Raw genomic sequence first — 143,074 nt, forward strand, 5'->3', positions numbered from 1 at the left:
CAGCTCTTGTGTAATTCCTGGGGGAAACTTTTCCATTAGTTCTGATTGTTCACTAATTGGTCTGTTGCTTTTGAAGGGTGCTGATTACTGTGACTATTAGTCTTCCATTTAAAAGCAAGAGACCAGCTGGAGGAGTCTGCTGGAATTTCCTCTGGAAAGCTGGAAGCTCAGTCACTCCTTCATCCCCTCATAGGCAAAGCACTGCAGGAGCTTCCCTTCTTCATACTAAGCACTTCTGTGGTACCTTCTAGGTCAGGATCCCATCCTCCTGTACCTTGTCTGACTAATCCTTCTGACACCCTGGGAGGCAGGGAGTGGTATTACTCCCAGGATAGTGGCAACCTGAAAATCCTGCCTTATTTTCATTTTTTTTAAACGAAAGCTGAGCTTCTCATGTAAACACCTGACTCCAGGATTGGGGTTTTAAGAAAAACTCCAACTATTGTGAGATGATAAAATGGCAAGGATTGGCAGTGCAGACAGGGAAAGGGAGTTTCCCAGGATCATGGTCTCCTTGCACCAGCATTGTCACTTACACCTGCGTGAAGCATGGTCCTTCCAGTTTGGCTTACTCCCATTTGAAAGAAAGAGAAGAGATGTGCATGTTCCACCTTGATGGTTACAAAAGCTGAGCAGGGCTGAGTGTGCAGACTGTCCTCCCACCACTCCTTGATGGTCTGGCTCGCCCACCCTCTACTTATCTCTGAAATCAGTTGTGGCTTTAAAAGGGTATCAGGTCAAATTGGGCTCATAATCTAGGTTTGGCAAAAAAAGGGGCCTAAAAGCGCAAGTGTTTCAGGGATCTTTTAAAAGTCAAATTGAAACTAAAAAAATGGGGGGGGGGGCGCTCTCCAAAACACCCAAACCTTATCTAGCTCTGCTGGCAGCTAAGTTGTGCTAGTGCTGGAAGCTGACTGCAGTGGGAAATGGATTAGTTTATTTTCGCTTCCTTCCACGGAATGAAATGCACCAAAAGGCAGGAAGAAAAACTTTCCAACTTAGGAGCCCAAAGTTAGGCACCTAAATAAGTGGCTTGATTTTGTTTATTTTTCCCTTCCAGAAGAGCTTGAGCACCTGCAGTTCCCATTAAGTTCAGTGGAAGTTGTGAATGCCCATCACTTTGGAAAGTGCCTTTTATATTTGGATTTGGCCACCTACCAGTGAGCACCCACGTTTGAATAGTTGGTGCACAGTGAAAAAGATTTTAACATTTTACTAAATGAGTGATGGCAGCAAAGGTAGGAAAATTAAATCATTGTTAATATAGTTACTAAGCTCCCCAGTCCTAGACCAGGACCCATCGTGCTAGGTGCTGTACAAACAGAACAAAGACAGCTTCTGCCCCAAAGAGCTTAGAGTCGAGGTATAAAACCATGAATGGACACAAACGCACAGGCGAGTCCACGGAAACAATGAGAACACGGGTCAGAAATATTGGCAAGGATGACAACTCACCAGCTGAAATATCTCCTATGTATAAAAATATAGTTTGTTTAGTAAAGGCTGTTTACTGTTAATTGTTTATAAATATGATTTAGCCATTCAAAACTTCCCTGCCAGAAACTCCTTTGTTGCATTTTCAGAGAGGGCAGCCTGCTGAGGGGTTGGGGAAAGCGTGCAATTATTGGACCCAAGTGTGTTGCAGATAGGAGTTCACTAAATAGTGGGGGGGGAGGTTCTAAGGGGTGTAAACTCCTTAACATTTTGATTTATTTATTGTGTGGTATCATCATGCGCTTGCTGTCTCTAGGATAGGGCCACGGTCCCGGGGCCTGTGCTTCACCCCAGCACGGGGCAGGAGGCGGGCAGCTGCAGCTCGCCTCCCACATGCACCCTGAGACCCAGGGCAAGGCTGCCCCCAGCGTCCCAGTGCCAGGACTGGCAGGGACCAGGCAGAAGGGGGGTGGCTGCCGCTAGGGTCCCACCTTCACCCCAGGCCCTGGCTCTGAATGTCTATTTTACCCTATAGACCCGTAGGGGTCACATTGATCAGAAGTGACGCCGGGGCCGTTTTCCAACAGGAAATCGGTTTGGTTCTTTCCAAAATCCCCTCTGCTGCTGAAGTACCCCTCAAAAATCTGGCCCCAACTCCTGCTGTCGGAAGTGGTTTTGGGCCCTGAGCAGCCTCCACCTCCTGCAGCCTTGCATTCCCACACGTGTGTGTGTGTGTGTGTGTGTGTGTAGGCCTGCTGCTAACCTGACCTCGAGTGCATCGGTCTGTGCGCGGGGTACAAGGGCAGGGCAGGGCTGGCTCCCCTCCCCGTGCCTGCAGCGGGCTGGGCGTGCGCGTGCTGGGAAGGTCTGGGGGGGCAGGCTCGGGTCCCCTCCCGCTGGAAGGAAGCCGGGGGGGGTTCCACTCACCTCCCCCCCCCCCCCCAGGGCCGGGTCTGGCTTTTATTTATTTATTTATTTTTTAACAGGGCCCCGCCCCCCTGCTGCTGCTGCTGCTGCGTTTGCAAACCGGGAAGCGGGGCTGGGGTAGCCGCTGCTGCTGCTGCGTCCCCCCCGCCCCGGTGCCCGTGCGCAGCCGGGCTGGGCGGCCGGTCCCTCTGCATAGCGCCTGCGCTCGCTGCCGGGCGCCCGGCCCCCCTCCGGCTGCTGGCCGCTGCGGCTCGGCTGGGCTTGGGCCATGGCGTCGCCGGCCGTCGGGCACTGCCCCTGCCCCTGCCCCTGCCCCTGCCCGCCGCCGCTGCTGGACCCGGAGCAGCAGCTTTTCCTGCAGAGCCTCAGCGCCCACGAGCGGAGGAAGATGCTCAAGCAGCGCCGGCGGCAGGCGCCGGCCGCGGTGCCCTGGCCGGGGGGCGCCGCTGGGGGCGGCCGGAGCCCCCCGGGCCCCGAGGAGGAGCCGCTCCCCTCCGTCGCCTCCACCCGGCAGGAGGCGGCGTCCTCGGCCGAGCCGGAGCCGGCCGGCGGCAGCCCCCCGGAGCCGCCCGGGGGCAGCCCGCCGGCCAAGCCGGCCCGCTCCGGGCTGCTGCACCTGCGGCTGCGGCTGCGAGCCGGGGCGCCGCGCCTGCTGCCCGACGTGCGGACCATCTTCCAGCAGCCCCGCGACCCGCGCCTGCCGCCCGAGCGCGGCGCCGGGCACCGCTTCCGAGCCTTCGCCCTCTGCCGCGGCTGGTGCGACCTGTGCGGGCAGGCGGTGCAGCGGCGGGCCCTGCGCTGCGCCAGTGAGTCTCGCTCTGCTCCCTCCCCTCTCCGTGCAGGGGGCAGGTCCCCCCCTACTCCGCCCCCCACCTTCCCTTTGCAGATGGCTGCAGCCCCCCCCCCTTCCCGGTGCAGGGGGGCCCGACCTGCCATCCCCTCCCTGCAGGACAGACAGACACACACACACACAGCCCCCCTCCACCCCCGGGGTACTCCCACCCCACTGCCGCGGACCGGCCATGGCAGGGGACCTCCGCATCCCGACCCCACACCCTGCTTGTTGGAGCCGGGGGGAAGCTGTGTGTTTTGGAACCCCACTGCATGGTCTCAGAGAACTAGTCCAGGGGGTCACCTGCTTGCATCTAATTTGCGGTCTTTTTAGGTAGCTCTGGGAGAGCGGCTCTGCTGTATGGGGAAGGCTAATTCAGCAGCGCCTGCAGTGATTTATTTATTAGAGGGGAGCTATTTCTTTCGCTGCTTCTAGCCCTTCGGTAACCTCCCTGGGGGGAAATATATTTTCCCCTCTTTCTCCGGGATGTTTTCCCTATCATTTATTAAATGATTTATGAAATCTATTACATCCATACATATTGACCTTAATCTGCAGCTTTGACCCTATTGTATGCTTTCCTCTTGGCCCCAGTGGTAAATCACCTGGTACTGGGACAAGGTGTTTGCAGATTTGTTCTTGATTGGTCACTCTTGCTTTACCTTCTTCAGTAGCTGGGCAGGCTTGCGAAGTACATAGCTGTCTTGTGTGGGGCTGTGTGGAGGGCATTGGTTTATTGGGATCCAATGTCATGTCTATACAGCACTGTGGACTTGATTGATGCTACAGTGCACAGACTAGACAGAGATCAGGTTTTGAGTCTCAGTCACAGCAAAGGGGTGTGTGTGTGTGTGTGTGTGTGTGTGTGTGTGTGTGTGTGTGTGAGAGAGAGAGAACATGCTGTGGTCAAGAGTTCATTTTGGTCACCAGCACATAAAGCCTGCCGTTTTGGCTTTAAGATTTAGCAAAGCTGTCCAATGAGGGCTGATGACGTTTAATAGTCTTTTCCCATCCCTTTCACAGACTTTCTAGAAAGTCGCAAATTCATAGAATAATTGGAAGATTGGTATTGAAAGATGCTCCTATCGTCGTCATAGCATTTTCATAGTTTAATGATCTATGATTGTCAAATTTGTCCCTGGTGGTAAAGATATCTGTTTCCTCTGCTGTCAATGGGAGTTGCACCTGCTTATGGGATTTAGCCCCTAGGATTCAGGCTGCTCTTGATTATATGATGTATATTTTTCTGCCAAGATGCTGCTGTGGCAATGTAAGGGCTTTTCTCAGTAAGCTGAATGACAGACTGGAAAAATAATGCATTGGGGAGAGGGGGTTGATTGAACTTAATGATCAGTGTGGAACTTCTGATGCTGTCAAGAGAACTTGGGTTATTGCGTTTTTTTTAATTGGCTCTCTCTTGTATAGTAATCAAAGCTTAGTATTTGATGGGGTGATTGGGTAGATAGATGTACATTTTCCTGGGCCCAGCACTGCCACTGAAAGGCTTATTCTCTCTCCTATTCTGTATCATCTGATAAATATGCTTTCATTTTCAGTGTTGAATGGACATTCACCCTATGTCTGGGCAATAACATCTACTTGTTTAAAGTAGCTGAAAATTACATTTTCTTATTACCAACTCCTTATAACGGCTAATATAGTTACAGAGGGAGAGAGGACAGTAATTAAATTCCTCTTTCCAAAAGATGGCACTGATAACCTGAGAAGTAGAGAGAGAATCTTGTAAAATGTATCTAATCCTGATGTGCTTTGATGTATTTAACTGCTTTTCAAAATAAAATGTGTGTCTGGGAGGGGATGCATGTTTTAGAGGTTACACTCTCACTGCAGTACAATATATGCTATTGAACCACATTCAAATCTAAAATACCTGTATGCTAGATACTGATGTGGTATAGAGTTCTCTTCTTTAAATTCATTCTGCATAGTGTTTTGTTTTATGAATAGCTTATGGAGGAATATCTAGTTACTAACTAAAGAAACGGAGACAAGATAACTGTAAGTGAAACAATAAATTAAATGTGAATTTAATTTAAAAAGAAAAAGTTTTATTGCCCATCTTAAACTATTATGATTTGGAAAAGGAAGCATATCAGGAGTCTAAATATCTTGAGTCTTAATTCTTTTTTTCTACTCCAATACTTGAGAAATTTTAAGCAGGTCGCAAAAACAGTCAAGCACGTGTGATTGTGCACATGCCATCAGCACCATTTTTATTTCCAGCACTGCGTTAACAAACCCCTCCAAACAAGCAAACCTTCTGGAGCGGCTAAAATACTCTATCCCCAACACCATTTTGACATCGGCAAGCGTGGCAGTGCACAAACATGGAAGTAAACAAAAAAGTAGACATGTTTAATTTTGATTCCATTGGCGCCACACAATGTTTGCTAATAGAAGTCGACATAGTAGTGGTGAAATTACTTTCCCCTCCTCTACGGAGGCTTTACAGTCTCATGTGGTGTGGTAGGTGATATTGTTCAAAGGAGACTTAAAACCAAGGTCCTGGCAACTTTATGATCATTAAGTCCATGATCTTGCCAACACTAAACTTTACTACTGTGATCCTACTTGTGATAGTAAAGTTAGACTTAAGTGTCTGCAGGGTTGGAGCCCAAGATCTTACTGGCACTTTTCACGGGTGTGGGGTGTCAGTATAGGTTCTTAGATTTATATACAGTCAAATATATTTTTTATTTTTTTGGGTTTTTTTTTCAGGTGACCATTGTCATGTTTAAATGACCTTTGTTATCTTGGGAAAATGCTTCATCACTGCAGAAGACATCCCGCATTATAACAGAGAAAGGGCAAAAAATTACATGAAACAGCAGTTGGCTAATAGATGTAGGGGAGTATTTTCACCTAGCAGAGACGATCACACCATTTGGTTTGATTTGTCGTTCACTAGAGCACACCACTTGCTGATTATAGCTGTAACATGAATCCTGGATACAGCAGAAAAGAGAGAGAGATTTTCAGTGTAATTAGTCTTGGTAATGAATGTATTTGTTCTTTTTCTTGTCATGGGACATAAATTGAAATTAATAAATACATTTGTTCAGTCACTGCAAGAGAAGCCATCTAAGAGCTCAGATAGTTTGTGGAGATTGATTGATTGAACGCACCTGCTACTGAAACACATTTCTGTTACAGTGCCTGGTTACTGACTGGTTATCTTCAGTTTGATGTGATTTGATATTTAGGTCCAGATTTTCAAGAGTGCAGAGTTGGATTGTTATGTGCTCCAGTTTACTTAGATTGTAGGATCGTTGGGGTTAGGAATCGTCGTCGTCTTCTGTATTTGTGCAAAGCCTCATGGGGTCCTGGCTATGTGTATAGCTCCTAGGTGCTACCACAATCCGAAAAATAATAATGGCCAGGTTTTCACAAGAGCTCTAGTGTGCCGAGCTCATCTGAAAATCTGGTTCTGATTGCAGGTACTGAGGCCTTTTGACCTCGGGAGCTGTGGAATGCCTGTAACACCCGTGGGGCCTCGTTGTCTGCTGCTGGGTACCTTGCAGAGTCAGTCATTGGTGTCGGTGGAGGATTATTATCCGGGAGCTTTCTATTTTCACTTTGCTCTGGTGTGACTGACTTGACAAATGCTGGTCAGTGACGAGCCAGGCCCGTTGACTTCAACTGACTTCGGGGGTGTTCAGTGCCTCATGGGACCCAGCCTTTTGGGTATAACTTTGCGCCCCATGGAGAGTTAACAGCTTAGTTTGCTTTCATCCAAATTATGGTGTAATTTTTTTTTTTTAATGATCTCTGGGGCTGTTGGGCTGTAGGTCACCTGGCAGACACATACCCTAGGTCAGTGGAAAATCAAAGCTGGTAACATCTGAAGGGTGCTCAGCAGCCCATATGAAAGGAGTTTGGTAGTCAGTCTGGTTCCTTATGATGGCTGCCAGCGTCTGAGTTGGGCCCTGTGGTTGGCAAACTTAGCAGGGAGGCCAGGAGTTTGACGAGGCCTCTAAAAGGTGGAGTGGCTGTCTCTCTTTGACATGCTTCTCCCTTAACGTTGAGGCGCTATACCACGAAGCTTGCACCGCCGCTGCCTATGTTCGTATTCTGTGGTTAGACAGAGCATGGCTGTCTCCAGCTCTCATTCATGACATTCCATTTCCCTTTCATAAACAATGTAGTGTCCTCCCACTCTCATGCAAACATAAACTTAAATGGAGTGGGTGGTAGAAACTGTGTGAGTGTATTATTTATAACACGGTGACATCTCCTGGGCTTTTCACTGCCAGTTCATCAGCCTCCTTGTCGAGTGCCAAGTAGTTGGTGAGAGAGTGAGACAGATCAGTAATAGCCATGAAATATCCTCATCTTTGAGTTGATACATAACTGCCTTTATTTGTTGATCGAGACTGAAGCATTGGATAATGCTCTGTGATGGGCTGGTCCACCCAAATTCCTGGCAGTAGATGCAGTTTGCATGAGTTTGAAAGACTCTGTTTCTCTGGCAGGCAGGATCACAGCTTGTTCCTGGTCCATAGTGTGTGTGTGTTTGTGTGTGTGTTTGTTTGTTTGGCAGATATGTTCTTATGCTGACCTCTCCGGAGCAATTAGTCCCCGTTCAGCCCTGTCTAGTTTTCCTGCTTTTGGCATTTGTTGGATTCTGAATCAAATGTTTCTTGATGTGGTTTACATACTATGGTGTGAGCGGAGCTCTTACATATATCATCCTTGTGTCCTTTGTTAATGAAGGGCAATTGGGAGGGACAGTAGCACCATATGGTCCTGTTGTATTGCATTAAGGTTTTAACATGGTATGATATTAATTAAGTGTAACCATATCAACATCATATCACACGATAGCACAGTAATAATATGTCAGTGCTGGTCAATTTGCCACATGGTATGTTGTTTTAAATCCTTGTGGAATAGTGTGTTCACCTTATACATGTTTGCTTCCTACTTGCCTTACTTGTCTCTTATTAATTCACTAGTAGTGAATGGTGCATATGGTGTTTGTTCACTAGTATAGAAAATTCTGCCATTGTAACTCTTGATTACATGTAAGAGGTGGGTCTGAGCCATGTTTTGGATCTAGATCCAAAGTTGGAGGCTATTCAGAGTTGCATAATACAGGGCTAGAGTTCTGGCCCATCTTCAATATTTATTTAAGTTTAATGTGGCCTGTTCTTTACCAGAGAGAGGGCTTCACTTGGAACATTGGACTGTGTGTTTTCCAGTTGAAGTTTCTATCTATGTTAATAGCTAACTTCCCATTCCAGGGCAGAAGTCTATGCACAAAGCAGAGCAACACATGCCTGAATGTGCAATGGAAGGAGAATCCACCAGTGTCAGGATTCAAGGGAGAGAAAGATATTTCCCTAACTTCCCCAGAGCTGCCGTAACTTGTTTTTTAGAGACTGTGCAGATGGTTCTGCTATTAAAAAAAGGGGTAGTAGGTGACAGCAGTGTGTTGCCGAACAAAGAAGGGGTTTTGGCTGGAATTTTTTTTTTGTGTGTGTGTGAACCAAAAATCTGTTGAAATCCCCTATTTTTGCTTTCCTCTTTCTAAACTGATTACAATAAATAAACCCTTTCCAAGAACTAGTTTGGGTGGATTCTTTTTGTTTCCTTCTCAGTGGAAAAGCTGGGTGTATGGTGATAGGAGAGTGTATGCCATGCTAATGTCAGAGTAAAAACATTTCATTTCCTGGAGACTGCTTTCTTATGTATAGCTGGTAGGTTGGGACTGTCTCTCTCTCTTTGAACACAGGATCCAAAGAGCACTGAAGCTAATATTCTTACTGACTTCAGCAGGTTTTGAATCAAGCCTTAACAGCCACTGGGATGTTAGGGCCTGAAACAAATCCCATTCTAGTCAATGGGAGTCTTTCCTACAGCAGTTGGATTAGACCCTTCACGATCACTTCATATGTGGGGGCTTTGGAAAGTTGTGGGTATGCAGCAGGGAAAGGGATGGTTCAGTGTGCAATATCCAAGAGTCTTGTTCCTAGCTTCTCATAGGACCTGACTCAAATAGAACAGATGCCTGGAGAGAGTAACTCTGACTCTGCCTTCCTCCTCTCAATGGTCTTTTTCATCTCTTCTGTAGGACAGACTACTGGGTCTTCATGTGCAGCTCCATTCATACCAACAAAGGAATGGATGGTAGTTGTGTGTGTGGATCAAGGTCGGCATATGGCCCTTTTTTGTCATCCTGCTAGAGTGAATTAAGAAACATTTGGGCTTTAGTCTGTAAGCAATATTGTTGCAGCAATTGGAATCAGGCATACAGGACTAGACTGCTATTGTACGTTGTGCTTGTAAAGTGTGAGACCTAGTCTGTTGTTGTTGTTTTTAAGCATTTGTTTGGTAACCAGCACCCTGTTACATGGCATCTTACAAGGTTTAAGCTGAGACATTCAAGATCTCAATGGGAGAGACCACATACCAGGCTCTCCTATGGCCTGCAGTTTTACCAGGCAGCCAGGAAACTGGGAATTAATTAATTTGGGGGTGGAAGGAGCTCGGAAAAGAGATGCATCTTGCAATGCTTTCTAAGAGTGTGGCTAGGTTTGTGATGTGGCTGCGCTTGTGGGGCGGAGGGCAGTTTATTTAAAGGAAATGCTGACAAATTCAGTTCCTAACCCATCAGGTTTTCATCAACGATGCCAGAGAAATCAGGCTGAACTGCTGATGTGAGCTATGCTTCTGATAAATGTTGGGGAGAGAGGAGAAAATAAGGGAGGTTCTTGCTAGATCAGACACAGATCTCAGATATAGCTAGGTCAGCAGGATATATAGAACAGCTGGGCAAGTACTGCCACCATGCAATGATGATGGTCTGAAACAACTTCATTTGTCATCCAAGAGCTATAACGGATGGCACAGTTTCTGTCATTAACAATTTAAAGACCTTCAAACCCTGCTTTTTTCCCCTGTTGTTGGAGCACTATGATATATGTGCGTGTATATCTCTAGTGTGATACACATTTTTGTAAAGGAATGGAGCAATTAATTTGCAAGTTCTGTTGAGCTAGAATCTTGATACTTTTTCTCTTTTATTATCTCACTGAGTATGCAGAGGGAAATCCCACATGTCAGCCATCTTTGACCTTTCTATCAGAGATCACCTGTCTTTGGTTGTAGGATTGCAGATGTCCAAGTATCCATTGAAGCGACAATGATATTCGATGCAATCATTGCTTATGGATCATAAGTTATGGAGGTGAAGGGGGGGGAAGAGTCTCAAATGTGAGGTTTGTCCCACGTATTGTGGGTCACTGAAAGGTCATCAGTTTGACCACTTAAAAATTGGATTAATTTAATTGTGCTGTGTTGGTTGTGGAACTTCCAGCCAGGAGAGACTAAGGCCACTGGAGGTCACTAGTTACATACAACGAACTTCAGCCAAGGAAGTTGTCAGCGGTGACTGTGCCGTCCGGTGCTGACTTTGATAGCTACTTCCACCTGAAGGCTAGGTTACTCTTGGGAAGTGTTTATACACACACCCCTCCCCAGCACCACGCTACTGTGCGTTTTCATTACCGCCCAGGGAGAAGGAGGCATGTTACCTGTCCCCCCCATAAGAGCTTCCTGTTACTTGGCGAGCCTTGTGCTTTCCCAGCAGTCAAATCTGTTTTCCCTCATCCCTTTATGTTTTCCTCACTTGTGTCTGTTGCGAAGTCTCATGACTCGCTTTCGTCCCCAGTGGATCCAGGCGAATGTGCAGCCATTGCATTTTGAGTGACCATAAAACAAGGATCATTTCATTTGAGCGTTTATGACATGTTGATAGCATCTCCTTGCAAAGCTTCTGCAAGGACAGCCTGCCCTGGGGTTGGAGTCTGATGCCTTCAGTCTTTAGCTAGTACTCATTCAGCTGCAACAGCCGTAATGTTGCAAAGCCAGAAGACCTATGGGACTAGATGCTTCTCTACGGGTAAATCCTCCTTATTGTCCTGCGTTTTTCTACAAGGAAGACAAGTCGTGTGACACGCGGCAGAGGAGGCCTGTGAAACGTACACAGAGCGCGGCTCTTCTCTTCGGCTCATAGATGCATTGCTCACTGAGCCCAGTGACGATTGCACATGTGCCTCGGAGGGCAGGATTTGGTCCTTAACTTCTGCATTGTGGCCTCGTTTAAACAAAACGCTTAAGCTGAGCATGAACCTGGTTTTAGGCACCTGCTTGAATCCATCCCCGTTCATCAAAGCATTTAAGCCTATGCTTAAGTGCTGTGCTGAATCAGGGCCCATTTTTCTAGCCAGGAAGTTGTTTAACACACCCCATCTCTCGCCATGGTTCATGGAACGCTTCTAACAGCACTAGATGTTTGTTGAAGGCAGTGCATTCCTTTTAATATTGATTCCAGTAAACCTCGGAAATAGAATTTCAATTGTTGACATTATTTAATATTTCTCTCGTCTGGAGACACCGGCAGGTTAAAAGAAGTCACTGTCTTTTTGTCTGCGTTTACCCTCTCCTCCCCTTTCAATTCTTTTCAATTTGGGCACTTGAAGTAAAATGTTACTAATGACTCACCCAGATAATTTTTGGAGCAACATCCTGCTTCTCTGTCCGGCTAGTCCAAGCAGGGTAGTGAGGCTTTATGTATGAACCCAGCCCTCTGGGCAGCTATGTAATAGACTGCATGCTCACAAGATTACAAACATAAGCCAGATAAGGAAATGGCGCTGTTGCTAATGTGAAGCTGTTCTATATGCTGTCAATACATAAACATAAGAACTCTTTCCAGAGGTGGGCACTGTGTTTGCAAGTGAGGAGTTGAGACAGGGAGATGAAGTGACTTGGCCAAGGCCACACAGCAGGTCAGTGGCAGAGCTGAGAGTAGAATCCTGGTTCCCTGACTCCAGATCCATTGTCCCAACCATGGGACTACGTTCTCTTACTGCTGCTCTTGAGGGGGGAGAGAGGAGGTAACCAGCAGGGATTGTAGCTCTTACTTTTGTAGGGTAGTTGATTTTCCCCCCCGGGCTTAGTTGGTTAAATTGAGTCTGTTAGCCTTGAAAGTGTTACATTAACAGTTGTAGAGGGTGATAGTGCAGGATTAGGAGCCAGGGTTCCTAGTTGGAGGGGGGAGGAGGGTAAGTGTGTTCAGGGGAATGTTTCCCATTGACTAAATCAGGGGACTGGGAGTTGGCTCATAGTTCCATTCCCAGGCCTGCTTCTAACTTGCTGTGTGACGTTAGGCAAGTCACTCCATCTGTCTCTATTTACCCACTTGTAAAATGGCAGGAACATCCCACAGGGGGATTGCAAAAATTAATTCACATTTGTGAAGTTCCAATCTTGGATGGAAGGTGCTTGCATAAATGCTCCAGATAGTAGCCATGCACTGGGATATAGATTGTCGTGATTTAGAGGTTGTGAAGGGCTAGATTTAAAGCGTGCTGTTAAACTGATGATTTCTTTTTCCTGGTATGTGGCACCTGAGATGTTGCATTTATAGTGGTAACTGATAGGCACTAATCCAAAGAAAGGAGAGAATTTACTTATTTTAAAGTGCCTATCTGTGGAGTTTAAATCCATAATCTAGTGTTTAAGTTCAACCTGATTTTTAAATCAGTTATTCCTTTATTTTTAGAGCCCTGTGTGGATACAAAATTTGTATCTGCAGCCGATGTGCAAAAATGATCCATGGATATCAACGGATTTGCAGGGCTCTATTTACTTTAGGTTGCAATTAAACTTTTGAGGCATTGACTTTAAACACTGAAAACAGCAGAAAGCTATCACTCAAGTGAAAAAAAAGATATTGGTAAGACTTTCCAGTGAAAGGATGGATCCTGCTCTCTCTGCTGTAATCTCTTCCGTTAGGTTGTTTTATCTTATCAAACAAAAAGTCCCAGAAATAGAAAGTTTTCCATGGGTAAGACAACCAGCCCTGAGATACACAGCATTGGGCGGTGTACCTTCCCCTTAAAAAAAGGAGTCCAAAGTGGCAGTATATTATAAATGAACGATATTGATGTTCTGTCTCCATGGGGGAAGAGAGAGCCTTGAGTTGGGAACGTTCATAACTCGCAATGAGACACACGGCTTCTTCCAATAACGTTCTGCATCTGATTGCTGCCTGTCTGCTCTCTAGACTGCCTCGCTTGCTTGAGTCTGAAGAAGCTATTGATCTTCTGTTAAAAGGATGACCCAAGGGAAAGCAGAGGCAGCCGCTTGCTTTGGGGTTGTAACAAAGAGAATACGCAAGATATTCAGGCCTTTTCCCAAGTCAAATTCTTGGTCCGAGGGTTTCTACCTATTCAGGAGTCCCAGCAGGGAGACCTTACTGGTTAAAGGTAGGAGCTTTTGCAAGTTTGTATACTGCTCAAACTAGTTATTTGCTGAGATGTATCAGGCTGCAGCTACTACTGAAACATCATGGGATGTGTGCAATATTGGATTCCCGTATATATAAGAAATGGGACACATGAGAGGTAACAAACTGCAGTGTTCTACTCTGTAACTCGCCAGGTACTGAGGGTAAACTCCCCTATAGCTTTGTGTTCTTACAATATTTGTCAATATTGAGGAGGTTAAACTTCTGTTTCGTCTCAGCTGCTTAGAGAATTAGATTACATTTTTCTGTAAGAGTGTCCCCAAATGCTGAAGTAACACTGCTGTGAGCTGTTGTGTTTGCGTGTTAAATTTCTTCTTTCCCAAGGAAAGCTTGATTTTCTAACTAAATGCGACCCTGTCACACTTGCTAAGAAGCTGGCTTCAAATATTAGTGTTCCAAGGTGTAGTATTTGTACATTTCTCAAGAGTGTTTTCACTATAGTTACAGTTTTGTTATTTTGGGATGTGCTTGTTCTGAAACAAGGCAAGAATTGTTTTACTCACTTAAAAAATTGGGTTTGTAGTCTCAAGTGAAAATGAGTGAGTGTGAAATCTTAGGACTGTAGTCGGAGACTAATCTTCAGACAAAGAGGTATCTGCAGTTCATGTACTGTGTGTTAACCAGGATGTCAAAAAAGGCTACTTTTAAGGATGACTGTTGTGAATATGAGCAGTTCAAATTAATATCCGCTGGAAAACAGAGCAGGCTTAGTTTTATGCTCTATCACTACTCAAGTTGGTGGCAACCTTTTAGATTGCCCCCTCCCTTGGAATTTGTGACCATCTAGGTTCGCTTTCATGAGGTTTAAAGGGCCAGATCCTGCAGTGTTTACTCAGGTTAAATGCCCATTGACGTCAAGGTGTTCTTTCTGAGTTTGGGTTGAAGGACTGAGCCTTCAGTCTTCTTAGGTTTGAAAGATAAGTGGCAAAGAGCTGTCACAATCAAATCTCAGATAAAGTGTGTGTTATTTATGGAGCTAATATGGAAATTGCTGGGAAGGCAGACTTTGAAAGTGAGTGAAAAAGACTGTAACTTTAAGGAATTAGAATGATTTGTGTTTGCCTTTCAGCGTTGCTAAGATCATCTTAAATACTTCTTGGTAGAACTGCTGTATTCTCTGCTGTGAGTCACCTGCTAAAATATCAGGATATTTGGTTCATATATTTATCTTAGTGAATATACCGTGACCTTCACAGACAGCATGTTACCCTGCCGAGTGCATGAAATGGGAACTGGCTGAGAGGATATTTGGCAGCTTAATAGTTCCTCTCCTAGCAAGCTCTGACTACTACTAATAACCTTGAGGAAGAAAAAAAAGGCTGCGATTCCCAAGAGCTAAACTTTGCATTCAGCTACACCAATGTCGCTCCGTTAAAGGACATAAAATTGCCCCCAACTTACAGTGGTGTAACTGAGAGCAGAACTTGGTCCCACCTATACAAGTAAAATGGAGTAATCTGTCCAATGCGAGAGCTTAGAGATTTACAATTGTCTCTTGGAAACTGAGTTGGCAAAAGTGTTGTTTGTGCTTAAAACTGCCAGTGGTGCCGTGGAGTTTGTGCCTTCAGTAACTGGGGAGAAGAAGGAAAGTAATAGCTTCATCAGGGGGCATTCATGATTCATTCCATACAGTTTAATTTTAGCTGGACAAAAAAGAATCAACCTTCATTTTTAATTGAGGATAACAGAGATTGTGCTCAATCACTAAACCCGATGCCTTCGTGAGAACTGAAGTTTCTGATCGAAATTGCATTTCTATCAAATTAAGCGTCTCTTCATTGGGATGTAGAGTATTTTACTCCTCGAGTGAAGATCTGCTCCTTCAGCGGCTCTTGGCAAACCCTGTCATGTGGCTACCTCCTAGAGCGGGGTTAAGTTTCTAAAATTAGCTTTCCCTGCAAGTTACTGAAGTGACTGTGTCTGTAATAGGTGATAGTGACCAGAGAGTGTCATAGTAAGTCCTGTAAAGAAATGGCTAATAATAAGGAGCCTGATCCCGAGGAGTACTGGGCAGCCACAACTCCCGGTGACTTGTGTGTGTGTGTGTGTGTGTGTGTGTGTGTGTGTCTGTCTGGAGGCGGAGTGGATGTTTTGGGTGCCAAGCTGTTTCCAGGGCTAGAGCTGATATCAGTGTGATTTTAAGCTATTGCTGTGGGCCAAGAAAGATGAACAGACCGATCCATTTCAATTACAGTGATAGCTTCTCTGTCCTATGATCGGTGCAGTCCAATGCAGAGCTGTCTCGGAGCCCCAGGGTATTCTGGTGAGGATGGCCATGTAAGTAGTGAGATTGACAGGACAATGGGGCAGGGAAGGGCCAGGACTCACAGTTTGGGTCTTGTTCGGTAAACACCCAAAAGTTTGGCTGCTGCTTCTGCGAACTTGGGCTGGGAATTTCCTAAGAGGCTTTTCCTTAATGCTCTCCAGCCCTTTCCAGCCCTTTCACTTCCAGTCCTGGGCTGAAAATGTAATGAGAACAATTTGGGACATGAAATCCAAGAATTCCCTGCTGTGTCCTTACGGAGAAATACTGCCGTTTTCTAGGAATGGGTCCCACACATTACAGCTGGCAGGAATGCTAATGCAGAATTAGCATTGCTACTCTCAAACACTGTAATTATTTTTATAAGGGCATTCTTGCCCAGTTAGGGCCAAGATTTTCATGTGTCTTTTAAAGGGGCCTGATTTTCAAAGGGTGGGTTCTCAGCACTTTCTGAAAATTGGGTCTCTAAGGTGTCCCAGGTTGGGCTCCTAAAATCACTAGTTGCTTCAGAAAAATCATATTGTGGAAGTGCAAGAGTGGGGTTGGGGAGGAGAGTGGATCTGAACCCATCAGACACCTTAGCCCGTTTTGCAGACCAAATCCTAAATGTTATGGGGTAAGGGCAGGGAGGGTGAATGGTCCAGTCATGTAAGCATGCAGCTGGTGCTTTGTAACAGCACCTTTCAAACTTGGACTTTCAAAGGAAGGTACAGAAATGGGGTGACTTAACCCCTTAGACTGCTTTGAAAATCTTGGTCTATACATAAATACATATGAGAGAGACCAAGACACTTCTTGATCAGTTGATGGTCCGAACATTACAAGTGGTTCATGGGAACCTGTCTTGGTAGGAAGCAGAATGAAGCCTCTTGAAAGCTAGGCAATGTGTGGCGTTGGGAGCAGATGTATCCATGAGGCTCTTTCTCTTGTACAAAACATCGGAGGTGTAGATTTTACCCTCCTGGATTTTTTATTGGTGTCAGCCCTAGGCCCACGGGCAGGAATACTTACCTCTTGGTTCCCCCTTGAGGGTCCTGTTTCTGCCTCGCCACTATTATTATTATTATTAGAGTGAAACTGTTTCTGACCAGAAACATAAATAAGCGCATGACTAGGGCTGGCGGATCCGTGTCAGATAAAACAGCCCTTCCGTGTGACTCCTGTGTTGAACCAAATGAGGGCTGGTTAGGAAAAAATATATATTTCTCCCGTGGAAAAATTTGATGAAAATTAAAATTGTTTTTGTTTTGTTTATCAACGTTTTTCAGATTTTTGACCCAAAAAAAATCATGCTCTGGTGGTGTGTGTGTATTTTTGTTATGGCCCATGGATTCCTGACAAACATCCAGTGTATTGTAAAGGTTTAGGGGGCCCTGCAGTACTTAAGTAATCTGGAAAATTCTGAGTCTTGTTGAATGGGCAGAGCCTTTTGCTTTAAATCTGACATTCGGTAGCATTACTGAGACCGTTCCCGTCAGGCAACAAGTCTTCCTTGGTGAGTGCCCATTTCGGGAGTCTCAGATTTTCCACTTGCCAAGGTTTCCAACAGTAATGCTGTGTAAGGGCTATTTCCCTAAACACGAGCACACTGTAATAAACACGCATTCTTTCCAGTGGCTTATGTGAAATGCATTGGATGAGTCTCAGCCACATTCCCAGTGGACAGGAGTGAATGTTGCTAAAACCACGACCACAGCTGGACCTAATTGGTGGTCTAAGCAGAGAGATACGGCTAGGGACTGAATAAGCCAAATAGCTGGAATGCCCCTCTCCATATAGAGACAGAGCAGTTTAAGGGAAGCTTGTGCTACAGCTGCTGGGGTGTAGAAAGAGCAGACTTCAGGCCGCAGGGCTGTCCAGAAAAGCTCTTATCGGTAGTGCTGAATTCATGCACGTGAATGAATAGATGCCATAAATGAACGTGAGCCAAAAATTTTGGATGGGGTTTCGCATGCCTGGGTAGTGCTCGGCTCTGGGGGCTTGACCCAGACCCTCTCTGTTCAAAACCCAAAGAACAAATGCTAAACCTTTCCGGCGGGGCTATGTAACAAAGCACTACCCTGCAGGATAACAAGTGACATCCCCGTGAATTCCTTGCCCCATTTCCGGTGGGGTAAGGAGGCTGGAATACCGGCATTCAAGTCTGCCAGGGGAATTGGCGAGTTGAATTTTTGCCGGGGAGACTGATGTTTTTAAATAATGATTTATGTCACGGTGGCATGTAGAGGCACCAACAAAGATCTGGCCCTCATTGTGCTTTGCGCTGTACGAACAGTCAGAGACAGTTGCTGCATCAAAAAGCTCAGAGTACAAACATAGAAGACGGACAAAGGGAGCCTTGTTATCCCTGTTGTACAGTTGGGAAGCTGGGTTCCAGTGGGACGAAGTGACTCTCCAAGGGTTTGTGGCAGACCCAGAAATTGAACTAGGATCTAATGAGTTGCAGTCCCATGGTTTAACCACAAGACCATCCTTCTCCATCTGTGTCTGTGGATGTTGAATACTGTCTGGTCACCCGCAACTGAAGAAATGGTTCAGAGTCAATTCACTGTCATCCTAACTTCCATTCAGCTCAATCATCCCACTGCACAGGCTGAGTTGTTCCCCCCCGCCCTCCCACCTCCAGATGTTGCAGGTGAACGCAGAGAGCTCTCACATGCTCAGAACTGGCACCTCCTTCGAAGGGTTTGTCAATTACCCTTATTGAGAGGATGTTCTGGTCGCTCACAAGGCCATGCATTACAATTACCGGGTAAACTGATCAGCATGTTTCTAATTTAAAAAAAAAAAAAATCCATCTCTGTTTGCCCACAGGCATATTTAAGCAAATTGACTCTAAATAGAAAAATGATAAGCAGCTCACGTCAGATAACTGTGAAATGGTAAATGACTTCCCTCTCCCTCTTGAGATCGCTAATGCGGACCCTCAGGCACCAGCTCCCCAGCCGTGGTGCAGCCTCTCTGATTCTCAGGATACGTCCTCAGTCATGCCTTGCCTTGCGTAAGACACCAAGCGCAGCTCAGCAGACACCGCCATTTCCAGGGCAAACATGGAGTATTCTTTCCCTGACCTCTCTTGCCAGCATCACCAACTTGGAGCATTCACACGTCAGGTTCCAAAAAAATACGGGATTGGCTTAAAAAGCATCAGGGTTTTTTGGTTGTTAAATACATTTTGGTTTCTTTTTCTTGGGCTTCTGAGAGTTTAGGGAACATGTTTTCAAGCTTTTCCCCCACAACTTTGGGGGCTAAAACATTTTCATTATTTAAAAAAAAGAAAAAAAGTAAAGCTGAGATTTTGACATCATTCCATGACTCCAGGAGCTGGGGCTTTTTAGAAACAAACCCAAAATATTGTGAAGCTTGTGATAAAATTGTGAGAATTGGTCACACTGCCTTCCACATTTTATATTTTCTTTTTTTTTAAAGCAACTGAAATAACGTTGATAGTCTCAGGGATGTAGCCATTGCCAGATGGGAGCAGACCAGAGGCCAGCTAATGCAGCATCCAGTTCTGACCTAGGCCAATGCCAGCTGCTTCAGGTGAAGGTGCAGGAAATTCCAGGATGGATATTTGTCTGTCTAAGATACTTACATGGCCTCCATCACTGTAATACATGAGCGCCTCACAATCGCTAAGATACTTAGCCTCACAATGCTCCTGTGAGTAGTGTTACTCCATTTTACAGATTGGAAACTGAGGCACAGTCTGCACTGCAGCTGGGAGTGAGCCTTCCGGCCCGGGTAGGTAGACGTGCACTAACAGGGCTGGAACTAGCATACTGAAAATAGAAGCCTTAATGTTGCGGCTCCAGCACTAGGCTTGGGGATGGGGGAAGTAAGAAGGGATTTCTTTCAATAAAGAGGCTGCGTTTTTAATTTGATGGAGGATCACAAATTCCCCGCTAACCATTAGGGCTGCTGCATGTTTTAACTGATAAAGGAGTATTGTGCAGGCCTTGTGAAATCGCACTTTTTTTTCAGCAAATCTTTTATTGATATGTAAAGTGACTGATTACAAAAAACCCTGTTAATTCAGCCTCCTGATGGAAGCTTTTGGATTTTAAAAACCATAGAAACCTGCTGTGAACAGGAATACCTTTGTGATTTTAAATAACATCCGTGTAGATGGTTTTTTGTTGCGGATTTAAGTATTTCCCAGCAGTGTGAGCAGCCCAGGACATGAGACGTGACAGCCTATCTTTGCTACCTAAGCAGAGTGAAATTCCAAATATAGCATAGATATTAGAAGAATTGTTAGATTTTAAATCTATGCTCAATTTTCACAATCTCAGGTGTTAGGAACACAGGTAAGAAAATCTTGCTGTTCAATTAAAATAAGTTGTTCAGCCCCAATTCAGCAAACACTTTAATAGAGTGTTTTTGACTTCATTGGGATTTAAGCACATGCTTGAGTGACTTACTGAATCTGACCTTAATCCTGACAGCGTCCCTTTAATTCTGAATTAAATGCTATTTAAGGGTATAGTCCTGTAAACACTTCCTCCTAAACAACCCCTGACCTTGCAATTTGATCCATGTGACTGGATCCTCATGTGAAGGCCCAGTGACTTCTCTGGCACTCCACACGGACAGACTCTGATGCCTATGCACAGCCCCACTGAAGTCAGTGGGACTCCAGGCAAAGTCTAGATCACATTGCAGGAATGGAACCATTATGCCCTTTCTGAGAATAGACTCCTTTGTCTTTTTACAGGGAGACCTACTCTGCTGGGGAATGAGTGTTTCCAGAATTGGCCCTAAACCTAGAAGTTCAGTCATTGCAGAACTATTTTGGAACATGGCTCACAACCCAGGGGCTAATATCCAAATCTGTGTGGCATATCCACTCTTCTATCATCCCTCTGTGTTGGTGTTGGTTTGTTTTTGTGGATTTGTTTTTAATTTAGATTTTCTTTTTTAGTTCAATAACACATTAAATTATGGTTTGAATATACTTATTCTGCAGTCCTTACTTGTTTACATAGTCCCAGAGAAGCTCATGTGAGTAAGAGCTGAAAGATCAGGCAGGATCTCCTTTAATCTGTGTTCCGGTCGGAGTGAGATATATCATAGAGAGAGAGAGAGAGAGAGAGAGAGAGTGTGTGTGTGTGTGTGTGTGTGTTAAATAAATAAAATAGTTGAACTACAAGATTCTTCTTGGTGTTTCCAATTTGCTTGTGACACAGTGGAAAAGGTCACTTTTTGTTTATACAATCGCATTATTTTTCTTGTAAAAGTTGATTTAAAAAAAAATTCTGGTAAAGTAAATACTGTTTTAGTATTACTTTGTAAACGCTACAGTTTAGTGTCAACGATCAGAACTCTTTGGGTGGTGAGTGCATGTGTGACACATCTTTCCTGGCTTTACTTTTTACCTTTTGTTTTTCATCCAGTCAACAAAGCCTTTTTTTTTTCTTGACCTATTCGATTCTAAAGCGCCCTGGGAGGAGGAGGAGAATGATCTCTGTGCTGTTAAAATGACTTGTTTATGTAATGGTGCATTTACTAGCAGAACTTGTTCTGGCAGCAGAGTTTAAAACCTATGTGTGTCCTATCTATATTTTGGCAGGTTTTATGAGTTCATTTTTCTGCTCTGATATTTAAGAGCTGGTTGTTTCAGCCACAGTTTCCATTTCCCACCTACAGCCCCATTTATATGTAAGGAGCTTTAAGCATCATTGATTTATATATATACACATATATGTGTAAAATACAAATGAATGCATTGATTTTTGTCGTATGGAGCTGGAACTGTCTGGGATCAATTTCACACTTTCCCTGGCAAAGGCTCTGTCTGCAGCTGCCAGCCTGAAGAGAAGAGTGAGTAGCAAAACCTGGGGTTTGGCAGGAAATCAGTGAAAACTTTGAGAAAGCTCCACAAGGTTGTTTGGTGGGGTTTGCTCCCTCCCTCTGCTGATGCCTGGTCGTACTCTCTGTCCCTCTTTCTCTTTGTTGTTTGGGGGGAGGAGTTTGGTTCTCCTCAAGCAAGAGGTAAAAAGATACTTAGTAGGCCTAATTTTCCAAGGGATCAGCACCTGCAGTCAGGGACAGACCAAGCTCCCATCATGACACTAAGGATATGTCTGCATTAGAGTTTTTTTAGCTGGAATTAATTGATAGTTAACTCAGATTAATTGGTAAACGTGTTTGTTATGCTAGTCTGGACACTTCATTAATGTTAATGGTAAACTGCAACCTTTCTGGTGTGGCCACACTAGCATTACAGAAGTTGTTATCCAAATCAACTTAACAGGCAATACATTAACTTGGTACAGTTCTCGTATAAACCTACCCTTACTGACAGATTGCCGGAAGAGCCCAGCACTCAACAGGCTGAGTTACTTTGAAACTTTGGCTCCATACAAGTCTTTATTTTACATGTAAGCTGTGGAGGTGCTAGAGGGAGTCAAATATTGTTCCTAAAATGTCCTATTTGGGATAACTCAGAGGTGCAAAATGGGTATGAAAAGGCACCATGTTGTTCTGTAATGTTAGAGGATGAGTTAGCAGACTAACTGATCCCTCTGTCTTTTCCAGGTGGGATGTAAAATGAAGGTCCCCTGAGTGTGATAATGAAAGGTTCCGGATTGCTTTTCCTAAGGGATAGAGTGGTAAATCCTGATGTTCTTTCCGAATACTAGTTCGAGTGACTGCAATGTCCCCTAGCAATATTAACAGGCTGTGGGACTCTTCTCCAATTCATGGCTCTATACAGCACTGCGGTCCTTTGTAGTAAGTCTTGGCAGTTTTGCAGAGCCTTTTATCCAAGGATCATGCAAAGTGCATTAGAGAAATTAATGACTTAAGCCTCACAATGCTCTTGTGAGCTAGATCAGCGTTCTCCTCATTTGTGTAGATGAGGGGTTTTGCCAGAGGTCACAAGAAGCTTGTGGCAGAACTGGGAGTAAAACCTCAGTCTCCTCGCGACTAACCCCATACTCCAGCCACAAGGTTGCCCTTCCTTTCCTTAGGCATGTCAGCCGTCTTAGCCTGCAGAGCTGACGTGCTTGGTAAGCTTTCTGGTGCTGCTGGAGCTCTGCAAGAAGGAGCCCAGGTGCCTCTTCCAGTTCTGCGAAGTTGAAAAAACCCTTCCAGCCAAGTGTGAAACAGCCAGAGGGGGGGGGGAATCGAACAGTAATCCCTTCACGGGGTGCTGTGGAGGCAACGTGGACTCAGCCCTCCCAGGTGCGAGGTTGCCTTAAAGCGAACCCTTAGTGCCCCCTCGGTTGTGTTATCGTTGGATTCCAGTTACAGGAACAGCCGGTGCTGGTGTTAATGGGTTGCGTTGGGAACAGGGAACAGTTGCTTAGGGAAATTAAAAAGATCCCGCTCCTGTCCTGGACATGGCTCTAGTAACTTACGCTGCATAGCAGTTTGTTTGTGCTTTGTCACCTGTGGTGGAATTGCGGTCTACTAGTTAGAGTGGGGGTAGGGGCTTGGAACTCGTGGGTTCTGTTACCTGCTTGGGGAGAGGCGAGCAGGAGGGACAAGGAAGGGGGAATGATGTCTTGTGGTTTGAATGACGTCCTGAGGTCTGTTCCTGGCTCTGTCATTGACTTGGTGCGTTACCTTGGGCAAGACACTTATCTTACCTGTCTATAAAATGAATACAAAAATATCCCCTGCCTCACAGGGGAAAATAGCTAATGTTTCTAAAACACTTTGGGTTATTCAGCCAGAAGGGGCTGTAGAAGTGCAAATAACAAAGCCATAATATTTTGTTTGACTCCTCACAGGTGGGTCTTTAGCTATCCTTTCTAAGCAGAGCCCTTTTTATTCTGAAAAGTTCTCTCTCTGGATTGTGTGTGACTGTCGGCCATTTGAGAAAATCCATTTTAACTCAGAAACAGCAAAAAACATTCAAAAGATCTCAGTTGTTGGCTTTGACTAAATGCTACTGTGTTATCCGAAATGTCAACTAGATGTGCCGTGTGTTTTCAATAAAAGAATGGCAGATTAAAGGGCTTGAGGAGTATGCCTAGGACTATTAATTGGCTCCAGAATGGGGATGAAAGCCCTTTAGTGAGGGATTCTTTTCCCTAAAGTTGATATGATCGATATCAACTCTATAATAGCTGCTCTGTGTGTGATTACACCAGTGACTGAATCCTGTCTTGAGAAAACATTCAGCCTAAGGCCCTGTCTACATTAGCGCTTATGCCGGCAGAACTGATTTTGCTCAGGGGGGTGTTTTTTCACGCCCCTGAGCAACCGAAGTTTTCAACCGAAGTTTTGCCGGCAGAAGTGCTAGTGTAGACACGGCCTAAGCAAGCAGGGTTAAGAAAGCAGGAAGGCACAAACGACTGGTGGTGTGAGCCTGTGACTGTGGTGACAGGACTCCTGGGTTCTGTTCCTGCGCCTGCCACTGACCTGCTATGAGAGTCGGGACAAGTCACTGCCAAATCTTTAAATGCGACCCCTGGTTTTCGGATGTCCAGCTTGAGGAAGCTTGGGCCTGATTTCCAGGGGCTCAGCTTCTTTGCCCCTCAGAACTTCGATGTCTCCAGCTGGGCTTCCAAAGCCAGTGGCTACCTTCAATTTCTTTCTGCCTCAGTTTTTTCATCCTTCAAATAGGTATAACACACAGCTCCCTGGGGTGATTGGAGGACTGAAGTTTGTAAAGCACCATGAGGCTCTCAGATAGTAGCTGCTGCATTTGGGCAAAGTATTATTATTTGAGATGGGCGTGTACTAAATCTCCCAACCCCACCAGCTTACCCTTGACGGTGTGTGAAACCTACATCTGATCGTTCAGCTTGATCTCCCACCTCTACGTAGTACTTGGAACTTCGACCTCTGACAGTGCTCCGTGCAGTGAGAGCCACAGTAATTTAGAGGCTTCGGGATACAATGGAAGATTCCTCCCGCCTTTAGTGCGAGTTGTGTGCAGATTGGCCCATTGAGGGGAGAATTGCTGCTGCTCTGTTGTTACTATCTCTCTCTCTCTCTCTCTGTCTCAGCCAGAGGATTGTGGGCTTGCACAGTTCAGTGCTGACTCCACAGTGCAACACCCAGGGGAATGTTACCTTGTTGAGGCACCATCCTTCAGATGAGACGCTGAACGCTCCTTCCCATTTGTCATCTTTCAGAACACAAGCAGACTTCCCCCTCCGCCCCCGGAAATGTCTTGGTTGCCTCCGAGTGGTGATGGGACAAGGATGACGGGAAAGGGTTAGCCACCCAAGAGTTTGAGAGAGAGCCGCACAACCCTTTCTCTGACACATGCTATGGGCGTCTGGAGTATGGAAGAGGCCTAGGTCTATAAAACAAAACCCTGGTTCTGTTCCATGGCTTTGCAGCTGCAAATTAACCAGCACTTTGTGATGCAAGAGCTAATATGCATCTCTAAGCACAGCCAGATAGAATGGTTGGTTAATTACTGCCTTTTAGAAAGCTCCACTGTGATATTTTAGTTTGCTACATTATGCAGATTTACTGCAGTGGCAGATGCCAACAATGCAATACATATTTTGCTTTATGGAAAATATCTGATTGCCAATTTCCTGCTATTGATTGAATTCCTTTTGTTTTTTAGTGACCTCTCTGGGACTTTGGCTGATGTAAAAGGATTAAGCAAGTTCTGTTATAATATAGTTAAAATTGAAATGGCTCACGTGGGTCAATTAAATACCATCAGGATGTTTCAGCTGTAGTTAGTAAACTAAATTAAAGTCCAATCTTTGGGAGAGGAGGATGGGAGAATGGCAGCAAATTTAGGCCAATGAGTTGCTTTTTAGTAAAGAGAATGGTCAAGCCACTTGTGTTGCAGAATGCAAACTTTGCTGTGCTTCAGTTGCCATTGAAAATAGTTGTTTATAATGAAGAGGCAAAAGTGAAATGCTCACTTAAAGGTCTTTATGAAGCTTCCACTTTATCGAACAGTGGAACATCTTACAGTAACAGATCATCTAAGAAAAGCTGTATAAATTCTTTGTTTATGCCTTGGCCATGTGTGTGTTAGGAGATAGTAGATATCACAATTTCATCTGTATGTTTGAGACCATGTGAAATTTCCAGTATCCTATCCAAAGGCGTTTCCAGTTAGAATCTAAAAACAGATTTATGATTTAGATACATACTCCAGTTCCAGTAACTGGCGATGAAAGTGCTGATTCATAGAGACCGGTTTTCCTCTTAAACTTGCTCTTATAAATTGCTATGTTATCATACTAAGCACCTGCATAATACTTTTTAATCCAAGGAACTCCAAGTGGCTTATAAAAGCAGGTCAGTATTCATCGTAGGTGAATATGGCCCCCATCACCATGGTATGTGAAGGACCCCCAGTATTTAATGTATTTATCCTCACAGGGCAGTGCTGTTATCCCCATTGTACAGCTGGGTATTTGCTGCCCAGAGAGACTGTTGATGTCTTCATTGACAAGTTGTGTTTTTTACTATGCGTGTTAGCTCTCTGGCTGTAAAAACGTAGTGGAGGCACGGCACTTTAGTTTTACTGTGAGGCCAGCCACGGATGGGGGGTATGGTGCCGACCTCAACTAGCTGCCTCTCATTTAACATTACAAGTGTCTCCCCTCTTATGATTTGACAGTAGGATACTTCTCCTGTGTTACCTTGCCATAAAGAGGTGTGGGAGGACCCCTTTCCACCAGTGATGACAAGGCCTTTATGACTTACGCAGGCTCACTCAGGAAGTCGGTAGAGAAGCAGGGAATTGGACCCACATCTGCTGAGTCGTAGGCTAGTACCCGAGTCCGTGGCCCATCCTTCTGTGTTATCCCTGTTTTGCTGATGGGGGAATGGATGTGTAGAGATGTGAAATGGACTTAGCATAGAAATGTCGGGCTGGAAGGGACCCCGAGCGACCCACTAGCCCAGCCCCTACCCTGGGGCAGGACCAACTAAACCCAGACCACCCTGTTCTTAAAAGCCTCCAATCTTTGTTATTCACAATCTCTCTTGGTAACGTATTCCAGAGTTGAATTATCCTTACAGCTAGAAAGTTTTTCCTAACGTATAACATTGCTTCAGATTAAGCCCATTGCTTCTTGTCCTGCCTTCACTGGACGTGGAGATGGGCTGAGTAGCATCCTCTTTGCAACGGCCAAATCATTATATATTTGAAGACTGTTATCGGGTCCCCCCCTCGGTCTTCTTTTCTCAAGACTAAACATGCCCAGTTTTTTTTAACCTTTCCTCCTCGGGCAGGGTTTCTAAGCCTTCCATCATTTTTGTTGCTCTCCTCTGGACTCTCCCCAATTCGTCCACATCTCTCTCAAAGTGCAGTGCCCTCAGCTGGACACAGCGCTCGTCCTTAGTCCTCACCAGTGCTGAGCAGAGCGGAACAATTACCTTCTGTGTCTTATAGAGGACGCTTCATTTAAGACACCCCACAACAATATTAACATTTTTCTTAACTGCGTCCGCTTGCCCTGTGTCACACAATGAGTCAGTGTGTCAGTCTAGAAATAGAGCTCAGGAGCCCTCACTTCCAGTAACCAGTTGATAATGCTGCCTATTTTAGGCCTTAAATATCAAACCAGCACTTGAAGTACAAGTGTTACTGCTATCAGAAGGAAGGGTTCCAGCTTCAGTTGAGCAGAGTCTTGCAGTAGCTGTGTTCTTCCACTGCTAGAAAATCACCGCCTCCCAAACCCCCAGCACAAGAGATGCTGTAAGAGTTGTAGGGATGTCACCTGCGATGCCCGGAGGAGCACAGCTATAAAGAACTGCGTGAGGCTGCGGATTCAGTGGAATGGGATGTTACCTTCTACTCTGTGTATCAAAGTGCCAGCGTGTCTCATTTCAGATCAGGAGGAAAACTAGTGAAGAGTAAGGCAGGAAACTCCACCTGTGTCAGAGCTTTATAACAATTGATGCAGGTTTCCTTTGGGCAGGGGTGTGTGAGCGACCAGTCTGTGCTGTAGCAGAAAATTTAGCGTGAAGCTAGCTACATTTCCTCACCCACCAAGAGAAAGCAGGATTGGTACCATTCTTCTCTCTTTCCTCAGCTTTTTGAGAGAGTTTTCATGCTGATAAACAAATCAGTATCTATGAACCATTCCTGTACTTGGGAGGGGAGGTGGGATGCTGGTAATGGTCTAGAGACAAAATACAAGGCTGGTGCTGGGAAATCCTTGGTTCTGTTCCAGCTCTGCTGCTGGAGTTGGGCTGATTAGTGAGAGCTGGGAGCCAGATATGCAACTTCAAATCCAAATGCTCCCGCAGTACGTGGGCTCATCTCATCTGCAGCTTTGACCACCTGTGAATGGTTTCTTGCATCTGTGGCAGTGATTTGGATTTTTTTTTTTGTTTTGTTTTGGTCTGTATTTCTTTGTTGTTGGAATATCTGGGAGGGCACATCTCTTTTAGCGCGCTAATTGGAGTTGTGAGTGTAACATCTTGCACTAGGAAACAAAAACCATGCAATCAAAGAAATGTGAATTAAAAATTTTTTTTTTTGCAGTGGTTAGTTCCATGTCTCACTCCAAATCCTCTTCAAGTTGTTCCACCAGAGCAGAACTCAGTACCCATATGGAACAATTTACAGGATAAAGGTCTTCATTGTTTATATCTCCTCTGCAGCAAATGGAGCTGTGTCTTTGGCTCCAGGTAGCAAGAACAATGTACTGTACTGAGTGAGCGACTCTTGTTACTCTGGCAATGGGAACCAAATCATATGGTATTTCCTCTGTGAAGTGTCTCTCGCTTATCGGAGAAATTAAGGGTTTGAAGAGGGGAAAAAAACAGCATTTTCCTTCTAAAACGTCCCATGTAGAAATAAAAAGAAAGAAACAGTAAGAAAACACTGCAAAGTTTTGGTATTTTTCATTATTTGTGGCAACATAGCCATAGAATTATCCTCCCTCATCTCTGTAAATTATCATCTCTGTTTCTGGGTAAAAGTACTAGCTACTCTCATGGAAGTATTGCTAATGTCTTATGTATATGGGGACAAGCTGGCTTTATGGTTTCATTTTTAATTACAGTGCTCTTCACATTCTGGGTTTCTTGGTTGTTTTTTCCCCCTTCTAACAGTGGATCACCAGGTGCTAATCTCTGTAGCTCACCTGTCTGCTGCAGCGTCCTAGCATAAATGGGAGTAGAGTATTCTTTCATCATTATTTTTGCCTATGTGAATTCTGATGGCAAATGAATGTTTAAGGCACGAGTTGAGACAGCAGAGTTTGTGTAGTGTTTCATGTCGGTGGGGCTGTCGGGACAAGCTGCTGGGAATTCCGTTAGCAGATTGTTTTTCAGTCTTACGGATGCGATGTGGAGCACTGAGATTGAAACTCTTTGCAGCAGAGACCAATGGTGGCGCTGGTCTGCAAAGCGCTGGGCATGCCTGGGGTGCTGTGTAGTAATGATGTGAAAACCAGGTACATCATGGAGATGATTTGAATAACCACTACGCCAAACTAATGCTCATAGGTTCTGTTCACTGGTAAAGTGTACACTTCCACCATTAACGTTCATGAATATTTTCTGCTTCTCTGGTACCTTTCATCTCAGGATATCAAGGTACCCTGCAAATACTAGCTGAAGCCTCAATACTCCCATGAGAGAGGGATGTAATATTACTCCCATTTTACATATGGATAAACTGAGGCTCAGAGAGGTCATGATTTTCCCAAGGTCACACAGTATTAATAATATAGTCAACCCAGGAGTCCTAGCTTCCAATTTTCCAACCACTAGTCTGCAACAATTCCCATCAACTTAACTTTATTTGTACTGCACATGTACAGGTGTGAGTCTGATTTGCACATGCGTTTGCGTGCTTAGCCACAAGAAGTGTGCCTGCAGATAAGCAGTCAGGCATCTGATAGGCCATTTATGTGCATCATTGTAGCAAGTGTGGGGTTTGGAGGTATTACCACGATGGACACACTAATCGTGACGGCAAACTGGGTGCACACATAGGTATGCGTGCTTTTGCAGTTACAGGAATGCTATTCTGAACATCGAGTTCTGTAACTTTAGAGCAGAAATCTGTTCCCTTTACTTTTATTTCGTCACTCTAGTTGTTTCATTACTCTTTCCCCCCGTCTCTCCCTTGAAAACCAGTCATTATTTTAAAAGCATCCCTCATTTTTGTTTCTATTTCCCTCCCTTGCTTAGATTGCAGATACACCTGCCATCAAGAATGCAGAGCCCTCATCCAGCTGGACTGCAGCCAACAAGGACAGCCCTGGAACAAGCCCTCGCCAGAAAATACACTGACGCAAAACGGCAGCCAGGTTAGGATTCGGGAGTCCCTGTGCTGGGGGGCGTTGGGATCAGAGGGAGGGAGATGGAGAGGTTTGCTTTTCCAGCGAGCAGGAGCGGTGCATTGATAAAAGATGACAGCATGGCATCCTCCTCTTTGGTCGTAATTAGATTTCACCAAGACCCAAAGTTGTTTTGTTTTGTTTTTTAAGAACCTTCCGATTAAATTCCTGTCCCTGCAGACTTTAGAGATCGAGCTCTTGCCCCCCTGTGGTTTAACAGGAGCGTTTAGCTTCTCCACTCACTTTACCTGGGCGGATTTGCCATAGGGGATCAAATCATGCTTCAGAGGCAGGTAACCAGAAAAAGGTGTCTGATTGTCCGGGGCTTTTACTGGGGCAGGGTGGGGCGTGGGATCAGTTTGCACTCTGCAGCGTGAAATCGGATTAGCCCATGGATTGTGTGTACGGCTGCAAACGTTTGTCAGGTGTCCTAAAATGGTTCAGCCCCTCTTAAAATGCAGTCGTCACTAAGGCTGCTTAAGCTAAGGTGCCTGTGCGGTGCAGCACCTTGCACAAGAACCAGTGCATTACCATGGAAACGACAATCCTCTAAGGCCGCACAGCAAGGCAGTTGAGTAGGCGTTCGGGGTCTGCGTCTGTGTGCATTTGCTGTTCCTTTGCCTGCCCCCGTGTTAGAATGTGTCGGGCGTCCAGCCATGCCCCGCGATGCTATTGGACGGGAAACGGTGGCAAATTCCACGTGCCGCTCGTCTTTGGTGGAACGCAGTTCAGCAAAGGTGAATTTTGCCGGGGCCCTGGGGGCTTGATGCCCCTGAGGAAACATTTGGAAGCATTCTAAGAGGCGTTAGACACGCATCTGCCATGGACATTAGAGGCTGGGGTGTGTCGATTTGCTTGCGCTGCTTGTGGAAAATCTCAACCAATCACTCTGACAGAAAGTGCTGTGGGTTCCTCAGTCACCCCCCCAGTGCTCAGGAACTTCAGGTTTCGTGCCCAGTCCTGGGGTAGGATGCCACAGTGTATTCAGCCCCAGTTTCAGGAAGGCACTTAAACAGAAGCCTAGCTTTAAAGTGTGGGAGCAGTCCAAATAAAGGCAGGGGGAGTACGCTGATGTGTAAAGCTAGGCCCCTGGGTAAGAACTTAAGTTCCAGAGAAATAAAGGGCCAACAATCGCATTATTCATTTTCGTTGTTTTTGCTGTATACAGACTAACACGGCTACCCCTCTGGAATTATTCACTTTGTTTCTAAAATCTACTGTTGCCAGACAAATGATGCAACATATTACAAGGCCATTCCAATATCCAACAGTAATGTCTTTAACTGGCTTCACGCAGGCTGGTAATATCAAATGACAGGCAGTGAGGCTTCCACAGAGAGATGTTTGCCTGGATAATAAGAGGGCTGTCTCCAGTTCCCTTTTCCATCTGAAGAGGAGTCTTGATTATGCTCAGTTCACGTCCCAAAGGTACAACTTAGCTGCAAAAAAGAAGAAATGGGTGATGGTGGGGGAAACCCGCCTTGAAAAGGCAGGAGTCCTGCCGCTGCAGTAAGCGTGGATGTCAAAAGGAGAGTCGAAAGTTGGTGTCGGGGAGACGCGTCTGCCTCGCCTGTGGTGCTTGTCTGTGCTCTGCTCTTCCTAGACTTAATATTACTCTTGAGAGGTGAAGGGGAGGGCAGCCCCAGAAGCAGGCGGGGTGTCAGGGCGCAGGCAAGCAAGAACAAAGGTTAGATAAACACCTGTCAGGGATGGTCTAGATCATCGGTTCTCAGACTGGGGGAGTGGGGAGCCCACAGGGGTTAGGGGAGAAGGGTGAGTGGGGAGCACATGGGGGCCAGGGATAATAGGGGGCGCCCACAAGGATCACGGGGTTGCACTCAGAGTCTTGCTGTGTGAGAGGGGTCACCCATACAAAAAGTTTCTAGACCACTGGTCTAGATAACACTTAGTCCTGCTGCGGTGCAGGGGACTGGACTAGATGGTTAGATGGCCTGTCGAGAGCCCTTCCGGTCCTACAGTTATGAGATTGCTGTTTGAAAATGGCAGCTAGCCAGGCACAGGCATAGGAATAAAACACCTGGGTCAGCCAAGTGCTCCTGCTTGGGGTGGTTCCCCTGCTAGATTCTCGGTAAGTTCCTGGCTGCAGCAGATGCTTTTTGCTTTGCTCCTTCGTGCACATGGTCAAAAGTCCTTGCGCGTTGTCACGAAGCAGGACAATAAGGAGATGGGCTGATTGGGATGGGGCAGCGGCACGTTGACGTCACCATGTACGGGGCCTGCTGATAAGCTGTTGCATGTCCAGCGCATCAGGGAAATCTTGGCTGCCCTTGACTCCCACCATTGCCAAACCAAATACCAGCAGGAAACCTGCAGGGCTGAGCTGTCGGGCTTTATTGAACGGGGTCACGCTCGATGAGCTGCTGCTGTGAGTTGCCTGTTACCCACGTGTGTTTAATGAACTGTTCAGTCTCCACTGACTCCATCCATTAGAGGGCAGAAGTGCCCAACTGTGTGTCGAAAGTCCTAAACTGCTGCGGGTAAATGAGATCCTTCCATAGCTCCTACAGTTGTTTTTAAACTCAAGATTTTGGAGGACGGTGAGTTCAGTCCCTTCTGTTGCCATGAGATCCTGAATGACTATGGCTCTGTTACTTTTCTCCACGTTCCAGATGCCTAGATTAATTACACAGCAGAGAGGGGCTATTCGGCTGGCATTTGTGCCACAAAGGGAAGTGATTTAAAGCTGTCCGTCAGTGACTTTTCTGCTTAACAATAGAAACTGCATGAGGTTGACAGCTAAGACCTGTGGGCATCTTACTCATGGCAAAACAGTGGGATTTGGACTGTGACCTGCCGGTGTCGTTGGCATCAGTAACCCTAGGAGGTTGGAAGGACTGGATGCTTTGTGGTTGAGGGGTCTCGGTGTTGAGGGGTCTCGGTGTTGCAATTGAAGGGCAGTGTGTGCACTAGCGTGATTGTACGACCAGTACTAGTAGTATGTGTGGGGAAGGGTTTTAGTTACAGTAGCGCTTAGAGCCTCCAACTGAGATCAGTGCCTCATTGTGCTAGGAGCTGTACATTCATCTAGTAAGAGACAGTCCCTGCCCTAAAGATTTGACAGTCTGAATAGACAAGGCAAGCAAAGGGTGGGATCAAAGGAAAGCTTATCCCTTTTTATAAATGGGGAAAGGAGGCATGGAGAGAGAAAGTGACTGGCCCAAGGTCACACAGGGAGTCTGTGGCAGAGCACAGATTGACCCCATACCTCCTGAGTCCCTGTCCAGTGCCTTACCCAGAAGGCCACCCTTCTTTTACCAGAAGTTCTACTCAGCCACATTTGAGCTGGTTCCTGGGAAGCTCTATTCGTAATAAACTGGGGCAAACAGGTTGCGTCCATTTGAGGCTACCAGAACTCGATCCTCTGAACTCTGTGGCTGGTTTGTTTGTGTAGTTCGTGGGCGGTAGTGGGAGGCAGCCTGGTCACTGAGCTGCGGTGGGTGGGTTCTGACCTAGATGTCTAAAGTCACTGTGCCTTTGGAATGGGGCATCTCCTCCCCTCGGGACAGCTCACCTAGGGATGAATGTTCCCGTTCTGACAGCGTTGCTTTAGCACTGTGACTAGAAATGGTCTGAGCAGTCTGATCCGATTACCAGAGAGAGCAATAGCCTGTAAATCCTGAAGTGCAGGCAAAAAAAATATGCCTCAAGCCCATTACAGAAGCCAACAAACATCAGCAGGGATTTAAATGGCTGAGTTTTACCTTAATTAAGTCAATACTGGCTCCTGCGGACTGGTAAAATCAGCAGTCCTGTTTGGTTTGGACGGGCCAAACTGCGTGTTCTAGCACAAGTGGAATGAGACAATGTTCTTTATCAACAAACAGCTGCATTCCAGCTTTCAGGCCTGTCGTCTGCACTCTCCGTCTATGAGCAAACCTCTCCGATGGCCTCTTTCTCATTCAGCTGCTTCTCAAGCGGTAGAACTTTTCATACCACCCGCAATACCTGGTTCTCCTGTCATGCCCGACAATGGCATTTCCTGAGAGAGGTATGGTCAATGCTGATGGCGAAGATCCACCGAAGACCAGCCGTGTGTCAGGCCAACAAAGACGTCGGGGCACCTAATGACCTGTCCAGCTTTCAGTGGATCTTGGTTACCGGGGAAAGGTCCTTTTGCCTTTTTGCATGTAAGGCTGGGAAAATCTCTTTATGGAGACAAAGCACTGTGGTTCCAGTACACTATAAAGAAATAGCGAGAGGCGTCCCTTGCCCCAAAGACCTTACAATCCACATAGACCAGGCAGGCAGTAATAGCTGGACAACCAGACAGGTAAAATGTTAGGAAATGCAAAATTTGGAAGTCAGCACTGATGAAGCTTCCCTCTCTGTACTTCCTTACCCGAGGTCTGGCTTTGGGCTGATGTATGCAAATAATGTATCCATTATTTAATCTGCATGCTCCCCAAGATCTATATGGCACTCTGTAAAAACCCATGGTCTGTGCCGTGAGGATCTTGCAGTCTAAAACGCTGAATCAGGAGTGAGAGTGGGTGTAGCTGGGTGGGGTTGGTGCTAGAAGGATAAGGGAAGGAGCAGCTTTTAAGGATTGGAAAGAAGAAGCCAAGGGAATTGCTGTTTTCAGAGCAGCAGAGTAACTTTGAAGCCCCATCCACACACAGCCATGATGTGCTCCAAACCTCTGCAGCTGGAAGGGGCCCTGCTGCTCAGTTTTTGTTTTGCAGGATGGCCAGTGTCTTACCGAGTGGTGTCACTTGGGGGAGCTGGGTGGTAAGTGATGCCCGGGATTGCACGCCTGTGTGTTCGCACTGCAATGCCAGGTGAGTGCTGCAGGCAGCCAGGGAGGTGAAGTGTGATCACTTTGGTGCCTGGACCAGCATTTCAGGGCAATAAAATGGCTTCTAAAATGATACTGTCTTGTGAGTTGCTCAGAAGTGGTGATGATTTCATCCAATGTGTTCATCTGATGATGGCAAAACTCATGAAATCCTATCACAAGTTAGCACTAAACTTGCTGTGTAAGTGGAGCTGATCCAAAATATGCCTTCCTTCAGAGGAAATTAACATCCTTCCCAGAGCACTAAGCCACTTGGTATTGGGAACTGCTCTGGTGCAGCGGGGGGGAGACACGCCCCATTCTCTTAGCCTATTAACGGCACAGGGCAGCTCATGCTTTACAGAGGAGGGTCAATGTCATTATCCCCCTTGTATATATGAGGAAACTGAGGCACAGAGAGGGGAAGTAAATTTAACATGTTGCTGGACTCAATGCAGCAATCATTGAGGGAAATTCTCTGCCTATGCTATGCATGAGTCGTGGAGTTTAAGGCCAGAGAGACCATTAGATCATCTAGTCTGACCTCCCTTACGTCACCAGCCACCATCACCACCCAACACCTGCACATACAACCCAACCACTGAAATTAGACCCAAGTATTGCAGGCCCCACGAGACCAGACTGTTACGTCCCACAGGCAGAGAACAGGAGGGACCAAGGTGCACCAACGCCTGAGGCTCCTGCAATGTTGGGGATTTGATAAAGTGAGCTGTACCCGATAATCTTGGATGGCAAATGACCCACACACTGCAGAGGAAGGTGAAAACCTCCCAGGCTCACGGCCAGTCTGAGCTGGGGGAGGAAATTGCCTCCCAGCCCCACGTGCGGCCATAGGTTAGACCCTGAGCATGTGAGCAAGATCCAGCCAGCCAAGCACCTACCAGAGAATGCTCCGTGTCACCTCAGAGCCCTGGCCCACCCCCTCCAGCGTGCCATCTCCAGCCATGGCTGTCCCTGATGCTTCAGAGGAAGGAGACGAAAACCCCAAACCCCCAGAGTACAGTGGAGGGAGGGGGAGGGAAGTCCCCTCCTGATCCCTACAGGTGACCAGCTGAAGCCCTGAAGCATGAGGAGGATATTAGACTAGTGGATCTCAGTGGCCCTTGCCGATCTTAAAATCTATGAATGAGTGACTTGGCCAGGGGAAGTGAGTCATTGGCAGTGCCAAGAACAGAACCCAGGCCACCTGACTTCTAGTCCTGTGGACCACTAGCCCTTTCAGGTATAATTGTGCCCTGATTTGTGAGCCACGGGACCTGTGTCATTGCTGACTGACTTGCTGTCCCTGAACCCTTCTCTGTCCCCAGATTACTTCTCCATGGTGTCATAGATGGGGCTGATGCGCAATTGCCATGTGCACCCACTCTGCGGCTCCCCCACCCTGTGGTGCAGAACTGCGCTTTTGCAGTCCCAGCTCTAGTGGGCGACTTTCATCCTAGGACAGTAAATTCCTTATGCAACCTCTAGCACTAGTGCGGTGTGTGGTTTGGTGGGGTCCCGGTGAAGGCTCTGAGATGCTACAGTGATAGGCATGGAACAAGCACCTGGATACACAGACAGACTTGACTAATGGAGACCTCACTTCTAGTGGGTTTTTAACTGAGCTATTTTAAAACCCAACAGGATAATACTTGGCAGGCAAGTTGCAAGCGCTGACACAGTGATTTATCATTATGCGAAAAAGACGGTCGGTCAGTCAACGGTGAATTCATTCACAAAAAATAAATGGAGTTGGTTTCATATGCTGGCTTTTTAACATTTCTTTTGGTAAAACATTGCTAATGACGTAGCTGAGATTTCCTAACCGTTTTATCCCCCTCTATAGTTGGCACCTGTTTAGTATTTAATTTTTGTAGGAATAAGGGTGAAATAGTTTAAAATGAGCTATTTATGGAATATTTGTGACATTTAAATTATAAAGGGAGGTGAACCCCTTTTTCTCTGACTCTCATTTAAGTTAGGAAGTGCCTGTATTATCCTTACACTTTATTTATCATGTTTAATGCTTAAGGGGCTGACCAGAAGTGGGTCCTCAAAGTACTAGGTACTTATTGCGTAGTCCAGACCCAGAATAGTAGCCAGTCCCTCCCCAAAGAGCTTAGAGTCTAGACAAGACAGACACCAGGTGAGGGAAAGGAATCTAACACACAGTAGACTCCTAGAATTTGGTGCATGGCTTTAGCCTCAGACCCAGTAGGTACCTGTGCCATCTTAAAACTGGCAGAGAAAATGGAAGGTGGAAAAAGGGCAGGAATGGACCATACTAGTAGGTTGGCAGGATTAGTATCAGGGTTTATCAGTAAATGTCGATTTCACCATACACGCCCCAAAGATATTTCTGTGGCTAATAAATGAAATTTACATATAGGCAAAGTAAGAAAAATGCTGCTTGAGAATTTTAGAGTTTCTCTTAAGGTTATTTACTTTGTGTGTGTTGACATGTGATGTTGACAGTTTGTTTTAATGGTTATAAAGCTTTAACTTTTTGAATCTCATTGTCTCTTGCAATTAAATAATTGTCTTTCCCCACCCCATAATTTCCTGCAACTGTGAAAATTTAAATAGATAAAACAGAAAAAATGCATAAAATAAGTGTTGCTATTATCTTTCGAACTTATGAAAATATCAAATCAAATTCTGCCAAGCCTATGTGCAAGAAAGATGACACACATTCGCTCTGGACTTCATAGAAATCTCCAGAATAATGGGGGATTTAATCCATTTATGATGATGAGGATGGATGCAGCCACTCTCTTTACATCATGCAGACCTTGGTTATGTGCTCTCTTATTTTCCACCTAGATCAACTGTTCTTGAACAATTCTCCTATGTTTGAGGCACGAACTGGTCTCTCTTCCACATGCAGTTTTCATTTTCTCCTCCTCCTGTTTCTCCAAGGAACACAGTTTGATTGATGTTTGTTGTTGGTTTTTGTGGACTATATAAGGAAGTGTGTGAATTGAGAGGGACTCTGAGAAGAGCAATAGAAATAGGGCAGCAGTAACTGAAAGTGATTTATGATGAAAGATTAAAAGATTTGAATATGTTTGGCCAAACAAAGACTCTAAGAGGACAGACATGATGAGCAGCTGCAGGTAATCCCATAGGGTGCAAACTCTAAGGAGTGGGGAGTCATTTGTTAGCGTGATTTAAAGGGCATGTGACTGCCATTACCAGGATGAAATTTAAGAACAAGAAAAGGTATCTATTTTAGAGTTTTATGCTGCTGCCCATTCTGTGTAAAATCAATAGCAATAGCAAAATTCCTAGTGCGCTTCATGGAATCTCAGGGACTTCTCTTTTTTGGGGGTAAAACCTCTGCTTGCAATAAGGGGTTTTTATGTATGTGTGCAAGTAAAATCTTTTATTTTTGGTACGGGTTTCGAGGTAGATTAAAGCTAAGGCTGAGAATCAGGGATAACTTCCTATTGGTGAAAAGTAATATACTAGAGAATAGTTTCCCAAGAGAAGTGCTTTGGGGAATACACTGTGATGAACAGTCTTGTATTGACTAGAGGGATAGGTTCTTTGGCATCTCTACCTGCTGTCTTTTACAATATCCTTAACCCTTCATAAAAATGGAGTTTGTTTAGGCTGGAGAAGAGAAGACCGAGGGGGGCCGTGACAGTTTTCAAGTACATAAAAAGTGGTTACAAAGAGGAGGGCAAAAAATTGTTCTCCTTAACCTCTGAGGATAGGACAAGAAGCAATGGGCTTGAATTGCAGGAAGGGCGGTTTAGGTTGGACATTAGGAAAACGTTCTGACTGTCAGGGTAGTTAAGCACTGAACAAACTGCCTAGGGAAGTTGTGGAATATCGGTCACTAGAGATTTTTAAGAACAGGGTAGACCAACAACCGTCAGAAATGGTCTAGTAATTATGTGGTTCTGCCTTGTGTGCAGGGGACTGGATGAGACGATTTCTCAAGGTCGCTTCCCGTCCTACACTTCCATGATTCTGTGATTCCAAACCTGAATTTATATTCCTCTCTATAGAACAGATAGGGTTCCTTCAAGACCTCTGCTTAGTGGATTCATCTGTATATGTATGTGGGAGCTGTCTTTGTGTGCAGGGTGTGATTGATAAACCCGTAATTATCAGCTGCTGCTCTGACAGCTATCTACAGCAACCAGAAACCCATTAACTCCAATAGCAAGTTCATTCTCTACGGCCAGGGATTTAAAATCCAGCCGGGGCAGTATGACATCTCCACTCCCACTCTCAACCACCAAATGTAGCTAAGAAGTGATTTGTCATTCCTCTTAGACAACCGAGGCACCAGTCCTGCCTGCTCAGCTCCTTTGGATGTATTCATGCAAAACTGTAAATGGGGAACATGCACATTAAAAGGACATTCTGTTTTTGCTTACTGTGCAAGGAGCAAACATCAGCAACTGGCTGGCCATCCAGTTTTTCTGCTGATCGGGGTTTCGCTAGGTAAAAGGTTCCAGGTTTGGAGCTATCTGAACTATTTACTACATTCATTATTCAGAGAGAAAATATTGAACTGCGTTGTCTCTGGACAGCAGAGGAGGCAGCCATGGAAAACTAGAGCCTGAGTATATTTTGCGAACATTAGGATGAATCACTTTTGAAAGCTTCTTGTGGCAATGGTGGTTGTGGCCTCCCCCCGTCGCCCGTTAACTGGATGTAAGATTGTAAATCTTCTGCAATACATTCTATTAATTTTTTTTCAGTGATTTTTTTTTTAAATCAAGTAAAGCAAACTAATGGGTGCGGAGTCGAGTGGCTAGGATCTCTAGCGCTGAAGTACAGGAGGCAGTTTGAGACCCAGTGTCAGGAGATGTAGGTTCTAGTCCCAGCTGTGCCACAGACTCACTCAGGGTGCACTTCACCCCTGAACTGGCATTAAGTGCCAATTAAGCCCTCTGTGCAGGGGTGAACTTCACTCTGTGATCTTGTCATTTAACTTCTCTGCACCTTAATTTCAAGCAAAATAAATTAGACTTTTCCTGCAAACTACGTTGCATTTGTGCTGCATCCTTCGTTCTGCTCCCTTTGCGCCTGGAAATCATCAAAAGTGAATGGAGGGGGTCTAAATTTAGACATGACCTACCGGGAGCGAGTAGTTTTGCTTTCTTCTTCCTTACTTTTTCTTTTTAAGTTATGCATTAAAATAAGCATCTAACTAGATTCTCCACTGAACCTTGAATGATTGTAATAGCTGAGAGTCCCCTCTATGTAAACCCTGTCTATTTCAAACGTATCAGGGTTTCCACTGAGTCAGACTGTATATTAAAAGGCTTGTTTCATCTTCAGAGTGACAAAACAGCCAGTGCATTATTGATAGCTCTAATAATAAACACAGAGTCTGTGTATCGTGGCAATTCATCATTCTGACACTTCCTTGGTGCCTTCCCTCCGACCAGCCCAAAGGGGGAGCTTTCAGTGACAAGGAAGCAGAACACCCCCCTCCACCCCATTGTCCTCCCCTTATACACAACAGCTTCAGCAAATAGAAATCTATAAAACCAGCTCAAACCGTTACTCGGGGATTAGGATTTATATCTTCTACCTGCTTGTTAAAAACTTTGCTCCAGCAAAACTGTGCCTTTCTTTTTCTTAACTGTTCCCATGTAAATGTCTAATCCATTCTGAACTGAAGCAGTGAATTCCCCGAGAGAGAAGAATCTAGCAAGAGGGAGGGAGATGTTCTTTGATATCCATCACCTGCTGAAGATACAGATCCCTTGTTCATACCATATTCTATCAGGACTTGGTGGCCAATATGTTGTTAGCTCATGTTCTTTCCATGCCCCAAATCACGTCAGAAACAAAAAAATAGTAAAATGGATTCGTCGTTTGGTTCAGACGCTTGGAGGTGGGGGAAAACTTGGCAATAAACATGCATCTTACCTGGGTTTTCAGGAATGCGTCTATACCAGTGAATCTCCATTTTATTACCTAATTAATAGGGCAAAAGGAAAGTTTAAAAAATAATCCACTGTCAACAAAAGATGGGAAAGGATAAGAGATGTACTGGAGTTGCAAGCTCATGTTTGCTTCTTGATCTTGACCCATGGAGCTGTCAGATTCCAGTCATGTATTTCGATTGGTCTTGCAGTGTTGGCTTCTCGGAGGAAGTGGAGGCGCGTGAAGGAGGAAAGTTGATGAAGAAACAAGAGCAGAGCACCAGGAAAGGATACGCAGCTTGTCCCTGATCTGTTTAATGTGGGGGTGGAAGAATCCTTTGGCAGCACATGTTGCAAACTCAAGAATCTTAAAACTGATTCAGAGTTGGCAAGCAACAAACGTGGTGATTAAATGTGACTGAGTTAGTGAAATCAAAGTAGTAGCCACCTACTTAACACATAGTTAATACTTAATATTGCATGTTAACAATGCTTAATATTTCGGGCTTTGATCCAGCAAAGTACTTAAGCATGTATTAACCTCTATACCCATGAGTAGATTCATGGGGTGAAATCCTGGCCCCATTGACGTTAATGGGAACACTCCATCGATTTCAATGGAACCGTTCGTGCATGTGTGTGTTTGCAAAATTGAGGTCTTAGATGGTAAGCTTTTAGTAAAATATAGAGATGTGTCCCTGACCCAGAGTTCCTAGCAAAAGGGAATCCTGATCCTGAGTGGAGCCTCTGGTGCTACAGTAATATGTGTGCTGTAGGCTTCCCGTCTCTTAGTGACCTGTCTTTCGGTACTTACAGTTTGTGGACCATGAGATTTCTTCCAGCAAAGACAGGGATTGCCATATCTTCAACACCATCCCATCAGCCTTGACTTGGGTCTTGGTTCTCTCCATAGCTGGGAGTTGTTTCCCCCTTACCCTCGCCTCTATGGCAGTAGAAGTTTGGAAGGATTTCCCGAGAAGATGCTTATAGTTATGCCGAACGGGACTATTTTGTGATGCGGACAGCTCTCAGCTGACGTGACGTTTCAGCTTGGCAATGAAAGGATTTGGGAGGACGTGGTTTACAGGGAGGGATTACGCCTTGATGACTGTAGGGTGACCAGATGTCCTGATTTTATAGGGACAGTCCTGTTAATCAGGGCTTTGCCGTCTATAGGTGCCTGTTATCTCCCACCCTCTATCCTGATTGTTCACACTTGCTCCCTGCTCACCCTAGGTGACTGACATCTGGAAAGAAACCTGAGAGCCAGATCAGCAGATTGTACATTTGCCTAGCTCTCAACTTCTTGGAGCTCCGGCCATTTACCCCAGCTGAGGATCTGGGCTCATGCTCGTTTCTTTGTCGCTGAAATGGTTGTGCAGCTGTGTATTCCATTCCTGCCACCAAAAGTACAGGGCTGAACTTTCAAAGAAGTGCTGAGCTAAGCACTGCTAGCCGATTGACTGCTCACTCTGTGCATGCAGTTGCATGGATCTAGGCTCATTTATGCACCTGTTTCCCTCTTGCATGTCTTTGTATATACACAATTCAAGAGTCTGGGTTTTAAACCTCTCCCCATAAAGTCAGTGCGGCTCACGCAGCTGTCCATTAGCAGAAATACTCGACGTGGTGAGGAAACGGCTGCTGTATTTGTAATGTTATACGTTGCATTGCAGGGGTGTGCCTGGGGGGGGGAATGAAGAGGGGCATGGCCTCCTGGTAATCGTAGGGGGCAAGAACTCCTCCAGCCCAGGGCTGCGGGGACAGGGAAAAGCAAATTCCTGCTGGGGTGGGAAGGGAGAGGCAGCAAGCTCCTCCAGGGAAGAGCGGGGGCGCGGCTGAATGAGTGTGCCCCCCCAAAAGGGGTCAGATTTAAATTCCTGCGTCTGCCCCTGTTGCATTGTAATAGTTAACAAGTTTGGATTTTAATTCTCCCCTCTGAGGCCCAAAAATTGCCCCCCTATCTTCACGTGACTTGCATTGGCCTGTGGTCACACACCCCGCCCCCCGAGGGAGTAATTCACCCGTGTGCTGAGGCAATCACAAAGCATACACGCCATTTAAGTCCTACTTCCGACCTCAGAATAGGGCTTGAGTCGCGTGGTGCACAAGCGTTGCAGTGATGGCTGTCTCTGCACAGAGGTGCATTTCACCCCTAGAGGGCCATATGCGGCTCTTAATTTGCTGGTGTTCTGAATCGCGTTGCTTCAGTGTTTGTGCTCTACCCCACCACGTATTTACACAACTTAGAATCAGCTCCTCCCCCTGAGGAATAAACACACCTCGGAACACACAGCGCTTTTAGTCCTTACCTCTTAAATCACAGGACGCTCTCCACGAAGCTGGCTGAGCAGAACTCTCCCCTAATAGACGTGCACTCTGCGTGAGTAGAGAGGAGCGGAGCTGCATGTCGGATGTGTTGTCTTTGCTGCAGCTGAGCGATTTATAATGCTGCTTTGTGTTGCCACCGTACGACACCTCTGTGCCCGTAACGCGTGCTTCATCTGCGCTTGGCAGCTCAGAGACCTCTTTACCCAGAGCTACTGTTCATATTAACATGGAGGGCTGTCATCTGGAAAGCGTTCCCAGCTTGTGCATTTAGACACAGAGCCTGCTCCGTCCCGTCACAGCGGTTAGTATCTGCTGGGGTGCTCTTGCTGTCAGTTCCACCAGTCAAACTTTCCTAGGCCAGCTCTTGGGGCATTCTCAGTGAGTCACCCACAGGAGTAAAACCTTCTCCTTCTGGTGGTCCCCACCAGTGTCCAGTGGTCTTCAGGCCTATTGCGAAGCTAACCTGCTTACCCTGGCTTCTTGGCTCTCTCGAATCTCACTGAGTTGCCCACTTGGAGAATGACGCATGTTTGTTGATTTGGAAGTGAACGTGAGTTGCTCAGGTGCCATGGCAACAGGTGCCACATCAATAATGTAAGATCATAAAATGCCATCTGTGGAGTATCACAGGGGGAGGAAGTTTCATACACAGTGAATTCTTTGCACTTCAATGTATCTGAATGTATGTTAATGTTAGAATGGAAGCCCTATAAATCCACAGTGGAGCCTCATAGCCTTGTGAAGCAGGTAGTCTTAGGTCATTTTCCTGATGCTGAGGGTGAAGGTCACACAGCAAAATCAGCAGGGAAGTTGGAAATAAAAACCGGGAGTCCTGATTTTCCAGCTCCCTGTTCTTGTTGCTAAGCTCCAGTAACACCATGCCAGAGAGGATTACATCCTGAAAAGAATGAGCATGTTGGTGTCCGGAACACGTATTGAAAGATAACCGATAGGTGACCGTATGTGCAATTCGGGTCTAATCCAGCTTCTGAAGACTTTGGTGGAAGTTGGATTGGGCCCTAATGAGCATAAAATAGTGTAAACCACAGGAGTTACATAGAGGAAGAGAGGCCAAATAAATTCCCAGACTGGGAAGTATATTTACAGCTAGAGAACAGATACAGGGGAAAAAAAGAAGGGGTTTTCCCCAGTTGTCTTCTCTACCTCCAGTTTTATAAACTAAGCCTTGAAAAATTTTATGGGGAAAGTTTCCTCTTCTAGAAACTTGAGTCCTACATTGTCCACTAGTAGTTTACTATTAAGAAGCATCTTAATCTCAATACTGGTTTCTGACCTTAAGGGTTTTTCACTAGCCCTGGAAACCTTGTCGTTAATGCTGATCTAGGTTCCAGATGGGTCACAATGTAACCTGTGACCCAACCTTGCAGAATACTTGAGGGCCCCATCTGACAAAGTGCTGAGCACCTTCAACTCCCATCGACTCAACTGATCCACCCCTGAGGGGATCAAGCCTTAGTTCGGTGGAAGCTGATGGATGTAAAACTTACTTTTGAAATATTCAGGTTTTTCACCTCTGAGAAAGGTGGGGGAGACGTTTCAAAACTAGAATTCAGAGCACAAGATGTGACCCTGGAACCCGCATCCCTGCAGTGGACAGGCGATGGAAGGAACAGAAGGTAGACTAGGTTTCAGAGGTTGTCCATCTCTAATTTCTGTGGTTCTGTGAATTGCGGAAAGATGGGGGGATTGGAAGGTGAGACGAGGGGCGTGAAGCTGCTGCTACAAGGTTTTATCAGCGCTAAAGAGCCATTTTAACAGATGGGGAATATAATACCTATAACCTGGCAGTGACTGACAAACTGAAAGGTCTGTCCTGGTAAGCTGAGTGGTGCTTTCTAAGATGATGATCAAAACTGCCTCAATTTTGTGTCTGCTTCGCTGAAATCATCCTGGCTGTTCTAAAATTATCTGCAGAACACAGAGGCACATACTGATTTGCGCCTTAAAATGTCGGCAGGCAATCTGTCCATCATGCACCCACCACTGGGATGTCTGTTATTCATTCTGTGCTAGTACATAGAGGCCCCAACCAAGGGCTGGTGTCTCATTGTGCTTAATGGTGTACTAAGCTTCTGATCCCTTGCATCACCTCTCTTTGGAGCCTTTTGGTGCAAAATATTTAAATAGTAGCAGAGCGAAGCTAAAACTCAGTTCAGCTTGTTCTGGCAGCTTTAATTCCAGGAAAGGCTGTAAATGAATTAAGCCATGCAAAGGTATCTACGTGGGAGAGCACTGTAAGCTGCCTTTCTATAGCAGTGTGCTTTTAAATGACTGCAGGATTACTCTGATCGCATTCCCCATCTTTATGAAAGGTATTGCTTGACACCTGAGAGAGAAGACCAGATCCTAGCTGGTGGTGTAAATCAGGGCCGCTCCACAGAGTACATTGATTTACACCCGTGGTTCTCAACCTTTCCAGACTACTGTACCCCTTTCAGGAGTCTGGTTTGTCTTGTGTACCCCAAGTTTCAGCTCACTTAAAAATAACTTCCTTACAAAATCAGACATAAAAATACAAGTGTCACAGCACACTAGTACTGAAAAATTGCTTTCTTTCTCATTTGTACCTTATAGTTATAAAATACATCAATTGGAATGTAAACCTGTACTTACATTTCTATGTATAGCACATAGAGCAGTATAAACAAGTCATGGTCTGTACGAAATTTTAGTTTGTACTGACTTTGCTAGTGCTTGTTGTGTAGCCAATTGTAAAACTAGGCAAATACCTAGCTGAGTTGATGTACCTCCTGGAAGACCTCTGCGTACCCCAGGGGTACACGTGCCCCTGGTTGAGAACCACTGATTTACACCAGCAGAGGTTCTACCGTGGAGACACTGAGAATTTCAGCCCCGTGCAAAAACTGGGTGCAAAAGCTTGCAAGAGGAAGTGGCTGGGCTCTTCTCTGTGAACTGAGAGCAGGCAGGAAGGGGGGGGATGGGGGGAGGAGGGAAGAGGGAGGTGATGCGTTCTTACAGCCAGCTCCACTGTGCTTGCAGACATAAAATTAAACCACAGATGGTGAGTGAGTTTGAGAGTGAAGAGAGAAGAAACTCACTCAGGTCTGACCCCTCAGTATTCTGTAGCAGCCCTTGCTAAGGGTGGGGATTGGGTGAGGAAACGGAAGGGTTACCTAGAAATTACTCAGTTAAATGCTGGATAACAAGCAGAAGGAGCTGTTGCAGATAAGGACTAGCGCAGCCGAGGATGTGAAATCGTGTCTGCTGCTGTGAACGTACAGGAACTGGATTGGGAAATCCCACTGTTGCTGCAGTGAGCAGGAATCAGATGGTTACCTGCCCCTCCGGCTCCCGGGTGAGCCCCGAATGTTCTGAGGGTCTCCAATCCGCTGCTGGTAGATGACCTTGGGCAGCAGCATGAGCAGCGGGTACTGTAGCTTGGATGAAGAGCTTGAGGATTGTTTTTTCACAGCCAAGACCACCTTCTTCAGGAGTCCACAGAGCAAAGTCCCTGCAAAGGTAATCGCTTGAAAACATTCTGAGAGGCCATGCTGGGCATAGGGTGGAGCATTTCCCCTAGCATGGTGCAGAGTCTGTGTGTGCGTGCATGTCTGTCTGCAGGTGCCAGGTGGTCAAAAATTAGCTTGCGATCCTAGTCAGGACCCCAGTCGGCTGTCAGAACGATGGAGGCATTTACTTACATCTCTCACAGCCTGATACAGTAGATGGATGTCTTTGCTTCGTTGCAGGTGTTCCCCCCACTTATCTATTCTGCCACTCCCTTTTCCATGCCAGGATATGCACTCCTATTCTGCGCCCCCCCAAAAAAATCCTCTTCCCAGCCATCCAGTATCTGGCTGAAGCCCTTGTAGCTATTTGCAATGGTATCTGCGACTCCTTAATCATGCCTTTTGGCTGCCCCCCGGGGGTCAAAACCCTCTGACTGAGAATGCCTGTGCTGTTACATGCCACAGAACATTGCAGCTCTTTTACATTCTTAGAGACATGTTACAGTCACAGCAGGTTTTCTAAAGTTAATGGGCCAAATTCATCTCTGGTCTAATTCAATTGACCTCATTGGAATGACACCATGGCTTAACTTTGTCCATTTAAGTATGTTTAAAAAGAGAGAACGTTTGACTGTGTTGACCATTTTATCCTGAGGACAAACAGTTATCAGTTAGTAACACTGACAGTGCATAGAATTGCTTATATTGATATGAACTTATTTAAAATCAACCCTCAGAGAATCTGTAATCAGCCAGCCAGCACAAGGTGTAAAAAAGAGAAGGGAGGAAAAAAGATGTTACAGAAGTAGAGGTTTTACACAGGAAAAAGAACCCGAACATGTTCAAAGACCACATCTTGCGTAGGAAGCATGCACTGGGTCACCATTTTCCTCCGCTGTTGCAAAAAGTTTGACTTGGCTGTGTCGTCGGCCAGCGAGAGGAAAGCACCATGGGACTGTGGAGCAGTTCTTCTTTTTCACTTCAGAAAATGTATGTTAAATGATCAGTGATGAAATTCCGCTGTAGGGAGCTGCCATATTTGCATGTCTGAAACTGCAAAGTTATAATCCCAAACAGGTGCTTTTGGGTCTCATCTTTCTTTATGGTACAAAAAGAAAAAAGGCTCTCAGAGTTCATCTGAAAGGGTTTATTTTGTTTACAGGCATTGTCCAGTTGAGTGAATTGGTGTGGGACAATCTCTTTATTATCCAATAGTTTTTAGGGTCTCATTTTATTCAACTTCAAATTTTTAGAAATACTCCCTCAGGTCTTAACATGGGACATCCCCCGTTAATAATCTCTGGTGGGAGCTGACAGCTAACAAGCGTGCTGATATTTTTTTAAAATGTCATTTGGTTCATTTGTGTTAGGAGACCTAAATAGCCGAGTCTTTGTATAATGAGATATCCCTGTGTGCGTTCAATTTCTCTTCAATTCTTTCTTCTGTGACAGGATATTGAAATGCTAATTTTTAAATAAGCCTGCTCTTTCATTCACTATTTTGTCCTGCCCTAATATGTGCCCATCACTGTGATATCTGGGCTCCATTCTAATGGGTGTTAACTGTACTGGTCTCTCCCCTCCATTGCTCTCTTGTTCATAGTGTGAAACATAGTGAAAGTTAAAAGAAGTCCATGTCGAGTGATCTGGTATTAACAGGTTTCTCCTGCTGTGAGAAGGAAAAGGCTCATGTTTAAAATAGTACAGCGGACCAAGCAAACCATATTACACGATATGTATTGTGTAGCTTTACAATAGTACAGTAGATGCAAGTCATCAAGAAGCTGGTTGGTTGTTTTTTTCGCTGGGGCAGAAATAGTTTAAAGCTCTTGATCAGATGAGGGTTGTCGGGGCTGTTAAAAGTGTGCTGTTGCTTTTGGCTTTCTTGTTTTGAAAGTGTGATTAATGGGAGTTACACACCTGCACTGCAGAGAATGAATAGACCCTCTAAAGCTGCAGCCGACTCTTGGAGTTCTGAAGGAACAAGTCACAGAATTGTGGCAAAAAGTAGCTAGGAATCAATTTTGAGGCCTAATATGACAAGAAAAAATGGATGACTTCCAAAGAGTAATTGGTATTTGTGAGAGCCTGATCACCTGTGGAGCTCCCCGTTGCTTCAGGGGTGTGTGTGGGTGTGTATGTGTGAGAGAGAGACTGAAGAAAGAATAGAGAACAGACTGTAAGGAACAATTTGCACTGGCAGTTATGTACTAGCATGAACCAAATGGGTTTTTGTCCCCTCCCATCTCTGACGTAAATGTGAATCATAGAAACTAAATTCATCCTAGATCCAGATGACACACAAGCTGTCTGCTGGGCACAGGCCGGTTGGTGTGGGTGGAATGCTTTTCCCAAGCATTCTTGGAGATTACAGGGGGAAACAGGTGTAGTCATTATTCCGCCTTGAAACCAGCCCATGCATCAACTTGCCGAATGCTGGGGCAGCAGCAGTATCTCCCCAGCATGTGAGAACTACTCTACACAATCCTCTCAGGCCAGGCCAGGCAGATATTTGAGGCGTTGTTTAAACTTACAGTCTTGTGTTTGCTGCTGGTCTTCCAGAGGTCCTCAATCTGTCTTTGCTCAGTCGAAACACCCACTGATGCCACTGGGAGTTTGCCTGAGACTTTAGGATTTAACCCATTTATCTCCTCTTCTCCTTCACCCTCCAAGTGCAGGATAGAATCTCATTAAGTAGTTTTTCTCAGTCAAACCGGAACCTCCGTGGCTCTTTGTTTGGCTCGAGGCCCCTCTCTTGGTTATTCGTCACGAGGTGAAGCAGAGACTTTGGTTTGGGAACATGAATAAACACATTTAGGATCCAGAAAAGCTCCTATTTTCATTCTGAGATGCCAGGGTTATGAACCGAAGCCTGCTGCAATGATTGCTGCCCTAATACCAAGCAGTGTGAGTAACGCTGGGCCAAAGCATGTGTGTGTTTGGTCACCTGAAATCCCTCCGAACGGTTAGGTATCGTGTCAAATTAGGGTAACTCCCCCCTCCCCTTCCTCACCCCTTCTTTTTCTTCTGCTTTTCTCTCTTTCTGGAACCATTTTGAAAAGTTAAATGTGGAATGTTTCCACAACCACAGTCTGTAAAACACCTGTATCTGGCAGCACTTCTTTCTGCTCGTGGCTGTGTGCAGTAAACATGTTCTGACTCCAAGATTTAATTCACCTGCTGGACACGCTTTACCCCAGCGTGTCCCACTCTAGAGACTCAGGAAGGAGGCCCCAGATCAGAGATGCAAAACAGAAACCCCACTCCTGAGCGTCACAGGCTTCCTAACTCAGCTGGCACGCCAGCAGCATTTGTGGGACCCCAGATAGAGCCGTCTTGTCAAATGTCAAGTGTCTCTGCCATTCTCCTGCGTGTGCTTTCCTGGGATCTGTTTTATTCCCATCCTGCTGGTTTTTGTGAGCAGGTTTAAATCAGCCTGTTTAAGCCAGTTCTTTAAAGGGCTTGCCATGAGAAAGCAATGCCCTGCATGCGAATGTAGCACTGACTCATCCCTCCATGTGCAACCTAGATTGGAATCCTAGTTGTGGGCCTTCGTATACTAAGGGTTTGTCAACATAGTGAGTATGTCAGCGTGCACTATGGAATTTTCCGTGCGCTGGAGGAGGGTCCATATGGTGAGTTAGCGGGCACCACAGCAAGCTAGTGCACTGTAGATTCACACCTCTCACTTGCTATTTAGAGAAGCCGTAAGCTCTTAAAGCGTTTTACTAACATTTTGTAACTTTTCACAACAGCTACAGGAGACAGTTAAGCAATATCCATATTTTACAGCGGAAACACCGAACTTGATTTTCTCTGATATACTGGGGTAGGTCAGAGGGTAAAGCCAGACATGGGACCCCGGAGCCCTGTTTCCATTATCCTACTTTAAAGCCTAGAGAACTCTTTGAGGTGGGATTCTTCAGAGGAGGTTAAAAGAATTATTTGCCCATCCACCACTGAAATGCAGTGGGAACTGGATGCTTAATGCCCTTGAAAGCTCAGAGTAAGTGACTGTGGTATAGTATAAAATCTGCAGAAGGCAACCTTATCTGAAGTACTAGACAGTTGAAATAGTTAAGGAGAGTTGCAAGACCACATAGACCTAGAGAGAGAGTGAAACAAATTGTGAGACATGGAAAATACAGCCATCAGAGTGGCTAATTCCCATGTTTTGAAAAGGTGATTTAAAAAAAATAAATAAAAAGAGAGAGAGAGAATAAATCTAGACTAGTCTGGAGATGTCACCTTTTTAGTAACTTCATCATTCTTATATTTGCTTTTCTGGCATCATAAGAGAGACAATATTGGAAACCTCATAACGTTTGGGTCTTTTTTGTAGCATTTTCCCCTGCAGTTCTGCTGCTCTGTACTTTCCTAACTCACCATCTGACTGGTTCTGGGATCTTCTGTATAAAGAACAATATGATGTAAAGGCTTAATAAAATGGCTTGTTGGAATCCAACACTAACAGACACTGGGACATGGTCTTTATAAAGAGAAAAGGGCAAATTACCATTTAAGATCTAAAATGTGCATTTCCACATTCTGATTCATATCCATTTTTCTCCCATCATTGTTATTTGATCGGAATTCTGTGCACCTGCAGTTACTTGCTTGTTAAAGTCAATATCACTTTTCTTTCCCCTTTGTACATGTCCTTGTCAAGCAATCCGGTCTTCCTGTAAATGCTTTGGAAGATCTTTAGGCTTCCTATGGCTCCCTGTTCCACCCATTGATTCCTTTCTTGCAGGTCTCTTCCACCTTGTTCTGCTGTTATCGATTTATGGACAGAATGGAGACCCCTGGCTCAAATACAAGGGTAGATTAAGGCTCTGATTAATCAAAATAATATCTCTGCCCTTTTGACCCTTCAAAATCTTCAGCTCTCCTGTATCCACCGATCAAGTTGAATTCACAGGCCTCCCGCCCAGCCCACTTTACTTGAGTTGTATCAAGGTCTGTGACCTCTAACGCCATAATTCAGGGGCGTCTGAGCTCCCTCACCCACTCATTGATTCTGACATCGGCCCGTAGCAGTCAGTTCTGCCTCCGTCCAAATGTCTCATCATTGGCCTCAGAGTGTGAAAGTGATGAGCCCTGCAATGTAAGTAAGCAGGGGCAGTTCCTGAATAACAGCTCTCCTTTCAAGAGCAAGTGCGTTGACCTGGGGCAGGAGTCCGAAGCCAACTGCAGCTGCATTCTTGCCTCTTCTGTTTATTAATGTCTGAAACCAGCTGTCTAGACATGTGACCTCCTTCGATTCTCTTATGTGCTGAGACACAGCATGAATGTAGGGCCTGATTCTGAAACGGAAGCCCCGTGGGCAGCCAAGATAGTTCCACAAGATAGTTCCAGTTGCAGAATCTGGCCCTGGTGGTTTCTCTCCTTGTGTGTGTCGGCTGGGAAGCTGGATGCACTTGTCCTTTTGCTGCCATGCGCTTGCGCTCAGATGCAGCTGCCTGATAGCAGGTTCGTAGAGTTTTAAGTCGTAGGTGGGAAGATACCAGGGGTCAGTGGGTCGGGTTTTTTCCTCCATTCTTTTGGGCATCAACCTGGATCAGTCAAATGGAGACGTGACTGGCAAATCTGAAAATGCCACTAACCAATTTTCACAAAGATTGGGAGGGAGGGGAATATACAGCGCAGCGAAACCTGCCCAGAGTGACCATTCAGGGTCCCAACCCCAGTAGCTTCATGGAGTTAATCTTCTGCAATGAAGATGGAGCAGAATTGTACCTGGTGTGTGGGGGGCAGTTTCCTAAGAGAGGAGGCTACATGACAAGTGCCGTCTTGTCCAAGTTTCACTGCATACGCTAGTTCTCCGAGTGCCTGCCGCTGGTCACGGGGGAAGATGGCACAAAAACGGAGACCAGAGTTAGTTTTGTGTTGTGGGATCGTTCCATGGTTTGAGCCCTAGCAAGGTATGATGTTCTCTGTGGGCTTTTCAGGCCATCTGTGTTGGGAAGGTGTTCTTCAGTTAACACAGACATAAGACCACTTGGCTGCAAATGGCTGCATGACAGTCAGGACTTCAGCTCAGACAAGATTGACTAAGAGCCCTGGAGACTGAAGTCCTCTTTATCCAGAGAGCCAGAGACAGCTGCTACCCCAACCATGTGGCTCAACCCGGTTTGAAGGGGCCTTCCTCTAGGAGGCCAGGGAGGAACCCTGTCTCCATCCAGACAGACCTTGAGGCCTTTGCTGAGACGGCAAAGGGAATAAAGTTTTGGTGGTTGGGTTTGAGTTGCAGGGGCCTAATCTGCGTGTGGCCTTTCCCCGGCCCCCACCCCCCCCGCATAGGTCAAATGCTGGCAAATGTGAATTCAGTGGTGGAACATCTATGTCTGAACAAGCACCAGCAAAGATTCAGACGTTTTGGATGTGTGTCCTTGACGTGTGGGATGAGTCACACTGCGTGTGCCTCCCTCGTGAATGAGGCTGTGTCGAACCCTAGCTGGAGAGAGAGAGGAAGGATGGTCCAGTGGTTAGGCCACTAGCTGGGAAATCAGGAGACCTGGGGTCAGTTGCCTGCTCTGTCACAAACTCCATGTATGACGTTGGGCAAGTCACTGGGTGTCAGTTCCCTATCTGTAAAATGGGATAATAGTGTAATCCACGGGTGTAGTGGGTCCCCCCTCTGTGCCCAACTCTCTTACAGCCCCAGGCGTGCCAGGGCTCTTGAGCTCACACTGTAGCATCTCATGCTTTTAGCTCTGGAGGTCTACGCTTCAGGCCCTGGCGTGTTGGCCAAGATGGCGGCCATCACAGTAGCACTTTCCTGCCTCTCAGGGGTGTTATGAGGTTAGATAAATTACAGATTGTGAAGAGCTCAGATACTCTTGTAATGGCAGCCATATAAGTACCTAAGATGGACTAAATTTCTTTTTACTGGGGGTGATGAAGGGAGAGGAGAGGGATGGAGAAACTGGAATCCAGCCTTGGTGAAGTACAGCCTAGCAATTAGATTTCAGGGGCTCGACAACCCCCACCACATTATATCTTTCTCAATCAGAGAGGAGAAAAAATGGAATCATTCTTTCAACTATTTGCCATGGAGATATGTAGAGCTACGTTGCTATGTTACCAGGTGATGCCGCAGTGCTGACGGTGACTGTTTGCTCTGGGGCTTGCGACAAAGAACACCATCATTACCTTGTTGCTATCGACCTCTTAGAGGAGGGAACCCCTCTCAGAACCATTTAAGCCTCAAAGTACAGTTGAGCAAGAGCTGTTTATCCTTAAGTACATGTGTATGTATTGGAGATAGAGAGAGAGAGAGAGACTGTAAGCTTGTTGGGGCAGGGACTGTCTGAATTTGTTTTACACGGTGACCACAACTTATTGTAATAACTGTGTGGGTGTCACTTTTCTGCTGAGGCTTGGTACTAATCAGCTATGCACATTTGTCAGGTAGGTGTCCGGTTTTTACCTGTTGATGGATATCCTTCTCTTGAAAAGGGCTGGGTCAGTAGCCCTGAAGACGGGATTCTTTGTGCATGGAACAGGGAAAGCATGTTCAGGAACAGAACCCCAGCCTTGAACGGGAGGGGCTGCCTCTCAGCGAACAGGGAGGCAAGTGCGGTCCAGTGGCATTCGGCTGGGACTCAGGTGACCTGGACTCTATTCCGGTCTTTGCTGGTAATCTTGAGCAGGTTGCTTCAGCTCTTCGCACCGTTTCCCTTCCTGCCCTTTGTCAGTCTTATCTCTATATATTGTAAGCTCTTTGGGACAGGGACTCTTTCTCACTAAGGGGCAGTGGTGACAGCACATGCAGGCCCACCCAGCTCGCTAAGACTAGCAGTGTAGCCGTGGTGGCACGGGCGAGCTACATGAGTACATACCTAGGGCCCCGGGCGAGCCTGCACTTGGGCAGCTAGCCCATGTCACTGGGTCTATTCTGCTATTTTTAACAAGCGAACTCAATCAATGCTAGCCTGGGTATGCTGCCTCCCATTCGCTGTGTAGACATACCTAAGTGTGTGTACAGTACCTAGGACAATGGGGCCCTGATCTCAGCTGTAGCCTCTAGTTGCTACTGTAACACAAATAATCACAAGAAGAGGGGATTTGCTGCCTGTGTTCATTCAGTTCTTTGGCTTCTCTGCCAAGACGGCCAACAAGGCTCATTTAGTGCCTCTTGTGGGGGCAGTTTTGTGATGTGGAGCGGCTAGTGTCAAGGCTGACACCATCCCCAATATCATTAATACCCATCGTAATCTCACCGTATCATCGGTGACTACTGCCATGGGGCTGCGCGTTGCACCAACCTTGCGTTCATCTGGCACTGGTGTAAATGAAGATGCAAGGTACAGGGCAGTGGAGACCGTCAGGAAGGTGCTGGTGTGCAATTTTATAGCTCCGGCAGGGGCAAAACAGTGATGGCTGCCGTAGTTACTAACCTCATTTTCAATCCTACGACTTTTAGCCCAGACACATGTTCAAGTCAACAGGGAATTGGACGCAATGAGTTTTTTTGCAGGGCTGACCCTCATGTATCCAGTTTCACTGATGGCTCCTTCCAGCTGTATGTACTAGGACATTCCCAAGTGCATTGCCACAGATCTGCTCCTGCTACCCTTTGCGGATTTCCTCTGTGCTCTTCTCCCTTTTTCTGAGGCCACGTGGGAGAGTTGCCCGGCTTTCTCCAGAATTCACTGGTACAAACATCGTGAGGCATGTTGGAAGGGGTGGCTGCGCCAACGCGCTTGCAGTGGCAGATAAGCTGCTGTGTGGACTTTGTGACTTGCCTGCTAACTATGTCCCTAGCTGGTTATAAAATCACAGTTGTGGCTGTGAGTCAGACAGAGATGGAAAATGCTTGGTGAGATCGTCTTGTCTGCTCCTTGCCACGTCCATGGTCTCTGCAGGATTGTTCCTTGCTTAATTTTCACTGTTGTTATTGTGGCAGCACCTAGGCGCTGTAGCCGAGATCAGGAACCATCATGCTAGGCACTGTACATGCCCAATAGTAAAAGACAGTCCTTGCTTTGTAGAGTTGACAACCTAAATGGGCAAGGCAGACAAAAGGTGGGAGAAGGGAAAGATTATGCCCATTTCACAGATGGCAACTGAGGAAAGAGCAAGTTACTTGCCCAAGGTGTTTGTGGCAGAGCCAGGAATTAAGCCTGGGTCTCCTGAATCCCTGTCCAGTGATTTAACCACAAGACCATCCAGTTTACTTGCTAATGCTTCCTCTAGTCTGGTTCTAATTGTCCGGGCACTCGGGTTTCCGCCACTGTCCTTTTGGGAGTCCTTTTGATTATATGCATCCTAACAGACAGGCCTGCTGAATTATTTAAGTTATTTATGATGCTGTACAGAGAAGTTCCTGGCCTGGAGCTGAATTCTGAGCTGTCAGTTACAGCAAGTTTTCTTCTACTGCTATTTGAATACTTGAAAACAACAAAGTAACATTTCTGCTGCCTAGAAGACTATTTAATGATAGCTTAGAGATTCTCGACAGGAACTCAGTGCTATTTTTTTACCATTACAGTCCCATTTTTATGAGGTGTCTAGCTGAGTCCCTAAACAGTTCTGAAACTGGTAAAAGACAATGTATTCATTTGATCGTGGGCGGAGGGTTCTTGTTATTGGAAATGGGATGTAGAGCCATTCACCTCTTAAGTCAACCGTTTGAATCCAGACCACATCAGAACTGACTCTCTTTCTTTCTGGAGAGAGGAAGGGTCCAGCAATTAAGGCCCGAGCCTAGGATCTGGGTGACCTGGGTTTAATTCCCTGCTCTGCCACAGACTCCCTGCGTGACCTTGGGTGAGTAACTTAGCCTCTCAGTGCCTCATTTCCCTCTCTGTCAAATGGAGAGGCTAGTATCTCACACGGGTGTTGTGAGGATAAAAATATTTGAAAGATTGTAAAATGCTCAGATAGTGCGGTACTGAGGGGGCCATATAATTACCCAAGATGGATCTCATGCTTATTTCATGGCCCATGTGAAATGAGTTTGGTGGGTCTTGCTCCATGTTTTGGAAATCACCAGTTCAACTTGTTACCCTTTTTGGCAGTCTCAGGAAAGCGATCTCAGATACTACGGTGATGAGAGGAAGAATCAGACCCTAAGAGGCCCAGTTACTCCTCTTGTGTAAGAAGTGGAGCTGCACTGGCAGAGGGCATAGCAAGGAAACGTATACTGCTGTTGCTCACGCTGTACCTGTCCCAAGGACAAATAAAGGACTTGGATTCCAAAGTTAGTTGCTGAGGCACTGGTGGCCTGTTATCTGTACACTTAGGTTCTGAAATTATTTAAAAACTATTATTCTCGTGTCCTAGCCTTGATTCTTATGGCGCCTGGAAACCCTTCTGGGATGCAGATACTTTTGTTAATGCTGTGAATTAAAAGGGACCAACCTGTCCATTTCTTTCCAGCTCTTGTCATTCGAGGGAACTGTGACCTTAGTTACTGGACTGAATCATGTACTCTGGTCCTTTGTGTGTCTCCTTGTTATTCCAGACCCAAAGATCCTGTCCCCTTGTCTGTGCTGTGTGGCAGGGATGTGACCAAATAGACTCTAGGATTTTATGATGTCTGGAACATTTCATAGATTAAAAAAAAAAAAAAAAATTATTTAAAACAAAAATTGTTGGTAAAATACTTTGGCAGTAATTCTGTTACCACTTCTATTCTACCACCATTTTATATGTTGAAAGCGATATACAGACATGAACCGATTTGATTAATTTTTACAGCACCTCTGTCAGCTCGGGTGGGGTAAGTATTACTATCCCCCTTTTTCTGGGAAAGGAAGTGACTTATTCAAGACCATGCAGGGAGTCAGTGTCTGGGCCTGAGAACAGAACTGCATTTGCAATGCTTAGTTCATTCCATCAGATCACACTGCCTTTTGCTTAACCAATATTTTCCATGAAGGGATCTCAAAGCACTTAATGATTTAAGTAGATGATTTACTTTCAGGTGACACTAGGGCTCTGCCTTTAAACCCCAAAATGGCAGAGGATTCAGACTGGAGGATAAAGCCACAGGCTAATTGTGGCATTGTGGTTGGGACGACATATTTCCAGTTGGTCAAAAAGAGTCTTGTTTGCACACGGGATGTTTTGCCAGACTCCCCTTCTGTTTCTCTTTTGTTAGAACAGACAATATCTAATGGAACCTATTGTAGCAGATGGAAGCAGAGCAAACAGATAAGTGTGCCTGGTGTTCATGAACCAGCAGGCCATCTGAACAGCAGTCAATTAGCTGACACGTCTTTATTTAGAGGCTTAGGTGGCATTTGATCATAGAGCAAGGAGAACGTGCCCTCAGCTGTGCCTCTGCATACTCAGTCCTTTTGACTTATTTTTCACAAAGGGCCTGATCTTGGGAGATGCTTAACAGCTCTTGGGATCAAGGGCTGAGGCAATTTTAGCTCTGAAGGCCTCGAGGAAAAATGCAGCTACTTTTGGAACAGTTAAAATGCTGGTTCCTAGGGGCAGCAACCTGAAAGAGGAGAAGCTGTACAAAAAGAAGGATTGTGCTATCCTGTACGATGTACAGAGCATTGGGCTTCAGCTGTGCCTGCCCACCGGAGTGAATTCGCTCTGTACGTTATGCAGGCTTGTGTGCTGTTCCTACCTCAGAAGAATATAAAGGCCAAGGGCCAGATGAACAGTAAATGCAGCCTTGACAACAGATTTCCACAGCGTTGCTGAATCCAGAACCTTTGTCAGGGGAAAAACAAATTTATTAGCATTAACTTCCCCTCCCACCCACCCACACTGCCCTCTGGGTTTTTCTGGGGGCTCTGTAAATCTTTTTTTTCTTTTCCTAAGAAAGGATTGAATTAATCAGATGCATTTGGATTGCTGAACCAACCCTGTTTGCAAGCAAAATAAAGCTCCAAGCAGGTGTATGTGAAGGTTCAGTTTCTCTTTCTAGTATCTTAACAGCCTTAGAGAGTTGGCAAAAGCTTTCATATATAGCTTTCTTGTAATCCTTGCCAGTAATATTTTAGGCACTAATTCTGCTACTGTTCCTTATTTCAGCTTGTACGTTACCAAGGGCCTGATCTAAACTTCATTGAAGTCTGTGGAAAGACTCCCAGTCGCTTCAGTGGGCTTTGGATCAGGTCCTAAAGGCTCAGTTCCATCCGTTTCTATGGGAATACTCACATGGTAAGACACTACTGAATGCAAGCCAGGCTGGCAGAATCAGGCTTCATAGTAATTGTTGACATGTACTCCATGTCTCTGTGTGTTTATAATATTCCATTTTATTTGGAGGCACTCAGAGCACTTTGTAAACAGGAGTACATTAAGCCTAACAACACCCCTGGGAGGTAGGGAAGTATTATCCCATTTTTATTGTTGAAGGAAACGGAGGCACAGAGGTTAATTCGCTTTCCCAAGGTGACCCCACAAATCAGTGGCAGAGCTGGGAATAGAACGCCTGAGTCTTGATTCTATTCCTTTGCGCCAAACAACACTTCTTCCAGAACACCCTCTAAGCCAGCAATGCCAGAGGCTTTGCCAGGCATGGATTTCAAAATAGGGGGTATAGATTCCAAGACAAAGGTCCTAATGCTCCATAATCACCCAATTGAGGGGAGGGGGGAACATGGAAGATGAGGTAGAGCCCTTCACTGCACGATGTTCGGTCATTTAATTCTGCAAAGTCGGTGGCTCCTGTACCAAGCTGAGTGACACCTACTAATAATTCATAGGCTCCGAGCCTCTCGAGTTTATCTTTTGGCAGAAGGTTGTCTCTGTGTTCCCAGCAGCTTGTGCATGTGTGTGCCCTTGTTAAAGTTGTCTGCTGTCATTCAGCATGAGCAGGGTAGATGTTCTACTTTCATCAGTCTCCTCGTCCAATTTGGAAACCAAAAAATGTTAGGTGGGAGATCCGAGCTCTCTGATAACTCCCAGGGAGGAAGGGAGATAATAAGCAGTGCAATTGTTAGCATGGCTGTTCATAATCTTTAGATGAATGTGCTTGAAAGGAAATCCTTATCTGATACCAAGTGCTCATTAATATTTGCCATTAGGTGCAGCGGAAAGGGGACAACAATATTGGGTATTGTGATACAGAGGCTTTGAAGTCAACTCTTGCTTTCACTACAGGCTTGGTGAAATTCAGATTTTTCCACCTACAAATTCATCAGACAATACTTACCCCTCCTGCCCCCCCTCCGCTCTCCTGCCCCCCAAAAACAAAGTGCAACAAAAGCCAGTAAACACTCCATCTGCCAGATTTGAATCTAGAAGAATTTTTTTCTGGTGGAGCTGTATGTAGGAGCTGCTCATCAAAAATGCTCAAAGATTTTGAATTGTAGTGGCACGAATTACAGCTGTTTGTTGTGAAATGGACGTGAGTGAGTGAGTGAGAGAGAGAATCCAGTTGTTCTGAGAACAATGATGTAATGTAACTTCATGTTGATGGCTCCCAGTCTTTTCAGTAAAGTAGATGAAAAGTTTTCAAACAAAAAAGTTGGTTTGTTTTCTAAAATAATTTTGTCAAATTGTCAACTCTTTTACATTTTCGGGGAGGGGGTTGTTAAATGTTTTGTGACATTTTTAATTGATAGTTTGATCAAAACCATCAACACAATTGTTACAGGAATTTCTTGTTTATTGAAAACTGGGTTTTTGGTAAATGAAAATTTTCAAGAAAACAACATTGAGATGACAAAAAAGGGTCAATTTTGAAGCCTCTGGAATGAAAACATCCGTATTTATTTTTGAAAGTACCACAATTTGTTGTTCTACTTTTTTGTCCATGAGTGAAATTTTCAAAGGTACCGAAGTCCCGTTTTCGGAAGCGACATCGGAGCCGAGGTCTCAATGAAAGTTCATGGGATGTGGGCTATAGGGTGCCTAAGCCACTTCTGAAAATGGGACTTAGGCTTCTAAATCACACAGGTGATTTTGGAAAATGTATCCCAGTTCTACATTTCTCAAGCATCTTCTTATCAGCTTCAGACTAGAACCTCAGCTGTGCCAGGCAGTACTGGCCTGTGTTGAATGGTACAGGCTACAGTGCCAGGTATCCGATCAGATACTTTTCGGGTGGCCGTGCTTTTAGGGCCTGGTTCTGTAATCATTTCTCTCACAGGTTGTCCTGTTGCAGCCTGTGTGCGTAAGGTTCACATGGGATCAGACGCCTCTCGGGGACTACAGTGTCTAGTTAGAGGGGAATGAGGAGCAATATGTTGCAAAGAGGTTGGCTGCTTGGTGGGATCTAATGCAGTGGGAATGGTGTGAAACCAGGAATCTGACTATCAGAAAGCACTCAGGGTGGCGCTGCACTGTATCCCAGCGGTTCTAGAGGTCAGCTGGAACACTGGCTCTGAGCTCTTGAAGGAGCTGCGTCCTAGTGCTCAGACACGAAGCTGGGAGAGCCAGGCACTCCTTTGCTTTAATAATGTTTCTGTCACTCCTTTTGTGGACTCATTGGACTCACATAAGGTCTGCTCCAAAGCCTGGTGAAGCGATGGAAAGACTCCTCTTGACTTCCCAGAGTTGGGATCAGGCCCCAAGGGTCTGATTTTTCTGGAAGTGCTTTACGTGTACCGCTGAGTTTGAGTCTTGGGTTCTCCTGACCTCTGAAAATAGAGCCCTCATCCTCTGCCTTAGTTTCCCTATCTGTAAAACGAGGAGGATACACCAGTATCTGCTTCAGAGGAACATTGCCAGAGTTGTGACATCCTTTAAGGAGGGAGAGTGACAGCTATATTTGCCTTCTGTCTTATCGAGCAGCCGAAAAGCCACGGGGCGCCCCCAATGATGGACGACAAATAATTACTGAATACTTGCGGTTTGCATGTTTTCCTCCTGAGGGCTTTTTTCTGCTGGACTTTATTTCTCATGTGAAGCGTTATCCTTTTGCTGACATTTGTGTTAAAAAGGACTTGGGCACTCTGCCTTGACGGCTCATTCGTGAGGGAAGAGAGCAGGGAATGCATGTCACACATGATATGGCACATGCCAGATGAGAGAGGAGATTTATAGGTGGGAATAGATAGATTTAGGGAGGGGGAAAGAGAGAATCCTATGTTTAAAGACCCTGGCCTTGATTCTCCTCTGTACTTCGTAGCCTCTTATGCCCAGGGGCATTCCTCAGAGAGGAAAGATGGTCCAATGGTTAGTGTGTGAGTTGGGGACCTGGGAGACACAGGTGCAATTCCCTACTCTGCCACAGATGTCCTGTGTGATGCTGGGCAACTCACTAAGTTTGTCCGTGCTTCAGTTCCGCATGGTTTATAGCAATGCCCTCCCTCCCGGGGGTGTGGCGAGTATAAACACAGTAAAGATTGAGAGGTACTCCGGTCTGACAGTGGTGGGGCCAGATGAGTACTTGAGGTAGGCAGAGAGCTGTGCCAGGAGGGACTTACCTCTGGCAAAAGAGAGTGGGCATAGCTGTAGTGTTGCTTTCCTTCCTGGGTACTGCCACCAGAAGGTAGGTGTCAAAACACAGTGAAGGCTCTTCCGTAGGTAACACCCCAGAAGTGTTGAATCACACATTTCCCGGGTACCAGTCCTAGTCCTCTCCCTGGCTAATGCACCACACTGGATTGCACTGGTCCGCTCCATTCGCTGCTAGAGCCCTTTGCCCTGCCTTGACTTCCCACCACGTGCCAGGTACTGTTGGCTTCCCCTAGCGGGAACCCAGAAGTGACCTGAGCTATGATGTTTTCATCAGCGACTCTCTCCATCTTCAGCTCATCTCAAGAGAACTTTTGGGTTTTTTTTTAAACCAAAAGAACTAGTTAAGGATGAAAATATCAACCTTAATTGGGTTTTTTTGGCTTTTCATAGATAATAATGTCAGAAGAGTTCATTTTGATCATCTAGTCTGACTTCCTGTGTAACACAGGCCAGAGAACTTTGCCTAGTGATTCCTGCATCTAGGACGGTAACTTGTGGTTGAGAGCATCACTGATAGAAAGACATCCCGATTTTTGCCATTTGTGTCTCAACTGTGCCTCTGTTGAATCATCATTGAGGGATAGATCTCATGCTAGGTGCTGTGGCAGTCAAGTGATCTGTAAAAGACCTGTGTGTCCTGTCTTGCCCACACCCCTGTTAAAGTGTAACTGTGTTTATTATACATGAGAGACAAGGTGGGGCGAGCTGATAACTTTTATTGGGCCAGTTGCAGTAAGTGAAAGAGACCAGTGCGAGCTCCACAGGGCTACAGCGCTCTTCATCAGCTCTGTGGGGCCTGAAAGCTTGTCTCTTGCAACAACAGAAGATGGTCCAATAACAGATATTACCTCACATACGTTCTCTCTCTCTCTCTCTCTCTCTCTCTCTCATATCCTGGGACCAACACAGCTACAACGCTGCAAACAACTTGTCACATGTAGTGTTTTGTCCAATCTAATTTTAAACACTTTTGCCTGTGAACAAAGAAGCAGACAGCAAAAGCTGTTTGTAAGTTTCATCTACATGGTGATTGAAAGACTAGTCCAGTTTCACTTAACCTCTTTGGAAGGGAACAGTGATCATTTTCCTCCTCTTTCTGGTTGGATGGTTTCCTTTTAGCTTTTGTGCAGACCTAATGAGTGCGAGTAAGGTCCGGCATCCTACAGAAATGAGTAATTTTAAATGAGTAAAACATCTATATTTCTGTGTTGCAAACCCCTCTATAGTTTGATCCTTTCCTCGTGCACTGTTGTAAACTGCAAGGACTGTGGGGAGTGGAAGATTTGTAATTGCACAGTTACTGTGGGAGAACAAAAGATACCCAGTATTTTATTGAATCTTTTATGACTTGTGGAATCATTTCTTGTTAGGTTTGTTTGGTTTTTCTTTTCCCCTTTAGAGGCATAAAAAGGAGAATAACCAATTTCAGATGCAACAGAATCTAGGTTTTGGAATTGCTGACTTGTTTGTGTGATACCTTATAACTTAAGAAAGGTCTTCATAATGGACTCAGATCTCGTTCTTCACTGCATGGTACTGGGACAGGGCATTAGCAAGTAATATGCCATTTAATTTCAAATATGTCCAAAGGTTTTAGAGTGACAGGACTCAGACTACATACTTCTATCTCATTTGTAATTTAAAACAAATCTTTGTCTGATATCCCATGTAAAGATTGAGGAGCTGAGTAGTAACATCTCTTCTCAAAAGGTATTTTAAAATGTATTTTCCCTACATAAATACTTGAGCCAAATGAAAATATGGGGCCACATTCTTTGCCGGTCTAAATTGGCACAGCTTCTTCGATTTAAATGGAGCTGTGCCAGATTACAATAGATGGGGACGTAGCCTGGTCTCTCTCTGATTATGAAGACCTCTGTCCAAGAATAATGTAATGTTGGGGCCAAATCCTTCCCTACAGTTCAGCTGTTTTAAGACTGCTTAACCAGCTAGCTGGTAAGAGGAATCTGCACGTGGCATAGAATTAATAGTAGTGCTGGGTGTTTTCCACAAATGGAGGAACAGTCCCTGTCCTGGAGAGCGTACAATCTAAAAAACAAATGCAGATGAAGGATGGCAAGAAAGGGATGAAATATACAAAGTGATTGGATGCGGGAATGATAAACCCAAATCTTACTAGTTCGTGTCAGTTGATTACACCACTGTTTCCCCTCAGGCCTGAGCAGGTGTGCCATGGAATTTTTTGAACAACTACTTGAAGAGTTCTGAACTGGCTCATGAATATTCATGAGTTCACTTGGAGACTCTATGGTGCCTCAAAATAATTAAATGTGTCAAGGTGTGCCACGGCAGAGAAAAGTTTGGGAACCGCTGGATCACGCTGGTTGCCCCTAGAGGTCGTATCCCAGGGGAACTGCATATTCCTCATTTCCAGCCACGTTTCTTCCTTTGCGCCCAGTTTTGCTAACAGTAAATAATGCACTGTGTTGTACCTGCAAGATTTCTGCTTTGGAGCTCTTGTCATCTTATTCAGAAAAGCGACTCTCTAAGATTATGTCCTCTTGCAGTGCCTTTGAGTCATAGTCTCAAGAGATCATTCCTTGTAGCCCTGCAGAGTCAGTGCAGCTCTGGGAGAGGGATCTAGATTCTCTTCTGCCTTGCAAATCAATTAGTGTCATTGTCAGCAAGCTGTGGATAGAAGACATGATTTAAAAAAAATAAAATAAAAAGCTGGCTCTTTTTTAAGATCCCAGGGTGATTTTGCAAGGCCGAGAGTGAGAGAGAACCTGTTTTGACTTGGAAATGGAGCATATTTTCCCTGGAATCATTGACCGATGATAAATGCAGAATCCCACCATGCCAATTTTAGGGACATGTTTCCTGGATTACACCTGCTCTTTTACTAGCAGCTCCTAATCATTCCCATAACCCATATTTTCCTCTCTTGCTCTCTCTCTCTCTCTACCATCCCATCCCAATCTCCCTCTCCCCATTAATAGCCTGGATCATGAACTTATGGCTCATTAGATAAGTGCTGTGTTGTAAAGAAAAAGCCAGGGTGGCTGGCTAGCTCTTGAACTACATATGTCAAAAACATCAGCTGTCTGCAGTGAAACCCTTTGTATGTTTGTGCAGCTTGTCTCTTACCACGCCACGTATTTGTTCTGGGCAAGTTGTATTTCAGTGAGCATTAACCCAACTGCCAGATGAGGTCTGGGTACAGGAAGTGGTTCTTTCTAGGCAGTCTGGAGAGAAAAACACATTTGAAGTGGGCTGTGATGGCTGAGTAAATAGGATGGTTTTAAGGCTGGAAGACCCCTGGCTTCAATTCCCGGCTCTGTCACAGACGCTTGGGTGACCACTGAGTCATTTAGGCTTTCTCTACCCAGAGATACTCAGGAAAGTTAATCAAAATAAACTAAAGGTGTGGTGGCTTAGTTGAACTGCATTAAACCCCTTTGTGGACTTTCTTATTCAGAATTCAAGTGGCCTTAATTCGGTTTAGAGTAATTCACTTTGAATTCACTTAATTCACCTCCATTCCCCATCTGTAAAATGGGGATAACAACCCTGCACTCCCTCTCAGGTGTGTTGTGAGGTGCTCAGATACTACAGTGCTGAGGGCCGTATAAATATCTAAGCTGGATGGTGGAGTAGGCCTTGGAAATCTGGAGTACTTGTTTTAAGTGTCTACTTTTTAATTTATATGCTGTAAAAGGAGGAAGGTGGAGCTAAAACTTGAGGTCCAGATGTTCCACACGAACTCGGCACTCAGCAGCTCCCATTTGGGTACCTCAACAAGCAGCGGTAGGAGGATTCGCCATTGTTCTTAATGGAGGCTGTTGAGTTTTGAGCCCTTTTGAAAATGTGGCTGCTTTCTTCTGGTGCCGATATAGGAGCTGATCTCTTGTGAAAATCCTGTTTCTCCAACTGTTTTCTTCAAATACTGTAGCCAGGGCACAGGACAATTGTCCTGTCAACTGCTCTTTGCACATGTAGCTCCTTCCTGTGAAGATGCACTCTAAGAAAATTCATTAAACCTCCCAACACCTTTGCCAAGTAGGGCATGTATTAATATCCCCGTTTTGAAGATGAATTAACTTAGACCTGGTCTGCACACACAGTTTGCACTGTATGTTTTCCAACAGACTTAAACCAGTGCAAAACCACATGTGGGCCCTCTTAATTTGATTTAAAACCTAATTTATACCAGTTTAGCTTGTGTCTGTACATTTAAACAGAAGTGTTTAAACAGTAAAGATAAACAGGTATAAGCCAGGTTTAAAGTGAATTAAGAAGGTCTGCACAGGGTTCTATGCACCAGTTTGATTAATGGATTTTAGTTAAACTGGTGCAGCGTGTATGCAGACAAGGCCTTAGGCCAAAGTCATGGGGCAAGTTAGTGGCTGAGTTGGAAGTGGAACCCAAGAGTCATGACTCTGTCCTCCGCTTTGACCACCAGTGATGCAATTTCTTGTGCATCACAGATTGTGTACAATACTGGTGCAAGTTAAAGCTCACAGGAGACAGGAGTGTATCATTATCATGTAACGTCCATGACGTTACTGCACCAGTACCAGCATCACTGATCTCTCTGTGAGCATCTCTAGTCTGTATTTAGTCAGACGGTTTTCTTATTTTTATCTCCTCTTTCTTTCCCTGTCAGTGAAATATGCTGGTGGCGCTCGAGTAATTGAGGCATGAAGGTCATTGCACTGTTCTTTCAGGATAGTGTGGGTGTTGGGGAACAGGACAGCTTGATCTTAGGTGGCAGGCAGTCATTCTTATTCTGCGATTGACCTGCACCTGTCCTAAATTCAACGCTGTTAGCCAGTGTTACCCTCTCCACAGCTTCCAGGCTATGCTGTGTGTCAGGCAAATTCAGCAGGGTATCCGTTCACATCAAAGAAACACAAGAAAAGCACATGTCAGTGAAGGAGTAGGTCTAGTGGTTAGAGCTGGGGTTTAGGAGTTAGGACTTGTAGGTCCAACCCCAGGCTCTGCCAGTTGACTCACTGTGGGGCCGCTAGCTAGTCACTTTATCCCATGTGGGTTTCATCTTTTTTTCAACCTGCCGGGGGGGGGGGGGGGGGGGGGGGGGGGGGGGGGTGTTGTGACTTTTGACTGATGTCTGCAAAGCGCTTTGAGATCCTAGGATGAAAAGTCTGGCAGACGTGCAAACTGCATGCACAGAAAAGGATTAGCTGCATGCAGCTGATTTGTGCTCTTCAAACCCTGAGCTAGTCACTGATTTGAGTGCTCTACTAAATCTTTACTAAGCAGTGGGCATGATCCACTGACTCTGGATGAAGGGGTAAACAAACCCACAGAGCCTTCAACCTCTCTGTCTCATGTAGGGATCTTTGTAGCAAATGGTCTTCCCTTGAGAGTACCAATCCGTGCTCTGGAGTTAATCCCCCCCTCAGATGGATCCTAGCAGTGGCCTTCTCCGTGCATGCACAGGCAGAAAACTACTGAGAAGTTTTGTTAACAGTTTATTTCATCCTGTTTCTGTGAAACAGGAAATGTGGCAACGGCTTATGGTTACTAGCTTCTGTTTTTCTCTTCAACCAGAATTTCAGAACGTTTTGTAGCAGAAACTTTGCAAAACAGGAGCTCAGTGCAGATTCATGAAGAGCAGTAAAAGACTTGCAGACCCTGGATTGGACTTCATAGAACTCTTTCTTTAACAAATGACTCTGTTATTATGAAAGTCATTTTTCAGAACTGCTGCTGTTTCTCCATCCGGACAATGGGTTGTTGCATTTCAGTCCTCGCTCCCACCCACCTGCATTGTTTCAGTCTGTGTTGTACTGTAAAAAATGTGTAGCATTTCCTAACTGACAACCCTGATCTGAGTTGGCTGTAGGTCCAGTTGGTCTCCACCCTTAATGGGCAGCTGTCACTTGCAGAGCATGCACCTCAATTCACTGTGCAGTGCCTGCAACACTCCTGTGCGAAGGTTTATTAGCAGCCTTCATTCAGGTTTAACTTAGAGCAAAATATGGCCTGAGAGCTGTTGATGCCATTTCGTCCCATAGGGAAACTTCTTTCCTTTTAGAGAAGCTGTCTCTGCTTTGGCCATGTCACTCGCTGGAAATAAAACCAGTTGCTAAAGATGATAAAGAGATTTTTGCTAGATCCATGAGGGATCATGTTACATGCTTACCTCTGCTTGGTGAGCAGTGAATCTCCATGGGCATCAGAGTTCAGATGTGAAGAATGAATTCAGTCCTGTAGCGTTGGTTTAGTAGTTCTGTTCCCAGATCCATCCCTAAATCGCTGTGTGATCTTGATCAAGTCATTCAATCTCTCTCTGACTCCATTTTCCCACCCATAAAACAGGTACTACACTTGATCTTCCCTCCCTTCTCCCTGGAGGTGTTGTGAGGGTTAATCTCCAGTCCTTGTCGATTCTTGGATGACAGGTGATTTAGAGGTGCAAGGTGCAGCATTCTAACGCTTTTTTCTCTCCTGGGAAGAGGCCCATTGGATGCTCTGTGGCACTTGGATGGAGACTGAGACTGTCTCGCAGCACGATGTGGAATGCAAAGGAAGGGGTAAATGCATCCTTCGCAACAGCATGTGACAAGTTGATCGTTATCCAAAATTGACACACTGGGCCAGAGTAATCCTTGATGCAACTCCACTGATGTTGGTGGACTTACATCAGGTATGGGCTTTGTGCCCACCACCTGTCTCTAACCATCTCCCAATTGCAGCTTCACAAGCTGCAGGAAAAGGTTCGGGGAAGAAGCCTTTGAACTTCCCCATTCTTTAAATGGCACCCTGGGTCCTCTCCTTGTATCTTGGCAATTAATAGCTGTGTAAATAAAACAGGGTGGGACACCTGCTTTGGGGGATGTAGCTCCCAGAAGAGCTGCCAGCAGGAGTCTGACAGCTCTCTGGCATGCAGGGAAAGGCCTTGACAGGGCAGCTTTGTGCTAGAGATGGACCTGAAACCAAAAACCTGGCCTGAAACACTCCCGGACTGCAGGAATGTTCAAAATCCAACTTTACATGTTGCAGCTTGAGTTCCCGGGGCCCAGAGCTTCCTCTGTGACTGAATGGGGATGATCTCGGCTCTGAAGGATAACTTGGTTAATGAACTAGTTACTGGTTGTGGTGACTCTTGTTTCTTAATCATAACTGGCCTCCCCATCCAGAGACCCACATGCTTTACAAACGTGAGTTGGTATCAGGATCCCCATTTTGCAGAGAGGAAGCTGAGGCAGAGGGAGGGGAAGTGACTTCCCCAGGCCAGCCAGCAGGGCAGTGGCAGAGCTGGGAATGGTAGCCAGCTGAGAATAGTGCCCCTCTAATGAAGCTTTCCCCACAGATGGTTGGAGAGTCCTCTGTGAAGCATGGCTTGGGGCAATGGGAAATCAGACGCTCATGATTGCAAAACAGAACTTCAAACCGATTTTGGAAATCTGATTTCTCATTTCTTTTATCCGACCAGTCCTAGGTTGTCTTATGACACCATCAAGATGAGGATTTCTGATCGTTAATTATTCTTTATTGTACTTAGGATCTGTTTGAAACTATTTTAACAGCTTACTCTCCTTTGGGATTAGAGGCAGTGATTACGATATCTTAATCTGGTTCATTTTTTTTTCTTTCACCCTTAGTGAAATGTCCCCAGACAGATCCATTTTCCAACACTTAATCTTTATTAGAAATAATGAATTTTTCTCGTGGAATGCTTCATGGCTTGCTCCTCTGTTGCTTAGTTAATATTGATCATATGTCAGGTGGCATTATTTCTTTTTCTTGCTTGGGTGTGTATCTCTTTTTAAAAACATTTTCCTGGTGTGAATGCTGTATGGAAAGGAAACTTTTTAAAGCTTCCTTTTCATGAATATTTGAGCGTGTGAACTGAAAAGTCACATTCTCTGAGCACTGGTGCTCGTAGAATTCAATGACATAAATGTTCACAGATAGCAAAGGAAAGTGAACAGTGCCAAAGAGAATGGATTTAAACATTCAAATGAGTATTCACTAATATATTCTTGTTGCAGTATTTGCCCAGGTCCCATCTTTAATGTTACACTGCAGTTTCCCTTTAAAATCTGAGTTGCGGTAATTAGAATAGTTCTTACTTTTCAAGCCCACTTAAATGCTGGTATCATGGAAACAGCAACTTCTATGGTGTGCAGCGCGTATGATGTCAAACCCAAGGGAAAAAATAGCTTGATAGTCTCTGGAGCCTATATTGAGATTGCCTTGTGCATGTTTTGAACAGAAGGGTACCGATTTAATTTAAGGTCTGTCAAAATCACGTCAGTTTCTTTCAAACCACAGCACAAAATGTGCTGCTTGCTGAGAAGTGTTCTAAGCTCATGGTCAGCTCTTAATTACATCCAGGGTTATGGCAAGTGACTTGCGCTGGCTGACAGTTCTGTTTCCAAAACAAGTCCATTACTTTCCACACACCTTAAATTGCTTGTTGTTTTGTGATGGAAGCAGCTGACCCATCTGTCACGAAACACCGGGAGCTTCATAAGAGCAAATTAATTCCACACCAGATGCAAGATGATTGGCAAAATGACCCCCAAGAGAGAACAGCCAGGCTGTTAAAAACCCATATTGGTTAAGTCATAATGTGGGGGTTCTTTTTTAATTAGAGTCGTATATGAAAGGGGAAGAAGCAACCTATGATTTGGCTACTTATTATATGTCTCTTAAATGGTAAAAATTATGTCAATGAGGAGCTTGAAGCCAAGTTTACTTGAAAGATTCTCTGTTTCAAAGTTCTCTCTTCACAGTGGCTTGCATGAGGGAAGCCAGGAGTAAAGTCACCTAGAATGCTACAACCTGGTTTGCTTTTTGTGATTTGGTAAGCAGTGTGTGGGGAGGGGCGTGTTTCAGTCCTGAGAAGGGTGTGTGTGATTTGCCTCTCAATGGATTGACACTTGCTATGTCCCGTACATAAATTATGACCAGATTAGATGAATATTGCATCTAATAAGCACTTGTTTTGCTTTTTTTAAAATAGCAAAGATAAAATAAATTAATAAAATCAAAATGAAGAGCTTTTTTTCAAAAGGATCGAAAAGAAGAGAGTCTAAACTCAAGCACGTGGGATGGGAGGGAAGGACCAAAATGCAATTTGTCCGTAGAGCAAACTGCTGTTTTAATGCCTCTTATGAAAGGAAGTGGAGAAAGTTCTTAAGCACAGTAGGTTCCTTCAGTTTAGGAGGTAGTTCACATAGAAAAGCCAGACGATTAGCTATGGACTGATCTGTAAATGCTCACAGATGAAGCAGAGTGTTATAATGCCCACCCTCCCATGTTGGGATAAATGCTCTCGAATGGAGAGAGTTAAAGAAAATTTTAAAAACATGCTGGCATCCACACAGCAGCCAACTGTTGAAATCCGTCATTGAGAGAGAGGGAGAGGCTTTTCCTCTCACAAGACAAACCACTGTGGGTATTGTGATGCGGACACGGCAGGGAAATGAGGACAGACGCATGGATGGATTTTAACTGGCAAGCCACAACTTTAATGAAATGTAAAGAAAGGGGAGGAGTGCTACTTGCCCATTACTCATACTCCCCTATACCAGGCATTTAACTGGTTCCAGTGTGGGTGTTACAGGACTCCTACCATAACTTGGAGGAGGCTCTCCTCAACCTATCCCCCAGGATTCAATTTAGCATGAGTCCAACCACCCACCCTCTACCCCAGCAGTGCGACAGAGGGTGCAGAAGGGTGGTGACCTCGTCCCGGGAAGGCCACAAGGTCTCACCCTGTTGGCAAAATCCCAGGGGTTTTTTTACCGCTGGGAATCATTCATTTGATCCTTTGAACTGCACTGGAAACCAGCTGCAAGTTGCAATGAATTAACAACTCCACCAAGTGCCTCTTTGCGGTACTAAGTGCATTCCTACCCAACCTGCTGTGGCGTGAAGGTGAAACACTCCCCCCGGTCCTCTGCCAATTGGGCCATGGGAGAAAAAGTTCCTTCTTGACACACACACGCTCCAACAGGCAACTGGCTAGACTCGCAGCATCTGTCCGGCTGGATTCCCCTCACTCGTTCAGGGTGGGTAGATGGGGCTGCTGGAGCAGAGCCGAAAGAGGCTGCAAATAGCCGCTGTTGCAGGTGAAGTCCTGGAAGTTAGGGAAGGATAGCCCATCTGCACTTCTCCCACCACCACCAACTGGGCAGAAATTCCACAGGGGGGGTGGGGAGGAGCGCCATGAGGTCCTTCAGCAAGTGTCTTTCTCTCGCCGCTGGGGCTGTCCCCCTTCCACTGCTGAGCCTATCACGTCCCCCCATCTGTTGAGGCAGATGGGTGGCATTTTGTATCCATAAAAAATGGAAATACAGACATGAGCAGAAGGCTCCATTGAGATGCATTTTGGGGTCATCAGACGCTTGGGTTTAAGGCCAGGCAATTTAAGACTTCTTTTGAGTCATTTCATGAGAGATCTGTCACTTCAGAGATGTGTCATTGCTGGTAGTTGGTTGTTCCTGTTACACCCATGTCTTCTGTCCTTTCCCTTTTCTTAAAGTAAGAGGATGTAGAGACACATTAGGCAGGAAGTAGTAAAGAGGGAAAACTTGGAAAGTTGAGGTAGATTTGGGGGTGCGAGAGCCTGAATTAGGCCCCGTTTTCCATTAACAGAATCCAATTCAATCACCTCTGTAATCCACGGCAAAGAACAGGCGCCAGTGAATGAATGAATGAATGAATGAATAGCAAACATACGGAAGCAAATGATTCAAGAGAGCCTTTGTGCAGGTCATGATTAACATGCCTTAGACTGAGCTGGGAGAGGGTGGTAGTCCAGAACTGGACCAACAATAGGTAAGGATTGGTGTGCGTTAAAAGAGCTGTGTGGACGTCCCAGGCTGGGATAGCAGGAGGGTCAGCTTTGGGAAAGGGGGGGACTGGAAGAGCAATCGTGCTACAGATCTGGGTTGAGCTGCAGTGGGGGAGTTGACGGGGGGAATAGGATTGGAATGAGAAGGTGTTCTGCATGTCAGTATGGAGATGTATTGGCAGAGGTGTGTGGGGATTCAGGGATGAAATTAGAGGCTTTGCACATGAGGACACTGGCGCATTGGCAGCTCTTGGAGATCTAGAGCCAATGCCATCACCTTCTAGCTTTCAGGATTATCTGAAACTAACTTAAATCACTTAAAATAAACGGGAGGAAACAGTTCATAACTAAAAGAATGCCGTGGATGAAATACAAGGATTTCGGTGTGCAGTTAGCCACCTTCTGCTGAAATGTTCCGGGGAGACTACTGGGCTATGGGATGTTAACGAACAAGTTGCCAGTCTTTCTCACTTGGCGTCCCATAGCAATAATCTTCAGTCAGCTGATTATTGTTTAGCCTGCTGACAAACGCCATGGACAGACGTCTCTCTGGTGCTCGCCGCATTACTGGAGACTCTGTGCTTCCTCCACGGACGCTGAATAGCATCGTTGCCACAGAGTTGTTCAAAGGGCTCTTAACTGCCGGCATGTGTTTATTTTCTCATTTGACAGCAACGGAGGGACCTGCCTTCACAGGAAGAGGCAAATTACAAGGATCAAGAGACTGATGTAGCCAATCTGTCTGCCGGCTTGTGCACATATTGACCTGGAACAATGTGTGATCTAGTAGCTTGTGGAAGGGATATAGGCCTTGTCTACATGGGAAAGTGTGTGTGTCTTTGTTTGCCATAACTTACAGTGTGAAATGAAACCAATATGGTTATACCAGCATTGTTCCCTGCGTGGGCACTCTTACAGCAGAACAAAACGTGTCCACATGGTGCGTTATACCAGTATAACTGTAAACCCTTTCCCATGTAGATATGACTTCCGTCAGTTTAGCGTGCACCAAAAAAAAAAATCTTTGTCTTGACTTGAATTTTAAAGGGAGTTAAGTAGGTCGAGCCGGGTGACTCAACCTAATATCACACATGTAAATTCTAGTCAAGATGTGGCCAGAGAGTCGGGACTCCTGGGTTCTATTCCTGGCTCAAATACCAACTTGCCATGTGATATTGGGCAGGTCACTGGGTGGCAATCTTAGAGAGAGGAGGACTGAAGAATAGAGTTAATGAGTGGTGGTCTCTCCAGAACAGAGTTGAGGCACATTAGTGGGAAAACCATCTGCTGCTGACGATGATCCATGGATAAACAGAAGATTTCATTCTTCAGGGTTCTAAGTCAAAACTCCAACTGATGGCCGAATAGGCTGGATCTTTCCCTAGCACAAAATGCACCAGGAGGAAGTTGATAGAATTTGGGAAACCTCAAGTGGAAAGAGAACTTCATCAGCATTGCTGTTAAATACACTGGTTAAGATTTTCAAAGCAGTCCAGGGGATTTTGGCACACCACTTGTATTAATTTTAATTGCAGCTTTGTCTAAATCCCCTCTGCTGCTTTGACAATCTCGAACCTTAACATTTCTGCTTAAGCCCGTGTGCTTTGCTGACTTGGGGCCTTTAAGTCCCGTTGACTTCAATAGGACTTCAGCGCGTGCTTAACTTTGTGCACATATTTAAATCATTTGCTGAATTGTGACCTTAAATAGCTTTGTTGTGATAAATGTTCGTATACGTGCTACATGGTTGCAACATGAACACAAAAGAAAGGGGCAGAAAGCAGAAGGCTGGGCTCCCAGGCGTGTTAGCACTACAGAGTTCTCCCATCAGGTTATAATGTGGGATTGTTGTTAAAGGGGGTATTGGTCTGAGGGGCGTGTGGCAGCGTTTTGGGCCTTACCCAACCTCCTCACCAGTCACGTTTTTGGAATTTTGAGCTTGCGTCTCACTCATGAGGGGTGAAGAATGTAACTAAGGTCCTTCAACTGGTGTCCTGCTTTTTATGATTATTTTTGAAGAAATATTGTCAGCCAGGAGCAATATTGTTCTATACACAGATTGCCGACTCTCTCTCATGCTCCAGGACTGGAGTTATCTTTTAATAATAGGTCACTGCCCGGACAATAGCGCTTTCGTCTTTGTAATTTGCTGGTTTTGTTGCTTTTGTGGAGGAGCAGGGAACATGGGACTGCTTTATTTGTGGGCTGCATTGTGTTTGATTAAGTTCATGCCTACGCAGCATAAAAGGAAATTGGGGGGGAAATGTAGCACGTTTGTTTGCCATAATAACACAAGCTTTTCCATCCAGTGTTCTGGGCATGTGAAGATATTTCCTTCATAGGAAACAGCTAGCATTGCCTGCGTGAGCTCAGATTTTATTTAGGCCAGGATGGTTGCATCTGCCCTAGGAAGAAGATGGTATAATGAATGCTGTCTCCTTCTGTTTCAACCTACATTAACCCCACTGTGGTACGGAGGGTAGATGGGCAATGATTATTTGATTGAGAGTAACCCAAACCAGGCAACCGCCGCCATTCAAATGCAGACCTAAACTTTGCTCGTACCCTGGTCCCTCCTTGGTTCCATTCCCATTCTGCATGAGAAGGCCATGCAGCCATGCTCAGCTGTCAGGACAGATGTACATGACTCTCTTCACCTTAGTTACCCAAGTCTAGGACAGACCAGGGAGCTATGTACAGGTGCACATTCCAGAATCTGCTGGCTCTCCTGACTTGGCATTTGTAACCCCTTTTAACTTGCCACAGGTGGAATACCATTGAAAGCCACTGAATTCCTGCAAAGAGAAGTGCTCTTTCCACAGGGCATGTGGAGTCTTAAAGGCCCAGGACTATGCTTTTCCATTAGGTTCTAATGAGTCCAGTTCCCATACATGGATTTCAGCTCTCCCTCTTTATCTGGGATTGTCCCACGGGTGAGGTGAGGGAGGATGAGGTGTTGAATGGCTTACACCCAGGAGTTCTAGGCAGGAAGCAGAAATGGCATTGTTCCTGCCTGTTCTGTAATCCCCAGTGAGTGTAACCATATGCAGAGAAACCCAATGTATCCCACAGAGCTTTTGTTTGGAAGTTACGGGTCTCAATTCAGGCTTACCAGCCTTGATAGTGTATCCCTTAATGCCGAGAGCTCTCAGTTAAAACTAACGTCCGAGCCAGTCAACATAAAATATGGGAGTCCTGCTAGCGAGCTCAGGCACTGACAGCATCTGTCTGAAATGTATTTATGGCCCTGTCTCTGGGGAAGGTGGTGTTTTATGGCAAATGCAGCAGAGCATTGTAGTGTGAAATCCCACTCGCTGAGACTATTCCAGGACGCAAATGAATTTGTTCACAGTGCGCATGGACTCTGGACAGTAACTTCTCTGCTTTTTATCAGAGACTTTATCCTTTGGCTCTCCGCCAAGTTGAAGAAACTCTCTACAAATGCTTCTGGCTGCAGCCCAAGTTACGCCCCAAAACTGAGAGAGAATTGCAGTTGGAGCATATGAATAAAATGAGTTAGTTCTTCATTAACCACATTGAATTTTTAGTTAGGGTCAAAGGTATTGCCATGCCCATCAGACCAGTGCTAGAGAGGAAAGCTGGGCTGAGACTCAGGAGGTTTGGGTGCTATTCCTGGCTCTGCCACAGGTTCCCTGTGTGACCTTGAGCTTGTCACTTCTTCTGTTGGTGCCTTAGCTCCCTGTCTTTTAACCTGGCGGGAATAGCCCGTCTCTGCCTTACAGGGACATTGGCAGGAAAAATCCATTAGTGGTGTGAGGGGCTACAATGGTCGGTACTCTGGTCCTGATGCAACGCCCGTTGATGTCTGAAGCTTTCGGTTGACTTGAATGGGAGGTGGATTGGGCCCCGAGTGAGAACCTACCACTGTAGTCTCTGCGTCTCTCACAGCCACTAATGGTCTAGATGTATTCACAGGCTGTCGTGTCGGGTACCCTGCCTCCGGCAGTGACTCTTCATGCTTAGGAAACAGGCAGAACCTCCCTATAAGGGGCCTACTTTCGCTAGGAGGGGAATTCCTTCCTGACTGCTGCGGTACGTTAGCATTATGCCTTGAAACAGGAGTTAATGATCTTTCACGTGGGTTGCTACAAATGATAGAGCTATAAAACTATCCAACCCCTTCTTTAAAAGATGCACCTCTACAGTATCTGACCCTCTGATCTCCGACCGCCATTGATGCAAAGAGCTAAAAAGAGACCCCATGAAGTTAAACTTTCTTTTTTGCATGTTGAGAGGCTTTGGATAGCAGAAAGCCTCTTTTAGACTAGAACTGCTTGTCTGCAGGATCCAAAGGAGCACCATGGTTTTGGCTGGAGAATTCTGAGTTTCCTGAAATTCGAAGGATGTTTTCAGGGCAGGTTTTAGATTAAGCACCATAAACTAAATTTGTGTTGAATCAAAATCTCTTCTGAGATACACTCTGGGATCCTTAAGATGTGTGTGTCAGTGCAGATGTGTGCAGTCAGCTCAGCACTGTCCTTGTCATGCAATGGGTTATTTCCCCCTAAGAAAACGTACATGGAAGTTGCCATGCCATGCTGCACTTGGACAGTAAAGATGCCATTTTATCTACTTGTATTTCATCGCAGTGTCCATATTCCCAGTAGATTTTTCTGAGTCCACCTGTGGATTTTAATTCATTTCAGGGTGGCACAAACCCTTTTGTTTCCATCCTCCTATAACAGGGCCCATTAATTTTGTGATGGGCTGTGATGTGTTCTGAAGGTGAGTGAGTTTCTTCTTTGGATGTAGCTGCTTCGTTTTCCCTCCACTATGTTTCCAGACTCTCAGGGATGCTGACGCTTTCCAGGTCTCCCTAAAGGGCTGACGTGCCTTTCATTGGCTTAGAGCTCTTTGCCGCGGCTGTGGAGTACTCTGCACTTGGGTTGTGGCTGAAACCTGTCTTCTCCCTCTTTAGAGAGGAGGAGGATGCCCTGGACAGCTGGAGGTACATTGCAGGCTGAGACTAGAAGCTAGTGTAATGCTTCGAGGGGCGCTGTGGGAGAGTGCACACCAGCCGCAGTCATTGCAGGAGTCAGCAGTGCTCTGCCCAGATGTTACTGTCTTGATGTGTGGAATGCCATGGCCAGGCATGCCCTCTCTAGCGCCAGGTCTTTCCCTCCTCCCCAGCTCCCTTGTGCTTAGCCAGCTAAGTGTGTATCAGGGGAAGGGACGTCCTGCGGCCCATAGTGTGCCAGCAGTCCAGCATTTGGGATAATCCCTACAATAACACACCAGGCTACGCTGTGGAGGGAAAGTGGTGTCCAGTTTCAGGTTTCCACGATCTTAAACTCAGGGGAGCGTCAGAATTTTTAATCATGAATAATCCCCCACTCGCATCCTTCTGAGGGAATGGCTCACTTGTTTTTCCCAATGATCCTGTCAGTAAGTTTATCTCCAGCTGGTTCATTTTCTCCTGGTAAACTGTCCCCTTAATTTTCTCACAGGCATTTCCTCCCCTCTCCCCATCAATCATTTAATGCACAGCTTATGTTAAGGGCGAGGGCCTTGGTGAGAGGTTTTCCCAAGCAGGGTAAATGGGTTCTGATAGCAAGGTGGGGATTAAGACCAGCTGGAGCCCGGGCAAGCATTTGATGTAGAAGGATTAAAACTCTCCTTTGCTGTGAGGCCAACGAAAAACCTTGCAACCGTTAGGCTGCCGGTGTGCTGAAACCTCAGCCGTCATACTAAGAGTACAGTCGTCTTGTTGTTTGAGTCCTTTCCCCCCACCTCCCATGTGACTATTTCCACCTCAGTCTTTTCTTAAACTTGGATTCTAAGCTCCCTACGACAGGAGCCATCTTTTTGTTCTGTTTGTACAGTGCCTAGCACAGTGGGAGCCTGCTCCGTGACTGGGGTCTTTAGGTACTTCCTGCCAGAATGGAGGTGCTGTGCCAAGGGCAGAACCCATGGTCATTGAAGGGCCACGGGGAAAGTGGCCCCAACCCTCGCAGAACCTGTTGTGCGGGGAGGCAGCATCCCAGCTCCCATGCACCTCCCAGAGCATTTGCTGTCTCCCATACTGGCACTGACCCTTGCCTGGCACTGGCCTCATGACCCCTTGGATGGGGAACGTACCCAGCAGGAACATACCCTGGTTTCTGGCAGAATCAGGGCCTGTGTAGCAACTTTCCCCTGGCCCCTCTTCATGCCCGCAGAGTACCGGAACGATTCCACGGCAGGAGCAGGCAGCAACCCACGGATTCCCCCCCCTTAGCAGGGTTAGCTGGTTCTGACAGGCTCAAAGGACAAGATCCTCAGCGGGTGCGAACCCTCATCGCCACACTGACTTCAATGGAACGACCCAGATTTCCACCAGCGGAGGATGTGGCTCTGTATATTGGGTCTAGAAGTAGCTGGCAGTGCCCCTGGAACCAAAGCCTGCTTCAGATGCCTCCAGGGCCTGGTGTTCAAAGATGCTGGGCACCTGCCGTTCCCGCTGACATCACTGGCAGCGGTGATGCTAAGCCCTCCTGTGAACATAGGCTACCACAGCTTTTAATGAGCCTTCTTAATAAGCCCCTCATGGCAGGTGTCTCCAAAAGCATTTATTGCCCTTTCGCTTAAATGCTGCAAGCGTCAGTTATGTTTTCCTTTAGATCCCCGGCGCTGTCTGGGTCTGTAATGGGACTTGATTACTGGTGTTTTTCCGATTGTCTCTAATGACTAACGAATACATTTACATAAAAGACCTGCGTGTGAACTCCACCCACACACTGCATCTGACTGCCTCCTAAAAGGAAATTGATCAAAACCTATGGAAGGGAGAGGAAAGAGCCCCTATCCCTCTGTTTCCCATGCACAGAGAACAGAGCAACTTCCAAGGCAGGCTGTGAATGCGCTGATTGGATTACTTGGGCCTGTGGGTGTGCGCGTGTTATGTATTAGCCATGCGGATTGCTCACGGCTTATGTGGTTTTATCGCTTTTTAGCTTTGAAGTAATTACTAACTCCTCTGAAGCCCTTAGAAATGCACTGGTTGGAGGAATAACCCAATGTAGATTTAACTGCAAACTCTGCCTGGATGGACCTGCTATAAGCAGCATCCTGGCTTCTCTGCACAGAGAGAAAATGCTAGCGAAGACATTGAAAATAATAAGCGTCTTTCAGTTGCTATGCGAGAGGCATGAAGACCTTCAGCAGGTGCAGGGGGGTGATGTGGTACCTTCCACTGAGGCATCCTTGGCTGGTAGAGTGATTAGCTGCCGTGTCTCCTGTTATGGTGGCATGTGATGGCTGGCAAATCTCCCTGCCTCTGCCTCCATTTTACAGATGGGGAGGCTGATACTTGATCCATTTCACCATTTCATGGAGGGGGTGAGGTGAAGCTCAGTTAGGGGTTTTCAAAGCACTCTCAGATCATCCTGTGACCGGTGTTTTATAGAAAGGGAAAGTATCCTTGCTTCTCCGTTACATGCCCCCGCACAAAACAGGGCAGTGACCGAGGAGTTGGCTACGTGATGTTCTTTTGTTACAGTAACTCTCAACAAAGGCGCCCAAGTTCTCAGGGAGTTTGGATTTCATATGTTGCATTAATTGCACAGGGGGTTATTTAAAGCATGGATGGTGCTGCCCACAAATTGCCACAATAAATGCAACTTCCTCCGGTCTCCTGGGTTGACGGCTAGCTCCAAGGTTGTTGATTTTTTGCTCCGTTCCATGATGAAAACATTCCCCATCCCAAGTGACGCTTTTATTTTGTGCCACTTGTTTGCAAACCCCTTGTTTCATTCCTCCCGGGAATTGTACCGTCTCTTCTGTTTGATGCTTGCAGTCGTGTGGCTCTCTTTCTGCAGCGCTGATGGAAGTGGCTCAAGAAAGCCCTTGTTTTTTCCACGCAATCTGCAGCACGTATCCCAGCAATATTCCTCCCAGGGACTGCCCAAAGCCGACTGCAAGGAGCAAATATTGCGAGCCCACAAATGGAACACACCTATTGCTGTGCAGATGCCGCAGGCCACTGGCGTGTGGCAGATGGAGATGTTTTACAGATGAAGCGTGTGGTGCAGGAGCCAATACCTTCAGAGAGCAAAAGCCCTTAGTAGCTTGTTTCTTCTTCATCTCCCCGTTGGCCTTCCTGTTGATCAGCCTGTAGGATCCATTGTCTGCTAGTCATTAAACCACCCTGAGCACTTTGGATCAATACATTGCTGAAGAATTAATTGGAACAATAACAGCCATCTGCCTGTCATTACTGACTGCTCAAATCTCAGTCTCTCCTGCACTGCAGACCTGTGTGATGTTCCACAGCTTTCCAGAAGGGACAGCTTAGAGCTTTCAGCATCAGGTTTGACATAACTTGGATTCCCTGGAACCATGTGTTTGAATTCCAACAGGGTACAAACACCAAATTCACCTTTCGGAGAGAACTCCAGGCAGACTTAATTCAGTTCTGTGGCCACAACTCTCTCAACCCTCTTCACTCTACAGGTAAATTAAGGAAGCCACAAAACTTTCCCTGAAAATGGTGCAGGGGTGCTAAGAGGTTGCCTGTGTGTCTTTGGCCAAACTTTCCCCTGCCCACACCATTGTGCCGGGGGGCTGGTTCACTGTGTATGTCCCTTTCCAAAAGTAGTCGCATGGCAGGGACTTTTGTAATATAAATATGAAGAAACATCCTTAATAATGAAGGAGAAATCACTCCACACCCCTCTGAAATGCAGCGACCACGGGGATGGAGGGTAAGCAGACACTTGGTGCAAGGTTGTATTTGTCGGTTGGCTCTTTCTTAAATTGTAAGCTCCTTGTGGAAGGGACCAGCTTTTTGTTCTCTGTATGTACAGCGCCTGGCACAGTGGGGCCTTGCTCCTACGATGGCACTAGGCCAGTACAAACAATAGCAATAAATGGCATCATCTTCTCCCTCGTTATTGTAAACTCTCAGGATCAGGGATTACGTCTGTCTTCGTGCCTGTATGTATATCCTAGCTAAGGCAGGGCCATGGAAAGCATTCGATTTGCAGGATACGGTTTGTATGGTGCGCCTGGCTGCAAAGTGACACGCACAGAAGGTATTAATTATTATTTATTTCTCATTTCAGAATGTAACAAAACCAGCGGAAGAAGAAAAACCCAAAGCTCCCACTGTCCAGGAGATTAAACAGAAAATCGATATTTACAACACCAAGGTTACAAACTGCTTTTTGATGAAACTGGTGTGTATTTCATTTATCCGTCTACATTACTTTCGGCACTAAGGGCAGGCTTTTAATTGTGGCTTCAGAGGTGACTAGGCCTTGTGCTAGGCTGTGGCACGGGGTAAAGTTCACCCATCACGAATAGCTCCAAAGTCTCTGACTATCTGCCAAGCAGATACTCAGGTCCCACTGCAATGAGAATACACAGACAAACGCTATAGATGCATAGAAGACACAGCTCAGCTGCATTTGTAAACTGCAGAGAGGCGGAGGATGTAGCAACAGCATCAGTTACGGCTACGGGACCACTTGCCTTGCATTTGCAGGGCATTATGTCACATGAATTCTGAGCATCTTATTCGTTTAACCCGTCTTAGCAATTGTCTTCCCCTGAAATGCTTCGGGCTACAGACGGGCCTGAATCAACAGCTTGGGTCTAAACACCTCCAGCCTTGAGGGGGAGGTGAGGTGGGGAGGGGCAGTTGAATCTGGATTTTAAGAATGTGTGAAAAACACCTGTGTCCAAGGCTGTTTTTAGGCAAATATGAGAACCTGCGGGGGGAAGGGGCGGAGACTGTAAGCTTTTAGGGGCAGAGCCTGGCTTTGCGTCTGTTTAGCACCTCGCACAAAGGGTCCCCATTGCTGATTGGTGTGTCAGGGCTTTACGGTACTAATAATTGATGGTAGCATGAAAAATGCTGGGTAAAAATTTCAGAAGCACTTAAGTGACTTCGGAGCCTAAATCACTTAATGAGACTTAAGCTCCTACATTGTTAAAGTGCTTTTGGAATTTGTACCCACTAGCTAAGGCCTCAGTTGAGCACCGCACGTAAGCCCAGTCTTAAGCAACTTGCTGACTTTCCAGTAGCCACTATGTACGTTGAATTTGATGCTCCTGGGCTTCTTCCTTTGAAACAGGTGTCGACAGTAAAAACAACTCCGCTGTCCTGCTGGGCTCCCTCAATGGGCATCTCAGCAGAGGCTAAATACTTACTGTGCTACGGAGACTGAATTCCCTGCTTCGTCCTAATGATGGTTCCCTCTGGGTGTGGCTTGCATTGCCAGTGCCTGTGCTTTACAGGCCTGGTCCAAAACCCCACGATATTAAAAGGAAGATTCCCATTGACTTCAGTGGATTTTGAATCAGGCCTTGTTTGTCTTATGTCTAAAACAGGGCTTTGGTCTTGGGGGCTGTCAATCATTTCAGCACCTGAAATGCTTGTCCACCAGCCTTCTTTGTACCTGGGTCTGTTCAACGTGAGCCACCAGGCAGTTCCGATGATGGCTGTACAGGTTTTCTTTTTTTTTTTTTTCCTCAATGGGGAAATTTTCAGAGTCATCTCAAAGTCCAGCAAATGATTTGCCTCAAATAGATCAGGCTGTATTGTCCTAGCCTGGATGAGTCACGATAAACAAAAGTTCCAGAGGGGTAGCCGTGTTAGTCTGTGTACAGCAAAAACAACAAGTGCTCCAGGACTCTGGCTGGTGAATAAAAGCTGCATCACTGCGGTTCAGCAGCTGTCACCCATCCTACATGGAGACCTAGAGCCCTTATGAAAACCGACGTGCCATTCTGTTTCACCAGGATCAAACTTTCAAACCAAGTGGTGGGAATCAGAGTAATTTGCTTACGGTTCTAGCCCTTGATTTCAGCCTTGTTTACTACTTGGAATAAACAACCAGGTAAACCCAGTCCTGTTGATGAGTCTTGAGAGGCCAAGGAAATGGCTGAGTTTCACAACTTAGATTTAACCAGAGGAGCCAATTGCACAAGCTCTCATAGATCAGAGGGAAAGAGTTACAGAAAATCAGAACTAATGTAGATTTTAGAATCCCAGAGAACAGCGTTCAGTCGAAGGTTTTCCTGCCGCTTGTCCTGTAGTTATGAAAACAAGTCCCAAGTTGTTTGTCCTTAAACACACATTGCTTATGACTGAAGTGAACGAAAACTAATACAGGGAATAATCTTGCAGGAGCTTGGGGATTATCATCTAAGGGATTTTTTTCCATCTCAACTTTTGTGACCCATGAATTTCATTGGAGTAGCCGGAGTTATTCTTGGCACAGGTTAAAAGCAAGAAAATGATCCATCTTGGGACTCTGTAGCAACTCATTTCAGCCCTAAATGACAGCAATGAACCTATGAACCAGTACCTGAGCAATCAATTTCTGAGGCTCTAATCTTGTATAGAGTTTGTTACATCCAGGTGTTGTCTGTGCTTAACCAGGGTTAGATTTCTCCTGTAGTCTATGTAAAGGGCCTTTCTCTTCAGATCTAGCCTAGGATGGTAAAAATCTCATGACAACTGCAGATTTCATGAAATTTCTATCATTCAGGATGGAGACCTTTAAGAGTTCAACTCTTGGAGCTAAAAACTTATGAAAACAAGCCAGCATATCCAGCTCAAACCCCTCAACCCTAGTTCAGATGCTTACAGGTTCTCTCCAACCCCATCTCCAGTTAAAGGAGACACAAGTGTAATTGCACGCACAAATTGTATTTAATGTCGGTTAGTTTTCATAATCTTCTCTGTAGCAGGAACAGTTTACCTAGGATGAGACAGCAAAGGGGCGGGAAAGAATCCTAGGGCATTACTGAACAGTAGGAAACAGGAAGAAGTCTGTAGTGACTAACCCTCCATTGCTAATTATTTTAAATTATTAATAGGAGAGTTTCAAGATCTTAATTGCACAAGCACTGTAGAGAGTTGTCCCTGCAGTCAGCTCACAATGTCTACCGCCAGGTTAAGTACGGCAAAAAGCCGTTCGGCTGGGGAAAAATAATACTGGCGTTAGCTGAAAACCTGTCTTGCACTGGGAGCGCTCACTGCAACTTGACTTTATCATCTCCTTTACCTTAGAATGAGGATGGCACTTACACAGGCTTCATTAAAGTGCACTTGAAACTGCGCCGGCCTGTGACGGTGCCAGCAGGGATTAGGCCGCAGTCCATCTACGATGCCCTCAAGGAGGTGAACCTGGCTGACATGACAGACAAGAGGACTTCCTTCTACTTGCCGCTGGATGCAGTCAAGCAGCTGCACATCAGCGGCACGACCACAGTCAGCGAGGTGATCCAGGGGCTCCTGAAGAAGTTCATGGTGGTGGACAACCCTCAGAAGTTTGCACTTTTCAAGGAGATGCAGAAAGATGGGCAAGGTGAGTTCACATCCCCTTCCAAGCAACCGGTCCCACGGGCTTAGTGCAGAGATGAGTTCCCCTCAGTTTGGGAATTCCCAGAGGCTTCCTCTCCTGCCACTGCTGGTGATATTGTGATTTGCATTACAGTCGCACCTAACTGAGCCCCACTGTGCCCCTACGTGCCGTACATATGGATAGTAACAGACAGGCCCTACCCCCAAAGACCTCGCAGCCTAAATAGGTAAGACAGAGAGAGAGAGAGAGAGAGGATTGTCATCCCCATCTGTAAAATGGGGAGCTGAGGACCAGAAAGATCAAGTGACTTGGCCAGGCTCACAGAGGGAGTCAGTGGCAGACCTGGGAAATGAACCTAGATCTCTGGAGTCCGTCCAGTGCCTTAACCATAAAGCCATGCTCCCAATTGCAGAGCTGTCAGAGGTGGTGCTGTCCCATGGGAAGATCTGGTTTGCTGTGTGTCGTTCTTGCCGATCCATTACTCAGGGACGAGCCATCATAGACAACTGGTGTATGTGGGGCCCTCCACCAGACTGATCCATTAAAGATCAAATGTCACTTGTTGCAGGAGTGAGTGGTGGTAACTCCAGTGCCCTGGCCCGATTCTAATTTAGATAATCAAATCTGCCTAACGAATTCCCCCTGCAGTTTCAGTTGGGTAAGTGACTTCCTGCTCTAAGCTGTTCTGTAGCAGCTCTGTGCCCAGGTAGGCAAGTGCCACTTTGTAGCAGGGTCTGTGTATAGTCTGCACCTAATCTTATCTGCAGTGACGTGTTCAGGCTGAAAGCGCTATGTAAACGATAGAGATTACACAGGACAGAACACTTTGCAGGAAGAGGAAGGATGGCCCAGTGATTAGGGCAATAGCCTAGGGCTTGAAAGACCTGGGTTAACACCCCTGCTCTGCTACAGGCTTCCTGTGTGACCTTGGGCAAGTCATGTAGTCTCTCTCAACCTCAGTTCCCCACCTGTACAATGGGGAGAACAGTGCTGCCCTGCCTCACAGGTGCTGAATCCATTAAAGATGATAAAGTGCTTAGATATTACAGTGAGGGGGGCTATTTAGGAACCTAAGATGGGTTTAATCAGTGTTCTGCAGCATACTAAATCCCTGAACCCTGTTTGCTTCCCCCCCCATGTAGCATATCACTCGACTGCCATATTCTGCTTCAGTGCCAGCCCCCGTTGGCTAATGCGGTAGTACTTGTTTAACAGTGAAACTATCAGTCCACTGGGGCCTAGACAAGATCTAATTACCAGCACCACAGGTAGCTCCCACTTAAATTACAGGGACTTGTGTCAGAGCTGAGATGCAAATACAGCCACCTTCGTGGAATGCAAGGTGTTGTAATGGAAGCCAGGAGGTGCCACTTACCAGCTGGCATGGGAGCTTGTGAGCCCCGATGGACGCTGAGCCAAACTGAACGATTGCCATAGGTGGAGACAGCTCCTAATGAAGCCACTGGAAGTTAGTCATTTATGCCAGAGGCCTTTCCGCTCAGTTATAGCAGATGGCTTCGTGATTTAAAAATGTACTAAATGTTCACACCTTGGAGGCTCAAATCCTCCTCGGGGTGACTCAGCCCTTTGAGACACACAGACACCCACCTGCCTGGAATTCAGCCTTTCCCAGGTGCTCCTGTCTGTGGTGCGTGAATAGCAGAGACCCCATGGCTCTTTTCCAAAGAGCCTACTGACCCTGGCCAGAATTCCCCCCCCCCCCCCCAATTTATTTAGCTTCCGTGTATCGACACTGATCTCTGACAGCACCTCCTCTTCGGTGCCTGCAAAATACTATTGGCAAATTCTAATTGACTCCGACTTCTAGAGTTTTAATTTTAGCAAAATCAGCATGACCGACTCATCCCCCCTTGTAAATAAGACCTCTGCATTACAAATATATGTATAACTGGCGAGGAGTGGAGCTGCTCTGAATGGATGTGCCTGGCTTGTTCTCTTCTTTCTCTAGTCCCATGGTTCAAAATTGTCATCTGCCTCGCCCCCTGATCTGGGAGAAGACTCCAACTCCCACTACCTTACTCTCCACCCCCCCTTCCCCCCCAAAAAAAAATCCACCATTAGAGATACAACAGAAACACAATAACAGGGAGCTGAACTTCTTTGGCTCTGCGAACTGCCATGGTAAGACAGTCTTGGTACAAAACAGTGTAGGAAACTATGGGTGGGATTTTCAGAAGTGTCTGAAGGAGTTATTTGCCCAATTTCCATTGAAATTCAAGGGGATTAGGGCAGTGTTTCTCAACCAGGGATACGTGTACCCCTGGGGGTACACAGAGGTCTTCCGGGGGTACATCAACTCAGCTAGATATTTGCCTAGTTTTACAACAGGCTACATAAAAAGCACTAGCGAAGTCAGTACCAACTAAAATTTCATAAACAATGACTTGTTTATACAGCTCTGTATGTTATACACTGAAACGTAAGTACAATATTTATATTCCAATTTGATTTATTGGATAGTTATATGGTAAAAATGAAAAAGTCAGCACTTTTTCAGTAACAGCGTGCTGTGACACTTCTGTATTTTTGTCTGATTTTGTAAGCAAATAGTTTTTAAGTGAGGTGAAACTTGGCTACCCAAGACAAATCAGACTCCTGAGAGGGGTACAATAATCTGGAAAGGTTGAGAACCACTGGATTAGGGTGTATCACTGTGCCCCTTTGTCTTTTAAGGCCTTTCCCCAAAAGGGGACTAAACAGCATGGCTTTGGGGCAGGACAGATTAGAACATGGGTTTGGGATGGGGGACAATTAAATGAACGGTGCACATCACACGATAGCGTCCAGTCTCCAAGTGCTTGTCTGCATGGGCCAGCAGAGCATGCTCTTCACTGCGGGTCATGCTGCTAGTTGGTATTTACACAGATCCTTTCACTCGAGGTGCTCGCAGTCCTTGGGCCAAGACTTTGAAAACTGAGCACACAAAATTAAGCTTTTACCTCCTAATTTAGGAGCCTAAAGAAGTGGTCTGGTTTTTAAAAGGGCTCAGCAGCTCCTGTGGACGGTGATAGGAACTGCAGGATCTTCAACCTTTTGGAAGATAAGGCCATTTGCGTAAACACCTGAATATGGCTTATGGGGCCTCATTTCAGCCACCCGGTACTGTGTGTGTTGCCCGTGCAGCATTAATTAGTCCTCATAGCAAAGGGCGCTGTGGTGCCACCCCAACACTGCTGCCCATCTTAATGTAGACGGGCTTACACCAGTACAGCCAGCCTGGGGCTGTGAGCAGATTCAGCTGTGCTGGTGAAGTCTGTCCATGTCAGGTGATTCTGATTCTAATTTCCTAGATGTTGCAACTTGCTGTGCTTTAAGCACTAGTCTGTGCGTCCTCACCTTTTATCACCACCTTTGCTGGAGGTGATCCATCCCTGGGGTGACCCTTAGTTATAAAGTCCAGCTCAAGACGCCTTAGAACCGATGCTGAGGTTCCACTGTAATTTCTTGAGCATCTTCCTTCCCTTGCTCCTGAAGGCTCATTTAGAATCTCTCTCTCCCTCTCCTCCCTTTGCAGTTCTCTTCCAGAAGCTCTCTCTAACCGAGTACCCCTTGTATCTCCGGCTGCTGGCTGGCCCTGACACAGATGTTCTCAGTTTTGTGCTGAAGGAAAACGAAACGGGTGAAGTTGAGGTATGTTTGGGAGTCGCTTTCCCTTGGCTCTCGCACCAACGTTAATAGCTTTACAAAAACACGTGGCCTTGTTAAACAAACCTGTGAGACTTGATGTTTGGGTGAGGAACAAGTTTATTTTCCTTGTGTTAAGTTTTGATCATCCAAAACACTGAATTAGACACCAACTGTCCACTTAAGGGTAAATATTAAAGCAGCTCAAAGGATTCCTTGAGCTTAGCCTGTGTTTTTAAGAACCTTTGACCACCTCACTTTGTTGCAGAAAACTTGGTGCATGTTAAAAACCTGATCTGCAAAAATGCTGTGGCCCGTTTGATGTTTTTAGAACATAATCCATATGTTTGTTTGTATATAGAAGTAAGCAGTGCAGTTCTGCAGTTAATCCTCAGAGTGGATTAGCTAAATGCTGCCATAGCTAATCCACTGATTTCATTTTAAAATAGAGGCCAATGCTACGCTGCCTAATAAATCCCCAGCCTCCTAAGGCTTCATTTGATCTATGCCTCCCAGTAAGACAACTCAGAACTTCAGATGGAGTGCAGCCAAATCTCAGGATTCAGTCACCTTTAGCTTGAGTGATAATCAGCTGCTAAGCAGCGTAGGGCACTGACACACAGTTGAGCAGTTCAGATTCTAACTACTAGAGAGCATTCATGCCCCAAGAACTCTTGCTCCTTTATTACAGTATTAAAGAAAGAGGAGAGATCAAAAAGGCAGAATTAAGTGGACCTAAATTCCAAAACCATGGCCCAGATGTCAGTATTTCTCCATGATACGGCCTGACAGGCAATACTCCTAATACCGCTGAGTTCTGCATGCACATCAAGTAGATGCTGGCCTCTCATGACCTTAAATGAAGGGGTTTCCATTGCAGCATATCCAACAATCTTTCTTTTGCTGATTTCTCAATAAATTCAAAGTAATTTAAGTAGAACTAGCCCTGCTGGTTACAACAGGGTTGGCTGTGTAATTCATAGCCCCCCCAACCCCTCCATGATAGGAACCAGCAGTGATTGTCATTAGCTTCTGCATGGCATAGCTCAGTTACTTCCACGTTTTCCTCAATCCCTGGGGATGTTGTGTTTTGTGGAACCAACTCTTGCAGTGGAAAATTTTAAATCCACGCAGGGTGTCAAGTCCGGTTTTGCTTCGGGATCATAGTCCCAGGTGGCTCCAACCTAGGCTGCTCCCCTATCGGTGCATTGCGTCGCGTCACAGATGCCTGACTCCATCTCAGAGGATCGAGCTCACACATGTCGAGATGTGAACAGTGAGGTGGGAAATTATTTTTCCACCCTGTGAAAATTTGAATTTTTTTGAAAACGTTCCTGTCCTGAATTGGGCCTGAAAGTCTACCTTAAATTTTCTAACCAAACTCACTCCCTCCACCCCGCACTTTGGGTCAATGGACGCCTTTCAATCCTTTAAAAAAAAAAAAAAAAATCTTGTACTAGTTTACATTTCTAAACAAAGTCAGTTTGTCTAAACGGTCCCTTTCCCGCAAAGTTTTGGTTTTGATGAATCAGCATTTTATTGCAAGCTTGGTTGACAAATTCCTGACCCGCTCTCTCATCTTTAAAATCAGGGGGAAAACACTTGCCGTGTCTGGTTGCAAGCTAGTTAGCTAGATCTTTCTGTACATAGAGATTCAACTAACTGAGCTTGCTGGGTGGCAGGTCTTTCCCCCTGATTTTCTCAATGAGCACTCAGCTGCACAATAAACTCCAGCACTGAACTTCTACGTATGCAGAGGGAGCTAGTGTTCTGTCCTCTCATCTCACTTCTGGTTTTGCTTTCTCTGCAGTGGGATGCATTCTCCATCCCAGAGCTACAAAATTTCCTAGTGATCCTGGACAGAGAGGAAAGAGACAAAATTCAGCAAGTACAAAAGAAGTACAGCAAGTATAAACAAAGACTGCAGGAGACTTTGAAAGAAGCAGGAGGAAAACCCGGCTAACCAAACACAAAGCACGTAGAGTGCCAGACTAAGCTAGATGTTGTTTTTGAAAAGACTTCTCAGGACACTTCAGATTTGTCTCACCCTGTTCCTCTGTCTGAGGAGTGATGCGCCCCGCAAAGAGACAAGTGTTGCATTTCTTTCCCTTCAGAAATTTGTATCGCTAGACCACAGCCAGTCAGTAAAGAACGGAAAGCCTCTTTATATCTGCTGGCCCTCGACAAACCAAATAGAGCTGCTGCTTAGCTTTCAGTTGTCACATTGGATCACCAAGCAGAGAAACTTCATGGTAACTGCTGACGGTTAAATAAATAGGGACATCTCGGGGGTAGTTGTTTGGGACGGGATAGAACTGCATTTTTCTCACCCTCCTCCCCAACAACTTGCCTGTTGGCTTTGTTCTAAGGTGCTGCAGCTGCATTGTGTGTGGTTGTTGTGTTGTGTAGTTCTGTCATTTCCTAAGTTAGGGGGCCCCACAGGAAACAGCAGATAAAGCAATGGGGGTTGGTTGCTTCAGATCATGTGGATGTTGCAGCTCTTGTTGATGCCAAACAGATTGTTGCATAATTCTAAGACATCTCCTGAGACACACAGTCAGGTGCCAAGTCTGCCATCGTCTTTGCAGCGGGTTTGATGGAGATTTAGCTAATGTTCATTCTAGGGAATTTTTCTTTTTTTAAAGATGAAATAGGATGAGAGTGAAATTAGGATTGTTTGATTGGTCAGTCTCCAAGTGGAAGCAAATGTTCCCTACTGCTGAGCATGGCTGTTCTGTGTATTACCAGTTTCCTACTCAGGGCCCAATGTTTTACAGATGGACTCTTTGTACATGTCAGAGAGAGTGTAGATGGGAACAGGGATGATGGTTCAGTACAGAACCCTTTGAAACTAGAGCACAATCTCCAGCTATGCAGAGGAACTCCTTTATGTTCAGGAAGGAAACAGCAACCGCTCAGCCTCCTGCCGCTTGTCTCCTGTAACCCTCTCACCTTCCTCCCTGCACCATCACTCAACCACCCACAGTGTGTCAGCATCCTCCCCCTGTCTTCCTTCTGCAGGTAGAGAAGAGGCTGCTAGGTTCTCTGTGTGACTACCACCCAGCCACATGTAGTGCTTAGAGCTGGAGAATGCAACAAGAATGCCACTCCTCACCTCCATTTTTTTCTCTGAGAAACAGTTCAGCCTTTTGTCGATAGGTATTGCTGCAGTTGGAGAGGCCACAGTTACTATTATTAATCCAGTCATAGGTCCTGATTGCACACATCTCCACTTGGCTGCTCTAGGGTTCCCAGTGTTAAAGACACCAACTTAAAAATTACACTTTAATCGAAGGTGTTACTTGTAAGGTTATTTTTCCAGTGTTTACTCTTCGTGCATTGGACTAAGCACTTTTTGTGTAGTCATTTTCACTCTTTCCCTGGTCTGCCTGAGTCCTTCACACAGCAAAAAGGAGAAAATGTGATTGTAAAACCTTGAAAATTGGCAGGTGGAGAGGGAGCAGCTGAAATGACTTTAAACTGACTACCGGAGTTGAAAGCATCCCTTGTTATATGTTGAAATGATTCCACTTCAGAGGTCAGGGATCCAGCTCACTAGATGCAAAGTTATGACAGAAGGCAATTTTAAGAGTCTCAGATTTACCTCAGTGCCTTTTTTTTTTAAGTCACTTTCCCCCCACCTGTTCTATAGGGACGAAGCTGATTTTGGCCGGGGGAGAAAGGGACCAAAGGAATTGTCCATTTCCCCCAAGGCGACTGTTTTTTTTCCAGTTTTATATCTGAATATGTTTTAAACAAGAGAGCATGACTTCACCGCTTAGCCAGCCTGCCACTGTGTGGAGATGCCACTTTGTGTCACAGCTTATGTTTTAGCTGGTAGCATAGACAGGTTTGACAATAGGCTATGGTCTGTAGCCTGCAGTGCGGGAAAGGTCACCTAGCTGTACTGTATTCCTTACCCTGGTGACTCTTAACATGAGGTAGCGCAGAGAGCATGGGGAAGCTCTGGGGGTGTGTTTGCCCATTTGTAAAATGGGGAGAATACTTACTGACCTCACAAGTACACTGTGAGGTATCTAAGTAATTAACACTTCATGCTTTCAAGGCTTAAAGCACGATGTACAAATATTGACTTAGCAGAAAGAGAAAGCACACTGTAAAATGTCATTGGTTCTGAAAAGCAAGATCCAGGTTTTCTTAAATTTTCTCTCACCTTGCTGGCTAAAATTTGTAAGAAGTTTTATGGGTGTTTTTACTGATTTTTTTTTCTTTTCCAGTGACCATCCCATCCTCTGAATCCCCAGCATGTCTTTAACGTTTTGTAGAAGGCATGGCTTCTTATGCAATTACCGTGAATGCTGCTGAAAACCTCCTGTTTTTGGGTTTTTTTTGGATATGGGGCACTTGAAGAGAAAAACCTTGAAACTCTGATTCTAATGCAAAGCACTGTCAAGTGACCTGTGCTGCAGGCACAAGCTTTAGACATTAGCACAGGCCCCTTCCTTAAGATGCGCAAAATACTGCTGGCAGTGCCTTTGGTTAGTATTGACTAGTATAGGTGTGAATTTTTTTTGTTATCTGTAAAACATGTAAAAAAATGTATAGACTGGAATAGTAAAGCTTCTGTGGCAAAGTGAAATGCATTTTTGCAATGCTGTAATTTATTTTTCCTACTCCCTGTTAATTCTATGGCATTTTTTTTTAAAATGTCACTTTCAACTTTTATGAAAGTTCTGAAACAGGCTGTACAGATGCAGACAGTGTAAGAGAAAGATTAAAAATTGGTTGATAAAGAAAAATTGCCTCTAAATAAAACTGTTACAAAGCTGGCTGGTGCCCTCCTGTGGCATTTACTTGTATTATGTCCAGTGTTCAAAGGGGCCGTGACTAAGGTCATTAGGTTTTATAAAACATGTTAAAGAAGTTAGTCAGCAGTTTGTAAAAGACTAAGCCCCCCCTGATCCTACAATGGAGGTTATGCCTGTATGGAGCTCGTTGCAAGAGCAGAGCCTTAAAATAGCAGTCCCCCTTTGTATCTACAGCACGCTCTGCAATCAGACTTACAGTGCTCTGCATGGGCCTCGTTACATGAGTGGGACCCAAAAATGCATCTAACTCTCTATTACACTGTCTGAGCTCAATGAAGGGGGAGGAAAAATCTAGTTCATTGTCTACAGTTAATGGGTGGTATTAGTAACCTCTGGAAAGATGTTAGTTCTCAAAGGAATGCTGACAACTGACAGTTGTTTTTAAAACTATGACAGGTCTGAACTGTAGGACACGACGTACTGGAATAGGCTTTGTTCGGTTGTTCAAGTGTTTTCATTAATCAAAAAAAGCATGCTAGCCCACCTGTTGCAATCCTGCAAAGTCAGTCTGTTAAAGCTTAGCTTACAAGCCAGAACTCTGGTAACCCACTGGAACGCTTTAATAAAACACCTGCAAGAGGACTAGTGGGAAGACAGTTCAGATTTTTATTTTAAAAAAAATTTATTTCAACATCTAACACAATTACACTCTTTGGATGAAATCCTGGCACTGAAGTCAACAGCAGAACTCCCATTAACTTGAATGGGGGCCAGGATTTTACCCCTCAGCTGTCGGCGGAACTGGTTATAAATAAGGGGATCTGAATACTTCTTACGCTAGACACTTTTACTTCTTCCGGCTCAGCTTTGGAGCCTTCTCCAGACCTTGAATATATTTTCGAGGTAGCCGGTATTCCTCTGCAATATAATCGAGTCCAATTTAAGTACATCCCAGAGCTAGATTTTATAATCAAAACATTTCCCTTTTTATAACTGCTACAGTCCATGTCCCCAAAAACTCACCGAGCAGCAACTTGGCGAGATGGTTGATTTGGTTGCCTTGGATCTGGACCTGAACTCTGTCCTTTGCGCCGGGTAGTGGGTTAATTGTGCCGCTGGCCTGTACTCTTTGCTGAAGAGAGTTGGCGACTAATTGTGGGTCTAGGCCATACAGTTCAAGATTCTTAATAATGGTCACCTGTGGATTGTAGCCATTGTCACAAGAAGCTTTTCACTGGGTGGATTATTAACACCATCTATGTAAGAACAGCAGTCCATGACCCTATCCTACTTTTGTGATTAGAACGGGGCATTGAGAGTTTCCCCCTTCGTGTCACATCATAGGTTCATATACAGAATCTCCACTAAATTTACAGTCTGTTCTAATGTATAACCCTCCCTTCCTCTTACTTACACACACACACTTACACACACACACACACACACCGAAAAGCATAGTTGGATGCAAAATATCAAACTATTTCCCCCCACCCCAATGACAATGATTTGTTTGCACTTAAACAGAATGTGATGTGCTTGACGTTCCAGGATCTTTAGAAAATAGGCTTGGTAATCAGGGGGCCAGGGCTGTGTGAATAGTTTTAACATCTTTACAACACTTGAATCCTTCGCGTTCTAAGCTGCAGGACTGAGTGAGAGCAGGTGCTCCTTTGCACAGACCCACGCCAGAGCCCGGTGTCAAGATGCAACAGTTTCCCAGCTGCCCAGGTTACTCTGACCCACCCCATCTTCCCCCTCTCGTTGGTAAGGGGCAAACCTGGCTGCGCAGGAGCCCTGAACCCCAGGACGGTGTTCTAGCCTGAAAGCGCAGAACACCTCCAGCATGGACTGAGATCCCCAGGGGGTTAATTGTCAACACCAACACCTCGTCCTTACCTTTACCTTTTTTTTTTTTTACTCTGCCTTTACCTTTTTATTTGATGATCTTTGTGCTATGGTTATGTCAATGGGATCAAGGGTTCCTTTCCTCACAATGGGTTCATGTCCAAAAAACGTCACCTGGTGGTAAGGCTGCAGGCGTTCTAGACACCTGAGAAAGGCAAAGCTTGGGTTTAGTTGGTCAGATACAGCAGGATGGGCAATCTCTCGCTGCATTCCCAACGCAGCTGTTCCCCACAGCGCTTAGACACAAAAAGGGGAGCTCTCAGTTCCCTAAGTCCAAAGAAGACACTTGCTGTCGAGTGGACTTGATCATATGAGATGCTGCCAGGCCATGATGCTACTACATCAGAGAAGGGCCAGAAGAGATTAGTCTGCTAAAGTGGTACAACGCCCACTAATCTCATCACTGCCGGTACCATGGTCCCTGTAGAAGGCCTTTAACATTAGCCACAGCAGAGCTCAGCCCATACGCACTGAAGGTCTTAAAGATAAGGACAAAGACCTTGCACTAGATCTGGGTAACAGGACATCTCTACCTCAATTATCTGTTTTACATCCTAAAATGCTTCAGGGGCAGGCAAACCTGTTTTAACAGCCACTGCTGCAAAATCCTGTGTTAGCCCTTGAAGCATTTGTTTGACCTCTAGCCAGCCAGTTCCTGTGGTCACTGATGACAAAACAAGTTTCTTTGTTATAAAATAAGTAAAGGCACTAAAGCCATCACACTTGCTTGTGAGCGCATTACCTCATACAGTGCTGGTGTGCAAGGAAATGAATTAGTATTTTGTATATATATTTGTCATGTACAACAGTCCAATTTTCTTTTATTGAAAGCAGTACTTAATGGGAAGCTTGGCGGCCTGGCTAAAACTGCAAGAATAAAGTAATTGATGGCTGGTGTGTTCTCACTTAAAAAACAGGCATGAGACAGCTGAACACACTGCGGAAGAAAACCAAACTTTGACTGCACTGAACAATAGTGGTTGAAAATTTGGAGAAAAAGTAATAAAGGGAGTAAGCAGTGAAGCAAATGAAATGTAAAATCAACATAAATAATATGTCCCACATGAGTAAACTTGGTTTGAGAGATAAATGAAACTGTTGGTATTTCTCAGAAGTGTTTTTTTTTGTTTGTTTAATCAGCAGATTCTAGAAGAGTAAGAAAACTAAAACCATTTAGGGGGAAATTTTCAGCAATTGAAAATAATAGAGTTGGGGCAGAGTGACTGTTTAGAGTCTCAAAACCTATTTAGCGCTAATGGTCCTGTGCACATCAAATCTGAAAGGAAAAAGGGATTCCTAAGGAGCTGTTAACAAGGTTAAATATGCTTCAATTTGCCATCAGAATAGAGTGAATTGGAAAAACAGAATGGTCCATAAGAACTCACAATGAATCTCAGTTACTGACATGATACAGTAACGTATGGTGAAAGAGAACATGAAAGCATTTATTAAATCTGAGATTCTACAGATATGTAGCCCAAGGAAGTGCTGAAGTGTCTGAAAGTTCAGAGCATGGATGTTTAAGATAGTACTAATATAAGCTTAAAGATGTGGCATGGAGAACAGATTTCTATTGTTTGTGGATATGTACATAGGGATTACGGGTATGCAGAACTAGGTTCTGCTAGACTTTCCTTGTGAATGCTTATCAGAAAAGTAGTATTTAAAAAGGGGTATTTCTATAATGTTACTAGTCGTTTGCAAGGGGGGGGCAAGGAAAGAGTGGAACTTACACTGCTTCTTAGCAGTAGCTACTAAACTCACTACAAGTGAAGATTGATTTGCAGGTATTTCTGTGTTGACAGCAAGGAAGCCACTGCCTACCTCGGGGCTTAGAGTTAGACCAGACTAGTCTACTACATGATGCAAAGCCAAATACTGATAAAACAGTGCGTCAGGAAACAACCTTCATCACCTGCTCAGGAGATCATCCCATTTGAGCTTCAAGATCTCATCGTGCTCCGATTTATCCAACAGGCAGTCGCACAAGATTGGATTCACCTTTACAAAGCTGTAATGGAACAAGCTTATTAGACGTGAGCCTGCCCCCATCTCTACTCAGGGATGGGGAAATACAGCCTCTGTTCTCTGCCAAGCATGCCGCCATTTGTGATGGTTGCCATGGCCTGCCCACGACGAAGGGTGGGTTTGTTTTACCTCGCTAAAATTTAGTGACAGACTAACTTAAAAGTTACACTGGCCTCCAAACACGTCCAGTGCACTTGTGCTGCCGTTTGCCAAGTTGGTCAGCGTACCAGCAGGTTAAATTTTGTTTTTTTTAATTCCTTGTTACTCCAAACAGATTTATTTCAATAAGCTAACTCTGTGCACTGCGCTCAGCTTGACCAATGACAATGGATGCAAAAAGAAGATCCACTTTTACTCACTTTTTGTTGGTTTCATCAACCAACTCATTAGTCTTTACATAGCTGATGATGATATTTCTCACGTCACTGCTGGAGAGGATGCTGCCTTTCCTATCAAAGAAGGAAATCTTTACTCCATTGCATTAAAATATAAGATGTTCTGAAAACAGGATTAACGTTTGGTACTTCTAGAGTAACTTGCCTCCTGAGGAGTCACTAAGGGCTGTCTGAATCGCAACAGCGTGTTGCTCCAGCCCCAAATCAACCCTGAATCAGGGGGCGCAAAGGTGTCTTAAGTCACTTAGCGCCCCTTCCCCCCAGTTGTGCGGTACTACAGCCCAGAAGCTCATCCCTGGAGGGTAACCAGGCAGCTCTTTAAGAGCACATGACAATTCTTCTCCTCAGCTGCTGTGTAGTAATGTAGAACATGGTGAATCTCCTTGAAAAGTCAAAGGGAACTGAAGTAAGTAGACTATAAACACCTGATCTGGAGCTTGGCCAGGTCACTTTAGTTATCAGGCCTATAGTGGCAAAAAATGCTACGGGATTCTCTGGTGACTGTATCAGGGCCTCAGTTGTTCCTTTCATTCAGATTATGTCACACCAATGGCTGAGTGCTCCTAGCAGCATGCTCTGACCTTACTTCAATACCGACACAAGCGTGCTGACTATTCAACCATCACCAGTCCCTTTAGCAACTGGCGTATGTCTTCCCTCCACATCGCCTATCTCAACGCTGGATTAGCAGGAAACCCTATTTAGCTTGAGTGCAGACAGCAGGATAGCCCATTTCCTCTTCTAATTACAGTTTTATCATGTCTGCCTAGCACTTACTTGTGTCCAGACTCCTGGAAAAGTGGAGCCATTTTGGCTGAGACACCGTAGAGTGGTGTGATTTCAGGAGCGTGGTACAGCTGCTCTCTGTCGCTACATTTACTCTCTTCGGCAGTTGACACCACAGATAACATTTCGGGGACAACAAATGACTTAATGCTGAAATGCAATGGAGAAAACAATAGAGGGAGCTCAGTTTCACAACCGTTTCCTGTGTGGGGAAGAAGTGGTGACTGTTTAGCTTTTATACTAGCCTCCAGCTTCTCAGCACAACAGACAATCTGGCCCACTCCCTAGCTTCCCTCTTTCCCCTCTTCTGTCTACATACTACAATTTGCTACCAGTGCAGACCTAGCTGATGCACTTGATCTTAGCATCCTCTGCAAGATGACCGATTTTAAGAACCAGCAGCAAGGGTCAGGATTTTTGCTTTGCACAAGAATCCTGACTTGTCCTGCCACCTGGCTGACATCCAGCACAACTCCTCAGCCCATACTTGGGTGCTAGACTCTAGCTGGGTTTGTTTCCCATTTACTGGAAATAGACAATGTTTCAAAAAGTCCAAATGGCTTCAGGTACTGACTTGCCCCTACATCCCACTGCCCATTTTTGTGGGGTTTACAGTTATATTTCTCTCCCCTTTTCTGTAGGAAAGACCCACACACACAGGGAAAAGTGACCGTCCCTAGTTTGCTACCAAATACGGAAAAGTGCACTAAAGGCGTAGGAACTATTTTTTCTCTAATCTCTTGATATCAGTTTTAGGGGTTACTCGTAGCAACATCTGTCAAGGTGTGTAAAAATACCCATATTGACAAGAATACCATCACATCCAAAGTGCCACAATCCCCTTCAACAGAATCCCTACTAGGTAAAAATAAAACCTCTGAGACACACGTGTGGCACTTTAAAGTGGAGGGTGCCCCCACAAACCACTGGGAACTGGCCAGTTTTGAAAGAGCAGGACAGAACAAGAGAGAACAGAAGATGTATCAGGTGCAAGTGCTGATTTTCCGTCCGCTAAACAAACATACCAAGTCTCTGCTCATTAGAGCTCTGTTCTTGCTTCCGCATGCCAGACTGTAGCTGTGGATCCTGGGCTCGTAGGCAAAGGAACTTGGTGAGTTGCATGGTTGGTCTGTCTGCAGGTCACATGGTGGGGGTTTTAGACCCCGAAACAGGCCAGGTGAGAGATGCCTATTTGTTACATCTCTGAGCATAAGGCTTGAACCCTTGGGTCTTTGATCAGACCTAGAGTTTGAAGTCTGAGTAATGAATGCCTGTCAGCGAAGGGGAGGGCATAAGCAACAACACTTAGTATATGAATCAGATTTGAACAATGAGGGAACAACTGTGGTGACCTGCCTTAGATTTGCTGTGTTTTCCTTTCTGCCAAAGACAGAAGCGATTTCTGGTGCATGAAGTGCAAGGCGGAGGACATACCAGAGAAGACATGTAGCCCGGAAGCGCAAATTTCAACACTGCATCGCGTCCAAGAAAATTAAGACTTTTTTTAGACAGCCTGCATGCAGTGTGTACAGTTTGGGTGTCCACATTTTAATGAGAACGTTGAAAAACTGGAAGGAGTGCAGAAAAGAGCCTCAAAATTAATTCACAAGCTGGAGAAAATGTCTTTCAGTGAGGGATTTAAAGAGCTCAATTTGTTTAGTTTATCCAAAAGAAGACTGAGAGATGACTTGATTAGAGTTTCTAAATACCTTAATGGGGAGAAAATACCAGGTACTAAAGGGCTCTGTAATCTGGCGGAGAAAAGCAGAACAAAACAAAACAAAATCTATGGTTGGAAGCTGAAGCCAGACAAATTCACACAGAAATAAGGCACAAACGTTTAGCAATGAGTGTGATTAGCCACTGGAACAAGCTAGAAAGGAAAATAAATGGTGGATTCTTCATCTCTTGAGCTCTTCAAATCAAAACTGGAAGACAGGCTTTAGCCAAAGAAGTTAGAGAGCTCAATACAGGGATAACGGAGTGGAATGTAATGGCAGGAGATCAGACTGAAAGAGCTAATGGTCACTTTGGGCCTTAATCTCTATCAAAAATCTACAGTAATAGCACTTGGTATTGACTAACAACCTGAGCTGGAATTTGGTTGACATGCCTAACTCTTATGAAAAAAACAGTGAGATCTTTCAAGATCCAGATTTTACGTCTCTACCAACATCAGTGCCATTTATAACAACTTACTCTGAGTGTTTCCAGTCTACATCCACAATACTCTCCACTCCTTTGTTCAGCTCCTTCACCTGTACAATCTGCTGCTGCTGCATGTATTGCAGGAATTTGGAGAGCTGAAGGGGAAACATCAGATGGAAACAATGGAAAAAGTTAGGAAATTTATGTTCATGTGGCCAGTGAAACCAAGGCGGGGCAGTTTCTGCTTTGGGACCTGCCCAACCACCTCAGTAAGGTGGACAAAATTCATTAAAACAAGTCACAAAACCAACTGCTGATCTCCATAAATAGAACCACCCCCAGGAAGTACTTTGCACGCTCAGTGCTGTCTAGTGTTGAGAGCAAGATTCCAAGAGTTCCATCACTGGCTCTGCCACTGACTTGCTGCATGACCTTCTCAGGGCCACCTACTATTCGCAGCTCACGCCACTTTCCTCCCTTGTTCTATAGCCCATTAGAGATCAGCTGCTAAAATCATGTTAGCACTTAAAGAGGAAAACAGCAGGGTGGTAATCAGATCATCTTGCAGTTAAGGCACTGGAGAGGGACTCAGGAGATCTGTGTTCAAATTGCAGTTCTGCCACCGATTCTGTGTGACCTTGGGCCAGTCACCCCTTCCCTCTGTGCCTCTGTTTCCTATCTATAAAACAGGAATAATCACACTTTTCTAGCACTTCAGTGTAAACACTACCTCTGCTGATGGGCAAGGTTCTCCCATGGGCATAGATAATCCAGCTCCCCAGGAGGCGGTAGCTAAGTCAACAGAAGAATTCTTCCATCAACCCTAGTGCTATTTACATGGGGGGTGAAGTAATCTTAACTATACCACTCACATGTGGATTTTTCACACCCCTGAGTGACATAGTTAAGCTGACTTAATTTTTTAGTGTAGACCAGGTCTATATTCTTTAGGGCAGGGACTCTCTCTTACTCTTTGTATGTACAATGCCTAGCAAAATGGGGCCCCAGTATTGATTGGGGTGCCTAGAGGTTCCTCAATCCCCTCGAGGGAGCTCAAGAATTTGGTTACCAGAATTTTTTTTAAAAATGCACTAATACCAAGAAATCTCACCTTCTTGTAGCTTGATTTCTTTATGTCTAATTGTTGTCCTTCTGGGCTACAAACAGAGTCACAATTAAACCTTTAAGTTACCACAAATAGCTAGAACCAAGGGAAAATATTTAATGTTTGTCAAGATTAAAAATACAGACCGTTTTGAAGAATATCTGTGCTAAAAACTTGTTGGTAGTGGGAATATGAATTAGACATAGGAAAGTGAATTTAAACATTGTATATTGAGAGATAATGGAGTTGTTTTTGTAATCAACATAGGCAACGCTGACATTGTGTTAGCTGTAACAACACCCTCTAGAGGACATATCTGTAATATACAGCAGTGGCTTCCAAACTTTTTTCTGCCCAGGACCCTTTCGGCATCTGACTAAACTTCCCAAACCCCTTTCCTTTACATGTTTCTTGTTGTTGTTTTTCTATTAATTAGGTGAGTTTATTTTTTAAAGTATATTTTTGTAATTAAAATAAGATTGACAGAAGGAGCCAAAAGTGAACAATCTGCAGTTATTCCATCACCCTTATTTTCACTTAGACTAAAATTTAGGGTGGTGTCTTGAATGGACAAGTACTAGTACTATCAAAATGCCCCTACAAGCGTGACCTCACGCATGGTGCATGCAAGGTCACGCTGTACGGAGAATGCCGTTTTGAGAACAAAACACTGTTCTGGCCCCACTGTAGTACTCCAAAGGGACGTGCTCCCACATAACCCATGGCAGGGACCCCACTTTGGGAATCACTGATAGAGTTTTTAACTTGAATTAATTGCCAATGGGTATTTGAAGAGTGTAAACTTGTTAGCTAACTCAATCAAATAAGTTGAACTCTGGTGTAAACATACACCATAAACAACTGAATTACATGAGAGAGAGAACAGCTTCACCCTAAATATCTCTGTCCCACAGCAATATAATTTAAAATAAAAAAACCACCATGAAACCCCTCGGATGGTGGTCTTACCACATACCAGCATGAAAACATATGGTTCCGCAGGAAGGTGCTGGTCAGTAGAGGGAGCTCTGACTTCTTCACTTTACATTTTAAAGCATGAAGAAAACATTGATGAAGTAGCTGGTCCATTTGCTCTGCAGAAAACACAAACATTTCTCAGGGGCTTCTGTGCTGAAAGAGAGCTCACAAGAATGAGTTCTCATTTATCTGGACCTTTATTTTTGTATTTATTCCTCCGAGTTTGCACCTTACAACGTTAAATCAGTTTGATTTACGCCCTATGTTCGAGACACCGAAACAGCCAGGATCTTGTACGTTCTAATCCGAGTGCTGATTCCCAATGCCACAGAGGATATAGGGTAAGTCACAACCTCCCTTGTGCCCAAGATTTCCCCAGCTGTAAAATAAGGATAATAGTGTTCACTTCCCACTCTCTCCCTCTCAAGGGTTTTATCTAGATTAAAATATGAAGATCAAATATCAAGTGGAACTGAGTCTCATTAATTCTAAAGATAACCATCATACAGGCTATGCTTTGAGCATGGAACCTTTGGTACTGATCCCAGAACTGTTACATTCAACTTCATCAATAAACCTCAAAGTGCTTGACAAGGGTGAGCATCACTATCCCCATTGTACAGAGATGGAGGTATGAGAAGGAGAAGTGAATTACCCATGGTCACATAGCAGGTGTGTGTCAGATCTAGGAATAGAATCCACATCTCCGGACTCTCAATTCAGGGCCCTAATCACTTAAACACATCACATAACAGAAGCTGAACCAAACGATGGGAGAGTTTCTGTACTGTGCTGAAAGACAGTCACATTCGGAGCTCCAGACAACACAGTTCCATACAGCCCAGACTAGGCAGCATGCTGAGACCTTTCACCTCACTGAAGTCGAGAATTCAGCACACACAGGCATGGGCTCAGCAGTGAAGGCATTAGGCTGCTACTGAATTGCTGCCTGCCCATCAATAGGCAGGCAGGCAAATCCCGCGACAGCCAAGAGACTGAAGGGCTCAGGAAAGAATGGGCGTTGTTTATAGGTCAGCATGGTACCCAAGGAGCCAGACTATGCGCACAGTGATGTCTGCAGGAATGCCCTGGCTCAGCTCCAGTCACTATGGGGCTTTTCAAAGGATTGCGGGCTCCACTGTGCAAGAGCTGGGCAGCTGCTCTCCATGCAAGCTGAAGCATAAGTAAGGCTTGCTAGGGCCAGCCAAGTAATGAAAACACATCGGAATCTAATACCAATGTGCCAACCACATGGATCCATAGACACACAACTTGGGTTTCATTTTCATGCCATACCTTGTGGAGTTCTGCCATCTTCCGTTTCCTGCTGAACCTTTGTGGTATCTTCAGCCCCTTCCGCAGCTCCAGTCTCACCAGATTCCTCCTCCTCCTCCGTCAGCCTTGCACAACCGTCTCCCTCCCGCAGGCTCCAATTGCCAACGTCCCTTTGTAGCGATGGGTCAATGGAGAGGTGGCTGTCAGGCTCCCGTCCCTCCTCGTCTTTGTCATCGTCATCGGTGCTTTCCAACTCTGCAGGCTCCGCTACCAAGGGAGCGATTGTGGGAGGGTAAGACTTGTCTCCAAATCCCCTTTAAAAAGATAATAAAAAGCATAAAGCAACTTTATTGATGTTTCTGTTCTGTTTTGATACAGGAAGGTTCCCCGCACAGCGGTAAAACATCCTGTGCCGAAAAACATGGCCAGTCCCAGCTAACGGTTACATAATCATGGAGCTACAAAACAAAGATCCAGCAAGAGCTGATGACTCCACCACCCCCTAGGTAAGTAAGTTGTTCCAATGGTTCATTACCCTCGCTGGGGAAAGTTCACACCCCATTTCTAGTCTGAATTTGTCCACTTTGGCTTCTAGCCATGGGAGCTTATGATGTCTGTCTGCTAAATTGCAGTCCTCTGTTTTCAGAAATCTCCTCCTCGTGAGGTGCTTCTAGACTCATCAAGCCACTTCTTAATCTTCTTTTCAATAAGCTAAGTAAGCCGAACTCCTTAAGCCTCTCACTAAAAGGCTGGTTTTTCAGCTGCTGGGGCTTTTGGTTTTTTGCTGTTACTAGCCATGGCAAAAGCAGGCCAGTCAGGCTGCAAGCGCCACTAAGAGGAAACTTGCTCTTGCCACACCTACAGCACGTCATGCTTTTGCTGTCCCCAAATACTCCATTTTGGTTTTGATTTTTAAAACTCCTTGTGGTGAAACTGGTGCCCATGATAAGCACCAGACGGTTAGTCCAGGAGACTCGAGTCCTTCATTTAGCCACAGAATAGGAGTAACACAAATCAGCAGCAGTGCAAACTTCTCCCATACTGTGACTTGACTCTAATCAGTGACCATTTCCTACCAGAGCCAAGAGGCTGTGGAGTCTCCATGGCTCATTCAGCCCCTGGCCTCCCACCTGTAACTCCGACCAAGGAGGGCAGCTAGTGCCGGGTAGGATGGTAATTTGTGATCTGAGTACTTGTGCGTCAGGGACTGGATTAAGACACACAGACGTCCAATTCATTTCACGGAGGCCAGACAGTATCCAACAGCAGTACATTTTGACCACAGCTGCCTCAGGCCATAGAGCTCTGAAAACAGCCTAGTGGGACACCACAGACTCTTGCACAGTTCTAATAAGGGAACACCCAAAGTACCTCTCCGTAGACACCAGTAAGAGTGAAAGATACAGCCATCTCCTTCCGCAGAATGCATGCTTTATAAGATAACAGGCGGGGGTGGTGGTTACTGAAAGTCCCAGCAGAGTTAGAGGGAAAATGGGAGTCAAGATTTGGATATACTTTTTCTTTAAATCAAAGTCAGCGTGCACTTAATTCAGAGCAAAAAGGTACTAAAGTAAGGCAGAGTAACGACAGGCCAAATTTGTTCATGATGCAACTCCATTAAGCTCCAAGAAGTTTCACTAGAGATTTACCTCCAATATCCTGTGTCTGTGTGCACATGCACATAAAAGGACATCAGGGCAAACCCCTGCTCCTGCTAGAAGTGCTGTGGGAATAGTAACCGCAACTTAGAGCGCAGCAGACCGCTATTGTTAAGACTTGATCTGAAACATGCCCTTAAACAGTATCTGCCTCTGTCTCTACCTGGAATGGCTACATTGACTCTGGTGGGATCTGGACCTTTGATTTCTTGTACTAATTTAGATGGAACAAATGGGCCCAAAGAGTCCAAGATCTTACCATGACCCAGTCACTGTCTAACATTAAACACGTCATTAAGACTTCTTTTACTCTTATTAAAGACACAGAAAATAAGGAGTACCAGTTAAAGCATTTGAAATGCTAAGTATTAAATAAGACTTTCATTTTAGCACCATCTCTTGTTCCCTTTTCCTTTAGCTGGAGAGTTTTTAGGAGGAAAATCCCCTCTGTTTGACAGTGTCCTAGGCCATGTCTACACTGCCGCTTATGTCGCCAAAATTTATGTTGCTCATGGGTATGGGGAAAAAAACCCACACCCCTCTAAGCAACACAAGTTTCACTGCCATCGCTGATGGTGTGCATACTACTCCCTCCAACACAGCCACCGCCACTCAGGAAGGTGGTTTTATGATGTCAACAGGAGAGCTCGCTCCCGTCGGCATGGAGTGGTTACATGAGCAATTTTACAGTGGCACAACTGCATCAGTAAAGTTGTACCTCTGTAAGCGCGCTACCGTAGACATGACTTTAGGTGGTATTAAAGATGATAGCCACTTGTCCCTTTGAGATGGGTTGTTGCTGCTGCTAGTCCCTCTCTGGGCCAGTCTGGTCAGGACATCTCTCAGAATTAGAAAGGAGGAGGTCTGGGTTCCCAGGAGATGTTGGGGGCAGCCATGATGGTGAAGCTTGCTCCAGCAGTCAGTTTTTCTTCCCCACATCTTTCTTTTAAAGATCCAAAAAGAGAGTGGGGACTGGAATAACCCAGCTCCTCATTGTTGTCCACCAATTACACTTAGTTTCTAACACACCCATTTTGGATAATTGATTTTTCCATTTCAGCTTTTCCTGTTTACCAGCCATGACCTTAACACAGTCCTGAGTTAGAGCAGTAGCTCTTTTGTGTGGACTAATTCAGTCTGCCTGCCTTGCTTCTGCACCTTTTCACATCAACATGTGTGGTTACAGGGTGTTGTGGCATCCATGAACTCTCTCTCACCTGTCACAGCTGAGCTCACAATTAGGGTAAATTTGCAGGCTCAATTACTACAAGAGGTTCCAAGGAGTATTTCAGCCCCAGGACTAAGTTCACGGCACGTCTGCTCTCATCTCATTTGCTAAGACACATTGTACCTGGTCTGTGTACCCACCATAAGTGGTCCGTGTGAGCGTGCAACACGGCGAAGCCCTTCCCTTTCATTCCAGCAGCCAGCATCTCTGCAGTGGACATGGTAGCGACTCCTACTGCTACTGGGGCTCTGAGAAAACAATATCAGAATGGAAAATAGCAAAGTATTCACGCTACCTGCAACACTACTCCTCAGCCACCATCCTACATTACCTTTCTTTTGTAATGTCCTTGCTAAGAGAGGCTGATCGCTAGTCTGTGATAGTTTTACACTGAATCTGTTCTTTACACTCTGCAATGTCAAGTCACCTGGACATGTTCTATTTTCACCCACTCCCCTCTAGCATGCAAGGTCTTCTCCCAACACTGCCCCACATGCATTGTCACTGGATAGCCGCCCTTTCTTAACATAGTTTTCTTTGTGCCAGATGCTGGTACTGGACAACAGGGAATGGATCACTCAAAAATTGTCCTGTTCTGATTGTTACCTCTGAAATATCTGGCACCAGCCACTGTCAGAAGACAGGATACTGGGCTAAATGGACCAGTGGTCTGACCCCGCATGGCCGTTCTTATGTATTGAGCAAGCCAGCCACCTCTCTGCCTTCCTCCTTAGGAGGAGACTAATTTACAGGGTTGCAAAGAGCAGTAAAAACAAAATTTGAAAAGAAGCTTTGAATTTACAGGGTTTAGGCAGTGTTTTAAATTTGTAAAAGTGTGTGTGTGTGTGTGTGTGTGTGTGTGTGTGTGTGTGTGTGTGTGTGTGTGTGTGTGTGTGTGTGTGTGTGTGTGTGTGTGTGTGTGTGTGTGTGTGTGTGTGTGTGTGTGTGTGTGTGTGTGTGTGTGTGTGTAAACAAACCCACTCCAAAACCACTGGCAAATTCTGTGGTTTCCCCCCAAACTTCAGAGGACAAAATAGCTCATTTCCAAGAGAAAAACTGAGCAGAATTTCACTGTGTTTTCTTAAAAATTATCCTATTTAAAAACAAAACCCTCAGCACTGAAGAACTTTGAATGGTTTTGAATCATAAAACGCACAATCTGAAAAATTTTCCACCACAAGCAAAATGTGTAGGATACTAATGACATGCCACAACAGAATTGCAATTTTTTTTTTTGTGCAGAATTTCCCAAATTCAGAGTCTTTCATTTTTTGTGGCTCCTCACCCCTCTCCAAATCCTCTCCAGAAAATGTAACTTTTCTTCCATCATTTTAAGAGAAACTATAGATAGGTTGTACCTGTTTCCCACAAGGGTAATGGCACAGAGTGCGCCCTGCTGTACCTCAGGAAGACCAAACGATGGCACCATAACTCCTGGCAGCATTAGATCTAAGGCAAATAACAACAAGCCATTAGCATCCGGTCTGCTTTAAAGAACAGTTGCAAGCCAGCAACTATCCAAGCCCGTCCCCAGCCCTTCTGTCATCCAGCAAAAATACAACCCCAGTAAAACTATCTCCTGCTTGCCTGTTACCAAGTTAAGAATACTTTCCTTCCGAGAAGGGGGTGGGATAACCGGCCTGATTCTAGGGATGGAGCCAAGCACCTCATGTCCCAAAGGACGCCCCAAGGATTTGAATCAATCCAAAATGAACGGGGTGGGGGGGATCAGCTGTGAGATTGCAGCCTGGATCCAGCTCTACTAGGTGCACACATAGGGACATCTGCTTACACTGAGTTCGGATAGAGGGAGATGAGCCTTGAAGTAAAGCAGAATGAAAGCAGCTGAATGTAGTTGCTCTGTGAAAGTTAATTACAACAAAGGCTACAGAAGGAGGAAACACGTACTTCAGTGTCCCAGTTAATGGCTGTTAAATCAATATCACTCTAACCAATGCATGAAGAGCAAGAATAGGCAAAATTTCCGCTCAACAGCCAAAGGGGACAGATCAATGCTTTTGAACAGATTGTGAACTAAATAGAATATGTAGGTCAAACTGTATTTATGGCTAATTGGTTTTCCTTTTTAAGGGAACCAGAAACAAAAAAAACCCCACAAAAAAACCTCACAATACTTTCAGTGCATCCTCGTGAAGAGTGAGTTTCTCTTTTTTCTTTTTTTCTTAAATCTTATGCATTTTGTTCTGCATTAAAAAATTAGCTAAAAAAAAAGTTCAGATCCACAAAAATGAATTTCCATAGGCAACTGACACACGTAACACAAAATAATTGAGTTCTGATCCTCTTACCTGCTCCTCCGGCTAGTTTCTGTAGCACTGAGGGCCATGTTGAGAAGGCTGGAAGAAGATCTGGATAGGACCACAGAGTATAAACTGTCCCAAAAGAAAACTGATTTTAAAAACATGCCCTTACCAATTCTCTCTAACTACTGGTTCTCACCACCTTCAAGCACCAGTAATACAATTACAGCAGCACACCCTTGACTGTAACTAGCCAGATTCTTCTCTCACTTGGATGGGCAACAAATCAGGCAGCATCACAATAACAAGCCACTAGATACTCACAACGGACAAAATAAAATGCTAATGCTTCAGTCTTCTAACTTCCACTGGATTTTTATAAAGGATGGATAGATGATATACAGGTAATTCTGACACTGTCTTCTTTAAATCAATTATGCTTTGACCTGAATTGTTATGATAACATAGGAGAGTCACTGAGGGGGCAGAGAAAAATGATGGGACAGCATATTTTACCAGAGTAATTCAGTCTTTCACTCACGGAATTCCACATAAACATTGAACTTCATACATGGCAATTGTGCCTTACAGGAAGTAGGCCAGAAAGAACTGATGGTCCAGCAGTTAGGGCAGTAGCCTAGGACTTGAGAAACCTGGTTTTAAGTCCCTGTTCCACACCAGACTTCCTGTGTGATCCTGGGCAAGTTACTCTCTCTGCCTTAGTTTCCTATCTGTGCAATGAGGGATAATACTGCCCTACATCACAAGGATAAATACATTAAAGAACGTGAAGCGCTCAGATGCTACGGTAACAGGGGCTGCTATATAAGTAGCTTAAACAGATGGGCATCCACAGAACTTTTAGCAGACTTTTGTTTGAGGGGAAGGGAAAGATATTTTATTTCATTTCTCAGACCTGTTGGATATAGGATTTTCTCCATTTCAAACAGGACCGGGTTCTTGTTGTTGGCATAAACTGTGACCGCATCCCCTTTGTGAGCATACAATTTGACAACAGTGAGTTCCTCTTTGTTTGGAACAAGTTCGGACAGCTGTTCACTGCTGAGGGTGGGAAAAGTTGCTGCAACTTCAGCCCGCAGTTTTCTCCTGTAAAGACAAATCTGTACTGAGCAAAAGTAAGGTGGGTTTTTTTTTTTCCTTCCCAATTTAATTTTTTCAAGGACCGAGTACAGGCAGAGATTAGTCACCTCCAAGGAGACATGGGCTCAGATGAGATCCTTGCTAGGTCAGATGCATTTAGCTATCAGTTCATTTTTATTGTCTCAATCACGTCACTCCAGTAGTAAGGTGGCAGACACGCAGCAGCGCTGCTCTAATTACTACAGGATCCACTCCCTCGGCTCTTCCCCCTTTCAGTTCACATTTTGCCTTGTGCTCATCCATGCCAGATGCCATCTGCTTTGCAGGCTCGGGCCCTTCTTGAACAGTTACAAAGACATACAGGTTGATATCAGCAAATGCTGCAGTGCTAATAAAAAAATACATCTACCAGAAGATGGAGGGCCTGATTCCCTGCTGAAAGGAAGGCACGAGCCGCGTACAAGGTGATTCAGACACGGCCACGTTGTTTAAAGCCCAGCGCTCCCGATCCCCAGCGGCATAACCCGTGCCTGGGTGTCTGCCACCTTCCCCCCGAGCCCAGCCCGAGACGCGGCAGCCTCGCTCCGCGGATGTGGCAGGAGATACACCGGGGGCTGCCCAGGACAGACAGGGAGACCTGGCCCGCCGTGAGCAGAGGAGGCGGGCGGGGGTGACTCCCCGAACCATCTCAGCCCGGGGCCGGGGGGACACGGGCAGAACCCACCTGTCGGAGCCTTTGATGGCCGTGTTGGATTTCACGCGGAAGGCCTTGGAAAACATGGTCCATCCGGAGCGGGAGGCTCTGGCCCCGCGACCCCGAGCCGGGCGGGCAGCGCAGCGAGGCTGTGCGGAAGGGGGCCGCACCAGTTAAGCCCCCGGCTTGCAGAGCGCAGCTCCCCGCCTGCTGCTGCTGCTGCTGCTGCTTCCTGGCATGGGCGCAGCCATGCTGCGGTCCGGCAGCAAAACGAGCCCGGCCGGCAACCCCGCCCCGCGGCTTGGCTTCCGCTGACAGCGCCCTGCGCCGTGCACACCCCCGCGCGGGCCGCGAACCTGCCACCGCTTGCACAGCGCGGCCCCGCGCGGGCTCCTGACGTCACGGCTGGGCCCGCCGGGGGGGGTGGGGACTGGCGCGCGGAGGTACTTGCGGCGGGGTGGGTGAGCGTGCAGCCAGCAAAGCCTTTGACCGGCCGTGTGCACTGCCCAGCCGGGCTGGTGGAAGGCACTGGGGCAGCAGGGGGAGGAAACGTGAGCAGGTGTCAGTCTGAGTCTGGAGACAGCTGACAACCACACGAGCCCGAAGAGGTCTGAGCTGCCCCATCCTCAGACAGGCCTCCACGAGGGACACGGGTTGTGCTCTGCGGTCCGGATTGGCTTCGTGCTGCCCTTTCAAAGAGGCAGCCCTGCCCGAAATCTCAGTCCTTCGGGATAGTCCCTCAGTTTGGAGTCTCAAATTAAAAAGTGTGGATCTTTAAACAAAATGTTCCTACCCTGTGTTAAAAATAAACCTTTAAAAAAACCCACAATACATCTCACCCCGTTTGCATTTTACTTAGCACTGGTAAGGGTCAGAGATTTTTGTAAGTGCTCAGGGCGGTTGCTGTCACACAGCTCTCTGTCCCTGTCCGTTGATCAATCGCCTGAGCTCAACCTGAGACCTTGCCAATGCCTTCTTCCTACAGTGTTAAGTGTCCCATCCTGTATACAATAATAGTTCATATATGTGTGTGTGTGTGTGTATGCATGCCTTTGTTTCAGAATGTGATTGTTTGTTTGTTTATAGTGAATATTACTCTCAGGTTCTCATGTCCGGAGCTGCAGTGATTGTGTTGCAAACACTGCAGGGGGAAATGTAATCAAAACAAATCTATTTTCATTTATATATACACACACACACACACAGTTCTAATAAAATTGAAAAGGTAACGAGAGTGCAGCATGAGTGTGTGGGGAGCTTGGCCTGGTGCTCTCATGGCTGTCCCCTTACTCTGATAAACAGAGGACTTTAGATCAGTCAGTTCAGCACCTGAAAGAAGTACCAAGGCCTCAGTCCTGCAACAGGCTGCATGCAAGTGGCTCTGTGTCAATGAACAGCATGGATCAATTGTAGGATTAAGGCCTAAATCCATGTTTAATATTCTTTTTTTAAAGCTGTTTTCAACATACTGTATGTCTGTCTTCTGATATCTGGCTAGAAGAAAAAGCAAAGCAAAGCCCCAGGCATACCAAGCAAGAAGATGCAACACTTTCAGGACAGAAACTATTTGAAGGAAACCAGAAAATTAGTCACACATTTTGCTCTATGCAAGGAATAATGGGGAATGTCTGATGCATGTAGAAAAGAAATGTGTGATTAATTTTCTGGTTTCCTTTAACTAATTCCCACTTTGAAATTTTTACATTTGTGTCTGGGGAGATACTATATTTTGTCCAGGTTGGCTATTTTTCAGATCTGTTACTGTATTTTGGGAAAAACATTTGCCACTTTAAAAAACAACTGTGTTTTCAATTCAGACTTCTGCACATTGTCCAGACATAATAAACGTGCAGAGGATTCCTAAACTGTGACTCCATAAGGACCTGGTCTTGTAAAGACTTATCAATCAGCTTAACTTTACTCATTGTGAGATGTCCCATTGAAGGAACATCACAGAGACGAGAGAGCTTAAGTGATGGGTGGACTGAAAACAGTCATATGTGTTGCACAGCATGGTCTTACAGAGATGTGACTGGGGGGTTGAGAGAGAACTAAGAACAGGCATTCTTGATGCAAAGCACAGGAACACAGCACTGAAACGGGGGGCCTCTCTTGGAGCACGAGCCAAACATGCCACAGTCACACCATGCTGAGACCAGGGGAGCTGAGAATAAGCAGGTTCAGTGCCTGCCATAGGCACCAAGTGTTGAGATGGAGGATGAGAACACCCGCTGAAATGACTGGGGTAGTTTGCACTTCTCACACCTGTTGTTTCACGCTATATGCGTCTTCATGGGCTTTTCTGATTCCACACCTCTGCAAGCTCCTATGCTACAAAGGCGCATGCAGAGCCCCTTCACCTTACGCTGATGGGGGGGGGGGGGCAGAGACTCTGGGCCCCTTGCCCCTTTCTGCCTCCTTCAATCAGATGCACTCCTCACAGGCCCTCCTAGAAAACAAGGAAATCCCCAGTTAAGGTAATGTCTCCTAGACCCCATGTGCCATACAGCCTTTGCTGCCGGGGAGATGGCAGTAGTCACAAGGAATATAACAATACTTTACCCACCCTAACAAAAACTGCCAGTTTCACAACGTCCACAATGCTCGATATCAGCATTCCTGTTACGCACTTCCATGGACCTTCACTTTGTTCTCTTTGGCACCATTGACACAAGATGCCAGTAGGGCAGTGACAGACCTCAGCGAGATATATAGCAAGATCTTCTCCCTGAGGGACTTTTGAGAGCAGAAATCAGAGAGTTTTAAAGATGCAAAATTTCTTCTGACATGGCCCAACACTCCTCTAACTGCTGAACTCCACCCATGTTAGGGAAGGGAAGGCACTGAGATCTTCCAGAGCCTAGTACTCTTTATTGTGATGATCAAAGGGGACAAGTTAAGGTGGTGGTATGGAAAGCATTATCTTAAAAGTACACTTCCTTGTTTTCCAGTGTTTGTGTTTTGTTGTGTGTAATTCCTGATGTCTAGGCACGTCAGTTTTTCGGTGACCACGTCTACATTCTGGAAGAGAATGAAGCATTATCAGGCAACCTTCCCTCCCTTTATCAGTGTTTTTTTTAGAGAATAGAGGGCAAAAGTCCTGATTCCCCATTGCCTCAAACACAGGAACAGTCAGTGGAAAAAATAAAAATAAAAACTGAAGCCCTCATACACTTAAAAAGGTTTTTCAATAAAGATTTATAAAAATAAATCCCAGTTTATTGTGAATCGAGTTTCCAATTTATCTCAGGTTAGAGAAAGTATGACACACCACGTGCCTCTGGGGACATGGGCAGGGTTGTGATTCCCGCTGCCAACACCAGATGTCTCTCAGGCTTTCCTTTGCAACACTGTCTTTATCTCCCTGATCAGCAAACCAAGCATTAGGGACACACAAGACACTCATTAACGTCTCTTTTGTTCAAACATATTCAGGTATTAGAGGATTGTAACATGGAGGAGACACATTCCCTACCATAAAAAGTTTTTAGTCTAAGGTACTAATCTGGCCACCATTATTGTAGTAGCTGAGTGCTTTTATCCTTACAATACCCCTGTGAGCGGTAGGGAAGTGCTATCTATTATCCTCGTTTTACTGATGGGAAAGGGAGTCACAGATGTCTTCACTAAGTTTTATTTTTATGTTTTTGTGCAAGATCCCTAATACATATTAGTTATCTCTCTGTAAAATCCTAAATGGAGACAAGGTACTAGGAGTTTTTATCACAGGGTAGCCCTGATCAGTGTGTATTGCTGACTTCTGGTTCACTTTGCAGTAAAACTACAGTGCCTAGTCTCTGCTTTTACCTCGGAATAGCAAAAATGCGTTAGTTATCCTACAATAACAACATGCCATTTTTGTCAGTGAAGACATAGTCGCAGAGAGACAAAGACCAAGTCTACAGTACAAATTTCTATTAGTCAGGGCCTGTGGAAGTGTGATCGCTGACCCTGACCAGAATCAATGGGCTGGCAAAAACCCCTAGCATAGACACAGTTATACTGACAAAACGGTGCTTTTGCTGGTATAGATTTATTCAGTGGTGCGGAGTGGGTGTTGGAATAAGCTATGCTGGCAAAAGTCTGTGTCCAGACTAGGAGCGCTTTGCTGGTATAATGCACTGCTATAGCTATTCCAGAAAAACACTTTGAGTGTAGCCTAACCCCAGGTTACACAGGGAGTCTATGGTGGTGCTGGAAATTGAACAATGCATGCCTCTACCTAGCACCCTAACCACTAGTCCACCCTTCCAGTTATCTCAGGATGTCAATCTACAGTAGAAAACACCCTTACAGATGCAAGAGGAAATGAAGAGGGCTTTGCCATTAGAAAGAGCTATATTATATACAGGAAAAATGGAAAGGAGAAAAAACCAAACCCCATTACCCTCCAGGGGCTCAGGGGGAGGAGGGCCTCTCCCAGCAACAAACATGTTTGCTTAGCTGCCCCGATGTCAAGGTAATGGAAAACTTTCCATTTCCAATACCCAGCTGCTTTTAATTGGGTGCGTGTGTACCGGTGGGGCGTTTACGAGCAAAAAGGTTTGTTTGCACTGAGTGATTCCCAGGCGGTGGCAGCAGCTCCAGGTCCTAGGGGGGTTGGGGGCCGTGTTTTCTTTGCCCTGCCCCCAGCTTAGGGCATAACTAGACCCCCCCAGTGTGCTAGGCGGGGGGGAGGAGAGACACTGCTCCCAAGGGGGGGTCACAGAGCAGAGACCACAGTGCAAGGGCAGGCAGGGAGCTTATCACGGGGCTCCCCACACCAGCTCCCGGGCCCCTTTTTCTTCCTCCTCCTCTTCCTCCTCCACCTCCCTGAGTCATTTCTCCTTCCTCCTCCCCCTCCTCCTCCCCCTTTCTCCGCCCCCCAGCCCCCTGCCTCTCCCCCTCCCTCTCCCGCCAGCGCGCAGACGCCGCGGTCGGGCCGGGCGGACGTTCCCTTAGCAACCACCCCGGGGGCCCGCCGCTGCCCGGGCCCGAGCCAGGGAGCTGCAGCCGCCGCCGCCAGCCGAAAGGGGGGCCCCGGAGCTGGAGCCGCCCAAGGCCGGGGGAGCGGAGAGCGGGGCCGGGCGGGGATGGGGCCCGCTGCCCCCCCGCCGTGATGCTGCTGAGCCGGAAGCCCGAGGGGCCGCTCGCTGCAGGTAACGCGGGGCCCGGGCAGCCGGCGGCACGTGCGGAGCGGGGCGCTCGGCCTGGGCGGCGGGCGGCAGCCTGTGGCGGGGCGGCCGGGGCGGGGGCGGCGGCTCGGAGCTGGGCCCCGCGGAGCTGGGGTGAGTGAGCGGAGGGATCAGCGGGTCCCCGGGGCAGGGGGGGGGGCCTGCCCGCGGCTCGGAGGGGTGCAGAGCCCCGGGGGTGGCGGGGTGAGGATAAAAGGGGGGTTGGTCCTGTGGGGGGCAGCTGGGGTGTAACCCAGGGCGCTGGGGGGGGGGGGGTGAGATCCCCCAGGCGCGTGGGGGGGGGAAGGGTCATCACTCGGGGAGATGGGGAGTGACCCCGAATGGCCGTGTGGAAGCCCCATCATCGCATCGGAGTGACACCGAATGGCCGGAAACGTAGCCCGTCTCGGGGAACAACTCCCCGCGCTGCGGGTGACCCGTCGCCCCAGGAAACCCGTGGAAGCCCCATCATCACATCGGAGACTTTGAAAACGGCTGGTAACGAACGAGCCCAGCCAGTTCTGGCCGAAGCGTGAACCGGGCAGGCGGTGTATCCCTTCCCTCTGGGGTGATTGCAAGCGATGCTGAGTTTCTTTCAGGGTCTCTCCTCCCCCTCCCCTCCACCCCTCTTTTTTTTTTGGTAACTTAGGTACCTTGTTTCGTCTTTGTACATTTCATTCTCCTAGACCGAAAGGGGAGGATGAACACAGGGAAGGCAGCAGTTGGTTGTTATAACAACACGTTTTATCTATAGAGCACCCATCTAAAGTATGCTAGGTGTTTTTACCGGAAAACACATGTGGATTAAATGACTCAAAACAGGCCAGATTTCATCAGGGTTTGAGCAGACTCTGCGCAAGGAAAGGCACATTCTTGACATTTTTCCTTTGACAATTTATTTTATTTCTTTGACTGTGTTTTCAATTAATGTTTGAAGTGCAGTACTCATTTGTTATCTTTCAAAGTAACTCACAGAATAGAGTAGTTTTTCAGAATCCAAATTTAAAGGAAGCTAGAGAATTTCCAGAGATTAAGAAAAGGAACAACATTTTACTATTCTTCTACTTTCGATCTGCATTATATAATTCTGTAAATATGTGCATTCTAGTATTGAGTTCTGTGACAAAATGTATTATTGATTTACTGTTGAGCTCCCTTCGCAGATATCGGTGTACTGTACAAAACGTTCCTAATGACACACAAGTTTATAAAGAAGCTGGTGATACTCTGTTGTGAAAAAATATAGTTCATTCTTAATACATAGCAATGAATAAGCATGTTCTCTAATGGTAGAGGAAATGAACTATCACATTTTGCCTTGAACTTGTAACTGGGAATTTTTAAATGTAATTCCCAACTTCCAGGTTATGATTCCAGTTACTGCTTGTTTGGAAGAACTGATTAAGAAGTACAATATTTATAGCAGTGGGAGAGGATGTCATATTATTTTGATATAAATATAATACTTCTTTGTCTAACTCACACTTACGTTTTGAGTGCAGATGGTGACCAAAACTCTGGAGTTTTAATGTTAATTGCTTTAGCCAATTTCATTTTAAGCACAGTCACAGAACTTGTACAAATCAAAAAAATATTTTTTTTTGTTTGCCAACCATTGTTAGTAGCAACAAATCTACTGACTTTGATTCCTCCATATCATATTTACAGAGAACCTCCTTTAAAGAATAGTCTTATCTAGTATTTAAGTGCCTGCTCATTTTCCATTGTCACTCTAAATACAGATAGTTCAGGATTATCCTTCTTTTTCCTTAAAATAGGATGTTGGTTAAAGACTCTTAAGGATATTTTTGTACTGCAAAAGATGACAGATGAGTCTAATTTAAGAGGAACGCCTAGTTGGTTTTTAAACAAACAAACAAACCCAGAAACTAAGGTTTGCAAAGTGCTTTGTAAATGATTAGTATCACTAAAAGAAATAAAACTGTTGAGTAACTCATTAATATTTAGGTATGGTCTTCTTGCTGTATTTTATCGAACAAATTAGCAAAAGCTGAATGTCTTAGCAAAAACTTTGAGGAATGATTTCAAATGAAATAATTGTTAGGAGCTGAGACAAGGTTTCTTTTTCTGTATTGGTGCAAATGGTTGTGACTAACTTCTTTCTATATTTGATGTTCAGCCAGGTTTGGAGATGGATTGTATGATTCCTACATGAGACTAGATCAAATTAGGTACCCTGATCCTACAAATGAAGAACACAGCCCTTCTGGACTTCGTTCACTCAGGAGATCTAATGTGAGTAATTCTGAGTTCTCACATTATGTTATCTGGTTGGTAAAGAAATAATGATATAAACTAAGTAGTCACACAATAAATGAATAAAGCTAGTATTATGTTTATAATAGGTATAATAGTTAGTATTATAACCTTGTCACAGCTCTTTAACACATTTGCTTTTACTAAGTAGTAGTAAAAAAGGTAACATGATATTGTGTTCGGCACCTTCTAAGCAACTCAGAATAAACTCGGATTTTGCTAATCCGTTGTTCATACTTTGATCAAGAAAATTAGCTTACAGCCTGTTTGTGACCTCATGCCATAGTACATCGCATATCAGTCTATATGGTGGTTTATTAATCTACAGCTGTATTCTATTTTAACTATTGCACACTTTCATTTATTGTCACTCCCAGTGCTTTCATGTGAAACAGGGGCATAACAGTAGGGACAACAACCAGAAGTTCTTTTTTTACAAATGTGTGGTTTGTGCATGTACCTAAAGTAATAAAAAAAAAATATTATTTACTGTGGGAGCCACTAGCATTATCTGCTACCTTGATAGCAAAATAGCACTTCACAGACTTCAGATATTCAATTTGTATTTTTGTAGAGTCTGCACGTTTCTTAAACAGAAGTTTTGAATCATGTGATCTTTTCTTTAATTGTCTCAGCTGGACTGTAACAGTCATATTCAGCTGTGTAACAGTCATACTGTAAAATGGTCTGGAAATACATTTAGGCTCCAGTTGAATTCTGTCCTAAATCTTGTACTTCTTGAAAACTTGTGGCTAAAAGCCAGGTTGAGGAAATGGGATAGATGAAGGAGCAAATTTAAAAATGAACATACTGAGAGTTAATAGAGTTGAGCAATTAATTTGGCCTGCCTTCTTCCTCAGACAGAGGTGTGTGTGAGCACATTGTTACAAAAGAGCTGTAGTGCTTTCTTTAAATAATCTCTTAAATGATTAAGGATTGTGCAGTTCTCTTGAGATACAAAGTGCTATATATAACTTACAGCATAACCATAAATTTTCACACTTGAATTAAAATCAACCCTGAAACTAACAAGACACTTGCCAAAATAGCCCCTTGATCACTTTGCTTCTGTGTCATAGCTTTCCCTTTCTTTTTCATCTGCATTTTGTCTTTTTAGTCTGTCAGTTCTCTGGGACAAGCACTTTGTTTTCATACTTGTTTGTAAAGTGCCAAGTATGGTCTTTGTGCCATATAAACAAAACAAATACTTAGTAGTGTCCTGCTCAGCAGAAATTAGGATGAGGCTTGTGGAAATGAAAATTATGAGCAGTTTTTATGGGGAAACATTTAGATTGAAGAGAGATTTGATTTCTTTTTTTCAACATTTTCTGTTCTGACATATAAAATTGCATTAGTATTGGAAACTCCAGATACCCTCAAGAGTTTCTCCTCTCAATCTTAGTTGTATACAGTAAACTAAAAGTTTTTGCTTTCAGAGACACAGAGTTTTAATTTAGTTTGTAAAAGTAACAGCTGAGACACTTGAAAGGACAAAAATTTTAGCAAACTGGCTAGCCATTTCCTTCTTATTCAGAATGAAGTTTTTCTGAGTATGAGAAAACCTCTAACACAGTGGTTCTCAATCAGGGGTACGCAGAGGTCATCCAGAGGGTACTCAAGTCATCAAGATCAGTATTCCTCAACCTAGGGGTTATGGGAGAAGTCTAGGGGGATTGCAAATGCAGGGCCAGCATTGGGAGTGGCAATTGCCTGAGGCCCGATGCCGTAGGGGGCCCTGTGAAGCTAAGTTACATGCTTCAGTGCGGCCACTTGGGGCTTGGACTTCAGACAAGGCTCACAAGTGAAAAACAGGCTCAAGTATCACACTGAAATGTAAGTACAATATTTATATGAGAAAGTAAACAATTTTTCATGAATAGTGTGCTGTGACATACATTTTTATGTCTGATTTTGTAAGCAAGTAGTTTTTAAGTGAGGTGAAACTTGGGGTACACATGTCAGACTCCTAAAAGGGGTACAGTAACCTGGAAAAGCATTGCTCTAAGAAATCTTCAACTGCATATCATTTGTGCTATCAATCATGTTTCTTGGCTGCTAGCAGATAATTTATGGAAAAAGTAAACTGTGCAATCCCTGACTTATAAGACAAAGCTGTTGGAAGGAAGTTGATGTGTTACCCAGAAGTCATCTGACTTAAAATGGAGTCCTTGTGAGTTCAAGTTAAAATTGTAATATGGGTCAATCTGTCAGTGATGTGGTGCATTAGCCTGATATGACCTCTGCTTCTGAGAACTTAATTCCAAGTCTTGATGCATTTGGGTCAAATTACTGATGTTGAAAAACAAGGTTTGAGATCTTGGCCAGGAGTTAATTTTGTTGAGAGGTGGTTGTGGGGAAAGGGGAATCATGGCTTCTCTATTGCTGTAAAAAGAATCTTCTTTAGTTATGAGAAGCTTACCTAAGGCAACAGCATTAGTGGAATGAATGTTACTCCTGAATAGGTAATATTTAGAAGCAATGTTATGCTTGAGTCCACTCAAAATTAAACATAGTTGCAATGCATTGGAATTTTGTTAATACATTGAGTGACTCGATAGTTCAAATTCTTAAAGCTTTTTTGGGAAAACTATTGCACATTAATGGTTGCAAAGTACTGTGTAAGTGGTAGGTAGTATTAATTTTATTCAGTAGCATGTTTTCATAGAAATGGAGGGCTAGAAGGGACCTCAGGATCATCTAGTCTACCCCCTGTGCTGTTAAATATACCAAGATACCACATCCTCCCTAGGTAATCTTTTCCTGCACTTATCAATCCTTATAGTAACCATTTTTTTCTTAATGTCTAACCTAAATCTCACTTGCTGCAAACTAGGCCAATGACTTTTTGTTCCAACCTCAGTGGACATGGAGAACAATCGATCACTGTCCTCATTATAACAACCTTTTGCATATTTGAAAACTGCTATCATGTCTCCCCAAGCCTTCTCTTCTCTAGACTAAATATGCCCATTTCTCTCAACCTTTCCACACAGGTCTGTTTTATAAACCTCTTATCCTTTTTGTTACTCTTCTTTGGACTCATTCCAATTTGTTCACATCTTTCTTAGTGTGATGTCCAAACCTGGACACAGTACTTGAAGTGAGGTGCACCCAGGCCACCTCGAGCAGAACAGTTACCTTCTGTGTCATACGTATGATGTTCCTGTTAATGTACCTCTGAATGTCACTTTCCTTTTTCACAGCAGCACATGTTGTTGACTCATACTCAGTTTATCCTCGACTAAAATCCCAGATTTTTTCTTCAGAATTGTTCCTAGCAAGTTAATCCCCATTTTTTATTTGTGCATTTCATTTTTCCTTCCTCAGTTCAGTACTTTGCACTGGTCTCAACTGAATTTCATCTTGTTGATTTCAGACCAATTCTCCTATTTGCCAAGGTCATTTTGAATTCTAATCCTGTCCTTCAGAGTACTTGCAACCCCTCCCAAGTTGGTGCTGTTCACCCACCTTATAATAATTTCATCTAGGCCATATTTCCCCCATTTGCTTTTGAGAATGTCATGGAGGATTGCGTAAAAGCCTTACTAAAGACAAGCTACGTCTACTGCTCCCCCCTCCTCCCTCCATTCACTAGGCCAGTTATACAGTCAAAGAAGGAAATTAGTTTGGCTTGGTGTGATTTGTTCTTGACAAATCTGTATTGGCTATTCCTTATCACCTTATCCTCCAGGTTTGAACAAATTGCTTGTTTAATAATTTTTTGCAGTATCTTTCTGGGTATTGAAGTTAGGCGGACTGGTCTATAATTCCCTGGCTCTTCCTTTGTCCCCTTGGTGAAGATAGATACTGTTTGTCCTTCTTCAGTCTGCTGGGACCTCACCTATCCTCCATGAGTTGTTGAATATAATCGCTAATGGTTTGGAGATTGCTTCATCTAGTTCCTTAAGTACTCTGTGGTGAATTTCATCAGGCTTTGCTGACTTAAATACATCTGATTTATCTTTTTGAAACCTCAGAGCTTTGTGGTACAGAGAGGTGCAATTGGCCCCCTCTGTACCTGCTCCAGAGGAGCTCTGCCAATTGAGGCTGCCGCAGAGATGCACTGAATCAGCCCAGATATCTGACAGGTCTATTAGATAATATGCTGCTGTTTTTAAATGCACTACATTGGAGCTAGTAGCATGTAGTAAAATAGAAGCACAGCTTTATGCTCAGATGTGTTTTGTGAATTGTGAAGGGCTTATAAATGCGACAGGTCTGATTTCCCCAATAGTAGTGGTAGTCTAAAGTGTCAGAAGACTTCAGGATAACTCAGATAGCCAGTAAATGCGGACGAACAAACATTGTGACACTTGTGTTCATTAAAACTATATATATATATAAAAAAACTACCTTTGTCTATGAAGGGCATAATGTTCACCATTTAAAAACTAATCCTTTCCTCTTAGTAGTATCACTGTAACATCTTAAAACTAAAAGGTGTAAATCAGTAAATTTTGCCTTTCATCATTTTTACTGTTTATTTTTGGGGCGGGAGGAGAGTGGGTTTTTTAGCACATCATCCAGGTGCAGGATTCAGTGAAACTGAATTAGTCAGTTTCACATGCTGGTTCTCAAGCACTGGCACAATGCAGTTGTTTGGGTTTCTAGATCTGCAAAAAAAAAAAAATCATAAAAGTATTTCTCTTTAAATTTTGTATTCCCTTTTGTCCCCCTCTTTTTTTTTTTTCTTTGAATATACTAAATGTTATGGCAAAACTACTTTCTAGTGGCCTTGAGGTACATTGTTGTTTGGAGAATGGTTCTACCATTCTTCCTATAATAATTCTAGCACTTAATCAGAGTGTTGGACTAGTTGCTAATTACAACATTGTAACAGAAGTGCCTGTCCTTCTCCAAGGCTCTGTTTGTATTCTGGGATGTCTCCTGAACAGATCTGGCTTACAGGACAACAAAGCAAAATTGATTATTTGTATTCTAGGGCATCTTGATTAGTTTGTCTAAGAAAAAACATAAGATATTTGCAGGACAGTATATCAATATGAGATTTAAATATAAAATAAAGGCTGAATGAGCCTTTTTTACATGGTGACACTGCCTTAACACCTTCAATTCCTGAATTGTTTTCCAGGCATGAATTTTGGGAAGGGGGCAGGGGAAGGAAGAGAACAGAAAATGCATAGCAGCTGGCAAAGTGGAACTGCAGCTGCATGCAGGCAAGCACAGGAAGGAACCCTGGATGATGCGGGGACGTAAGGAGCAGTGTGGGAAGCTCTGTGAAATGCTTTGATTTTTTGAGTTGTTCCCAATGTGCCACTGAAGAGTTAACCACCAATCTTGCTGCTTTTAAAAATGTGTTTTGAACTCACAGAAAGTTCAGTATTTTGTTTTTCAGCCCAACCTCCTTTTACATCCCGGTGGGAGGCGAGTCAAATGAAGGTCATGTTGGAAACAGAACACTGAACTTTTTCTAAGCAGTTCTGTGTGTGTTTAAAATATATAACATGTACTCAGATTGACTCCACCTTTAAAAATCAAGTGAAGTTCATTGGGCTTAAAGATCTTTCCAATAAAGCATTTCAGACACCTAAAATAAGTATTCTGCAGTGGACCATTAAATAGCTACTGCTACCTTAATTGAAAGCTCTGAGAGCCTTCTGTTAAAACAGTATAATCAGAAGTGCTCCTTCAATGGCTTCTCTTCCCTTACTATTAAGGATACTTGCATGAAAACAGGATCTTTGCCGTGTAGATCATCTGTTCCTGCTGCTTATTCCTTGCCTGAAGTCCTAATTCTCTTGCATAATCATTTCTCTAGGACCATTTATTTAGGATCAATGTTTAATATATTAATCCATGATCTAGAGAAGGGAAAGAGGTGGCAAAGCTTTCAAATGACACAAACATATTTGTAAAGACCAAAGAAGACTGAGGAATTTTGGAGGAACCTCATAAAGCTAAATAAATAGGTACTGCATGATGGAAGATGACAGTTAGTGAAGTTCATTATAGCACATGCAGTCCTGGACCTTTAAAATCCTTCTTGCCCTGTATGGTGAATTCATTGAAATACAGAGTTCTTGTACAAAAATATCCTTTCTTGCAATACAGGTAGACTTTTCAAGGGCTAGGGCTATGTGCTTAATTAAATTATGATTGCAGTCATAGTAAAAAGGCATTGTGTCGCACAAGATTTCTGCGATGGAGGTAGGAGAGCAGTTTTTCAGACATCTTAAAAAAAACAAACAAACAAACCCCAAAACAAAAACTGAACCTTGTTCAAAGTCTGGGTGCTCTGTTTGTTTGTAAATTTACCATTTTGATCTCTTTGCCCTTCATTCTGTTTGCCTTTCATTCAAAATCTTACAGTATCTCTCATTCTTATCTCAGCAATTCAGCCACAGGCTGAATGAAAGAAAAGTGTTTATCCTGTGTTTTCAGTGAGTTCCTGGAAAGGTGTGTCTCTTACAATGTACTGTTCACAGATACAGCACTGAGTGAAAGGGAGATTCCAAAGGGTTAATCATCACTGATCTGAGACAGGCTACTAGAGGAAGTCTGCATTTTCCGGGCTCATGTCATGAAGCGCACACTAACATTTCAGTGCAGAGCCAGCAAATTGACTCTTAACCAGGATGGAGGAGGGGGGGATAGTTGTGTAGTTGTTTTTGGCAAGAATAATCATTGCTCTTACTTATAGACTGTGTTGAAATGGTGGATTGTATGTAACTAAAAAGTAATCAGCTTTTATTGCTCAGGATCTACAGGTTTATTTGTATTTTTGCTTGATTGCTAAGCAGCTATTTTAGTTTCACGGACTGGGCTTGGCACATGTCTCTCATCTTTATGGAGATTAAAGGCCAGAATGGAAAACAGATGTTGCTGCACTAATCCTGTCTTTTTCAGTGTTGCATAGGATAGTATCTCATGCCTTCTTGCAGTGTAGAATGCTGGGGAATTGAAAGGAAGAATAATTGTGAATGACTGCATTCCCTTTATAAGGAGAGGACGGAATTTCAGGGAGCTCAGCATTTGCTAATTTGAACCCTGTGAAAATGACAAGTCTTAAATATATTCCCTAATGTTTACCTACTATTTGTATTGTTCTGTCTGTAACAAATTAACATCTCATGGTAGATGAAAATATTGATGCCTAAATTAGCTGAGAGCAGTGAGTGGGAACAGTTGTATTTTTAGAACACTGGATGGGGAGAAAAAAGAAAAGAAACCTGATGAAAGCTGGCATTCTTGGACATGCACACTGTGTCCAGTTTTGCTATCTGATTCAGTCATATGACGCCCTTTAAAGTCCATGGGAGTTTTGGGTGCATATCTGAGAGCAGAATGCAGCCCATTGTATCTTGTTTTGTCATCTTTCTTTTCTTTTGTCTTGTCCCTTTTTTCCCATCCTTTTACCCCATCCATACTGGATTCCTCAAACCTATCCCTCTTACTCTATCCCTTGTCTCCCCTCTGCACACTTGTCCATGTAATAGTCTTCTCCCCTCTCCCCTCTGCACACTTGTCCATGTAATAGTCTTCTCCCCTCTCCACACAGTCATGCTAGGTTGTGGTCTCAACAGGGGCAAGCTGCATCTGTCACTGGGTCATGTTTGCCACACCCATCTCCAGTGCTAAACATAGCAATACACCTGCCCTTCTGCTAGCAGGGATAGGCATTTGTGCCCTTCTGTGCATGTCTGCCTCAAGTTGGCCTTTTCTGATCTAGAAGATAAAGTATATTTATCCATATTCCATTTTTAAAAGTTCATTGCATTTGGAGTACAATCACGTGTTTGGCAGTGCATATAACTCAGATTAGAATAGATGATAATATACATTATGCAGTACATTTCAAATACATCTGCACTGTGAAAATAAATGTAAACCTAATACTGATGTTACATATTTTGTTCTATGCAGTATTTTAATCTTATTCCATGTATTTAAAAAAAACCAAAAAACACATTTGATTGGCTTTTTTCATCCCTATAGGTTACTAGCAACAAACTCACAATGAAGGATCATCCTCTTTCTGGAAGTCAGGTCAAAGTTGAGCAACTATTTGAGGACTCTGGCAATAAAAGGAGCAGTACTCTTCAGTCTGCAGGAATCAGTGGTTCTGAAAGATCTCTTCCTTCCCTGCCAAAAGATAAAAGTATAGATAGCTTAAGCACCGCCAAATCTTGTGGAAGTTTATCGAAAGTGCACAAAGCTATCTCTCAGGCTCCAGAGCAAGCAGTGAAGCAATATAAACATCAGTTATCTGCTTACGAGCAGCAAGAAATACTTAACTTTTCTGAAATTTACTTTGTGGGTCCAAATGCAAAAAAGAGGCAAGGAGTAGTCGGCGGCCCCAACAATGGCGGATATGATGATGACCAAGGTGGATACATTCATGTGCCTCATGACCATCTTGCTTACCGATATGAAATACTTAAAATCATTGGAAAGGGCAGTTTTGGACAAGTAGCTAAAGTTTATGATCATAAACTCCACCAGCATTTGGCCTTAAAGATGGTTCGCAATGAGAAGAGGTTCCACCGTCAAGCAGCAGAAGAAATTCGGATTTTGGAGCATCTCAAGAAACAGGATAAAACTGGCGGCATGAATGTCATTCACATGCTAGAAAGTTTCACCTTTCGAAACCACATATGTATGACCTTTGAGCTCCTCAGCATGAACCTGTATGAGCTTATCAAAAGAAACAAGTTTCAAGGGTTCAGTTTGCAGCTGGTACGCAAGTTTGCCCACTCCATATTACAATGTTTGGAAGCTCTTTATAAAAACAAAATCATACACTGTGACCTGAAGCCAGAAAATATCCTATTAAAACAGCAAGGGCGGAGTGGCATCAAAGTTATTGATTTTGGGTCCAGCTGCTTTGAGCACCAAAGAGTCTACACGTATATTCAGTCTCGATTCTATAGGGCCCCAGAGGTCATTCTGGGAAGTCGCTATGGGATGCCCATAGACATGTGGAGTTTTGGTTGTATTCTGGTGGAACTGTTGACTGGATATCCTCTTTTTCCTGGAGAAGATGAGGGAGACCAACTGGCTTGTATGATAGAGCTCCTTGGGATGCCACCTCAAAAGCTTTTGGATCAATCCAAGCGAGCCAAGAACTTCATCAACTCCAAGGGTCATCCTCGCTACTGCACTGCAACTACACATACAGATGGGAAAGTGATACTCAATGGCAGTAGATCACGCAGGGGAAAAATGCGTAGTGCTCCGGGCAACAAAGACTGGGTGACAGCGTTGAAAGGCTGTGATGATCCCTTGTTTATAGAGTTCTTAAAAGAATGTCTTAATTGGGATCCTTCTGCACGCATGACTCCAAGTCAAGCTTTAAGGCACCCTTGGATTTGTAAGCGAATGTCCAAACCACCTAGTACTGATAAAAGCATGGGTAAACGGATATCTAACTACACAAGCTCTTTCCCAGGAATAGGTTCCAAGTTGCCTCCAGTAGTTGGAATGGCAAACAAGCTGAGGGCTAATTTAACATCTGAATCAAATGGCAGTATACCTCTATGCAATGTGCTACCAAAACTGGTCAGTTAATAGAAAATTATGTATTCACAGAGTACATACCTTGTATTTTAATTATCTGCTAGAAATGTGTAAGGTGGATAAATGCAGAGGTTTTTAATGGATTAACTTTTTATTAAACTCTAAATCTTGTATAAAAAAGATGATGAATCAAAATGTAAACATTTCAAGGGCTAATTGTTTTATCAGGTTGTTTCAGTTGCAGTGTGGTGCATATTACATCATTTGATAGGTCAGCACATCTGTTCTGGTCATTGAGGTTACACACTTTAACAGTTGTGTTTAATAGCACTATTTAAAAAAGAATCAAACCATTTCTTATCAGGACAGTTTCAGCTAGCAAATGCTTTGGCACAAGACAGCAAGTAAAAAGGGTTTAAAATTGTATTCAGTTGGATAGCATGAGCTATGCTTTCAATTAATCCCCAAGTCAACTTCTTAAATTTGGATGAAATTTTACAGATTTACTGTCAAAAGCAAAAGTATCTTAATCTAAAAAGCGAGGCTGTTGGGTGCAAATTGCAAATTGATATTTGAATGATTTGGCTTCCCTACACATTTATCCATTTTGGATGGCTCCTGGGATATAGGGATCCAAGTTGTTGCATGCCTATATTTCTTAGGCAGGAATTTTCAAAGGAGTCTACAAATAGTTTGGGACACATCAGTTGCGTGTAGACGTAGGACCAGCTTCTGTACTGGGATATACTCTCACTACCCCTGTTGAAGTCAGTGGGAATTGCAGTCATGCACATTAGAGCAGAACAGGCCCATAACATGAAGTATAATTTGCTCGGCTATTGAAAACGTGGTTTGGACTTAAATTTAATGTGCGCTTTTGCTAACTGGTTCTTTCTCCATTCCTCCCAAAATGAAGATGCCTGGCCAAAATAAAGCACCATTGCCATTAGCGATGTTTACAGCACTGACCTCTTAAAGTCTGTTTTCTATCCTTGCAGGATGAATTCCATTCAATAACATAGAAATCCTTTTAAAAATTGTCACTCCTTTTTGTGAGATGAATAGAATTTTTAAGGGTCAGCACTGTAACCAGAGGTTATGTGTGGTGCAAGAGACTAATCATTGAAAGAGTGAGCTGAAATCGTTTTAAACTGTCAAAGATTTGGTAAAGAGTGATAAGAAATTTAAGGATTGTGGTGACTTGAAATGAAAGTTTGTATGGGGAAAAAGTTGCTTGTTTCTAGCAGTGTCCTATCAGGTGGCTGAAAGAATGAGATGCCTCATCTGCTGTTTTGCATGCTTCAGATATATACACACACTCTCTCCCTGGCAAGAATGTGAAATGTTGTTATGACCAATAGAGACAACAGCACAACTTGTCAAAATTGTTGCTCTTCAGAGCCAGGTGATCTGGGTTCAGTTACAAAAACATCTGATCCATTGCCAACTGTCTGAACACAGTTTTAAATACCCTTTTAGAACTTTTACAAGCACAGCATTTTAAATTTAACAAGTTTCCCTGTGGCAGGTTTCATGTTAAGACAAGGAAACTCTTGGTTACATAATCAAAGGAATTCTTAGTGTGATTTGCTGATATGTTGACCAAACAACTAAATCCCAGGGTCTCTGAGGGGATGGGAATGCTTTTTTTGCTCTGTACCATTTAGTTGTATCCATCCGTGAAATGTTTGATGATAAAGAGCCCAATCCTGCAAGTTTGTCAGCATATTTCAGGATCAGGACCAAAACTAGGCAAAATGGGCTTTGGATCAGGGTCATTGATGGTGGCAAATGCCCTCACTGTTTGGTAAGTACCACTGAAAGAATTCAAGAACACCAAGCACAAAGCTGAATATATATTTATTCCGATCTCTAAATTCCAAACTTCCCCCTGGAAGTTGGCTATATTAAGGGATATACAGTATATGCCTTTTAAATTTTGTTGTCATTTTTCTTCACATGTGTCAGTTAAATCAATAATCTGAATAATCTCATTAACTGAAAGTAATACCGTTTAGCATTTATCCATACCTTGGTTAATATGCCTCAAATGCCACTACATGTGGTCCTTATATGGTCAATTCATGAACAATTTTCCTCAATTGGCTGGCTAAAGTAATTTTTTATTTTAATGGAAAGTCAAGTAAGCACACTTATGAAAGCTCTAGAAGATGCCTATGGTTTTGGCTGAATTGAATATATGTGGAGCATCTTCAAAAGCAAGAAATATGTGAGTAATTTTGTCTGCCTTTAGTATAATCTTAATTATTTGCATGATGTGAATGAAATCTTTGGAGAAACACCATAGGAGCCATAGAAGAATATTGAAGACAGTTGAAAAAGAGAACAGTGTTATGTATATGAGGACAAATTATCATTATTACTATTTATATTATGATAGCACCTATAAATTCCTTTTAAGGATTAGGGCCCCATTGCACTAGACACTGTACATACACAAGAGATCAGTGAACGCTGGCCTGGATGCCAGAGGTTTTTCATCCATTAAAACACTGCATGAAAAGATTATTTTAGTGCCACTTCTAATAATCAAGAATACTGTATCTACCGGTTTAGATAGCTTCTGATGTTATACTACTTGTATAGATATAGTGCTGTCATTGGAGATGTGTATTATAAAGCAGTAAATATAACAATGGCAGGAAAAACACCACTGCTTTTATCAGAAATATTTGTTCATTTTGACCCCAATTAAGCAAGGTACCTAATCACATGTCTAACTCCCAGCACATAAATAGTCCCATTTAACTAGACTACTACTCACTGTTTAAAATCAGGAACATGCTTAGGTACCTTGGTGGATCAGGGCCCTTGTCTGTATAGACATAGCAGATAAGGAAAAACAGATCACCTAGAGGATTTCAGCTCTGGTGAAAGATACATTCTCTGTGTTCTGAAAAAGAAGTTAGAGGGCAAATATAGTCCTCACTTATAAACCCTGATGACTTCACTTGGATTTCCTGGATTATATAATTTAGGCCAAAATTTGGCTCAGTATTCCAAAACTAGGAGATGCATCTAAATTAGGTAATAAATCTGGTATTCAAGTAAGCAAAAATAAGGGAGACCTAGACACTCAATCTTGTAAACACTCTGCATGCTGAACACTCAATGAAGTCTTAAGGGAATTGCACACAAGCGGTGCTTAAAAGAATTGGGCTGTAGAACTCAGATACTTTGAACTGTCCAACAGCATCATTTACAAGAGGCATTCATGTTTGCAATCACTACCTTGTCTGAGGTACAGTAGAATCTTGCTAATTCTCACTTCCCTACTTCTTGCAAAGCAGGGTGCTTTAATAAGGTCTTAGATCACTACCTTACTTTTACTAAGTGTAATACCAATATATTTACGAGTATGTTTAAAGTAATGTTTAAAACTTAACTAAGCTTGTCACAATAAATGAAAAAAGTAGCTTTTTGTTGGTAGTGATGCATTGTCCTCTGTTGTTTTCTCTATTTTGCAAATCAGCAAGACCCGTGGGTCTCCCAGGCATTAGTGAGGTTCTACTGTAATTTAAATCATGTTCACCTGTGATTCTAGCACAAAACAAATGTAATTTTATTGAGGATTACAGTAAAACCGTAACATCAAATTTCTAAGACTTTTTAATGAACTAGTCCAAACATCATTTAAAAAACTTCCTTATAATGTTCATTAAATGTTACAACACATAATGTAGATTCTGTATTGTAAATAATGTACTGTTGTGTGGTTTTTAATCCTTTTAAGAAGTGTGGATTGTAGCAATTTGGTTTAGCAATATTTTTAATTTAAATTACTGTGTAATAAGACATAGGCATCATATGTGACATACAACTGTTTACTTTTACACTTGGGGCAAACATAATGTGATCGATTGTCCAAGATTCAAGGAAAAACACGATTCTATTTTAAAAGTCAGCTGGACAGTGGAGTATAATTCTTCCATTTCAGATTAGGATAAAACACAAACATTTAAACATAACCTGCATTTAGTACTCAAGTGTAGGTGATGTTCCTTAATAGATTTGCTCTCCCTAATACTGATTCTAGAAAATGTTATTTCCACTTTTATACTGATCATTTAGTGCAGTTGTCAGATTTTAGTCATCTTCCAAATACTGCAGTCACTGTTAGAATTTTTGTTTTTTCTTCCGAACTAGTTTGAGTAAGACTTCTAGTCTAGTGACAATTTAAGAATCTAAACTAATGGGAAGGCATTTTTAAAAAGTGTTTGAATTCTGCAAGACAATTTTTGTGGAACTGTGTGTGGGTCTGTTAGTCAAAATCTGGTATAGTTCACTTTGACTGTGATTCATTTAGACTTGGATGCAGTAAAAAAAAAATCTGTTATCTTTTTAATGGTAGACTAACACTACAGGTTGTTCATTACTGTGATCTTCCTAAAACTACCTCTGAATAAAACCTGAGTCCTTTAAAGAGACCGACACTGCAAACCACAGCCATCCCCCACTCATTTTTAATAGTAATGGCTATTTTGATTGTGAAGCACACACATGATGATCTCAGCAGTGTTTTACTAATCCCAGCCATACAAGCAAAAGGCTGATTCTGCATCCAAAGCTATGTGTTGAAAACGATGTATGCCAATCCCCTGCCTGCCCAAGATTTTAATGCTGTAGTGGAAGTGAAGAGCCAAAATAATGTGGAAAGATTTGCAATGCTTTACTACACTGTAACAAGATTAAAAACAGATGCTGTGTCCCCAAGACTTTTTTTAATAGGCAAACCTGGGGGTCTGATTTCCCCACCCGCCCTGCCAGAACTGCTGTGCACCTACAGTTCTCAAACTTGAGTAGGAATTGTGGGTGCTCAGCAACTTTAAAAATTGGACTCTGAGTTCTTATATCCAAGGTATGTTCCAGCTCTTTTTAATGATTTTATCATGCGCTTTTTTAGTAAGAAGTCAGAGATGAAATTTATATATACATATATGTGTGTGTATATAAACATATATCATACTTCCCTTAAAAGTGCCCCCATCTAGTCTGATATAAAACTCCACTGATGTCCTATTAAATATAGTTTCTTAATACAACTCCCACCATAACATGCAAAACAAATTGGCTCTTCAGAACAGTCTTGTATAGGAGAACATTGTTCAATCTACATTTTAAAAGGGTGCATTTACTTTCCACCAAATAACACCCTGACAAATTAGCTAACGTAGATTAGTTAGTATTGCTAAAAGAACAAACTGTGTTCCCTGTTCATAGTACTGTGCCTTATTTTATGAGCCTACATTTGTCTCAGTGCAATCAAATTACTATTCAGGGTTTCTTATACATTGCGACTGTTCATATTAAATGTCAGTATGTCTAAAGAATTTATACAGGTTAGCCTTTTTATTGTAAATATTGTTATGAGGTGTAATATGGTGGAGAATGTAGAAAACAGTAAGGTGCATGTGAACTTAACATTTTCTCTTTGTGAAGGAACACTTTTGAAATAAGCCAGTTTTAAACTATGTATGTAAATGTAATGAACAAATATTTCCTAAAATTGTACTTCAGTTCATTTTTTAAATAAATACATAATTTTCTTTAGCAATGGTCTGTACAAATTCCTAAAAGAAATACTTGACTTTCCTTTCCTTTCCTCTTTTTTTTTTTTTTTTTAAAAAGTGCATTAATTCTTTCCAGATGGTATAACCTAACTTGCATTGGCCACTACTACCCTCTGTGGCACGTAAGGAGAGGACAATTGAAAAATGTCAGCATTTACAAGAGACATTTACCGTGTTGCAAAATGTGGTATATTTGTGTGTGGAGGAAAGGAACCAAGTGAGAAGGGAAGCAAGCTATGATTATACTCAAACAAAGCCAACCAAGCCAACAACAAAAAATAAAAATATCCAGCTGTAATGTATTTGTGGGAGTAAGGAATTAAAATATTAACTACTTGAGTCTGAACCTAAAAATCTTTTTTCTGACTGAAAGTTTTCACTTTCACTGTATACTTAATCTCCTTTCCCTCCTTAGAGGAAAATGTGCCATGGACATCTACGATTTCATCATGCTCATGCTGAACGTGAGTGACCTGACAAATGTTCTTCTCATTAGCAGCACTGTAATTGAACATCTCATAGCTTTTGCCATAGTATTCTTTAGTCGTCATGTTCTTTTTTTAATCTATTGGAAGTAGTGGTGGTTGTTGAGCCAGAATCCATTTAATCTCTAGGCTGGAAGGAAAAATCCAGCAATAGCTATTTAGGAAAGATTTGCTTTTAATAGAAACCTACATTTGTGTACAGTGGGCTAGCCACTAAGATATTGGAATAGTTTGAAGCTGAAGTCATACTGCAATAAAAAGACATACGCAGCTACAGCACACAGGATTAAATCCTGCATGTTTCGTGAAGAAGCAGTTAATTTTACTGAAATCAGTCACTGCCAATTATTGACCAATTTAACCAACTGAGCTAAAGCAGAGACGTACATTAGTTCTCTAATGATTGATTTAAGGGTAGCCTTCAATAAGGAGATTACTACAACATGGGAGAGTGTGGATTTTCCTTCATTATTTAACTCCATTGAATGACATTTTTTTTATTAAAAGAAAATGCTTACAATAATAAACCTGCTGTAAAATCAATACCCATTGAGACTCAAGTATATTTTAGAATTTTTTTCTTAACTAAATAGTTTCTGCTCCACTTTTCTGCCAAGAGCATTTATTTTGGTAGGATTTTCACTATTAGCAATGTTTTTCAATGAGGATATTGTGTGGGTTAGTATTTTCATACACAGTGTCCCTTAATATGTGCTACATCATTCTGTTGTACTGTGTATTGATATAGTATTATTACATAAATTCTGCAAGTCAGAGCAATTACGGTGTGTGGTACTATGCACTAGTAAGCAATTTTGTTTAATGCTGCAGTTTAAGGAAGCCAGGAATTAAATACTAAAACTACAGTAGGGGCGTCACTTAATAAAGATCTGGATCTGTCTTTGTGCAATTAATTGAGTAGTTGCTTGCTAATATAGGGAAGACATTCACAATCTGTCTTGTAATTTGTAATGTGAGATATGTGCTTCCACTGTGGAAAAACTAGCATTCACTAATTAACCTTGGATTATTAAAAAGAAAAATCACATTTAAGAAGAGAGTCATAAATCACTTGGGCAGGCAGAAGATGGAAAGATTTACTTTTCCATTTAGCAATATTCCTTTTGGTTCAATGGGCTTCAGCTTTTCACTCTTTGCAGGCATTACTGTTATACATAGTGGGACCATTTAACACAAATTGGTTTAAAAATGCAACTGCAATCAGTTTGGCAAGTGAGTTATTGCTTAGCACAGCTGTCTGGAGTCCCTAGTGTTTAGTGTCTTTTTAAGCATGTAGGTTGAGATTTCGAAAGCAGTCTGTCCAATTTATTTTGCTAGACCAAGATTTTTCAGTGTAACTAGTAATTTTGGGGCCTCCATTTCTTTTTTTTTTTTTTAATGCCGAACTTGAGATCTTTAAAGGGCTGAATTTTCAGAGAGAAGGTGCTAAGCACTCTTTAAAGATCAGGCCCTTTAGGAGGTCTCAAAAGAGGCACCCACCATCCATAGCCACTTTGAAATTGTTGGTCATCTCTTGTACTGATATCTCTGGCAAGTATGTCTAAGACTACGTCTACACTGACAGCGGCAAATTCACCGCCATCAGATGGATTTATCCGGTTCCATTGAGCGGAAGTGAAGACCCGCTCAGTCGATCCGGAAGATAACCTAATAAAACCACCTCCAAAAAAAGAGCAGCGCTGTATCGACAGGTGCTCATTTCCCATTGCTGCAGCGTAGTGGAGGCAGCGCGCAGAAGAGAATTTAGGAAGTTGACGCAAGTTACGCAAGCGAATTCCCACCGACAGCTGCTGAATTTGCTGGTAAGCATAGACCCAGGCCTAAATCTCAACCGAAGGATTAAGCTGCACTGGGGCTAGTGATATTGGGCACCCGAGTGTACTGGGGCCTCTGTCATTTTAAGAACTGCGCCATTAGAGCTGCTCTGAGTGGAGTGAGATAGGGCAGTGTTTCAAACGCCAAGGGCCCGTGTATACTTGAGCTTCCACCCTTGCTAACGCTGGCAGAGCTGTATTGCTGTTAGCAATGGTGGGAAATGGTTGCAGACTTTCCCTGGTGAAGACACGGCTTGTGTGTCTCCAGTTACAAGGGGTCTGTGGTGTTTCAGAGGTGACCAAACAAGGGTGGACAATACCCCGTACTCCCACTGCCTCCAGTGGGCTGCCTGGCAATACCTTCTGCACAGCACACCCAGAACTTCGAGTTGGAACATTCTGTAGAGATGAAAATGGTTCTGTTGTTGCTTAGTTCTTCCTGTCTGGGGCAGGGCAGCAGTCTCCCATAACCAGATGGGTGCTCTTGATTCCTACGTATATGCAGTTCCTACTGGGAGGGGGAGCAGAATATCTGAGTCAAGATTCTCAGTACATCTAAGAGGAGAACTTTGCCCATAACTAGTTTAGCTTTAGGCATCCGCAAGTCGATTCGTTCTGGCCATAGTTATAAAGGTTTAGGTGAATCATGCAAACTTCTTGGTCACAGAAAATGAATGGATGTTAAACATTATTTTTACCTTCTGTCATGATAATAAATAGGGCTTTAAAAACACTTCTGATGAGAGAGGACAGCCATGAGCAAAGATGCCCAGGGATACATTTTTTCAGTTGATCACGCTGTTGTAGTAGCATGAATGCACATTCTTTGGACTGGCTGAATTTGATATACATCAAACATTTTCCTCCAGTACCATCACTGTCTCTTGCCAGTGTTTATGCAGAGGTAATAAATGTGCATAGATTCTCTACTTGCTATACATAGTCGCAGCCAGCAGCAGACGTCTGTGATGCAAGGAATCCACGCAGTCTGAACTTATAAGGAGTGAGATGCAAGCAAAGGGAGGATTGGGAAACTGAAGTGGGAGTCTTTCACTGATAATGCAAAACTGCAGGAAGGAGTCATAGGTACTTTCACAAAACAAGTTTTCCTCTTTTCCCATCAAACCAAGATTCAGATGAATTTTCGCTCATGTGCACTTTAGCTTGCTTAGTCTTCAGATACCAGGCTTTTCTTGATAAGCAGCCTCTGCACAAGATGCTTGCCGACATAACCCTGCCAATTCCTGGCTGCTAAGAACAGCTCTTAAAGATGACAAAGTATCAGCCCCTTCCTCTTGCCAGGGAGTGAAACCATGTAAGGAGTTGCATTCCTCCTGTTAGCTCTGAAAACCATATGTTCTCTGGCTTTGAAAGTGGAGATTGCAGAGAAGCACATTTTTGTTTTTTGTTTTGTTTTTTGGGAGGGTGAGGGGTGGAAAGCAGAGGCATGAGTCTCTACCACAGAGAATAAGGGGAATAAAAGCATATTTAAGAGTGCAAAGTAATTAAAGAAATAATGCATAATTAACTGTGGAACTTACCGCTGCAGGATATTTTAAGGCAAATGGCTTAGCGTGAGATCTTTTAAAAAATGAGTTAAATACTGATACGATGACATCTGCAGTTACACCATCCTTGCTACCAATCCTCATTCTTCATTTATAAGCTGACCACTGGCTGGGGTCAGGAGGAACTTCTCTTCCCCATGGTATGTTATCACACAGCTAAATTTGGTATTGGGAGAGGGGATTGTTGCATCTTCTGATATATCCAGCTGTTAGTGACAGGATACTGGAGCTGATTAACTTCTTATTGATTATTTATATTACAGTAGCATATTACAGTCAGGGATCAGGACCTGGATGAGTTTAGGCCCTCTGTGGACAAGTAGCAAAGAGGACAGCCTTGCCCTAATCTGCGAGGCAGGTAGATTGTAACAGGAGGATAACACAGACAATTGGGCTAGGTTGGAAGGATGAGGTCACAAAAGCAGGAGTTACTGAAGCTTGCCACTGATGCATCCAATGCTAGATGGGTGTGCAAGCAGTGTGTTCCATCTGATGATTCCTAGGTTACTAGTTAGATACAGGCTGGGGGAAAATATGCATCTTGAAGAGCTATGAAAATAAGACACTGTTACTAAGGTGATCCATTGTGTGCATGGTGGCTGTTTTCATTTGTCTAGTACAGCCCGGGGCACATTGTGGACTAATTTAAAATGGTAATATGTTCTAAGCCTTGGCATAAGTATCCATCTTCCACCCAGCAACTCTGCTACAATGTTGGATTACAATACCACTAATACTAATAGCATCTTTGCAGGATGGTGATGATGGATGATCTAGATGAAGGGGTATCTGAGCTCTGAGTAACTGACATACCGACTGTAATGTTATCAAATGGGAAAGGTATGTAAGTAATTTACACCAGTGGTTCTCTGCACTCGACCTGTCAGTAAATGGACCATCAAAAGCACAAAATAAATATGTGCAAACAGAGATGGCTTGTTTTCCCCCGAAGGCAGGCTGTATATCCCTCATGAAATTGCCTTAGTTGTTGTCGTGCTACATGTGGTTCACTCTTGAGTGATGTGTCCAAGGAATGGATTGATTATCATGTTTTGCAATCTGCCTGCTCTTATTATCTGAAATGGGATAGAAACAGAATAGAGACAGCTTCTCCCTTGAGAGTCGGAGGCTAGATTCGAATACACGTTCTGCAGGTGTGCTCATGAATGGTAAAGATCCCTTATCTCTCTCTGCCCTTCAGCGCTCTGTGCTCACGTACAGCCTGTTGCTCTCTGGCTTCCTTCCTTCACAGTCTCATTACTGTTGGTGAGAGTGCCTTCTCCCCTGCAGCTCATGTCATTTTGAACAGCCTTCCTGCATCTCTTGATGCCTCTTCAAATCTCACTTGAAACCTTACCTATGCAGCTTGATCTCTTTCTGTATCTTATTCTATAACTGCATTGTATACTAATGCAGTATATGAACCATGTTCTGTTATAATACTAGCTAAGGCAGCTGTTAGCCTTATGAAGCCTAAGTTGTATTACATAATTCTGTAAGAATATTACTAATTTTCTATTTGGTTGATTCCACACTTCATTATTAAATGTGTAATGAGATCTGTGATGCATTCATCTGAAAGGCAGCAGAGAGGAGGCAGCATAATGCTGCTGTTAGGGCGTCAACCTGAGACGCCGAAAACCTGCGTTCACTCCCTGCTCCATCACAGATTTCACGTATGAACTTGGCCAAGGCATTTAGGTGCCGAAAGATGCTGCTGGGCACCTCGTGAGATTGTCCAAAGCACTTTAATTTCAATGGGAGTTAGTGCCTAGGCACTTTCTGCTACGAGGCACCTCTCTGCGTCTTTAAGTTTTCAAAACCAGAATTGGGGTAGTTCAGATTCAGGTTCTGATGTGCCTGCACCATCAACAGTCCGAGAAGGGCGAAGGAAGAAGGCGGGCTTGGACAAACGCTTCTGCTTTTGCGTTGTCATTTCTAATGGAAACAAACCACGTCACATTGGATTGACAAAGATGTGCTGTAATTGGGAAAGTAGCAAGAGGAGTTGGATTGGACAGCATGCACCAACTTCACAGTTAGGACTCATTCCTGCTGGGTGCTGAATGCTTGCAGTGGCTCTAATGAAAGTTGAAGGTGATTGGGAAATGGCAAAACTGGATCCTTGATCCCTTGGACTGGAGGCTTCTGGTGAGAATCAAGCCCATTCCAAGGGCCTGATTGATGGTAGACTCAGTGGAGCAGCAATAGGGGACCAGACAGCAAGTGTGAAAAATCAGGATGGGGCTGGGGGGTAATAGGCACCTATATAAGAAAAAGCCCTGAATATCGGGACTGTCCCTATAAAATCAGGACATCTGGTCACCCTAAGCAGCAATGGGGTCTATATTCAGGAAGGACCTGATTTTTCAGAAACCCAGACCGCCCACAACTTCAGCTGAAGCCATTGGGAGCTAGGGATACAAACCAGGATGCGGGTCTTGGGAAGGAGGCAGGGAAAGCGTGCTACATAAGCTAACCATATGTAGAGAAACATTGACCAATAAACCTCATGCCTCTTGAGCGCATCATTGTCAGATAAGTTAATTTCAGTAAAACCGAATGCCGGAGATTCTGATGTCTCTTATAGCGGAATCAAATTGCTAGTCATTCCCGAGTCTGACCTGTGCTGAGTATGCTCACCCAGTGCTAATTTTAAGCCACTAACAGCATTTGGCTGCCAATGGGTTTGTTTAAAGTATTCAAGTTTCTGCTGCACAGTCGCTGGCAGTGGCGTCTGAAATTTCCCACGCTGTCCTGCCACGGGCTTCTCCCATGAAGTGTCTCAGATTGCTCCTGACTGAATCTCTGACGGCTGTGCAGGATGAGACATTTGTTAAATGTGGATTGCTGCCCTCTGGTGAATCAGCTGAGCTTCAAATGCAGGCCTGCCTTAGGCATCTAGCATGGACCAAAGGTGGCAGAAATGTCACCAGGTCAACTGATCTCATGAGATTTCTACCCGTGGAGGGGATCTCGGAAGAGTTTGGTGCCTTTGAATCTATGCTGAAACTTTAACCCTGATTCAACTTAACCCCTGTCTAAACCCAGCCTGAACCTGACTAGATCCCAACAAGACATGGACAAAGCCTGCCTTTCTGCTCTTGTGGCCGAGGTTTCTGCCTGCGGCGGCGTCCTATCTGCCTGTTGGAGAAGTGCAGCGGTTCCGGATCCGGCGTGGGGGGCCTTCACTCCCAGTGCGCTGCAGACCACACTCCTACAGGAGCCCATTGTGCCGAGGCCTGGGTGGTATATAGGTAGCAGGGGCGTAGTATGAGAGTCGGCACTGGCGAGGGGCCAGGACACAGCTATCTGCCTCCACCAGCCATTGCCTTGCAGGGTGGGTCAGGGAAGTCTCAAGTGCTGTTCATCTATACTGCAGCCATGTAGCCGTGATAGTGGCTGCTGAGTGGTTTGGGGTATTTAGCTCAGCTGCGCAGCCGTGGAGCGAGGGATGGAGTTTGCCATCACATTTCAGCAACATCCTGCGAACGCTCCTAATGCTCAGCAGTGTCCGTTATAAATGCGCCCGGAACACCATGTCCCAGTGAGCGATGCCGGCAACAGCAGTCCCACTGGGGAAGCAAAGAGCTCAGGGGTGCCAATGCATTAACGTGCTGGCCAGCTGATTCTCCTGCTGCCTGACCTGCCCCAACTCCATATACCAACAAGAACTGGGCCTGTTCCAGGCCTTGTTGATTTCTGCTCGTCAGAGACTTTAAATCATCTCAGGATGGCTTTACACCCAGACTGTTTAAGAGTTGTGTTTGCAGTCAGTGTTGCTGAGCAACTGGGGCTGGCGGGAGGGATGTCAAACTTGTAGCTACTCCTGTCCTAATTTCCCCAAAGACTGGAAAAGTGCCCTATTCTGGCTCCTTTGTTCTTCAGTAGGGCGATTTTCTGTTCTCTTAGGGCTTGCCTACATGAGAGTTTTCCAGTTACCCTGGTATAAATATAACCTGTGTAGTTAAATTGCTGTAGTGTAGACACTTCCTACAGCAGCAGAAGGGGTTCTTCTGTCTCCATAGTAAACCCTTCTCTGTAAAGAATTCTTCCACCGGCCTAGTGGTGTCCAGACCAGGGTTTAGCTCGGCTTAGCTACCTCGCACAGGGCATGACATTTTTTACTTTCTGCTGGCCAGTTCTGGCAGCCAATGCTGGTATGTTTCTGATGATTGTTGAAGCCCTGCTGTTGGTGAGTAAGGGGATGGGGAAACCTCCAGTTATTTCTGGGGCTGGGCAGGGAGGAGCGAATAGCACAGCATTCATTTTCCAGCCAGCTGGTGCTGATTCAGGACATTTTCAGCAGCGACAGTTGCATGGCGAAAAGCCACTGAGGGATCAGTAACATGACTGCTACAGTCAGTGTTTGCAGCCAAGTTCCAACTGCCTTGTCTTTGTTATTTTGCCCTGCCTGAGACACACATGGGCTGTTTGGAGAAGTAATACGAAAGCAAGAAAAAGCGGAGGTTGTAGGGGGGGACCAAAACCCAAAGTTTCTCCCTCCAGATTCCCCTCTTTTCCCCATGGCAATGTGATCATATGCTCCACTGCAACAATTTCCATCCCCCTCTCCTCCCCCCACTTTAGCACCTGTAGGGATAGTTGAGTTCAAGTACAATCCTCTGACACGGCCCAGTGTGATGGGATTTGCTTATAAATAACTTTTGGGGATTCATGTTTCCTATTAAATTAAAACCACAGGATCATGCATCATTCGGACCGTTTGTTAGTTAAACCGTATCTAATTATACACAGTTAATAAGTCAGCCCTTGTGCAAATATTTTCTGTGAATCCTGCCCTCATTTTTCCCCCTACTGGGTAGATGAAGAAGCCAGCATTTTCTGAAAGATGGGTCACTTAATTCCCAAAGGGCCATGACAAATTCAGGAGATGGGGATATATTTTAAAGAGTGAGTTTTTGCAGGCGGGGACTGAAATCAAGTTCAGGTTCTTCTTCTGATGCGTTATGCAGGCTACTTCCCAGGTGGGGAAAACAGTAATTTTTCAGTCTGTATAAGAAAGGCGGCAGTATGATCCAATGGAAAGAGCTGGAGAGGGAGTCTAGAGACCTGAGTTCCATTTCTAGCTCTGCCTGTGACCTGGGCAAGACATGCTTTATGCGTTGGTTCCCCATCTGCAAAATGGGGACAGAGATCCTTACCTTCCTTCGTAAAGCGCTTTGAGATCTCCACTTGAAAAGCCGCTTGTAAGTAGTCTCATTATTGTCTCTCTTTATATGGGGTCAGTTCTGATCCCTTTGCTGACCCATTTACTCACCTCTCATTCTGCTAGTACAGGGCAGGCTCTTTCACCCCACACTCACTTTTCTCCAGGCCCTATTTTGACTAGGATGAATGCCCGTGGCATATTTATTTAAACCATTTTTCAGGATCAAGAACATATTGTCAGGAGCATCCCGAGCTGTTCGCTGGCCAGGGCAGAAAATGTTTTCGGTGTATCCCAAAGTGGTGAAGCAAAAAACAGAACCAAAAACAACCCAATCCCACCACCACCTGCAGAGCTGGCCAATCAGTGGAGCAGATCCCCAAAAAAAGCCCAGAGCCACAACACCCCTTGGAAATCGGCACCCAGGGCAGAGGCCTTGCTTGCCCATCCCTAGAACTGGCCCTGAGTATTGTAGGAGAGTGAGAGTTAGCCTCAGAGTAAGGATTTGAACT

The 143,074-nt window shown here is 44.6% G+C and overlaps 3 protein-coding genes across 5 annotated transcripts; 2 read left to right on the forward strand and 1 right to left on the reverse strand.

Annotated features, from left to right (window-relative positions):
• The first annotated feature begins 1,105 nt into the window (after positions 1–1,105).
• On the forward strand, positions 1,106–93,466 carry RASSF5 (Ras association domain family member 5). Of its 2 annotated transcripts, XM_067531920.1 has the most exons (8): positions 1,106–1,238; positions 2,421–3,167; positions 29,881–29,999; positions 81,779–81,892; positions 84,736–85,033; positions 88,566–88,681; positions 90,486–90,927; positions 92,914–93,466. In XM_067531920.1, the coding sequence occupies exons 2-7, from the start codon at positions 2,630–2,632 to the stop codon at positions 90,636–90,638; spliced, it is 1,338 nt and encodes a 445-aa protein (XP_067388021.1). In that variant the 5' UTR covers positions 1,106–1,238; positions 2,421–2,629; the 3' UTR covers positions 90,639–90,927; positions 92,914–93,466. The 2 variants fall into 2 exon arrangements, with proteins under 2 accessions (XP_067388021.1, XP_067388022.1); XM_067531921.1 differs by lacking the exons at positions 1,106–1,238; positions 2,421–3,167; positions 29,881–29,999 and adding an exon at positions 46,155–46,550.
• Positions 93,467–94,087: 621 nt separating this feature from the next.
• EIF2D (eukaryotic translation initiation factor 2D) lies at positions 94,088–111,424 on the reverse strand. 2 transcript variants are annotated; one of them, XM_067531918.1, is made up of 15 exons: positions 111,037–111,424; positions 110,128–110,318; positions 109,260–109,343; positions 108,309–108,399; positions 107,091–107,198; positions 104,086–104,378; positions 102,788–102,905; positions 101,818–101,863; positions 100,758–100,861; positions 98,550–98,708; positions 97,737–97,826; positions 97,265–97,360; positions 95,374–95,494; positions 94,468–94,642; positions 94,088–94,362 (listed from the first exon to the last, which is right to left on the reverse strand). In XM_067531918.1, exons 1-15 carry the CDS (start codon positions 111,090–111,092, stop codon positions 94,292–94,294), a joined length of 1,803 nt encoding a protein of 600 aa, XP_067388019.1. In that variant the 5' UTR covers positions 111,093–111,424; the 3' UTR covers positions 94,088–94,291. The 2 variants fall into 2 exon arrangements, with proteins under 2 accessions (XP_067388019.1, XP_067388020.1); XM_067531919.1 differs by lacking the exons at positions 97,265–97,360; positions 97,737–97,826; positions 98,550–98,708.
• Positions 111,425–116,000: 4,576 nt separating this feature from the next.
• Positions 116,001–133,484, forward strand: DYRK3 (dual specificity tyrosine phosphorylation regulated kinase 3). The gene is made up of 3 exons (XM_067531661.1): positions 116,001–116,144; positions 118,300–118,415; positions 126,393–133,484. Exons 1-3 carry the CDS (start codon positions 116,105–116,107, stop codon positions 127,962–127,964), a joined length of 1,728 nt encoding a protein of 575 aa, XP_067387762.1. The 5' UTR covers positions 116,001–116,104; the 3' UTR covers positions 127,965–133,484.
• Positions 133,485–143,074: the final 9,590 nt, after the last annotated feature.

The sequence above is a fragment of the Emydura macquarii genome, unplaced genomic scaffold (genome assembly GCF_026122565.2).
Source record: "Emydura macquarii macquarii isolate MOO-44397 ecotype Brisbane River unplaced genomic scaffold, CSIRO-AGI_Emac_v2 contig_3220, whole genome shotgun sequence".
NCBI classification, from domain to species: Eukaryota; Metazoa; Chordata; order Testudines; family Chelidae; genus Emydura; species Emydura macquarii.

What these genes read in the sequence shown, in the direction of transcription:
- RASSF5 (XM_067531920.1), top strand. Translation starts at nt 2,630, where the DNA reads ATGGCGTCGCCGGCCGTCGGGCACTGCCCCTGCCCCTGCCCCTGCCCC. An exon ending in TGACGCAAAACGGCAGCCAG is followed by an intron (nt 30,000 to 81,778) that starts GTTAGGATTCGG and finishes TTCTCATTTCAG; the next exon opens with AATGTAACAAAACCAGCGGA. An exon ending in ACGAAACGGGTGAAGTTGAG is followed by an intron (nt 88,682 to 90,485) that starts GTATGTTTGGGA and finishes CTTTCTCTGCAG; the next exon opens with TGGGATGCATTCTCCATCCC.
- EIF2D (XM_067531918.1), bottom strand. Translation starts at nt 111,092, where the DNA reads ATGTTTTCCAAGGCCTTCCGCGTGAAATCCAACACGGCCATCAAAGGC. An exon ending in GCCATCAAAGGCTCCGACAG is followed by an intron (nt 110,319 to 111,036) that starts GTGGGTTCTGCC and finishes TTGTCTTTACAG; the next exon opens with GAGAAAACTGCGGGCTGAAG. An exon ending in GAAACTAGCCGGAGGAGCAG is followed by an intron (nt 108,400 to 109,259) that starts GTAAGAGGATCA and finishes TATTTGCCTTAG; the next exon opens with ATCTAATGCTGCCAGGAGTT.
- DYRK3 (XM_067531661.1), top strand. Translation starts at nt 116,105, where the DNA reads ATGCTGCTGAGCCGGAAGCCCGAGGGGCCGCTCGCTGCAG. An exon ending in CGAGGGGCCGCTCGCTGCAG is followed by an intron (nt 116,145 to 118,299) that starts GTAACGCGGGGC and finishes TTTGATGTTCAG; the next exon opens with CCAGGTTTGGAGATGGATTG. An exon ending in GTTCACTCAGGAGATCTAAT is followed by an intron (nt 118,416 to 126,392) that starts GTGAGTAATTCT and finishes TCATCCCTATAG; the next exon opens with GTTACTAGCAACAAACTCAC.